Below are 144,179 nucleotides of genomic sequence, written 5' to 3'. Positions count from 1 at the left end.
CAATCCATCCAATAGCTGTTGAGATATTTCAGTCTGGATTTAAGTGGTTGACCCACCGATACTGCCGTCCCTATAGCTACAATATGTAAGACACTGTGTGCGAACAATACACTACTTACGCAGATAAGAACTGTCAGTGGTGAGCCAAGTGGCTGGGGAAATTAAATGGGTCATATGTGACCTCAAGTGTACTTACCGTGAGGAAGGGGTGTCGTGTGTTTTGCAACACTCTGCTCTCTGTAACCGTATGGGCCACTTCATCCTGCCAAAAAACACATCATTGTCAGAAACACTGAAAACATGCAATATAAAAGGTAAAGATTTACTTAAGACATATACTGTTATAAAACAACTGTTAAAAGGACCAGTGTGTGACATTTAGGTAAAGCTATTGGCAGAAATGGAATACAATATTAATAAGCATGTTTTCTTTAGTGTATAATCATCTAAAAATAAGAATTGTGTTTTCACAATTTAGTTTTAAAGCTTCAGTTGGTTGCAATCTGCAACCTCACCGCAGATGCCGCCAGCTTTAAATGTTTTTTTACACAAAGAAATAAATAACTTGATGCGAATTCACAACAAGGCACCAACAATTAAGAATTTGTTGCAGACAGCGTTTCACAAGGTATATAAAGTTTCAAATTTCAAAAGGGAGACTGGGGACTTTCTCCCCAGACAACTTAAGAGGACATTGCGGATACTGTTTACTGTCTTTGACGTGTTTAACATCAATAACATTTATATAATCAGAGTATGTTTGTCTTCAACTTGGATTTCAGAATAGAGAGGATGTAGGGAAAACCCTCCCATAGAAATGTGTCCATGCAGTGATGGAAGAAAAAGGGCCAATCTTCTCACTGAGTGGTGAGTTGAGTTCCCAGTCTGTCAAAATATTGCCATACTACCGGTACTATGCTGCCCTCTAGTGTCCCCCCTTCTCACACACACAGTTTGCAGCATTCATTATATGAAGGTATGGAGGTGCAAAGTGTCTTGCAGCAACACACACACAGGGCACCTCTTACTTACCTTAGCTATGATGACCTCTTTGCGTAGTATTTTCATGGCATAATGTACTCCGGTGGCCTTCTCTTTGACCAGAATCACCTTCCCAAATGTCCCCTTCCCGAGCAGCTTCAGGTATTCAAAGTCACTCATTGTCTGTAAAACACAAGGTCGAGGTGGGAGAATTCATTAGGGACTAGGATTTTAAATCATTTTGTAAAAACGTGTATAACTAAAAAAAAAAACACAAGTCTCAGAAAATAAATCTTTAAACAGAGATGAGAGTTTTAATACAAGTCATATGTCTCATATACCTTCACGGCCTTGAGGAATACTATGCTTCCTGCTGATGTGTGTTTGTTGTTCTTTTATAACTAAGAATAAATATGTTTCTCTAATCTTTTCAGAAAAGCTTGTATGAAATTGAAATGTGCAAAAGTAAGTTGTTTGCTGTCGGGATGTTAAGAGAATTTCGACAAATATAACAAAAACATGTATTTGAACAACACTACCAACCATACCTTTAAGTATGACTGAAACTCACGAGCAGTCCAGACGTTTCTATGAGTCAAGGGAGCGCTTGTTTGACTTCATTATTATGCCCTTATCTGAATGAATTTGGAGTTTCAATATGATACCAAAATCAACGAACATAAAAATTATGGTAAAAACATAAATCGAACTTCAAGCGGCTAAATTGCTATTTCTTTTAACAACAATGTTTGAAATGACAAAGTGACAACAATGTGAAAGGAGTCTCAGGTAGCTCACTATCTTCTACGTCCCCAACAACTGATCCTCTCACCACTTTGGAGCGGAGCTTGGACAGCGACACCTCCATCTCCTCCAGGCTGCTTTCGCTGGGTGAGCCGAACATATCCATTGGTTCCTCATCCTCCTGTTCCCGCATCTTCAGACTATTTGCCACTGACTGGATTGCCCGCATCCACTCCTCTCTGAGAGGCAAAAATCACAAATATTGACATCAAACAAACACACTAAGTTTTGGAGTCCACTTTTTTGAAGTCTTGCACTTGTGTTGGGCTCGTGCTTTGTTGGACTCGGACTTGTCTTGGTCTCGGGCTCGGCTAATTAGAACTGGTCAAGTTGTTTCTGGCTGCTGATTTGGGATCAGTTGTACAGAAAGTCGCCTGATTCTAAAAGTGTTCCCCCTATATGCATTCAACAGCGGCACAGCACCGCTGCTAAAAGTATCCCCAAACTTAATTTGGGCCTGGAACTCTAATTCTATGAGTGCGAGAAATGCAAGGAGAGGAAGAGGAAGTGAGACGGCGCCTGGACGAGCGTTGTGACCAGATTATCATTGTTTATAAAAATGCAGCGCAGTGACGATACAGACAATTCATACACCAGACGTACTGTATATATACACGGATGTGGCTATGCGCATTCAGGCCACGCTGGACCCGTTCATGCTTCACTGAAAAACCTGATTATTGTACAGTAACATCGGGCTTTGTGATCAAAAAAAGGGTTTTGTATCACATTTAGACTTCTGTCCCCTGTTGTTGTGCGTTTCTGCATCACAAGGATTAATGCATATGATAATAAACAGATAAAAAACAATCCTCTTAACGTACATTTTATGCATTGATTAGTTTGATGTTAGAAGATAGGTTAATATTGTTTATAGATAGATTATTTCTGCCCATCCTATCTCCTTAAACCCTATATTAGCATTGGAAAGACACTCTTGCCTATTATTGTCTTGAACCCTACTCAATTTGCTCTGGACTCGGTCTTGACTTGAATTGGCCTCAATTAAGTTGGACTTGACTACAGCCCTGCCTTTAACACACAGGTGCCACTGAAAGCCGTCAAAGCATTTTGACCGTAGTTCGACACAAGCCTCGTACAAAAACGGCAGCTTGCTTGATAAAATATTTGACCCTGTTCTTACCTCTCCTCATTGCTGTCCACATGAAAGGTGCGTTCAATGACAGTGGTCCACTGTAGGCAGCGAATGACAAATGTGTTGGGCCGGGGTCTTTCAGTCTTCATTAACTGGCACTCTGAAAAACACAATTTAAGACTGATGTTTACAGGAAGCTGCTGACGATATTAACATGAGGGGATAGAACTGTATGGAACTCAAAACAGCCAACGAGCTTTAAAAAGCAGAAAACAATGGTTATCAAGAAATGGCCATTGTTTGACCACCTGGAGGACTGACCTGCGACTGAGAAGTTGTTGAGTGGTGGTGAAATCTGGTCGTTTAAATCGGGCTTCTCCTTGTAGCCGATGAAAGAACCGTCACTCTTCAGAATGAAATACCTGGGCCTCCATGTTTTGATATATTCACCTGGGACAGAAAAATACATGCCATTTTGAGTAGATTCAATCAGTAGGAACATCATTTCTTCTTTTTCATGACCGCCCCAGTGAAATCGGAGAATCCTCAATGAATCGAAGTAAATGGATTCCAGGTTTAACAGCAAAACTATATCAAAAATCGGTTTACAAGCTCTCACTCAACTGGTGCAGTGTAATTCAAGTCTCATTTATCTAGTCGTATGCTCACTTAGTTCCCAAACACTCCCAGCATTTTCACCAAAATTGTAATATTTAAAACACTTCTACCACTACCGTCTCATGCTTGCGCAGGCACTCTGCGAGTCTTGATGAGTAGTAACAGATTTTTGATATAATTTTGCTGTTGTTAAAGATGAACCCCATTTGCTTCAATTCATCAAGGATTTGCTTCCGTTTTCAGATTTTCCGTTCACCGTGGAGGCGTGCGAGAAAAACTAAGTTGTCTTCAAGAATTCAAGGTAACAAGCGATATGCAAATGGTAATTTTGTGGATGAAGTATTCCTTTGAGATGAATCATTTAGCTCAATCTGACTGACATCTAGAGTTAATAATTATAGATGTTGATCAAATTGAGGCAAAGAGTTTCCATTTATAACACTTTCTTTCACTGTGAGTTATCAGCATGATAATACCTTACTAATCCGCAGGCTCCTTACCTCTTTTGTGAAGCCAGCCCTCTCTGACTACATTAACTTCATTCATGGTGAGAGATGTGTTTCAGAGAGGGTCAGGAAGGTCGGGGAGGGGAACAGTGGATTTCTCTCTTGGCCCTTTCAAATCTCAGTTACAGTTATCAAAACAGCACCTGCTGAATGAAACAGACAGTACAAAGAAAATAGAACCATCTTCAAATACTTTCAAACCATCTCACAGAATAATTGAGTAGTTTACAGTCAACAGTAGTTACAGAGGGTAAATTCGGCCGATACCCAAAGCCCAGGTATTGCTATCGGTATTGGGAGGTGCATCCCTATTAAAACATCTGAACAATCTTTAGTTAGATAGGGTGAATGTTATCTAATGGTGACAACTAGTGTTAACAGAAGTCTATAACGTAGTTAGTCTGTTTATTGTCAATACTGTATATATATTGTTCCTATTTTTAATATTTCCTTCTATTTAAATTGTTCATATTTTATATGTCTGCACTATCCCCTTTACTGCTGTACACTGCAAATGTCCCCACTGTGGGACTAATAAAGGAATATCTTATCTTATCTTATTTCTTGCTCCTCACCACATTACTCATTAACTATTCCTAAACATAACAAATGTAATGTTGGTCAGGCTTATCTGCATAATTTAGCTGCATATGTGGAAAAAATCACTGACTTCTGGATAGTTATGGATCACAAAAGATAGATCTAAAACACATTGTAATGAATTTAACATCATAATCCTGCCGTTTTGAAGTTTACGAGAAAAAAGTTGTAATAATATGAGAATAAAGGTGTAATATTATGAGAATAAAGTCATATTATTACGAGAATAAATTCATAGGATTACGAGAAAAAGTCGTAATATGATAATAAAGTCATAATATTATGAGAATAAAGTCATATTATTACTAGAATAAAGTCATATTATTACGAGAATAAAGTCATAATATTATGAGAATAAAGGTGTTATATTATGAGAATAAAGTCATTTTATTACGATTATAAAGTCATAATATTATGAGAATAAAGTCATATTATTACGAGAATAAAGTAATTATTATGAAAATAAAGTCATATTATTACGAGAATAAATTCATAGGTTTACGAGAAAAAGTCGTAATAATATGAGAAAAAAGTCATAATATTATGAGAATAAAGTCATAATATTATGAGAATAAAGTCATATTATTAAAAGAATAAAGTCATATTATTACGAGAATAAAGTCATTCTCCCTCAACCCTATTCTCATAATATTATTACTTTATTCTCGTAATATTACGAATTTTTTCTTGTAATATTACGACTTATATTCTCATAATATTATGACTTTATTCTCATAATAATATGACTTTATTCTCGTAATATTATGACTTTATTCTCGTAATATTACGATTTATATTCTCATAATATTATGACTTTATTCTCATAATAATATGACTTTATTCTCGTTATATTACGACTTATATTCTCATAATATTATGACTTTATTCTCATAATAACATGACTTTATTCTCGTTATATTACGACTTATATTCTCATATTATGACTTTATTCTCATAATAATATGACTTTATTCTCGTTATATTACGACTTATATTCTAGTAATATTACGATTTATTTCAACTTTATTCTCATAATATTATGACTTTATTCTCGTTATATTACGACTTATATTCTCATAATATTATGACTTTATTCTCGTAATATTATGACTTTATTCTCGTAATATTATGACTTTATTCTCATAATAATATGACTTTATTCTCATAATATTATGACTTTATTCTCGTAATATTATGACTTTATTCTCATAATAATATGACTTTATTCTCGTAATATTATGACTTTATTCTCGTAATATTATGACTTTATTCTCATAATAATATGACTTTATTCTCGTAATATTATGACTTTATTCTCGTAATATTATGACTTTATTCTCGTAATATTATGACTTTATTCTCATAATAATATGACTTTATTCTCATAATATTATGACTTTATTCTCGTAATATTATGACTTTATTCTCATAATAATATGACTTTATTCTCGTAATATTATGACTTTATTCTCGTAATATTATGACTTTATTCTCATAATAATATGACTTTATTCTCGTAATATTATGACTTTATTCTCGTAATATTATGACTTTATTCTCGTAATATTATGACTTTATTCTCATAATAATATGACTTTATTCTCGTTATATTACAACTTTTCTCTTGTAATATTATGACTTTTATTCTCATAATATTCTGACTTTATTCTATAAATCTCAGATGTTTTTTTCCCTCAATGTGTCCCTAATACTCCGTAGTACATTGTCTCTTTGGCCCTCCCTGCATTAGACTGATATACTATACACTCAGACTATAAACTGTGTTACCTTCATCACAATGCTCACATGTCTTGCGGCTCCAGACAGGTTTTTTTTGTCTAAAACGGCTCTTTAGATAATAAAGGTTGCTGACCCCTGAGTTAACAGATAACTAAGACGTATTAGCGTTAGTAAATGTAGTTAAATGTTGGGTTTAACCCGCTAAATCACGGTGTTAGAGTAAAGTACAGCTATGTAACGTCAATCTGTTGTTGTTGTTGTTTCTGTTAGCTATGCTAGGCTAACGTTAGCTCGCTGTTAGCATCTAAACGCTGACAGCTGTTAGCTCCCTGCTAACAGAGAAACATTCACTTTAAACGGCAGATTAAGCTGGTTAATCTAGTTAATAACATAACAAAACATCTGATAATTATATAACAACAAGATTTAATGCACATTTCACTGACTTTATCCCACGTTGCTCTCGTTTTCAGGTCAGTTGTGACAGGTTAGATCCAGAGCAGGCCATCCACACGGGAACAAACGAGATGTGGCTAGAAGGGAACGCTCAAACCGCGAGGAAGTCTCGCGAGATGTGAAAGGTTAAGGCAGGGGCCAGCAACCTTTACAATCATAAGAGCCATTTTAGGCAAAAACAAAAAGTAATAATAATCTGTCTTGAGCTTCAAAACATTTGAGCATTGTGATGAAGGTAACACAGATTATAGTCTGAGTATATAGTACATAAGTCTAATGCAGTGAGGGCCAAAGAGACAATGTACTACGGAGTATTAGGGCCACATTGAGGGAAAAAACATCTGAGATTTACACAATAAAGTCAGAATATTACGAGAAAAAATGTCGTAATATTACGAGGAAAAAGTGATAATATTACGAGAATAAAGGCATAATATTATGAGGAAAAAAGTCGTAATATTATGAGAAAAAAAGTCGTAATATTACAAGAATAAAGTCATAATATTATGAGAATAAAGTCATAACTTTACGAGAATAAAGTCATAATATTACGAGAATAAAGTCACAATATTACTAGAATAAAGTCATAATATTATGAGAATAAAGTCATAACTTTACGAGAATAAAGTCATAATATTACGAGAATAAAGTCGCAATATTACTAGAATAAAGTCATATTATTACGAGAAAAAAGTAATATTATTACGAGAATAAAGTAATAATATTACGAGAATAAAGTCACAATATTACTAGAATAAAGTAATATTATTACGAGAATAAAGTAATATTATTAGGAGAATAAGGTCATATTATTACGAGAAAAAAGTAATAATATTACGAGAATAAAGTCACAATAATACTAGAATAAAGTCATATTATTACGAGAATAAAGTCATATTATTACGAGAAAAAAGGCAGCCTAAGAGACAACCACAACAACACATAATAGATGTAACTCACATTCTGCCTTTTATTTACTCCTCTACTTCATGTTTTTTTTTTTTACATTTATCCTTTGATATTGCAATATATTGTTATTATTTGTTTGTTTGTTTTATTGACACAACAAACATTAATTACTTCTTTATTGTTTTCTTCCATTTACATGCATGTTCTTTTTAAATATCTACATATTGTAATTTGCTTAATGAATTGTATATATACTGTATATATATATATATATATATATATGTTTTTGTTTTTATTTAGTTATTTTTTTCATTTTTATTTATTATTGAATTGACGCTTTGGTAATATTGTTCACCTGACAGTCATGCCAATAAAGCAAATTGAATTGAATTGAATTAAATTGATAGGCATTGATCGAATGTTTTAAGGTTAGGATAGGTCGTCGGGGCAGCGAGTCTCGCGAGAGTTGTGCACGTTTTTGCCAGTTTTCGCAGTTTGTGGGTTACCTTGTAGACACAACGCAGGAAAACATGGACTTTCTTCTTCTGGGTTCAAACAGATGGTCGCTGATCTTTGGACACACATCGCCACCTGCAGGCAAGATGGTGCAATTAATCTCAAATTAGTTTAGGCTACCCCAGGGGTCAGCAACCTTTACTATCAAAAGAGTCATTTTAGGCAAAAAAAACCCAAATAAATCTGTCTGGAGCTGCAAAACATTTGATCATTGTGATGAAGGTAACACAGTTTATAGTTTAGGTATATAGTATATAAGTCTAATGCAGTGAGGGCCAAAGTGCAAATGTACTACGGAGTATTAGGGTCACATTGAGGGAAAAAAACATCTGAGATTTACAGAATAAAGTCATAATATTACGAGAAAAAATGTCGTAATATTACGAGAATAAAGTCATAATATTACAAGAAAGAAAGGAAATAACACATAAAATTACTACTTTATAATATTATGACTTTATTCTCATAATATTACAACTTTATTCTCGTAAACCTACGACTTTATTCTCATAATATTATTACTTTATTCTCATAATATTATGACTTTATTCTCAAAATCTTAGATTTATTTTTTTCCTCAATGTGGCTCTGATACTCCGTCGTATCATAGACCTACAACAATGATAAATGAAAATGAAAATGTAAACAAAAAACAGTTATTCATTTCCACTATTTTTTTTTAAAAATCCACAGGGAGCCACTGGAGAGTTGTTTATTATTAGTAGTAGTTATCGATATTATTATTATTACAGCTATTATTACTGATACATCACTCTATTACATCCACTGCTATTGATTATTGTTATTAGTCTTATTTGTATTAGTACTTGTAGCTGTTGTGATATTATTGTGGTTGCTGTGCATCTTCAGCTCAACAAAAGGAACCTTGGAACTATGAAACAAAAACAAATGCATGAAATAAATGGACTTTATGTGGTTTGTGAAAGTGAAAGACAGGAAATAAGTCAGGACCAGCCCCAAGGCAATCTCAGACATATGGGATACAGTGGTGGAAAGTAACTAAGTACCCAAAATACTGCACTTATGAACAATTTTGAGGTAATTACTTGAGTTTTTCTGTTTCAACTTATACCTATACTTCACTACAGCTGACAGCTATATTACTAATAACTTTGTGGATTCAAATTTGACACACAAAACATAACCAAATACAATCAAATGCATTGCAGGGATATAGCCCAACAAGCTGCAATACTAAAATGCTAATCACACCTTAATGCATCCATACTCATTACTTTTATTTTGCCAATAATACTTCTGTACTTTTACTTAAAAGACATTTATTGTAATGCAAGACTTACAATGTACTTCCTCCACCAGTGGTGGATTACTGAACTATTCTTTTTCTGCAGGTGTGAGCACATAAATGAGTACAACAGCATGAGAACCCTGCAGCGGGGGAAGAGTTTGTTCTTCCTGTTGCATATAGAGATGTGTCTGAGGTCATATAGAAGCGTCTCCATTATCCATCAGTCCATCAGCGAACAACAAGTTTATTTTTTTCAAATGCAATATATCCTGGTAAGTATATTGTAGAATGTGAATGTCATGTGTTCATGTAAAAAAAAAAAAAAAATCCGCTGATATATCTTTATCAGATTTGTGTTACTCTTAAATATCAATATTTGTATTGGCCTCAGAAATCCAGTATCGGTCGGGCTCTAAACTGTATGACACAATGATAAATAGAGATGAATACATTAGCATTGCATATTTTGAGTTTGTAAAAAATAGCACAATTTCTGTCAGGTAAAATAATATGTAAATTGCCCGAGCATTGCATGATAAAACATTCTTATCTAGTCATTATTCTCTTGATCTCTTCTTCAGTCTTTCAGTCTTCACCCTTTGGCTGTGCACTGTGCAGCTCCTGGATCATTGCTGGAAGAGAAATACAGAGTAATAAAGCCACAGGTGTACATCAAACGGGCACATGCAATAGTTTATATAAGCTTCATAAATCAACCTAACAACAATGGACGGTGTACAAGTTAGAACTCACCTGCGATAATCTCCTCCTTCACTTTTTGAAGTTCTTTTTTCACTTCTTCAAGAATTTCCTTCAAACGCACAGATATACGCAGCACCATGAGACTTTGGTATTGAAAAGTTCACAATAGTGGCATCTTGGACAGAAAGTTATGACTTTGCAACTGCAGTCTGTTGCACTTTTGATGACATTACTCCCTTAATCTTACAACATAACATCATTTTTAGCATCTTTTGGGGCGTTATAAACAAAACATTTCCTGTGCCACACACAGAAAATTATGTCGGTTTTGATGAATTAAAAGATAATATTCTGCAGTGAAAAAATCATAACTTTACTGGTATTAGTCTAGTTGCAGGATAGTCTTGTATGTTCAAACAGAGCAACCAACCTGTTTGATTGTTTCCAGATCACTACCACTTCCTGCAGCATCTGAGTTACTTTTCACCACCTTCATCCTAAGATAGAAATACCCAAGTTTACGCTTAGTCAAAACAGGCTCTTTGAGATCAAGAAGGTTTTTTCTAAGAGAGAGCTGGCCAGGAGAAGCAGCATACTTTATATCAGACAGGAAGAACAAAAGTAGAATAGAAGAACAGCAGCAGTCAACAGTTACATTTAGCATGGATCTTCCATCGTCCCAACAGCTGCTTATACTTCAGCAAGAGCAACCACTTCCTCAAGCCTTTAGAAAGACATCTGATCAAGTCCCTGCAGCTAACATAATTTAACTGAAGATCAAAGTCCTGTTGTGTTTATAGTACATTATAGTAACACATTAAGTGGGTAGACCAATGCTAATACTCATTACAGCTCTGATATTCGCACTTCATGAGCAAAAACTCCCCCAGTTTAAATGCTTATGCTGTCTAAAAATAAGTCTAATGAATGCATGTTGCAGGGCTCTATCATGGCGACAGCGAAGCAGAAGACTGTCACCAAAGCAGCTTAGCAACAAGTTTCAGTCTCTTGCTATAATTACAGCCGCAGACAGAAACCACCGAATGCTCTATTTATTGTAGTGAGTCATTTGCAAGCAGCACACTGACGAGAACAGCAGTGACACCAGTGCAGAGCTCATTTCACATGGCTCACACTGTAGTCAGCACACAAGCAAGCGGAGAGCACTGAGAAGTAGCATCTCTGGACAGGAGGGGGTACTGATACCTGGACACTGGGTTAGTGCTGGAGTTAGAAGACGGAGAAGTGCAGGAGCTGGAGTCCTTTTGATTGTTGGTTAAGGGTTTGGGCCTGAAAACATGCATATCTTTTATAGCTGGGTATTGGGAAGTATATTTTTGGCATCATCGGGAAACAATACCACAAAAACCTTTTAGCATATTGCAATTCAAGTGTTCTGAGAGAAAACTTGACTTCTGCACCTCCTCTTGGCTCCGTTTTCAGACTACAAAATAGAGCCTGTGACGGGAGACGTATTGGCGGTCTGATGTGTGCCCCTCATGAGAGGAGAGCTGCAGGATGAGGGCTGTATTTCCAAATTATGGCATTTTTCCCCCCCCAAAAAACTGCCCACCACTTGAATCACAATATGCTGAAAGGTTATTATTGAATTTTTTCCCAATAACGCCAGAAATAAACTGCGTCTCCAACTTTAAGGCTGGTGATTGGGTTTTTGAATTAGTATGGATGGCTCACGGGAGACTGTTGAATGAATGATCGATCATGTGGATAGTGAAACAGGCTCTTACCTTGGCATGGTGGCAGATTTGTCTTTGAACTTTTCATTGACTTCTGTTGAAATATGTTTAAATGCAAATTGAAGTACAGTATTATATAAAGTAGTGTGACATTGAGAAGATAGGAATACAGTGAAAAGCCGTTCATTTGGCTGTATTACAGTCCTGTAGGAGTGGGGAAAGTGACACTACTCACCTCCTGGCCCTGATGATTTTGATGCTGAGGAGTCAGAATCCCCCTGTAGTCATGTACAGACAGGTACCAAAGTTATCAACCACTCATCTTAAATCGTACTGCTCATTCTACAAATATTACAGAATAATGAGAAGACTTACCGCGGGAGGTTTTGCAGCAGGATTATCAGTAACTTTCTTCCTATTTAAAAAAGGTGTAGTATATACAATTAGAAGTCCCTAAAGCCTCGGTTCATCACTGACATGTCTGTCATATGTCATATATGTTAAGTAAGAACTTACCTCCTAGCAAGGATGGCACTCATTTCTCCCATTAGACCACCTCCTCCACCTCCACCTCCACCTCCACCTCCACCAGATGAAGGTGCTGGTTTGGGGGATTGGGCTGCTCCGCCTTCTTCATCCTGGATACACAAAAACACCTCCAGTCACTATGTTCAAAGGAATTTGGTCCATTGATCTGCTTACTCAGTCTGTCATTTACGAGAACATTCCTGGGAACCAAAATCATCCACCATTTGTGCCGAGCTACATCTTTTATAGAGTCTTGCATTGGTGGAGTAGGCCAGGGAGAAAAATGCATGTGCCCTACCTTGGCGGTTTTACGCAGTTTGGCTCCCATCAGAGCTGAACACAGATCGCCTCCACCACCACCTCCAAGTAATCCAGAAGGGGGTGGGGGTGGTGGAGGTGGGATGCCCCCAGCAGGAGGTGGTGGAGGTGCAGGTGGGCATGCTCCCGAGGAAGGTGGTGGGCATGGAGGTGGTGGGGGTATTGATGGAGAGGGTGGAGCTGGTGGGGCAGGAGGAGCAGGTGGGAGGACAGATGCAGCAGCGGAGGCCTGCCTCTCTCTCTCCAGACGCTCTTTCTCCTCCTGTTCCTGCTTCTGGCGCTCCAGTCTGGACACACATCAACAGATAGTTCTAATGTTGGTGTGAAAACCCTTTAAACCTTTAACACCTTTATAACCTTTAACCCAGCAGCTTTTAAAAGCACTCTCATATTTATGTTTGGAGGTTTTCACAGCTGAGTTACATCTGTAACAGTGTCATTTAGAATTAGTTGATTAATAGATTTTTCATTTAAATCATTTATGAAGAACAAGAGCTACACAGATTACATACACCAGGCTGTGAGGATCATCAGGTAATCATTGGAAAATGAATATCTTTGCATTTTTGACAGCAATCATAATGAAAATAAACATTAGTTGCACCCTCAGGATCATTTATAATAAACAGTACCTTCTCTGTTGTTCCAGCTCCTGTGCAGAGGGTCCATTCTGAGCCGCGCCTGAGCAAAGACAGCAAAGTGTGCTCTTCTGAATCAAGATCATTTAAACTAAAATAAAGCAGTAGATGCAAGTAGGGTTGTAGTCCAGAGAAAACCCAAATAAACTAGAGCCCCACATTCATTTTAACAGCATACATTCTTTGTATACATTGCAGTATGCCCAGTCGCACAGCAGTTTGTGAAACAGTCACAAAATTTAATGTATTGATTTGTGTTTATAGACACAAATTTCCCATTTTTTTCGTTATGGTCAGCACGAAATCAATTCTTAAGTAATCCACATTACTGTGAGCTGGAAAGTAAAAAGAGTGGCGACTGCTGCATAGGTCGGAGGTCGGGTTGGATGGGTCAAAAAACACACAGGAGACCAGTGTTAGTGTCCCTCTGGTATTTTAACCCAAACTGTGAGCTTTTCAGAAACCTAACTCAGTAGTTTCGTTGGCGTTGCACTTTGTAGACGGTCCCTGAATACTCGTCTCATAGCCGGCTGCACATAGAGACCGATGTTATGTGTCCAGCTCGGAGGACTGAAGGCTCGTTATAAATAAAATGAGGTTGTAGCTTGTTGTCTACCTTACTATGGTTAGAAAGAGCCCTCGTTTGTGTTTTAACAACGTTTCGGTTATGAGTTATTGATCCGGGAAGTTTGAATCTGTCAATATCTTTCCAGCTTTACCAAAGTACATCATCTAGGGGGGCTCTGTACATCAGCAATGCGTGGACTGTCAGGAATGATTGTAAGAAGTGCACTATGAAGTAACTTGTATTTTTTAAATGATATGTCAGCGCCTGCCAAATATATCAAAACATAGCCAAATCGGTGTGTGAATGGACATTTACATTAGATCCTGACGGGCAGGTTGGCCCATCTTGCATGGCAGCTCTTTGAGTGGTCAGAAGAGTAGAAAACAGCTATATAAATGCAATTCAATGACTAACACAGAAACACTTCACACAGAAACAGTCCCCTTGTGTTTACCTGCGCCCGCCGGTGCATTGAGAACCTCTAATGCATGCATCATGGAGGTGGCAAAAAGAGTAGCATCCTCTTTACTGCCAAAGTTCAGCCCCCACACCTGTTTGGGATCCCGCCACTGGTGGAAGTTTGGTGTGGCTTGATTATACTTTGTCCCTTTGGCAATGGCACAGTTGATCACCACCTAGCGTGAACAGGAAATACAGGATAGACTGCATTTAGTATTTGGGGGTTAGACAGAGACGCCAGATGTGAGTTGATTTAAATGTGATCATTTTTATATTATACATGCTTTCCACCGTAAGGTGTAGCCTGCAATGGGACTAACATCCACTAGATGGTGATGACACTGTATTGGTCTAAATGAGCACAGGAAGTCGTTTCCCATTTGATTGTAAACTACAAATAACCATCACATCAACTTTGAGACTTGATCATTATTTAAGCATTGCTGAAAAGACTATAGCAGCCTCTGGAAGCTGTGAAGTAAGAAGCCACGATGGGCTACCGGGCTTTTCTCATTGATAAGTTATTGTTTAAAAGTACAGAAGGTCACTTGTATGGCAAGCCATTTTAACATTTAATAGCTAGTCAGGATATTCATCAGAGATATCTGCAACGTCATTTTGCCTAGTCAAAACTCAAAATGTAATTACGGATATCTAAAATTAGACTGGTACGAATCAAACTACTTTTGCCATTCATGTGTATGGGGTTTATAATTACGAATATCTACAATTCAGTTGCGGATATCTATAATTCACATTGCGGATATCCGCAACTGAATGCTTTGTTGGGCCGATATCCAATGGGAAGCCTTGATGAGCAACTCTGACTGGTCATAATGAGGTTTGAGATACCTGTAACTGAATGTCATACAGTAAACTTGAAATCTGCTCAATGACCTTTGAGAAACTCTCGCTACATTTCCAAACTATGTTGTTGAGTTAGTCATCTTATTGTGTTTCAAGGGAAGTCAAATGAAGTCACCAAGTTCTGTGGGTGTGACCTTCTAGCAGAGAAACTGTACTATAGGTTTGTACAACGTGAAGGCGATTGTCTGTTTAGCTGTGTGTGTGTGTGTGTGTGTGTGTGTGTGTGTGTGTGTGTGCACTTGTCTTGAACCTGCTGGTCGGCCTGCTGCAAGCGGCCCACAATTCTGAAGGTGTTGGTCGCAGGGTTGTGATAGATGTGGACGCGGCTGGAGGAAGTACCGCCAGATCCCGCCGGCACCCACCGCTTCGTGGCGTCATCGTACAGCATGACCGTCGCCCTCACCTGGCAGATACTGGACTCACTGTGGGAAAGAAGAGAAATGATGAGGAAAAAGCAGACTGTTCTCTTCTGTTCCCTGTTCCAGATATCCAGTTATTTATTTCTCTTTTTAAACTCCATTTTCAAATCGATTTTCAAATTCCATTATTTATTTATGAATTCATTAATGTATTTTTAGATGATGTACTTATTGACTGTTTTATGTCCTTTTTATGATGGGTTAATATTTCATTTGTAAATTATTTTTATAATTCCTCTTTCTTTTGCCCATTAAAATGTCAAGTAATTAAATACTTCATGATTTAGTCTATTTTATTCATAGATTAATAAGTTCATTTGTAAACAAATTTATCAATGCAATGGTTTATTGTATAATTAGTTATTAATTAATCACATATATATTACTAATTCCGTGACTCTTGTGGTCCTCCATAGTCATACAGTATGTTTTGTTAAAAATTGTCAAATAAATGTAGTGAAGTAATGTTATTTTGCTTTGAAATGGAGTGACGTAGAAGTATAAAGCAGTATGAAAAGTAAATATTCAAGTAAAGTTATTAATTGCACTGACGTGCATGACGTCCTAAATGTACGTAGTTACATCCAACCACTGTAGAAAAAGATTTATTCACATTTTTTGTGGATTATTTCATTAAAACTATACACATTTGGCATATCATCGGATATTTCATATGCAACCAGGCCTCAAGACTTAAATGTATAAGGAAATAGAAAGTAGGCTTCTGCAGATACTTAATTTTATACTACACAATTTCATTCTACTTGTTGACGCAAAGTCTGCAGACTGTGGGAAATATTTACTTCCTGCTAAAACGATTTCATGTTTTGACCACTTCCTGTACTCAGCAACAATGCTACCTAATATGGACTACACTAGCTCACCTGTCACTGATATGAACTATATATGTATTTAATGATAAAGGAAATACAGATAATCCAGCTCTGATAGTTTCCCGCCTGTTCTGATCTCCAGAAATACAGCAGGAAACGTAGTCAGAACTAAAGAGCGCGTGAAGCAAGTGTAGAGTTGATACGAAGCAGAAACATTATCACTGTTAGTAGAGAACTGACTCACCCCATGTTGCAGCTGTAGTCACTAAGTTTCACTTAACAATCGGTTTCTTCTCATCAACTTGAATCCTCCCTCTCACAAGCACATCTATTGTCTAATCAACGAAACCTGCTGTCGTTCTTGCACATCTCCATCGCTCTCTCTCTCTCTTATGACACTGTTTAACACTAACCACTTGCACTTCTGCCTTTGTATTCTCATTTCCTAGACAGTTTTTTTTCTCTCTTCCTGTTCTCGTCTCCTTCACTCGTTTTTTTTTAATTCTTATTTTCGCACCTCCCATCTCTCTGTCTCCCTGTGGTGGAGCTCAGCTCTGATTTCTGTCTGATTTCTGTCTGCCCTTAATACACTTCTGTTTATTCGGGTAGGGGGATAGTTTATGGTAAAAGTGGTGCCCTGATGTGTGTGTGTGTGTGTGTGTGTGTGTGTGTGTGTGTGTGTGCGTGCGTGCGTGCGTGCGTGTGTGTGTGTGTGTGTTGGGGGATGAAGGACGGCAAGATTCGCTGCATCTGCACACAGGTCATGAGTCCTCCTCACAGTATTATTTAGACTACTTCAGATAAAGAGTGGGGGAGGCGTCACATGCAGTTCAACTCTCTGAGTGTTTTTGTATTTCATGGCTCAAAACAAACATTGAATTAACAATAAATATCACAGTTCTGTATTAATAACTGCATTAGTTCTGCATCTAACAGCAGCAGTAGAGAAATATTTCACTCTGAACGTGGTCAAATTAACTCAAAACATATTAGCAACAGTAGTAGTAGTAGTAGTAGAATTGGATGTGGATTTAGTAACTGTAGTGGTAGCCTTACTACACATACAGTTGTAGTAGTAGTAGTAGCAGTAGCAGTAGTAATAGTATTAGTAGCAAAAGCAGCAGTAGTAGTAGCAATAGTAGCAGTAATTGTAGTAGTAGTAGTAGAATTGGATGTTGAAATTGTAGTTGTAGTGGTAGCATCACTACACATACAGTAAAGTAGTAGTAGTAGTAGTAGTAGCAGCAGTAGTACCAGTAGTAGTAGTAGTACCAGTAGTAGTAGTAGTAGTAGTAGTACCAGTAGTAGTAGCAGTAGTAGTACCAGTAGTAGTAGTAGTAGTAATAGTAGTACCAGTAGTAGTAGTAGTAGCAGTAGTAGTACCAGTAGTAGTAGTAGCAGTAGTAGTACCAGTAGTAGTAGTAGTAGTACCAGAAGTAGTAGTAGTAGTACCAGTAGTAGTAGTAGTAGTAGTAGTAGTAGCAGCAGCAGCAGTAATACCAGTAGTAGTAGTAGTAGTACCAGTAGTAGTAGTAGTAGTAGTAGTAGTACCAGTAGTAGTAGTAGTAGTAGTACCAGAAGTAGTAGTAGTAGTAGTAGTACCAGAAGTAGTAGTAGTAGTAGTAGTAGTAGTAGCAGCAGCAGCAGTAATACCAGTAGTAGTAGTAGTAGTACCAGTAGTAGTAGTACTAGTAGTACCAGTAGTACCAGTAGTAGTAGTAGTAGTAGTAGTAGTAGTAGTAGTAGCAGCAGTAGTACCAGTAGTAGTAGTAGCAGCAGTAGTACCAGTAGAAGTAGTAGTAGTAGTAGTAGTAGCAGTAGAACTGGATGTAGATTTAGTAGTTGTAGTGGTAGCATCACTACACATACAGTAGTAGTAACAGTAGTAACAGTAGTAGTAATAGTAGTAGTAGTAGTAGAATTGGATGTAGATTTAGTAACTGTAGTGGTAGCCTTACTACACATACAGTAGTAGTAGTAGTAGCAGTAGCAGTAGTAGTAGTAGTAGTAGCAGTAGCAGTAGTAGTAGTAGTAGTAGTAGTAGTAGTAGTAGTACCAGTAGTAGTAGTAGCAGTAGTAGTAGTAGTAGTAGTAAATGTACATGTTGCAGTATGTGGGTCAGGGGCAGTGAAGGGGAGTTGGAGGGTAATGAAGCCCCGTCAGAAGGTTCTGAGTCATCCCAAAACTATTAAAGTAGCTCACTCTTCATGATTCTGATGAATGCAGCAAATAATATTCAGTCATCACGTTGTTGTTGTATATTCACAGGTAAATAGAGTTGTGTATGTATATAACAGACGTACTGTACACAGTAGTGTTCATGTTACTTTAACAAAGTTATCTGTTGGTCTCTGTCACAGCACCACTTCACTTCCTCTAGTGCGGTGACACAGAAAGAAGAACTATGAACTTCATCATTTTTGATTAGTTCACAGGAATGATGAACACATTTTCTGCATGTGTGTGTGTGTGTGTGCGTGCATGTGAAACTGACACCTTGTCAGTGACTAGCTGTGTCCTTTACCAGCCATCTCTAGCCACATGTAAGTGTTGTTCATTTCCTCTTACCTCTCACGATAACTCTGCACATCCTCATTCTCCGACACGTCTCTATAATATCGCTACACTATGAGGAGAAATTAGCCTGAAAATGTGTATTACATGATCTACAAATGGAAAAATAACATTTACAAATGTGCACAACGATTTGTGTGTAATTTTGGGTACTCAAAAATGCGTCTTCCAATCACTTTGAACACATTTTAAACAGTTTAACAAATGCACACATCACAATCTGAATAAATATGAATATTTTACACACAAGTATTGATGGAAAACTGGGATATCTGAGCTTTTGGTGAAATGGTGTGTAATTTCAAAGTGGGAGAGACGTTTCTTTTTCTAAATAGACAGAATAGTTTGTCACCCCTAGATTAGAACATTACCAACTATATACTCAATACAGTATGTGGTTTAAATAAGCCACTGCTAGACGGAGGATGTGTTCTTCTGCAGACAGGAAAGAACGTCATCGTGGTACGGTGGCTCATCCTCTGAAAGGAGTATAAGTTAAACCACCCAACGTCGGATGTGTTGTCTACGTCTGTTAGTTTGGTGCACTGTTCATCTTACCATCCTCTGATAACAGTGAGATAACGTTAGCTTATCTACTACTGGTAGATGTCACTTTAAATCTGCTATTTTTCATTTACCTTTTTTTATCCATACGTCCCACACCATTTTATTTCACTATTCTGTGTCTTTTGATTTAACTTTAAGACCATACTCTGATGAATAAATGTAAGCTCACAATCTATCCTCAGAAATTAAGTTTACTGATAATTGTTCTCTTATAGAATACAGACTCAATAGTGTTCAATACTGGTCATTTACCTGAAGCAAAACAAACAAATAAAACCTCTCATCACTGTCAGACCATCGATAAAGCTCATTTGTAATTGTGCAAATATGTTAAATTAAGTTTAATCAGCATTTGCAAAGACTAACAGTGGTGCCTGTCATTGTAATTATCAACTGAATTTATTGAAAAGACGGTTTCCTTTCGGTAAATACGGTGCTTCCCTCTTTGGTTATCTATCCAACGTCAACTTAGTTTGCTGTATCCGGAGGGAAAACTTGAGTCAGCGGACAAAGAGCTTGAAATTAGGCGTCACTTGAAAGGCCAGTTTTTTTTATCTAGCACAAAGAAAAGTGAAGCTACCTTTTTACCATTTCATTTCCATACTGCAGCACACAGGCTGGCGTTTTGCATACAGTTAGAGTGCAGCTCCGGAGGGCAACAACACACAGTACAGTCAACAGTCGCAGCAGGAATTTTTAGGAAATGCTAACACTACATATCATCCCATAGGTGTCCAATATATGAATAATGTGATTATGTGGGAAAACTCAAATGCAGTGAGCTGCAAAGGAGACTTCCCCAGTGAGCTCTGAGCAACACTTTAAAGGATTCTATGAGGGGAAAGTTTTGCAACCTGACTGGTTGGCGGAGGAATACAACTTTGAGACCCAGATCTGGTAATATGCTACCCAGATCTGGTTTTATGCTACCCAGATCTGGTCTGATTCACCCCAGAGGCCTGTACTACGAAGCGAGTTCAACATACCCAGGGTATCTTCTCGTTATCTGGTTTAACTAACCCTAACAACCGCCATCACGCTAAGTGATCCTACGACGGCGCGTTCATATAAAAGGGGCGGGGTTTGCAGCATATTGCAAATATGGAGAAGTCTACTTTCAGCAGCATATTTATGTATTATATTATTATTATTTATTTTAGTATTGTGATTGGTACTGATGAAATGTGAGACATGCACTGGCTAAATGTAGCAGTGAGGCAGGGCTGAAGCGTGTTTATACGACCATAACATGTGTACTACACGATCCTCCTGATGTTCTTGGAGTGACCTCTATTGCTATTTGCATGACGGGGATTAGTCTTGAGCTGCGTTTGTATTTGCCATGCAGAGTCCAGTGAAATAAGATGCATGCAGTTCATTTTCCTGTTTAGCATGCACTGATAGCGCAGACAATTAAACAAGGCTGTGCAGTTTAGTTTCAAAATTTGTCGCACACACACACCAGACGCCAATGCTGTTGTGTTTCTTGTCACTCTTCTTTTGCTCCCGTGATGCCAGCGCGCTAAACATCACACACCGGGGCGGCCGCCACTGTTTGGGACAGTTTGAAAATGCAAAGCCGGCGTAACAGCGGATCTTCTGTACAGCACTATTGTGGAATCTCTGTGTAAAAGAGGGCTTATATCACCCTTTTCTGTTCAGAGTTGCAGGGAACAACACACCAAGATCGAAAGTACCAGCACGTATGTGCAATTATGTAAAGAACACAGTCGACGGATAGCAAGTGCTTGACTGTGTGTGAATGGCCTTTGTGTGCATTTTTAGAAACTCTAATCCCACCAAACAATTGCAAAAGAAAGAGCCTAAAAAAAGAGAAAGGGCTGATTTACCTAGCAGTTAAGGCTGTGGCTCCTCTGTACTTGCTCCTGTTACTCAGACCGTGCCCTTTGTCTGGGGCCAGGGCTTGGTCCGGGGAAAACATTTGCATGCCAAGGGCCACTTGAATGCGAAGCTCCCCGGATTCTCACTACCTGACATGCAAAACCAGCGGGGGACCAGTTAAAATGGCGCACGCGCACAGTCAACACAGGTGTGCTCCAGTCAAAACACTGAGCCTCCTGACCTCTCCCCCCCCCACCACCACACACACACACACACACACACACACACCTTCTCTAGAACTCCAAACCTTCACCACTCTTTCCAGAGTGTTATGGAAATAAGTGCAGTGATTTCGCTGGGATACTGTACCTGCAGGTCGTCGAGTGATAAGGGTTGGATGTTAGGATCGGCGGTGAGGTGATTTCTAGGTTGGTCTGTAAAATCGGGTGTGAGGATCAGAGGTTGAGGGTGAGATAAAAGACAGATCAGTAGAAGAAAAGAGGACTAAGATAGCTAGAATTCAGAAGATGCCGAGGTCTTTCCTTGTGAAGAAGAAACGAGGGGCATGTGGAGCATGGCAATGGAAAGAGCCGGAACAGCTCGAGTGGAAAGAACATGATACACTAGGTAAGAATTTGAAGTACAGCAGTATCTCCAATTTGGTTTATCCCTGTTGAGCTTTATCATGTATCTTTATATGTGTGTTTTGACCTAATTTGACCTTGTTCATTTACTTAATTGTTTCCTTTTATCCCCTTTTAGTGAATGAAATTCCTATGGAGCAGATATCCTGCTGTACGGATATCCAACAGCCGGCAATTGTGCCTCAGTCAATAGCCACCTTACAATGTGGGACAGCGGCTGGAATGAGAGTGTCGGTACCTTTTGCAGGATCGGTAGGACCGGGGGCCGACACCAGGCCAGACTGGTCCACACTTATGCTACGGCGCTCCCTCTACCATCCCAGTGCACTGGCACTGGTCAGCAGAGCTAAGGTAAGGTCAGACTTTTGATGTCACGTATAGTGTCACTCCCATAATATGACCAAGTTTACTAGCCTTCCAGACGAATGCTCACCCAACTTTTGGCACTTTTTACAGCGTAGTGATAACTGTCATAGCTAGCTTCAGCTCATGACTGCTGGGAATAGGGCAGCTGACGGCCTAGAAAGACAGCTGACTAGAGGAAATGATGATTAGTAAATTAGACTGAACTATTTAGAAGTAAGAAAAAGAGCACACCCTAAGAGTCAGCAAGACTCACAGGCAGGACCCACAGCTATATACGGCACTCATAACGGGCAGCGGAAGCACTTCAGTAGAAGCCAGGGTGTCAAAAGTAGAGGAAAGGCAACTGCAGTTTGTATGAGTGTGAAGTCCAGATACAGGCTAGTAACCAAAGTTCACAGGATATCAGCATCACTGCCTCCAAGGAGGAAGCAGAAGGTTGCACTTAATGATAGGAGAGTGGTGAGAGTATATAGACAGCCAAGGAAATAGAGGAGTGGTGGGCAGAAACACTGAGTATAATGGCCTTGGTCTACCACGAATGACACGAACAACTGTTATTTCAGACCTGATCAAGTGCTGAAAGGGACAGTTAAAAAAGAAGTTAGAGAAGATGGGGGATTTAATATATGAATTTAGGCTACAACGGGAGATCGGTAGACTCGTTGGGAGAGCAAAAGGCAACTCCAGAGGCAGTGGAGGAGGGCTACAGAGAGCAAGAAAGAGACCAGTAATGTGCTGCAGAATGATCTCAAAGCTAGACTAAGTTAAGGAAAGCAGAAAGCCTTACAAATGACATTTTTCCTTAACCTAACTAAGTGGTTTTCTTGCCTGAACTGTTTGCGTGGCGTACAAATTAACACGCGAAAAGGCTAAAATGAGTACTCACGACACATGGATTGTCTATGTAATGTCGTGCTATTTATACGCCTTCCCGTGAGACCGGGTTGGTTATCCATGTTGTCATATTCATCAAGCAGTTATCTCTCTCTTCACCAGCCTCGTCCCCGTACTTCCCCCGGATCAGGTGACTTTGTGTGCTCGCTGTGCCACAAGATATTCCCTCTGCAGCGCATGTTGACTCGACACCTGAAGTGCCACAGCCTGGTGAAGAGACATCCTTGTCGATACTGTGGAAAAGGATTCAACGACACCTTCGACCTCAAGAGGCACATGCGAACACACACAGGTCAGGAATGAACTCTGCTCACACACACACACACACAGTTTTGAAAAGGAATTATGTTTGCTGCATCCTAAAGGCTTCCTTAGAAACAGATTACATTTAGAGACACATAAATTGATTGATTCATTGAACAAGTCTGTGCTCCACTTTTTTGGTGAGAGAAGTTCTAGTATTATTTATTTTATCTAACTCAGAGCAGACAATAACAGTGGTGGGAATTATGCCCTATATGCTCTGAGCATGACTTGTGATTGCTCAGTATTTAGACTCACAACTATCTCTCACAACAACATCTACAGCCACACATGTTGATCATTGAATAGGCAGATGCGGTATAATAGAAAGACACAGAGCATTGTAAGTTAGTAAGTGCTGCAGTATCAGTGTCAGACTGTTCCTGTAGTGATGGGCGGAAGAAACCTTGTTTGACCTCAAAAAAAGATTCAATGCTTCAAACACAGAGAGCACAGCGACATCTGGTGGCTTGTCAAACTTATCGCATCCATTCAAGACGGGGCGAAGCACCACAGGACCTCTCTGAATTTAGTGGTTTTAGTTTCATCGTGTATGCAATAAAACAAGCATGCGTGTTATTATTAATTCGGTAGATGATGTTAGGTCAGATGTTATTGTGGAATGTGTTACAGTAAAATAATTATTATCCGTCATCCTTCAGTATCATTCACCATCTCTGACATTCTGAATAAAAAAACAGGGCTTGCAGTGTTAGTATACAAACCACCAAAAATTGCCATCTGAAACCCTGAAATTGAAAGAATATGCTGCAAAGTGTAATATGTTTAATCCATATGGGTTGCACATAAGGTCTTGCAGTGGCCTTTGTCTGAGATCAGTGGTTATGTGCATGTGTCATGTTACTTCAGTACACTTTAAATGGATAGTTTGGGTGTTTTTAAGTGGTGTTGTGTGAGGTACTTCTCCATAGTCAGTGTATTACCTACAGTAGATGACGGTCGGCACACCCCCAGTTTAGAGAAACAGACAGGAGTACCGGCACAGGAGCAAAGCAATGTGGACGGAGCCAGCAGCAAAATGTATCTTAGCCACCTAAAAAAATCAATATTAGTTTAAGTGTACGCTATATTTAGAATATTTTCACCGCTGTTACGACCAATGAATAGGGACCCAAAGCACAGACACAGGAAGTGATGGTTTAAAGAGAATCTATTTAAGGGGGGAATGATGAGGTATGGGGGAAGACTGGAGTGTGGCTGGCTTGAGGGAAGTAGAGGCGAGAAGGATGGCTGATGACTGAGGCAGGCAAGGCAGGCAGATGAAGAACGATCCTATAGGACACAGGGAAAAAGGTGAATTACTGAGCACAAAAACAAGCACAATTCTGTCAAGAATAAACTAGAGACTGGCGATGAGTGGGTGAAGAGCCGGGGGAAAGATGTACCAAAGAGTCAAGAAGCAAAGAGGCGAAACTCTGGGGCTTTTATTGACAATGGCCGCTAGATGGCACTGCTGTTGTGCTGCTGCCATTTAGGACTAAAAACACCATTGAGTCCTTGGCCATGGATGTATAAAGTCTATAAATCAGAGGAACTTCTCAGTAGGAAACTTTAAATATCCCTCATTTAAATCATTATGTCTTAAAAGTAGTAAAATGAACTAACAGCTGAATCCAGAGTTATTTTCCTCGGCATAATGAGCGTGCATCAGACCCACGGGACTGCACCGCCCTGCACGCTCATATGACATATCAGGTTCTGCCAGCTTCCTGCTAGCTGTATGCGGCTGTAATAATGGATATATTGGCTGTAATTAATCACTTTTATTATTTTCTAACACACCCATGGGCTGTATGCTGTAAGCCTGTACCGTGGTGGACGTATTAACGTCTCCCAAACAGCCGGCTATCGGCCAGCAGCTAGTAGCACTAGTAGCATGACATCAACAGAATTTAATGGAGTTGTAGGCTATTTACTAACACGCAGGGCAAAACCTCTTCTACATCCATGGCCTGTGCTCTATTGGACTCCATTTTGGTGTTACCTGTGCTGGATTTTTCTAACTTCCATTTATGGCCATCGTTCATTTCATGCTCTTCTTGGAAGCAGCCAGGAAAAAAAAATGTAATAAGTAAATAAGTGAGTAAGTAGTTATAGTTATAATAGTTGTTTTTGGTAGAGGCATTCAAATTATGACAATTGAAGAGAACAACATCTGTCATGTTGTCCAACTCTACATACAATATCTGATCCACACAAACATGCACAGGGAAAATAAAACTCTTTTGTCCCCCCCTTTCTGCAGGTATCCGTCCCTACAAATGCGAGTTATGTGAGAAAGCCTTCACGCAGCGTTGCTCTCTCGAGTCCCACATGAGGAAGATTCACAGCGTTAGCCAACAGTACGCCTACCGCCAGAGACGCTCCAAGATCTTTGTGTGTGAGGATTGTGGTTTCACCTCGAGCCGCCCCGATGAGTACTTCCTCCATGTGAGACAGTGCCACCCCGGCAGTCCTGCCCTCCGCAGGTACTATCGCCGCCAGGCCCACGAGAACAGCGGCTTCGCTCCAGCTGACCGTAAACTCAACCCCTATATGCTGTACTCGACCCCTGCATACTACATGTAGGGCTCATTCTCTGAACTATGGTAGAATGAATTTGTATTCAACTATGTTACACTTACATCTTTTTTTGTGTTCAAAACAACTTTTTATCACCTGCTTTTATCACTTTAATGTTGTTTTTAAATGATTTCTTTCACTATGTTTATTGTTGAAATAAAAATGAAGGATCAAAAATTATTCTTTATGGTTTTATTGTTTTACTACGTATAAATGTATTTTTGGTCAAATTCTGTTGATTTATTTAAATCAACTGACCAACCACATCAAGTTTGATTGCTGAGTGACTTCCTCCCTTTATAGTTCTTAGATTTGGATCGACTTTCAAGTGACCCGTCCTCTTTTGCTGCATCAACGCTACAAAAACTCGAGCAGTGTAAATTAGTCTGACAGAAGAGCCTTAAGTGTCAGATTTTAAGTTTATTTATATTATAATCATGATTAAACAATCAGAAGATTCAACTCACCTTTAAAGGCATTGATGTATTTAATATCATAAGTCCCACTTTCTCCCTCTCCAGTATAACAATACCTTCACCTTTGCATGTTTTACTTGGCTGGAATTACCAAAGTCGATAATAGTCAGGATTATTATGTCCATTTGTGGGAAAACATGGTCAGAAAACAACATTCTGTAGCTGTGAAAAACAGTAATATATACTGGGATAAAATAAACAAAAAGAGAAAATATGTTATTTAGACATATGAGGACATCAGCATGGTCCTCTTATTACCCTTAGGTCCATGTCACTTGGTGGTGTAGCACCGTCTACTCCTGTGTGTGCTGACAATACCCGACCTGTCCTATTTTGATCTGCGTATATGAATCTAAACTAGTTAGATATGATAATAATGTAATGCATATTGTTGTGTAGAGTTATAGGACATGTTATAAGGGCTCAAACTGCACTGGCAGTGGACTGAGGAAGAAAAAAAGTGCTCATAAGGAAAATCTCGTTCTAACGGGCCTGTGAGTCAAGACAGGAATTAATAAAAGTGCAAAACAATTCATGACATAAGTTGTGTGATTTCTTGATTATGTTCTGACTCGTCGTTCTTTGCTTCAACTCTGTAAAAATAAACTATTTGTTTTAACTTAAATAACATGTCCGGGCTGACTCAAAATTTTAAGTTGACTGAATTTGAGAAGACAAGTTGAGGTAATTTTGTAATAATTCAAAGTTTTCAAGTCGAATAAACTTGATCTTAATTCAGTTGTACTTAAATCCTTGATTCAAAGTAACTATTTTTTTCTAGTTTACCTAACTTTATGTTATGTCAGCTTTATTATATATGTATATTTGAGTTAACTTTTGATCACAATTCAGTTATTCAAGATTAAGTTTATACTACATATTTAGTAATTATCTTTACTTTTATTAGACTTCAACTTAATTTTAAGTTGTAAGTTTAAAGGTGTCATCTCTTGTTGGTTGTTTAATTACAGTTCTTCAAAGATTTAATGACCTTTTTAAACAACCTTTGAGTATACAGCAGAACAGCGGATCCCATCAAATACAAAAGGATTTTTTGCTCCTAAAACAGCACAAAAATGTGCACAAATAAGTACTTCCGCTGCTATCTTTCATTCCCTCACAATCATTACTAACATTAAAATATGCACAACCAAAAAAGGTCAATCTCACAGCAGTAAAACAGACTTTAAAGACCTCAAACTCTGTAGGGAAAAAAAGTTATGACTAATGTCAATTTGCAACTTTGTGGAAAACTTCTTAAATATGCTCAACTGAAAATGTGGCACAAGAGTGGTCAGTGAACAGTTACCTCGAAAGAGTGGAACAGAACTAAAAAGAAAACTGTAGGATACTGCCTGGCCGATGTAACACAGCTTTCCCAAAGCTCCTGTCTCACTGTAGTGCCGCCACAGTTTCACAAAGAGGTCTATTAGTCTGTGAACCCTGCAGAGCAGCGCTCACTGTGCCGGTATTCATGAGAACCTTCTGAATGACTTCGAAGGAGTAGTCAATGATCAGTGCATAATATAGCAGATCCATTAGCATAGCTATACCGCATGTGAGTAGTCCTTGATGTCATGCAGAATGATCTGATCCTCCAGCACCAAGTCAATGGAAGTCCAGTTAAATATAGCACATTTGAGCTGTTCTTACTCATAACCAATGGGTGGCATTCTCGCTTTAAATCTACGCAGCCTGCTGTAGATGTAATACCCAAAACACATGAACGTTTAACATCATCATCGTACATACGGGGTAAATGAATCGTCTGCCACAGGTAAGTGAACTGTAAGCTATATGAATGTACAATAATATCTACAGTATGTTCTAGTATGTATATCCAACTACATATATTAACCTGTTTCTACATGAGTCTAGGTCTAGTCTAGTATAGGCAGTGGCCAAAATTGACATCTTATCCAAAAATATATTTTTAGGGCCACTGTGTATGTCCTTATAGCCACATATTATGCCTCTTTTATGTCATCATGGGGGTTATGTTAGGTTGTTAATTATTAATATATCTCATAATTCTATTTAATTGAGCTTAGCATTAATTTGAGTAATATGAAACTTAAAGTGGCCTCATAGTCGGCTGTAGGTGTCTGACAGAGCCAACAACAAGACTGCATGCCTTCATAGGCTCAGCCAACAGCTGTCCAAGTGATACACTGTCCCAGACCACAGTGAAGTTAGTTTGAAGTTGGATATTCAACACACAGACATAAAACTGTAGATGTTCTAATGACTGAGGATGGACCCATATGGTGGACATCTTACCGGCATCGGTCCAGCTTTAAACTTGCTGTAATTGGAACCTATATGGTGAAACAGGCTTGTGTTGTCTTTATACTCCTTGTATTTTTTACTTTTATTTATACTCCTTGTACTATGTTTTATTCAAAGTGTAAGACAACTGTGTCTGTCTTGAATAAACCAAAAAACAAACAAAGATTTTAGTAGAATTTTTATTATTATAGCTCCAATGGAACATATCAATATTTTTTATCAGTATATTTTTGGCATCATTGGGCAAAAAATACCAGAATAACCTTTCAGCATATTGTAATTCAAGTGTTCTGAGAGACTTATGCACCTCCTCATGGCTCTGTTTTCAGGCTTTAAAAAATCTATCTAAAATCTACCCCTTGACGGGAGACTTTGACCAATCACAGGTCATTTCAGAGAGAGAGAGCGTTCCTATTGGCTGTGCTCCGGCTGGTGGGAGGTGCTTGGTATTTCCTCAGCAGATCTCAACATGGCTACCAGGTCATTCTCATTTTACAGCTAAACAGCACAATACAAGATGTTTCTGAGAACATCTGAGAAGAGAAATAGGCATTACAGTAACAGAATATTGATTCATATTTGATCAGCGCTGCCTAGTTTGACCGTTTGATTGACAGCTGCTCAGAGACGGCAGCTGGACGGCAGAATCCAGATCAGCTCTGACTGCTTGTTTTCCTCCGGTCTGTGAAATTTTGCAGATGCCATTAGGAGGACACCGGAGGACACAGAGGAACGTGCAGGATATAGCGACTGTTTTATAATAAAAACAATTTTTTTAAAGGGACTGATTGTAACTTTTTACAAGTATAAATCTACCAGGTCGGGATCCCATGCACGCTCGTGTGTGACCGGAGTCTCTGCTCCGCTGCCTGCTTGCCTTCACTCATACACCGCGCTCGTTCTCGCTGTCTCGCTCCACCTCTACACGTGCATGTGCGCACACTACACACTGCAGAAGAGTTAGTTTAGCTCTGACAATAGCTAGTGAATGTACAGTGGACGTTTGTGCATAAATAACTGCTGCAGCTCCTCCAGACCAACAGAGGTTTCCCGTGTCTTGTGAAGTGACGGGGCTCTACAAAGAGAAACGTTATCGTCTCCGACCGGGTGCCGGTGTCTCCGCTGCGGGCGCAGTCGGGAGACGATAACGTTTCTCTTCCTGCTTCAGCCCCGGCACCGACCTGCTTTTCCTGCTTCAGCCTAAAAGCCAACACTAGGATCAGCATTGATTCATGGAGAGACCTTCGTCTGGTCAGCTAACATTACTGCCAAGCAGCTGAAATATAGAGTGATATTGTGCTTTTAGCTGATGTGTGTCGCCTCACTGTTTTGAGCGATGCTCGGTCATGTCTATTTAGAGCGAGCAAGCGCGAGCCCGACGCTGACTTTAGTTGACTTAACGGCCATAGGTGTCGCTGTTAACAAGCATTTCTGAAAGTTACAAATAGTCCCTTTAAAATCATATTTGCTCCATTTCTTCTACCCACTGCAGCTTTAAGCTGAGAGCTGGGAGGTGAGGCTAATAAACCTCCTCCTACTGCCAACAGTCTGGACTGGATGTCTGTGGAATAACCAACTCAAACCTAACTTCCCTGCAGAGGAGGAGGGAATGGGTGAGTAGTGCAGCTGAAACACAGAGAGCTCTACTGCTGCTCCACTCCTTCCATCCAGAGGAGAAGAAGCGGATCTATTTAAACTATCTTTGTTGGTGGAAACAAGCTGAAAAAGGAAAAAGGTCTCGGATGTCTTTGCAGAAGCTGCCGGGCTCTTTTGGAGTCATGTTCCCAGCTCTGCCTATGAAAGCGGAGCGCAGTCGGAATAAGGAGCGGCTGGAGGCCAGCTTGGCCGGCTTGTGTGAGCTGGAGCTGCTGAAACAGAGGCAGGAATGCCGGGTGCTGAGCGCTCTCTGCCTCGGAGACTCTCCGGCTCCTGGTCGGCCGCCTTGGGGAGCTCTGCGCTCGGCACGGTGCGCACTGGACGCACCAAACAGCTCCAGGCTCCAAACTGTAAGTCAATGTTTGTCTGCTGATGGGGAGTTTGGGACTGAGCGGTTGTATAATCGATGTCCTGCTAGTTTACTGATGTAAAGGACAGTTTGCTGTGCAGAGTTATGCATGTAAAGTTGACTTGTCCTGCTAGATTACTGATGTAAAGGACAGTTTGTTGTGCAGAGTTATGCATGCAAAGTTGTAATGCAGAGTTATGCATGTAAAGTTGTAATGCAGAGTTATGCATGTAAAGTTGACTTGTCCTGCTAGATTACTGATGTAAAGGACAGTTTGCTGTGCAGAGTTATGCATGTAAAGTTGTGCGCAATGGGGATCTGTTTGGAAAACTTATATGAGGGGCCCAGCAGGGATGCTTATATAATTACAGACCCACAACTTGATAAGTCTTATCAGAAGGGTTTTTGTTGACAGATGTGACCCATCAGTCTGCTGTAGGCAGAGATGTGAGCACAGTAGGGGGTGAGTGCTATATGGACCATTTTTTTATACTTTATAAGCTGACTTTTAAGGATTGAATGTGTCATGGCCTTAAAACATTTTTCTATTCTGAGTCTCTTCTTTGGAACACTGGTAATCCAATCCAGGAGTTAGGTTCAGGGACCTCCAAACACTGAGTATATAGGCCTATATGTGAAAATTTAAGAGAAAAGAAATTCCTCTATAAGCCTGTCGTTGACCTCAGTGTGCAGTTATGAAAACAGAAAGTCAGGAGGGCCCCTAAAGTCACACATTACCATTTAAGGGCACATTTGAGGAGGGAGCTTCATTACTTTATAGATCTCATGCTGTGTTGTATTTATCCAGACATCTCTATCCTCTTTAGTTTTTCAGACCAACTGTTTGGTAGGAAAAAAAGCAAAAAGTAAACAATATTATGGCATCGGGCCTGTTTTGCGTCTGCTTAATGTCCTCAGCAGATGATGCTTCGGAACATAAAAGACAGGCCTCGGGATGTTTGGATTCTCAGACGAATGCCAAATGTGAAGCATTTAAAGGCTGACTTGATTTTCAATTACTAAAATGAGAATGTAAAAATGTGTGTATTATTCAGTTACAGCCCCCAAGCTTTAGCAAACACTGTCGTATTTGAAAGACAGGAAATTTGTGTCACAGTGTCAATTTCACATTTTAAGAAGAGCCGTAACATTTCCTCTTGGGATCTGTCATTGCGTTGGTCCTGTATGATCTAAGATACCTTCAGTTCCCTCCGAGGCCGGTGAGCCTGCAGCATCAGCCTTGTGTAGTAGTGAGACAAATGTGTTCCTGAAAAGGGATAAGAAGATGAACCGACCCGTCCTCGGTGACTGTGACGGTGCAACGAGTTCTCATCCCAACTCGTCATACGCTGACGCTTTGCCAGACCCCTCGGCGTCACTTTTCAGTCGCAGTAAACACGCGCTTAAATGTTGTGAATTAAACAAAAAACACTATAGTTAGGTTTAGGAAAAAACAACATGGTTGGGCTTAAAACTACTACGTTTGTACGGTGAAAATGAAGCTGAACGTTTTCAACAGGAGACATGACCAAACAGCTGATTGTAACGGGACTCACGGGACACAAACGGCGGTCTCCTTGATGAAAGCCTTGTGTTTGTTGGACCCATCCACCTCCGCCTCCCGCCCGCCTGGTGTGTCTTTTCACTTTTAAAACTATGTCACCGCACTCCCCGACACACTTTCCCTGAGCGTTTAATAGTGACGCGGATGGGTTTACATTGATGGAAAGCTCGGTGCGTCTCATACCGACGCTAAAGGGTGTCTTCCTTGTGTGTCGGTATCTAACGCCGACGGCCGTGACGAGGCATTGTCGGTATTTGACGTCCTGAGAACGGGCTGGAATGTGAGAAATGTAAGATTGTCCACATAATACAAGATTAATTTTGTCTGACTCTTGACAAAGAAATGTTTTAAGTATCACGAGTACACCACAATGTGTTTTAGTGAGATTTGGACACGACCCGTCTGACTGGTCAGTAGACACCAAAGAGTCCCAAAACATAGAAACAACAATGCAGAGGCTCACTGTAGAGACAGACGAGGAGCCAGACTGTGTTATCATCAGATCCATCTTAGGAGTTTTTATCAGTCTTGAGGATTTAGAACAAATTCCAACCAGAAGTTTATGCCCGCTAAAGTCCTGTAAGAAAGTCCTGTAAGCTGGAGATGGCATTTTAACACTAAGATTCAAGTGCTGTGATATTGTTCATGGAAACTTGTGAGTAATTTCACATGCATCTGTGTTTTCCCACCCTTTCATGTAGCCCATTGTTTCATTCCTAAGTCATGACACAAGATATCTAATGAGACTGTCTGCAGGGCTGCGGGGTTGTTAACTGTTGACTGACGGACACTTGATGGCAGGAATTAATTTTTTATGATTGACCTCAACCCTGCATCCTAATTTGTGTTCAATCAGGTATAGGGTCGAGATTTTCCTGTAGCAGGACTGTAATAAGCGTGCCTGTCTACCTCTGCTCGTGCTCTTTTTTTGCATCACCAGAGTGTTCCACGAGCTGTGAGTACAGCAATGATCGTTGTTTACGTTCATAATGCTAATTTTAGAGGGGGTGGTTTTGGAGTAATGCCTGAACAGACGGACTGTCAGTGTTGATTACTTTCTCTCTAGATTTAGGGACGTCTGGAGCCAGTGCTGCTCGCTGCTTTCATTGGAAAAGAGTTGGAATGCTGGGCTGTTTTTCAGTTGGATACTTTAGAGAGACCAGCAAGAGTAAGCTAGATTCTTAATGTCGACCCCAGCTTTAAGGTCAGCCTCTTCACCATATTCTCCCTCTAAGATTGTTGCAAGTCATCAACGGACCTGATTGACTGTTGGGTTTACATTAGTGAATATGTTCATCCCCTCTTGTCAGCCTGGTCTCATTCCAGGGCGTCAAATACAGTTGCTTTGTCACGCCCCTCAGCACCCCTCTGATACCGCTACACAAGGCATCCTTCAGCGTCTGTATGAGACACACCAGGCTTTCAAATGTAAACCCATCCGCGTCAATATTAAAACTCTCAGAGCAAGTGCTCCGACAGTGTGGTGACAGTATAAAGACTGAAAAAACCCACATAGGGCAGACGGGAGCTGTTCGTGTCCCGTGTGAAACCAACAATATGTTGGTGACTTTGTGTTTACAATGTTAAGTTTCACTTTAACTTTACAAATGTAGTATTTTGAACCCAAAACCACAATCTTGTGGTTTTGTTGCCTTAACCTAAGCAAGAGTTTTTATTTGAATTCACAACATTAACCACGTGTTTAATGTGACTGCAGCGGAGGGGTCAGAGTTTGACGCCAAGGGGTCCTGACCAAGCGTCAGTAGGTGACGAGTTGGGAACGGGTTGCTCTTGTTCATCATTTGTTTCTGAGGAAGGTAGCTAAATTGCAAATAATTATCAACTATATAATTGTATTTTATTTCCAAAAGCACCATATTGTATCATCTTTTCTGTCAGAGTTGTTTCCTTTATTGTATCCGGATACTTTATTTCAGTCACCTCAAAATCGTCTCTATAGAGTCAAAGACATTTCTCGCCCCATGATTCTAATGAGCACAATTAATATTCACCAGTGTTGTTCTATGTGACTTCCATGAAGTCTCCGTCATCATGCTGAAGTCAAGTGTAAATAATCAGATTCTTTTGGAGCACATTCTTGGCACATATGTGCGCACAGTCTATATGCGCAGTAAACAAGCTGTACTAATACACTGCTAATTTCGTACCCTTGTTGATATTGCTGCCTATGGCATGTGCTTCCAACTGTTTGTCTCAGGGTTTCATGTGACACATAACTCGGCACCTTTGAGACCAGTTGAAACGTGCAACTTCTAAAGGGTGATAGATGCCAACTTTGATATTCCTTATTCAGTACCAGTTCGTCTTAGCCTGTGGATGTGTGTGTGTGTGTGTGTGCGTGTGTGTGTGTGTGTGGATGAGATGGAAAAAGAGGTGAAGGGACAAAGAGAAAAACCTCCTGTTTGTCAGGAGGAACGGAGTCATGCAGAGAAAGAATGCATGTTTGTGTGTGTATGAGAGAGAGTAATGTGTATGTATCCCTCAGCAGGAGCTGCTGACAGCCATGTGACAGCTGACAGCAGCTGGGGGAAGCAACACAACCTTCAACGTCTGTGTGTGTATGTGTGTGTCTGTGTGTGTGTGTGTGTGTGTGTGTGTGTGTGTCTCTATGCTCTGTTTGGTAAAATAACAACAACGATAATCATATCTAAACACTGAGTAATATTAATGATCTACAAGTTATAATTTTTTGGCATATCCGTTCCGTATCCGTCAACCAAAACAAACCGCAGCGAGCCGAAACGAGAAAGTATAAAACGTTAGAGTGTCAGCGTGGATACGACCTGCACCTTCTCATGTTAAATCCAGCATGGTAAACACTACACATCCAGTAAAGTATGGAAACACTTTGGGTTTCACACATTGACAGGAAAAGCAGAGCTAGAGACGGACTTAGCTTGACGAAGTTAGCAGAAGCATACACGTGTGACTACGTCCGGTTTTCAAAATAAGGTGTTAACAAAAGGAACTGTATATACAAAATACACATATGGAAATAAGATTGATTGGATTATATTCACCAGAAGTATAAAACATTACATGTCCCTTATAAATTAAAACTAAAATTTGTGAGGGAAATGTCTTTATTTTTTTATTTTTGGGTTGCTGTAAAAAAAATGTAATAAACAATGACTGATATATTTGACTTCAGGACATCTCTGACTACACACATGCTTAAAATCAAACATTCTTACTGTATTCATTTAGATATTTTCCAAAGTAAAAGTCCAGAGAATTGAAGGATTCAACTTTTCCCCATGGTCTAGTGTTAAAAAAGTTTACAAAAATCGCAATAAATCGCAATATCGAATCTGAAATCTTCAAAGGAATTCAAATGACTGATGTGTTGGTTGACAGTGATGTGAGTGTCGAGTTTAAACACTCTCCCCTTCCACAACAGCTGCTGTTGAAATGCTCTTGAGCAAGGCATTAATCCACCAACTGTTCCAGGTATGGTTTACACTATGTGTATAGTCAGTCTCCAGTGGAGACCTTCTGCAGCTGTGTGTGACCGATCTGTCACTAAAGCCAACACAAACATCTCAACTGTAATGGATGTGTTTTACTTAACGTCTCGCACCTTGCTGTGCTGCGTAAACATGGTAGGCTGTCTGTAGCTGTTTAAGCTGGTGGTGGGGTATAGAGAGATGGGACTGGGGGGGTCTTCTCTTGTGAGGTCTCCAAAACAAAAACTAGCACTTGGTTACTTTACGTCACAGCTGTGCAGCTTTAGAGGTGTCAGGACACAGTAGACTATCCTATGTCTCATTACTGGAAATGTTTCTTTAATAAAATAGAAGCTTTTATGACACACCATTCTCATATTGCTGTTAGAGTTAAAGATAGTAAAGGTAAAACTACAGTCCTAATATACAATTCAAACGGTTGAGGACAAAAACACATAAAGCCAAAAGCTTTTTTCCACAGCGGTCCTCATTTGGAAATGACACCTTTTCAAGTCAGGCAAGACAGATTAAGTGGTAATAGTGTACTCTTCTAGTCAAAGCTGCAACTCCTTGCTACGGTTGGTGGGTGGTGCTAAGAGGAATTTAAGATTTCAATTCATTTATTGCGATATATTGCAATAAAGTGATATACAGTACAGTGATTTTAGGAAAACTGTCGGCATAAAGAACACACTACCATATGCATAAAATCTGAGTTAACTTTTTTTATGCATTGAGAACAGGGGGATCTGTATTTGCATTTATCACAGTCCCTGTAACGTATCGTAGCGCTACTTTGAGAGGGAACATACAGAGAGGATGCAAATTAAATAAAGTTAATCTTTGCATGTAAACTATTAATTAAAAACTGCTCCAATGTTTTGAATTGGAGCTGTCAGTGCTACATATTGCTCCTTTAATGCCAATGATCAACCACCTGATCCACATAATGTAAGCAACAACATCCAGTAACGGTAACAGAGTAACACATACAGCATGCAGAATGAGAAAACACACAGCCTGTATCTGTCATAGCACAATTCAATCCCTGTATAATTAAAGGAAAATGGTCACCGGATCAGTACGTCCGACAGTAAGCCCCCCATATGTGTTCACTGTATGGCTTTAATCAAGAAAAAGGAAATGACCATGATCCCTCCAGGAGACTGAAGGAGATTTCCTGTGGTCATCGATATTTTTTTTTCCAAGAAGGATCAACTCATTTAGAGTAGATAGAGGAAGACACCATCTCTTAAACAGCTCCATCTGACTCTAATAAACTCAGAGTTGAAAAACACTGAATGGATCCTGGGCAGTGTTGGCAGCAGATAGCCGGCCTTCGCAGCCACGGCCGTACGCAGGGTTTTAGAAACACTGAGGTCCAGAAACTGAGCTTGCGAGAGGGCTGCGGGGGCATTTGAAGACATGAGAATTAGGTTAAACGTTGCAATGAATGATCTATGCTACAATCTGTAAATACAGAAGAGGCTAAAATGATCATGAAACATCTGAAAATTAAATATTGAGTATACTTTAGCACACTTTTTAGTTCATGAAAGTATACCGCAATTAAACTTATACATATATATATATATATATATATATGTTGTTTAGCAAATCTCATCTTAATTAAATGCATACACAATTATGTTGTATTTATATTGTAGGATTTTGTTGATTGTGACTAACATGACTGAATCCTATTTGCTCTAATGTGAGCGAGCCAAATAAATACCACTGACGTCACCTCACCTTACTTTTATAAAACAGTACAGTGTGATACAGTGAGGAATGTGCCAAACGCAGAGACATAAAAGCCAACATTTTATTACTTTTATAACAGATGCTAAGGTAAATCATCTCCTCCTGCACCAAAACATCTGTCCAACTCCATCAACACTTTCTGAAGAAGTTCAGTTGTATATCTGAACACATCTGGGTCCTTGAGGTAGAAGTAAATTCAAAATTAGCATCCCTATTACCATCACAAAGGAGCTTAACTTGAGTTAAGATGACAATATGAAAAACAACTCCATCTTGCTATTATACACCGATTCCTCGCAGGCTAAAACTACTGCACATCCTTACTCTGGCTTATGTGGTTAGTTCATAAAACCAAACACACCTAATCCTACTATTGCCTTATTTAGACATTCACAGTAATACAATACTTGCATGTAAACAGACTGCATGTGTGATTAGAGGGCAGCTAGAGAACATGTGAAGATCTTGTGTTTTTACAGTGTTACATGGTCGGGTAATGGTTTGAATTATAAAGACCGACAGCTCTTAAATGGGGGGGGGGAATCTGTTTTCAGTCTGTTTCTTTTTACTCTTCTGAAACATAACTCCCATGATTCCTGTTTCTGTCCAACTCATATGGTTTCCTCCTCCTCTTCCTCTCCTTCTCTAATCCCCTTTACCTTAGAAAAGATAACCTTTCTCCTTTTCCATCCTGACCTTTGCCTCTCCATCCTTTACCTCTTTTCTTGTCACGGTGACAGAGCAGTTGATTTCAACCATTTCTGAAGTATTTTTTTAGTTTTGGAATCTAATGTTCAAGGTGCGGTGCTTACTTATCAGTACAAATACACAAATACATGTGCCGCATAACTGCAAGTCCACCACTGTGAAATGACCTTTCATAGAGACCGCCTTCTCAAAAAGCATTCCTACCCCCACACCCAACCAACCACTTACACACACACACACACACACTCACACGGTGTATCTATTCATCTGTGCTCATGTTTCAAACCGGTGTATGTCTCAATTTACATTTCAAATTAAGGTCTTGGGAGAGTTTAGCAGAGCACATCTCTGTGCCACGCCTTAATTCAAGACAAAATAATAAAGCCACTATTGCAAAAATCACCTCACCCTCACATAGCAGCATGCATCTACTCTAAATTCCACGGCTGGATTCATTCTTAAAATACATCGATCTTTGCGAGGCTTGTTTAAAGGCTTGTGCAGAAGAAGATGTTAAATCTAATTGGTTGACTATATAAGTACACTGTTTGACAAACACATTCCTGTGAAGAGAGAGAGAGCTTGTGTTTGTGTAATGCACATTCTGTTCAGTCTCTGTGTGAAGCTGACACTCATAGTTTCAGGTGTTATTAGTCAGCAATGTAAAAGTAATGAATGCATGAAGTGTTGTTCATTTCATGCCACGGCTGCATATTATTGCAGGAGTGATTGTTATTCTTGTCAACTTATAAGACTAAACCTGAAAAAAAACACATTTATTGAAGGGAAGATAGAAATCATTGCAAACTCTACGCACAAATTTACCTACTTGCCAAGTTTGACTTTTGTTAACTGTGTGGGACGCAGCCGTACCGATGCTTTAGAGTTTGACCCCTGCAGAACCACTGAAAGTGTGACAGTCAGCTTTACAGCTCAAAGCGTCAACAGTACCGAAGGTGTGCACATGTGTGCGGGCACGAGTGTGTGCTTTCGTGCATGACTGTGTTGTCTGTCTATGCAAAGACATGAGCGTGTGTGTGTGTGTACGCGTGCACACATCAGGGAAACAAGCAGCCATTGAGCCGGCGTGGTCTCACATAAATAGCTGCTTAAACCCACACACAACCCCTTTTATACAGTGCATGCCTGACATAAACCCAGCTTAATTTTGCATGCACAGGCATGTTCACACGCACACACATACACACTGAATCCTAAGCCTGCATGTGTTAAAGAGTCTTGTGATGCACAGACGAAGTTAACGGTTTGAATCTTCAAGGAGAGAGAGGGCAGCATGTTGTGGGAATTCCTCTTTCAGTTACTATTCTTTAAGTGAAATCTGCAAAACAGAAAGACCGCTTTATTAAATTCCTACAACTTAAAGCTGCTTTTGATGGGAAGTGGGTGAAATTATTCTCAGATGCATACGATTTTGGAGGTATGATGAGCATGGATTTGTTATAAAATGAGCACGGAGAAAGGGCTGTGTTGTTTCACTTCAAATACCCCACATATAAAAAAATAAGGTTCACAAATATATGTCTGATGCACACACAAATATGTTTTTGTTTAGAATTGTAATAGAAATCCACAGATATATGTATAAATATATGTAAATCATACCCTCGTGGGGACACGCTCATGTGATTGGCTGATAAGGAGGGAGACATCTGATTGGCTACAGATAATTCCCTGTTGAAAAAAATGCATTTGTGGATCGTTCACGTCAGGGGAGTCTCAAACAACCCACACAAATGCAGTGAAGTTCACACATGACAAGCAGTTTGTATATAAATGTAACAACATCCAAACAGGTTTTTGATGAAACTCCCCCCCCCCACAATATTTTATTGAATTTTCAAGATCAAAATAGAATACAAAAACAGAAAGCACATGACAGCAAGGATAGATACGAGCAGGTCGTAGACCCTAAGGGTTGGAAAAATAAAAAAAAAAACAGCATGGTATGAAGTGTAGATCTATACATTACATGAAAAGATATTATACATTAGTCTCAGGGCTTAGATACATTATACAGATCAGGAAGGCAGTAAAATGGCCAGAAGAGAACGTTAGACATTTATGGGGGCACTGGAAGGGCGCCAGTCCACAGTGCAATGTCCCCTGCGTATTAAATCTGCTGTGGTGGTTTAGAAACGGTGCCCACAACTCTCACTCCCCTTCAACATTGAGCTCAAGCACTCCATTGGCAAAACTTTAAAGATTTCTTCATGCCACTGGTTAACAGTAGGAGGTCTGCATCTTTTGGCTAATAGGAAAAGCTTGTTCAGAAGTTTTTGTTGGACACTTCGTCAAAGATTCAGCAAAAACAGACCAGGATTCATTTGTATTTCCTTATCAAAAAAAGTTCCTGTGAGACTTTTCCCCATAAATTAGATATCAGATGGCAGTACCAGACGCAATGTATGTAAGACCCAATCTCTTTCTTTGCACTTGACACAGAGAGGAGAAATCCCAGGATAAAAAGAATGAAGGGATTGGGGAGTGCGCTGCAATCTGTGGAGGATCCTGTACTGACTCTCTGTTAGCCTATTACACAAAAAGACTCCACAGCATCGGACCGTGCCACCTCCCCAAACTCAGTCCCAAGTCCCTCTCCCATACCCCTTTAACTCTGTCAATGTTGAATGTGTTGATTGTAATCTTTCATAAAAATGAGATGTACATTTTGTATTGCGGTGAAACTGTAACAAAAATGAGTCAATGTCAGAAGTTATTTTCAGGAAAATATTTGTGGATTTCTATTACATTTATTTAAAACAAGAAGTATGTTTGTGTGCATCAGAAATATATTTGTGAATCTTATTATATGTGGATTTTTTTTTACATTTATATACAACGATAACTTAGCTAATGGTAAAACTTGGTAAAACTGTCCGGTGCGGTGTTGTGGTTCAACTCACATCAAGTCAACATTGTAAGCTATATTCGGAAAGGGGCCCACCGATGATATACAGTATGGCTTTCAGTATGTACATTCTAGTTTCCAATCGTCCAACTTGCTTCTGCCAAACAGCTTCTCTTCTGGTCTCAAAGACCAAGTGTTTGGAAAATTGGATTGGATTGAAAACTTGGGGTGGCTTCTCAGCCGCCACTATTTATTGAAACTTTCCTACAGCAACAGTTACTATCCATTTTCTAAAGCGAATAGGCAGATGTGATTATGTAGGAAAGAAATACTTCATTTCATGACTTCCATGCACATTTATAGATATGATCTACTTTCGCAATGCAGCCGGTGGATGAATCATGAAGGCTGTTATCTGCTCTGTTTTGAGAGGCTGCATTCCTCACAAACGTCACGTGAGACAAACTGGAAATGTGCTGACACGGTCCAAACTCTGTTTGTGTAAGGCAGCTAATGTGCGGTATTTGGTTCTCTTGGTTCAGCTGGAGGATATTATGATGTCTTGCATTGCATTACAGAAACAAAAACTAGCCAAGCAAAAACACATTGAAAGCTCCCACTTCTCATCTCTATAGCGGCGCAAAGCTTTCCAATAACTTCCCAGTGTGTAAGCACTAGTCATCCTCTCTCTCTCCGCTTCTTTCTCACACTCTGATGATGATGATGCAGAAGAAGCAACAGATTAGTTAAAGCAGAGACATCATGTAGTACCTCAGTGGCAAGATCATTAAAGTGTAACTTCACCCCAAGCCCCCAGGAAGAGCGCCGGTCGTTGATCCCAACTTTCATTGTGGCCAAACTAAAAAGTCTCTTCCCGGTCAAAGTAGTCTCCCAGCGGCGGGGAGGACAAGGGGGTCTGATTAGAGGGCGTTTTTAAAAAAATATTAATTTTATGATTTAGATTAGTCCCAAACGGTTGACTCTACCTCAGAATTGACCTTGCGAGATTAGGGCTGATTTAAAACAGTAGATGGCGTGTTGAGCCATCTTGAGTGTGTAAATTTAGCCAATGTTGAGCTATTTTAGGCCATATTTTGCATTAAGCGTGGTCTCTCTACTCTCAATAAATGCATGAATTAGTATTAAACAGTGATGTAATCACTTTAAGATCATGCCCCACAAGATTAGCCTACTGGCCTCTCGTCCGTGTTGACGTGTCGTCAGTTCAGATTTGGTGGAAAGTCTGCTGAGTTGCTTTACAGCAGGACCACAAATGAGGTGTTGTTCTAAAGAGATTAACCAGAACTCAAGTTTTCAGTTCCATGCTGTATATTGATAGTTGGAGGGAAGGTGACATCATCCTGTTCATTAAAACAGACGACGCCAGGGAAAGTCCGTACGTGTCAGGGCAACGGGGAGAGGGACTTGATTGCGGACCAGGGGAATCTAAAAGTTAATCCTGAAGGATAACCACAAAAATCTCCCTACACTCAATATATCTTGAAAAGACTAACACTAAAACAGTGTTGCCGAGCATCTGACTAAACATGAAGGAAACAAAGGAACCAGCGAAGGCAGGCCACACAGACCTAACCCACTCTAAGAGACTCTGAGAAGAACCTAAATGGTGAGCAAATCCTGCAGTTAGATTCACGTGGTACTTCTGCAGATTCACACATCCCTATACAGATAGAGCAAAAACACGACAGCCCTCTCACTACCTCTGACAAAGACACAATGAATCAGTATCTGAGCAGTGAAACCAGGGGTAGATATACTGTAGGCTTCAAGCAGCTGATTCTCATCAGGGACAATTAGGCTCCACAGCTGCCTCTCCTCAGAGATGATTAACCCAACCCGCCTGCTGAGTGGCAAGTGACCCTCACAGTACACAGATTTATGGGAAAATTACCTCACTGATGTGAAGTAGATGTTGCACGAGACAATAGGGATCCATATTTTGATTTATCCGTCGCGCAGATATCCTGAATCTAGATATTGAATTATTATCATAACTAATCGTAGCTGGTTTTCCTCTCATGTCTTGACATACAGCTGTTATCCTGTAAGTGTGACAGAAGAAAGAAGACTTCTCCTAGTCTCCATGTTTTAGCATCTCTGGTTAGGATGACAGAGTTGTATTCTGCTATCATCCTATCAGACACTGGATGTGCATGTCTTACCGTGTGTTATTAGAGTTTTATGGAAAACATAAGTACTACAGTCGTTTCCCCACTGAGTATATAACTTTGAGTTTATCTCCTGCAGTACCACCACAGGGATTCCTGAGGTTTATAATCTTTGACAAGTAGTAGCTGCACTATAAAACAAAGATCTTCAACAGACATTTGATGGATTTTCTGCATTAAGCAGGTTTTTGGAATTTGTATCTCAAATATGAAACATGTGGGTTTGGTTGGGCATCCATAAAAATCAGCTGACCAACTGCTGTGTTTTTATTTGATTAAATTCATGCAGTCTTTTAGTAGCCTACCAGTATTTTCCAGTGTATTTTCACATATTTGTCATGTCGCAGTTCGGGGTGTGGATTGTGTGGGTGTTCTTAACCCTTATCCAAATTTATGGATAGGACAAAAAGTGAAAAAAACTGTTCCCACATTTGTCATTTTCTGTAAATTACTGCAGGATCACGAGGGTGCTTTTGTGTGTTCGGGTTGAGTTAAGATAATGCACAGATCTCTGGAAAACATCCAGCTTCCCAAGATCTTCGAAGTTAAATCATAATATGAATACACATTCAGCGTACACCATGATGATGAGTAGGCTGCACAAACATTATATTTGGCCAAACCCTTTTGTGTGGGAAGTAACATTTACATAAAATGTCATGCAAGAATGAAATGGTGAACAAGGACCAGCTTGTCGCTGCTTTCATGATAGTGGAAATAGTTGAAAGTGGACTTTGTGTAGCCACAACTACATAGCAGATGAACAAATGACTATTCCCCTGAAAGTTGAAATGTTGTTCTTCATACTTTGGAGAGCAGTGATGGTGTAATACGACTGAACAGAGTGTGAAGTGTTGAAGCGTGGCGCGGTGGGATGTATGTAGAAAATTAGGGCTCTTTCTCTTCAGTGTGCATCCTCAGTAGTGTTTTGATCATGCATTTGAGAGTATTCCCATCTAAGTACAATCTCTTGACTGACTGTCTCTGTGTGTCTTTCAGAGCAGTCTCCAGTGCACGCCCCGGGGTATGAAGGTGTCTTTAGAACAGCAGGTGGCAGAGCTGAAGGTGAATACTGAGGTCCAATCAGCAGATTCCCCTGCTGATCTAGAGGACAGTCAACTCATTTCAGGTAAAATAATCAACTCTGCTTCTCCCAAAGAGAAAATTCCACTGCAAAGCACATGCAATTTTTATGGTGGACACTAGGTAAGCTTATTTTACAACATAAAAGGTTTACTTTGTGCAGAATACAGATAATAAACTGCCTTCATTTAAAAGTCTGGATGAGCTCCAAGCTGCTTGAAGGGAGCGATAACTATTGTTGCACCAAAACATGCCCCGTGTAATGAACATTCATCATCAAGAGCAATCATTTTTCTCCGTGCTGTAGACACTGAGGTCTTTAAGGATGCAGTTTAGTGTCTGGCAAACAAACATCAAGCAGACAAATATATTACACATCCCCAGTGACTCAGCATCCTCCATCTCTGACGTCTACACCACATCTAAGCCCAGACTTCATAAATCCACATACAGAAAAATAAGTGTTCATACTGAAAAGTTGATTTACATAAAAGAAAAAAGATCTGCTGAGTTACGGACGTCTCTTTCCCAATGTAAGTCTATGGGGAAAAAGTATTTTTGGGCCAAATGGCATCATGTGACGGATACGGAAGTTGTAGTATCGCCGTTTGGCCACTACGAACATTTGTTTCACAGTCCTGCGCTCTTCCTGGGGGCTATTTAGGCTATTTGCCAATTGTACATTTTTATTATGATTAAAAATGTGTCTGATAGATAAGTCTAAAATAAACTCTTCATCTATGGCTGGAGAGGCAGTCATAGTGGGTGAGAGGAGAGGCAGGGCCCGCATAGCAGTTTGGAGGCTCCACATCCAGGGGTAGCGGTAGCTAGAGAAATAATTTTACTTAACAGCAAGAATGATTCTGATCACTTTCTTTGTCTCTGCTGTGTTTGTCAGGTGAGGTCCATGTAGCCAGGAAAAATGGATCTCCTGAATCAAATTACCACCCTTTGGTCCCTCGTTCCCTCTCAGCACCTGATGGGACAGGGGAGACAGAGACAGGAGAAACATGGCTGCCAGACCCAACAAGACTGGCCACGGTTACTGATAATTCGGGGGAGATGAGGGATGCTGTCCCGAGTCAGGAAGATTATCAACAAGCCCAAAAGGTTGAGACCTATATGTTAGGATTGATCCAACGTCGAGCTCTACCCACACGCCCCTCAAAGCCCCGCACCAGCCTGGCACATGATCCCCGAGCTGCGAGTGTGGTGAGGCAGAGTAGTTTATGCCGCAAGGAGGAGCAACCTTCACCAAAGCAGGTGTCTGTTCAAGAGATGTCTACTCCGTCCCAGTGTTCAGAGGGAACTGCTCCACAGGCTTTCCATAATCTCGATCAGGAGCCTTACCTCGGGACGGAGTTTACTGAAGATGCCCCACCCCCGTACCATCACATCCAGCAAAGTATCCAGCATCAACCAGGGCTTTATCACAGGCCCAGGCAGGCCTCCATGATTACCACCACCCGCTCAACATCACTGGACTATCCATCTTGCAGAGTGCTGCAAACCCTCCCAGACTCCAGTAACAGCGAGCCTGATTCACCCCAACATTTCACCAACTACCCCTCCCCTCCAGTTCCATCAAAGCCTCACCAACCACTTTCACCTGATGAGCAGCTGGTCAACGCAGAGTATATTCCAGCCCAGCCTTGCCGAGCCTTCACCAGAGCTTACGCACATCACCAACCCAACCCCCACAAAGGGTCTGGGGTGCCCAAACTCAACCGCAGCACATATTCCCCAGAAAGAAGCCATCATCATCAAGAGCAGCAGCCCACGGCATCTCAGATCCAACCTTCCAGATCCCGAGGGGGCCCAAAGAAGTGTCGCTCTTATGAGGAAAGAAATGGTGCCAGCAGGAAGCCAGGGAAGAAGGCATGTAGGTCTCAGTCAGAGAACAGCCTGCAAAGGGTTTCAGAACGCAAGTGCAATACAGTAGAGAGAGACGGTGGTGGAAGTGGAAGCGGTGGAAGGGGAAGCCGCAGTAGTCAATCCAGGAGCAAGAAACAACAGCAAGGAGGTCAGAGCTGTCAGCGCTGGCAGTCCAACATGGAGCTCAGCCAAGATGAGGCTGACCAACCACCCATGCAGGCACCCATGCAGGCACCCATGCAGGCACCCATGCAAGGCTCTTCGGCTTCAAACCAAAGGGACCATTGTGCAAGGCGCACGCGCAAATCTCGCCCTACGCAAGCATCACATGCCTACCCACAACAGCTCCACTCCCACCATCATCAGCATATGGAGTACCAGTTAGAGAGGGACCAAGTGCTGTGTCAGCCTAGCGAGGACTACCCTCACCCACGTCAGGGTGAGTCTGAGTCCAGCATGAGCGAGGCTGACTCTCCAGATTCCAGCTCTTCATCCAGTGATTCAGATGAGAGTGGTGGTCTGGTTTGGCCCCAACAACTACCCCCTCAACTTTCCCCCCCATCACCTTCTGCCCCACCTGGGGCCCCTCAGCAGCCAAAGGCTTTTGTCAAGATTAAGGCTTCACATGCCCTTAAGAAGAAGATCCTGCGCTTCCGCACTGGTTCACTGAAATTAATGACCACTGTATGAGGTGGGATACTGGCCAAATTGATGGAGCTTTGGACCACAAACCACAGCGAATATAAAAACCAATGTGTACATGGAAGTTCTATGTTCTTGGTTGACTGAATTGATTGGATGGTTTAGATATGCCTTAACAAGCAACGAAGGATTTGGCCATCACTATATCAGCTGTTGTTGAATTGTATATGAAGTGTTACATTTTACTAAAAGTCTTATATGGATGACTCATGTTTTGTCAAAGGGTGCCATTAGGGGTGTAACGACACGTTTTTACAACGATACGATACGATTTCCATGGTTCTGATACGATTCAAGGACAATATTTGTCTCATCTAGAACGATACGATACGATTCAATGATTTGGAAACGATACAGTAATTTTTTTTGTCAGTGTGACTGAGGAATCCTGACTTGCACTGTCCAGTATCAGCTATCTATTTCACAAAGTTTTTCTTGTAAGGGAATCAGGGATAAATTAATTTTGGATATAAACAAGTAAACAACGATTAATGGCAAATACATACAGCTTTTATTTGAAAATAATAAAAAGTGTAACTTCAGGACCTGCTGCTTCAGTTCTCAAGATACAAGGCAGTGCAATACTTAACACAAATATAATAAACTGACTTCTATTCAAGTTAAATGAACAGTGGTTTAACCTGCTGCTTCTGTCCTCATTTTCAGTATAAACGGTAGAGCAATAATACAGAGATCAACCGCTGATAGTGATCAAACAGCTGATAGTGATCAAACAGCTTGGGACAAAATCATTCCTCTACAAACGCTGTTTAAATAATCTGCTTATAGTAATCAAGTAGTCCAACTACAGTGTTCATTTGGGGTCTTTTCATACATGAAAACATCTGGAAAAACATTTTAAAACTACGTTAGACTAACGTTAGTTGAATTTCTGTTTTGTTTTTTACTTTACTCCCGTGATAATTTGCCTCGCGGACCGTCTGCTCTCCGGCTGGATACGTGAGGCTGATGCTGCGTGCACATCGATATCATGACAGGGAAGGGAAAGTCATTTTCTCTGAATGAAAAAACAACAGCGCACGACGAGGAAAGGGCCGGTGGGTGAGGCCGCCCTCGTCAAGTGGATTCAGTGCGCCGTTCGTCTGCATGCACGCCATGGATGGAGAGTGAACCGGAGTAACGTTTAACATTTCTTTATCAATAAAAGTGCTATAAAAAACTTTCATACAACGTTTGTCATCCTTAAATACAAGGTGCAAATCCTTAATATCGATACGATCGATACGATCGATTTTTGCGTTTCATTTTATATCGATATACGTCTCCTGTGAAGGACGACTTGCCGAGTATCTATCGATGTAGTTGGATCGTAGGAATATAAATTGATACATCGATGTAGTAGATGAATCATTACACCCCTAGGTATCATATTTGGCCACATTGGCCCCTAAATATCCCCACCTATCAACATGCACACACCCACTGATCTGTCTATGAGGTCACAGTGAACTGTATTTCATGACTTTAATTTCTGGCGAGGCACAGATTAATCCCCAATACACCCACCATTGTAAGGGACTTTGGGGCTTTTCGTATTCGTATCCTAAACTTTTGTGGCTTGTTCATACGAGTGTTCCAAGTCAGATTCACCAAACTGTCTTAACCACACAAATAGTGCGATACAACACGACAAACCTCCTCTTCATGTGCATTTGTGAGACATTTTATCATTAGCATAAGCAACACTTTGCTATGTAGAGATACCTGTTCTTTAAAGTATGTTTTGGTTGTCAGCCTCTATTTAAAAGAAAGACCGTTTGTCTCCAAGTTTAACATGCTGGTTTCTATTCTATTTTAAGCAAATTCTTCAACAGTTACACACGCGCACATCACAAACTTGTTTTTGAAAATATAGTAGCTTACAACGCTGACACAGACCACGGTTTTCTTATATTTGTATTGTGAAATCCTCTTTTGTTGCTACATTGATGCATGCCTGTTATTATTGAATTGTCATACTGTAATTTAATAGGAAGATAACTCAAGACAAACAACCAAAAGTTAGTGCTTCCTACATGTTATTCTTCATAAACATACAGTTATTAAATATATCGTGGGTGGAAATAAATGGGAAAATGTGACCATCAAATGAGTAGTTGTGAAGGAGTGGATATGTTTGTGCTGTTCAAATTGCTTGAGAGACAGTCTGTCAGGAATTTGTGGTCTCACTGTAGAAAGAACCGACTTTTAGCTGACGGAGTATGCAAGTCTTTGACATTTGACAGCAGACACAAACCAGCAATATACCACAGTACCAGTACGATTTAAATTGTTTTCGGAGAGATGAAATGTCTCACTCACAGAGTCAAATATTCTTACAAAGACCTTGTTTAAAATGTTATGTAGCAAATTACAGTTTCTACTGTTTTAATGTTAATAGAAAGCTACTTGCTAATCAATACAAATGTGACTAATAAAAATGTGCATGCCCAAAGAATGTAACGTTACAATGTCACTTTGAGTATTTGACAGTATTATCATTTAAAGTGCACTAGCCAACTAACTATTAGCTTCTTTTTGTATGAAATGCGTTTGACAAAATGTATGAAATTAAAGTGTTTGTTTTAAAAATACCAAAACAATGCAAGTGTGTTTTTTATTCTAGGAAAACATTGCTACATCAACCAGTCGTTTTTTCAATGGAGGTTTTTGTTCAATGCATCATGCTAGATTTTACTAAATGGCCAAGGCGATTTAATCCTGTCATTGGCCCTTTTGCTCCCTGCGTACAGTATCTCATATCTGAATTCACTTCATTACTTCATCACATCTTTGAAATAACATAAACATCTCTCCAACAGTACAACATGTTACACACCATTTGTGCACCACTGCAAACGCTACCACCACAGACCACACCGGATTCATTGCAATGTGCATAAACGGTTTAGCATGTTAATTAGTGGAGCTAATAGCAGGTCTTCAGAGAGCTCCAGCTCCAGTCAGGCAGGTGGGGGGTGATTGAGGAAAGACAACGTGATGAAGTTGTTAGTATAGTCATATAACTGTGTGAATGTACAGCAGTAGCAGTATTGCTATTCAAATCTTTATTCTTCAACTTCTTCTTCTTCCATACATTCAGCGTACAATATTCAGCTCTTTAAGGACATTCCTGCTTGTATACAACTTTTGTATACCTTTTAAAATATTAAACTTTTTCCAACATTTTTTTCTAATGGAAGTATACTTATATTACTACAACAACTGAAATTACTACTAGGGTATTTTACTGCTACCACAACACCTACTGTTACAACTCAATTACTACAATAAAGCAACTATTAATACTGATAATACAAGCGCTACTGTACCATGTATAGTATGACTGTACTAATGTACTACAGCTACTACTGCTACTACCTCTATTACTGCACTACTACTACTAATCCTACTGCTATTACCAGTTTACAACATGTACTAGTATAATCACCATTATTACTACCTCTGGTACTACTGTTAACTATAAAACCACCAGTATAGTACTACTGTAGTACCAATAAATCTTATATGAATTACAAACCTTTTTCTGTCTGTAAAAGTAATTGAGATCCTGTACTGTGTGTGTGTGTGTGTGTGTGTGTGTGTGCGCTAGAGAAAAGAAGAGCAAGGGGATTTCAATGGGCTGGGCTGTTTTTTTATGACATTAGGATTCAGTTCCAGCTGCCTCAGTTCAAGTTCAAGTGGAAAAGAGGGATAGAGAGAGGAGAGGAGAGAAAGAGAGAACAGGAAAGAAGAGGAGGAGGATTGGCTCATATAAACTCTGATCCGATGGGAAATTCCCAAACCTCTCACTTCTGCAACATTTGAAGCTCTTTATCATCTCACAACCTATCTCAGTATGACCGTAACCTTTTTTCCCTCAGCCGCCATCCTTTTCACTCTCATATCCATCCCTTCCCTATTCATCCCTCCATCTGTTAGTGGTTAGAAGAAACATGTTCCCTTCAGGGCCGGGGACCTGTAGTATTTCCTGCTTTGCCAGAGAGCAAGGGGGAGAGAGGCAAGAGAGGAGGAGGAGGAGGAGACAAAGGGGAGAACAGAGAGGCACTGAGCCCGAGGAGGAAACACACACAGAGAAAAAGAAACAGAGAGACGTTGAGAGAGGGAGGGAAGGAGGGGGAAAAGGAGGTTGAATGTGCGCATACATCTGGCTTTGATTAGCCAGACAGAGAGGGTGATGGTGAGAGAGAGGAGACAGAAGGGCTTTTATTTTTGGCGCTTTTGGGGATACAGAGTGATTGACCTATATTTTTTCTCCTCCATCGTCTTTGAGTTTTCCTTTCTTCTTCTACCCACATTTCAAATCTTGGGAAACAACTTTTTTTTTAGTCTGCTGCCTCTGTAGACAAAGAAGCAGGAAGGCAATTTATGTATTTTCTTTCTCCCCGTTCCACTCAATTCCATTTCATTTGCTCGTATAAGGTCTGTCAGTGCCTAATGTCTCCGGGTCTCCAACAAGTAGCTACCAGTAGCTTGCTGCCTGTGTCTGAGTGCCTCAATGAAGGTTACAAGAATATGGACATCCATTTGATAACACAATTGTAAACCAGTTTAAATGTCTATCCAATCAAATTCACAGACATCACACAGTTTTTTACACTGCAAGAATACTTGTATATACTTGTAGCCCACTTTATAGTTTATGAAAGTGCACTTTAATATTTAAATTGTTTTTATACTACAAGTATACTAACTTATACTTTTCTTAAGTATATCTTGATCAAAAGATTAAGTTCAAGTATACTCATATACTGACAAGTATACAGAAAAGTCTGTTAAGTATATCTCTGATAAGTACATAAAAAGTAAACTGAAAGTATTCTCTCTTATTTTTGAGATTAAAAGTAGTATACTAATAGCACACTTGCTTATTTGCTGCTCCCTCTCAGACATTTGAGAGTGTGCTTTTAGCTTTTTTTTATTCACTACAACTGAGTACAAATGAAGAAAAAAAAGAAACATTTGAAAAAGGATGTAATCTTGGTGCTTATGGGCATGTATCCTCAGAGTCAAGATCATTTACCAGTATTTGTCTGTTGTTGAAATGCAGACTTTCCCACATGGGTTTGAGCAGCAGTATCCTAATTGCCTTGCAGAGACCGCAGCAGTGGAGTCTGATGTTTAGTCTGGGATTAATATAAAAACAAGTCTTGAGTAGACGGGGACAGCAGACAGATCAGAGTCGACAAAGCTGAGTGTCAGTGTCTCCAGTCCCTGGGAAATGTCAAGCAACGTCTCATAGCTTCTCCGCAGAGCCCCCAGATGAGAGATGCACATGTACTGTATATCTTACATAATAACCGCTCAGCGTTTATGAATCAAAGGCACATTTCAGGCTGGAAGTCGGCCATAATTATCTGCAGTATTATTGTAGTCAGACGTCAGTCTGTGAGGAGAAATCTTATCTGTATGTCTCACTGTTTCTCATTTCAGTCTCACACGGCGTCTCTGTCAGGATCTTTCTGATGTGTGTGGGGAGTGTTTGTAATTTCTGCTGACTGAGGACATATCACCTTGTAGTTCTGCAGAATGAAAAGTCAAGCACAATTTTAGACACGCTGACTGCATCTGAACTACATAACCAGCCCTTAATAATAAATATCTAAACATTTCTAAATTTATTAGAGATAAAGCTTTCTTAAAGTTATTTCAGGTCTCTTGTGCATCTCATCATGCAATGCAAATGTTATCTTATGTCCAGTTTTATGATAGTGTTCTGCTTTTGTAACCCCTATAAATTGAACATATAATCAGTTAACAGTTGTATTTTTTTAATAATTACCAAAGGATTTGTAAACTTTTAAGTTTGTAAAACATCTATTAACATTGCATAGATCGATGGAAACCAATTATTAACCATTGGCAAAGTATTAAATATCTAAATAATCTTTATAGATGCTTTACAAAGTATTTACTAACCATTTAATAAGGTATTATAATCATCAGTTGCAACTTTATAATAGCATCCAAATTATGTTTATAGACGGTTTACAAACCAATTAATAACATTATCAAAGTGTTACAAATATCTGATCTTTGTAATGTTTATAGATGTTTCACAAACAATTTCTTAGAGGTTTACAAATAATTTTGTAATCATTAACAAATACTTATAATATAATATATAAAATGTTATAATGTGTACAACAATAAACTGTTAAAATAAATTATAGCATTAATAATAATTAGTAAACATTATTAATTATAATTTCATGGTTTCTTAACTGTAAAATATCTAGTAACTAATTAAATTATTATATATACATAAATATATTTTATTAAATTATCAATTTACCATTTATTAATGCTTGTTATTATAAAGTGTTACAGAATATTTCTGCCAACCTAAACTGGACTTCATACTGATGGTATGAGTTGCTATGCTCCCCTCTAGAGGCCAGGTGCTGTAATCACATGCTTGATGTTAGTGAACACTGGGGCCAAACGAGTAGCCACAGACCTGCTGAAGGTCTTTAATTAACAACAGATTCAATTTAAACATCCGTTCCTCAAGAGTTTGAAATAACTAGTTGGACTGGACTTCATGTCTTGATTTCTGATAATGGTGTTGCATTACTCTTTGGTGTTTGGGCACCCGTATGTGTGTGTACTGTGTGTGAGATAGTGCATTCAGTGACATTGTGCACGCTCGCTGTAACCTCTATACTACTGAAACAGTTAATGCTCTTTCTACACCTCTCAGTGTCGAGTCATTGATATAATGAACTTTTGCATGAGAAGCAGGCGGATATAAATGCAGCTTTATTGTTGTACAATATCCACCCAGACTGACCTGGTACATACATAAAGGAAAGGTGCATACAGGCCCAGAGCTATCACTATATAGTTACACAGAAACATAAATACAAAAGTCCTACATTGGTCTCTTTACTTTACGTTTCTCATATCAGTAGCAAAGGACGTCTGGATTCAACTCTCACTCAGCTTCGTCCGTCTGGAATCGTAGGAGCATTTACTATTTAATAATTCATCACATTCAGGAATCCTCACCAAGGTCAAGTCGTTATGACAAGGACAAGATGGAAATACATCTGTGAAAAACTAAAATGTTTTGTAATAATTTTGGAACTTAAAGACCTTGTAAAGGAGAGATTTGTTTCTAAACATGTTATACATGTTGGAATAATAATGACTGAAAACATGTGCAAAGACTGTGAACATTGTAGTTAAACCGTTAAACTGTTTTTCACCAGTTTTGTGTTCAGGATTTTTTGGGTGGGCCCCGGGAAGCGGCGAGGTCCAGGCGGGGGCTGCTGTAAAGCTACCTTCGCCCTGAACCTTTCCAAGCCGACCTAGAGCTGGTTGCGGCACACCGCCTCGGAGGATATGCGCCCAGCGGGGACCAGCCAGCGCGGGGAGAGATCCCGCGAGGGGATCCTACCTCAACGGTTTCACGCCCTCTCGAACTCTCTCTTCAAAGTTCTTTTCAACTTTCCCTTAAGGTACTTTTCGACTATCGGGGTCTCATGCCGGTATTTAGCCTTAGATGGAGTTTACCACCGGCTTTGGGCTGCATTCCCAAACAACCCGACTCTGAGAAGATCGGACCCCGACGCGATAGGGGACCGTTGCTGGCCTCACACCGTCCACGGGCTGAGCCTCGATCAGAAGGACTCAGGCCCCCGAGTGACAGCGGGCAAATCGGCGCTGGCCTCTTCCCTCTTTGCACGCCGCTACTAAGGTAATGCACCTTGTACCCGCTTGTGGCCGTGGTTTCAGCGCCTTCAGCGGACACCCCCCCACCGTTTCAGAGCAGAGAATACTGCTGATTTTTCCATAATTTTGAAAGCTAATTTTATATACAGTACATGGCGATTTATCCTAATCATTCAAATTTGTCTGGGTGGTTAGTTACACATTCTTCTGTGGTGTGACAAACCCAGAATGCATATTCATTATTGCGTTACACGGACTTTGAGGATTTGTAAATATGTTTTGGAGGAAAAAGCAACACACCAAACAGCTCTATCTGTAAAAACAGTTAACACTGAAGTTCTCAACAATACAGATATTATATTCTCTTGGGGGGTGGATAGCAGCTAACCACTGTACCTGTTTATGTACAGTATGTTACACAAGTGATCTGGTTGACAGTAACGTGACTTTGAAGGGACTGCACACATGTATCCAAGAATAAGGTCATTATAACTGTTGCACTCAATCTTTTTAATGAATTGAATTTAAAACTCAACATAGTCTAAATTTTACTAAATTTACACCTTGACACAAAACAATCAATTATTTGCGATATTATTTAAGTTAACAATAGTCCAAGCTGGCACAAAATCTGGTCTATTAAGACCTCATAAATCATACTGGTCAGATTCAGAGTCGTTATTCTTACCCCTGAACTTGACAATTGGGACAATCTTCCTAAAGTCCTTCCTTTAAAAACACCCACAGATAGTCCACTTCAACTATACAACTGCTGATCCTGGGCCGGGCTTTCATGCTAGTATTTAGTAAACTGGCCCTGGTTGTCATTTGAATCACAAAGGGAAAGTCTTAGAGGTTGTTGCTACAGTTCTCTTCAGTCCACAGTGTCAGATGCAGTACCAGCAAACTGCAGTTAACCACAGATTAGTGGTATCAATTCAACAAATAGCAGCGCTGGAATCAGCTTAGTATTTGATATTTTTGAAATAGGCCCTTATTTAATACTTTTACATCATCTCAACCTTTCCAAAGGGGTTTCTCTTTTATTGGGAAAGTCAGACATGCAGAGGTTAAGCATTATAAAAGTTACATATATATCAGTCTGAACTGGTCGTACTGGTTCAGCTCCTCAGGCAGGGAGGGGCGGCCTCGGGGGGAGTGGGGGAGGCAGGTGGGGTGAGCCGGGAGAGGGCCAGCAGACTTGGGGACGGTCCGATAGAAGACTTCCTCACAACCGAGCTGCAACGGTCAAATCGAAGAGACACAGTCAGGCAGTAGGGGTGTAAGAAAATATTGAAAATATCTATTATCGTAATATTTGATTCTCAAAAACACTGTATCAATTTTTTAATAATCAAATATATATTTTTTTATATGCAAAGATCAACTAGGTCAATACCTTATTTCCTTTGCAAAGTTATGCACCATCTCAGTGTATGTGCCCTCTCAAAGTAGTGCTATGATGTTTGATTTTACAGGGACTGTTTACAGGGAGTAAACTTTTTTTACTCAGATCTTATGTGGTTTTCTAAAATTAGATTTAAAAAAATTGCAATATATCGCAATATATCGAATCGTAACCCCTGTATCATGTACATATCGTATCACCAGATTCTTGCCAATGCACAGCCCTATCAGGTAGTACACCAGATACAGAGGCTATTAGAAATCTGTAAACCCTTCATAATTCTAATTCCATTTTAATTCAAAGCAAACGTCTAGCCTTAAAGTCCCCTGATACTGGAAACACTGCAACACAAAACATTGTCAGCATCAACCAAAAGTTCTATAAAAAGTTTTATAAAACTCTGGTCCTTACCCGTCTTCCGTCCCCACGCCTTCCTGCTGCTTGCCATCCACAGAGTTGTCTGTGTGATCAGCACTGCTGTCCTCCTCCTGCTCTTCCTCCACACTGTTGCCCAGCAGGCATCGGGGAGGCAAGAGGCCGCTCTCCTGATCTGTGGGCTCCACGACTATAGAGGGAAGACGCTCCCTCCTGTAAAGAAAGCCTTCAGGCATTGTATCTGACTCGTCATTCGTGTTGGTTTCAGGGAAGATCTGGTCCAGGGAGGAGATTTATAATGAGTCATACTGGCCTTCGAAAATAAACTTGATATTGATTATTTAAGTGCCCAGTCTAAAGATCATGGGATGAAAAAAACAAAAAACAATACTAACTTGAGTTTATACAACAGAGCGTTATGGCCACATATGAATAAAGTCATAATATTAGGAGAAAAAAGTTGTAATTTAATGAAGTAAAGTCATAACTTTGCGAGAAAAAAAGTTGTTTCCTCCTCAACAAAAGAGTCAGTTTCCCCATCAGGTCCGTGTGCTTCTTTCTTCAGAATAAACACAGTTTCTTGCGCAATCTTTTCCAGGTCCTGATACTGATGATAATGTGGCGCTGATGTGCCAAAAGATGAAGTGGTTATTTGTGAAACCTAAACTAAAGTACAACTTCACAAGATGCTCCACGTTCCTCATTTTCACACTATTTCCCCTCTAAAATAACACATACAATTACTACTTTATAATACTATGACTTTATTCTCAGAATATTATGACTTTATTCTCGAAATTTCAGATTTTTTTTTTTCCCCCAATGTGGCCCTAATACTCTGTCGTAAGTTTATTACAAAAAAAAAATATCTTAACATTTGAGACAATGCTATCGTCACATCTTTGTTAAAGCAGCAACCTGTTTCGACTGTTATCACTTCCACTTCTGCTCCTGTCATAACTATTAAGATCGCTAGAGGTCGCTGACGGGTTCTTTTATACCTTCTTTCGGTGATCTACCACGTGAACAGATGATAAAACCTACTAGTGGGTGTAATAGGCCCCTATTGACCCACATCTATGGGGCTTACAGCGACTGATAATGCCCATTTAATAGCCTGACAACAGTCTAATCAGCTGAAGTAGCAACCTGTGCACAAACCCTATAAATAAGTGGAAAATTGTGCTATTGTACTGAGATATTATCATTTAAACAAACAAATCATTTAGATTTGAAGACAAGTGATGCTATTTTAAGGGCCAGTGTGTAGGATTTAAGAGGATCCATTAGCAGAAATGGAATATAACATTCAGAACTCTAGCGTGTAATCACCTGAAACTACGAATCGTTGTGTTTTTGTCCCCTTAGAATGAGACGTTTATATCTACATACGGAGCGGGTCTGCCATGTTTCTACAATAGCCCAGAGTGGACAAACCAAACTCTGGCTCTAGAGGGAGACTTTCACGTTTTTACGTTACCTGAAGGCCACCGTAGACTCAATTTGAGTAGGAAGGGGTGAGTGGAGGGGTATTCAGTCGGTTGCAATCTGCAACCTCACCACTAGATGCCACTAAATCCTACACACTGCTCCTTTAAACAAGGCAAAATAAGGCAGGTCATTGCACTAGAGTGAAGTACAGATGTCTGTTGTACCTGGTAGGCTTTGCTCCCTCTTCTCGGACTTTGATTCTCCTCCATCGGAGGTTCCACTTGACTGAGGATGGTGCTCACACTGCAAACACACACAACACAGTTTGGGTTAATTGTGTCTGTGGCATGACATCATCAATGGCTCACTGAGATGCCTTCTTTGCTCCAAGTCTACACTGAATTGATTATTGATTGGAGGTTTTCAGCAATGAATTGGAGCTACAAAAAGCACTGCATCTTTCAAGAAACTCAATTTTTTTTTTTACAATAATCACAAAATACAAGTTAGACGGGAGCCAAGATGTGTTGTCAGGGCAACGTGAGATCTGCCGTCCAGGCTACATGTAAGGGTTTACAGTGACAGTAAAGATATTTAAATGTAATAAAACATTACAAGTATACAGGACAAAAACAATCTTAGATTTGTTCGCATATCAGTATGATACCTAACAAATCTGTTCAACTGATAAAACTCAGATGAAGAATGTCTATCCAATACATAACACTTTGTATTGGAGTCACTTGGGCAGAGTTTGATCAAATGCTGGATGGATGGTATGGTGTGAGGCTGGCTAGGAGGCTTGTGATATCAAAACTGTATCTGCTGTACTGAACTGGATTGGCACAAATCTGCATTAGTCGTATCATTAATCACCCCGCAGCTCAACAAGGTCAAAATGTATAGCTTCCAACTAGAACCCCAAGCCCGGGCATTATCCACAACATTTTTTTTAAAATATTTGTACAGTAGCTTTACAGGTGTGAAAGTCTCATATAACCTGAGATCAAACAGGTTTATCTCAGGGATTTCCAACTCAGACTCCGACTCCACAGGTACCGGAAGGATGGAGGACTGTTTGTTTCACTGAGACATGTGCAAAACTGTGGGTGGTTTTGACAACAAGTGGTGAGGATGAGCAGAGAGAGAGGGGGGCAAGGAAAGAGTTTGCTGTGTTAATCTGCAGGTAAGCACTTAATGACATAACAGGCTTAAACAACAAGTGACTCCTCAACTTGAAGGATGGGGGGAGGAGGAGTGAGAACACCGGGATAAAAAAAGAATGCCCAATAGGATAACAATTATAGAGAGCATTTGGCTTCACTAGATGAAGTAATATAAAAGTGATTGTCCAGGTAATTACTTACCTGTAATATGATAAGAGAAAGACCATTAGGGGTCATTGCATTTTTTTCTATAACTCACAGTTAAGCATAAATACGTATGAATAAATGTACAGTACGTGTTATACTGTCCATGTACACTGAATAAAAGAAAAGACACATCCAGTCATCCAATACTTTGTTCACCTTATCTGTATGGACATGAATGGTCAACAGGTACCTAACAATAGTATTGCACAGTTGTATTACAATACCCTACTGAGTAGTGAGCTGTTGCAATGATTGATGATGTTCACTGCAGGGTGTCGGTGTTTAAACCCACTTCAAGGTTTCAATGAATGTAATTTCAGGCACCTCCTGGATCAATTAGGTTAAATTTACAATGCTTTACCATTGTACTCTAAGAATATAATACAACACATCTGTGAAAGTTTGAGCAGATAAAGTACATTGTGTAAAATGTCTCTTTAGAGAGTATTTTAGTGGTGTAGCTTACCTTACCTGTGTGAGGCAGGACTCAGCTCATCTCTACTGGGACATTAAGGACCCAAAGACCCAGAGGGCCAGAACAAGAAGGTATTCCGAATGTTCTTCTTATACAAAAAAATGGCCAATAAACTGGACTATTTCTTTTGAGAGTCGACGGCACTGTGCTGCCCTGTCTTCCTGCCAGTCACAGGTTCAGCTTCTTCCATCTCCCCCTCTCCTCCACCTCTCCTCCTCCCCTCCCTTCATTTTGCCACTGTGTCCCATTCAGTGACGCATGCAGCGCTGCACATTCAGACTAACGTGCAAACCTGCTTTTCAAGCTGACAGGCTTAGTGTCACCTTCAATTAAAAACAAAGCCTTGATCAAAGCCTCGATGTAACATGTGAGTGTGCAGCAACACAGGGCCTCATATACATACAGATTAGCAGGTGAGCTGACCTGGCTGCACATCTTCATTATGATGTTTACATCATGATTAATGCCCGAGGCTTTCCCCCCCAAATAACTCCAAAGTACTCATCATTCAGCAGAGTTGCTCATGCCATGGTAGGTTAGGAAACTCCCACATAAGACTATACTGAATAGGGCATCAACAAGATTTTAAAGTAAATACACATCTATGGGGACGTTATTGGAGCAGAACTATGTGCAAATGTGTGGGGAAAGTTGTGTTACTGTACCTCAATCTGTGCATACGTAATGAGATATGTAATTGTGTAAAATGATCTCTAAATGTGTACTGAGATTTGTGAATGTGTATTTAGAATAATCAGATTTGTAAATGTGTGCATACATTTGTTAAGCAGACAAATCTGTAAATGTGTTAACGGCTGTATTTTGCTCCAGAGCTGACCTTTCTACTCTAACTGGGAACTCACTCATGATTAAAAACATTTTTTATACATCTATTCTGAAACTTAAGTTAAACAAAAGTAATTTTCTAGTCTAACCAGTAGGAGGTACTAGCACATTTAGGGCTGTACTTGTAATCGACTGCTGCATGGAATACATGAACAGGCAGTAACAGGAGTGTATTTTCACTAAGTATGTTAATATTGCTAATATGCTTAATGTTCACATTCTGGGTTCAGTGAGGAATATTAACTGTACTGCCACGGCATTTGTAACGACATATGGGGTCAAATTGACTGTAGAATATTTTGTTTTTAATGATATAGATAAATCAGGGATAATGATCATGTAGGGAAATATACAAAAATGTTACCTAGGTGGGTTCGAGGTCAGGATTTCCAAAGTTCAAGTCACCCTGTTGATCAAGCGTCATCTCCACTGAAGCATCCTTGATTGGAATGAGGGCCAAGACTTCAAGTAACAGGTGACACAAAATAGTTTCTGAGGACTGTCTACTGCATTAACATGATGATTGAGATTGATTAAAGAAACCGATTCCATTATATTACTGTGTAATAAAAACACATTTTCTTACTATTACCAAAACATGCCACATAAAAATAAAAAAATTAAAAGCGTACGTAGAAAAAATGGAAATATGATGCCTTTTTTTGTTTTACTGATGCCCAGTTGATAGGCAGACTTTTAGCATCAGTGTAGCTAGGGATGACGCGACGGTATAGAAACAATATATTCCTACTAGAAAAGCTAAATATAGCTCGGATCAGACCCAGGACCAGCAGTGGAAATGCTGCTATGAAATGGAGATTAAAGTTTCAGTAGGCAACAAGTTTTTGGCATCATTGGGCAAAAATTCCATAATAACCTTTCAGCATATTGTAATCCAAGTGTTCTGAGAGACTTCTGCACCTCCTCATGGCTCTGTTTTCAGGCTTTAAAAAATCTAGCTTGTGACGGAAGACTTTGGCCAATCACAGGTCATTTCAGAGAGAGAGCGTTCCTATTGGCTGTGCTCCGGCTGGTGGGCGGTGCTTGGTATTTCCTCAGCAGATCTCAACATGGCTGCCGGGTCACAACCTTCCTCATTTTACAGTTAAACAGTACATTACAAGATGTTTCTGAAAACATTTGAGGAGAGAAATAGGCATTACAGTAACAGAATATTGATTCATATTTGATGGCAGCTGGACGGCAGACTCTAGATCAGCTCTGACTGGTTGTTTTCCTCCAGTCTGTGAAATCCTGCAGATGCTGTTAGGAGCACCAGAGGACACCGGAGGGACATGATTTTTTTTTTCAGATTACCTGTCTCATGCACTACTGTCAGGATATAGTAACCGTTTTATAAAAATAACTTTTTGTAATCATATTTGCTCCATTTCTACCCACTGCTGCTTTAAAGTTTAAGGCGGTGCTGTGGTGTATTTAAAGAGGAAGGAGGCAGTTCACTCCAAAAGTCAAAACAGAAAGTTTGGGGAGGAGAAAGAGAAGAGAGTGAAAGAGAGAACAGACAGAGAGCTACACTGCAGTAGAGGAGGAGGAAAGAGGGACAGAGAGAGTAAAAGGACATGAAGAGAGGGAAGGATTTTCAAATCCAGTGATCTGGGTGGGAGGAAATGATCTCTGCTGCATCCTTGAAGAGTGAGTGAGGGAGACATGAGGAGTGAGAGGGGTGACAGAGGGGAGAGATTAGTGAGTCAGAATCAGGGGGAACTAAAAAAGATCCTATGACGGTTGACAAAATAAGAGATTGGTGGTGAGTGTAAGAGCAACAGTGTAGCACTGATTCAGGTCAGTGGTTCCTATTTCTGTGGCGGGGGAGAGAAAAGAGGAAGAAAAGCAAACAAACACAGGTAATAGAAACAATTAACGAGTGATAGACAGAAAAGGAAGAGAGAATTTGTTATGTTTGTCATGTATATGCTGAAGTGTTAGGTCTCAATGTTGTAGTAGAAAGTTTAGAGTTAAAGTTTCAATAGAGGGAGTCGGGAGAGAGCGAGACTCAAATACCAAAAAAGGTCTGGAGCCAGAGCTGGAGAAACTGCAGGCTTGACAGATGCTGCATGGCCATGGGGAGAGAAGAATAAAGAGACAGACAGACAGGCAGAGAGACAGACTGACAGACAGACGAGGGGCTGACACATAGAGACAAACAGGAGACAGAAAAGAACTTAAGTGACAGTAAACTAGAGGTGGGGTTAGGTGTGATCCAGAAAGAGTAATAGAGTGTGTGTGTTCATATGTGTGGGAGGGGAGGATCCGAGGCCATGGCGACGGGCCCTGACCTCGGTGCACCTGACCTGGCCAAGGGCCCCCAGACGACAGGAGCCGTTGGGCTCCAGACCCTGCTGGACCTGCTGGTGGGCGTCTACCAGGAGTTCTACTCCTCGCCCTTGGCAAGGGAGAAGTATGTCTCTGGTTTCCTGCAATGGGGTGAGTGTTTTCAGCTTATTTCTAGGTGTGTGTGTGTGTGTGTGTGTGTGCTGCTTACACCCTGCTGTTTATAGGTACTTTTTAGTTTTGCTTGTTCGAGGTCTGTACTGGTCGTGAAACAAGAGTTCTGTTTATTTGCAGACAGATCTCACTATACCCACAGTTATAAAAGATTTGCTATGAACTGAACATGTTAATTGGTCCTGTATTGTAGAAAGTGAGAGTTCCATGTCTTGTTTTTATTATAAAGCAGGTCTAAGTGTTATATAAATACTGTGAATGTGACATCTCTGTCAATTTTACTGCTAATGATAAGATAAATGCACCGATGGTGTAACCAATAACAACTGAAATATTCAGATGTTTTTAACAAATCCTTGATTGCAATAATATTAATATTATAACTGGCTTCCATTTAAAGACTGACCGACAGACAAGGTTGACATTTTCCAGGGATTAACAGTGCCATGAAAGCAGCGGGCATCACAGCTCTAAAATGAGCCGACCTCTGTGTTCTGACCCAGAAAGCAGCAGGAGACCACAAGGTCATGAGAACAACACTCCTCTGTTGATTTTATGCCATCCCTCATGAACCTCCCATAGATACCATGACTTTATGACAGACATACTGTATATATAATTGATAAACACGTTTATTGCTGACACTTTGTGGTGGTTATTTTAAGCTGGTGTCTTCATGCCATGCCTATTTAACATGTGTGTACTCGTGTTGACATGTCATCACACCTCAACTTTCACCCCATCCGTTCTCACTCCTCCCTCTGTCTCTTATTGACAGAATCAGTCCATGCATGTGACTGTGTGTGTGTGTGTGTGTGTGTGTGTGTGTGTGTGTATGTATTGTATTGTCCAGGGGGCTATCATGTGTCCCCAGTGATGGGACACTCCAAATTTAAACACAGCATGTGTCCAGGATTGAGGATCAAGTGTCGGAGTTGGCCCGAGGATGGCTGCCGTGTCTCAAGCACCTCCTCCTCCTTTGCTTTTCTTCTTGTGTTTATTTGTTGACCTTTTCAAAACATGCACAACCTAGCCCTGTCTTACAACATCACAGAGAACAACTTCTGCACATCAGATCGTTGATAGACAGCAGTTTTTATCGGTGACCAACGAACAATAGGGAATAATACGGAGGAGACCAAGGAAACGAGGGTCCTAAAGAGGAAACATGAAATCCGGCCTCCTCTGCCAAGTATTCTACTAGCAAATGTCTAGTCACTGGAAACTCTTCACTGTACTGTACTGTAAACGGTACACTAAGAACTGCAACGTTATGGTTTTCACAGAGAATTGGCTTGACCCCTTTGATCCCAGACTCAAGCAGGGGCTCTCCATTCACCGTGAGGACGGGGTAATCAGCCCGTCCTCATTCCCAGGGTGTTAAATACCGAGGCTTTGTCACAGCCGCCACATGGCACCCTTTAGTGTCGGTATGAAACACACCGGACGTTCCATTAACTATAATGTAAACCCATCAGCGGCAACAGTAAAAGGCTCTGAGAAAGTGCACAGGGAGTGTGGTGACGTAGTTTAAAGAGCAAAAGAGACACGCTGGGCGGGCGGGAGGGGAGGTGGATGGATCCAACAAGGCTTCATCCAGGAGGCCGCTGTTCGTGTCCCGTGGTCACAGCGTTCAGTGTCATACAGCCCAAACATGTAGTTCTTTCCTAAACCTAACTATAGTGGTTTTGTTGCCTAAACCTAACGTGACGCCAAGGATAATCAAAATAAAGTGGCATGATGCCCAGGGATGTTAGCCTATCTGACGAGTTGGGAGTGTGTTAGGATAATAAAATCGGGAAAGTGTCTGCTTCATGATCAACAACCAGTGGTGCTCAGATGTGGAGATCATTTCTGTGGGCTGTTCTCCTGTGCCTTGCGGTCTTACTTTACAGCATCTAAATGCTGGAGATTAATTATGCAAATGAAAAGCAGAAATATCAGCAACAAACCCTGCGTGGACATTCCATCTTCTCAGCTAACTGTTCACCAACACGTTTGATAACTTTCTTATTGATCCATTTTGTTCTCCAGCTCTTTGCTCCGTCGTTCTTCATGGAGGGGAGTAATTTCCGTTCATGATGGCAGGAAGCTGGCAGAGGGGTTGGCAGAGCACTTACGGTGGTAGTCTTGAATAAACACAAGCAGGCACACAGGCACAGGATATATGCACATACTGTACACACACACACACACACACACTGACTGTTCCACAGACGTTGCTTTTTTTGGTAGGATACAGCTGCAGGAAGCAACGGACAGCGATGTCCATTTCCTGCACAGAAACAAAACGAATGACTTTCTCCCAGTGTTGAGATTTTTACTGAAGCGTTTCATTGCTGAACAGTGATGTCACTGAAGAATGAGCAGGCAGGTAAAGTCAAACTATGCCCAAAAGTAAAAGTCATCGAGGTGGTGGACACTAAAGCCCTTTCCCCCGGAACTAAGATCCTTTTGAGGAACTCGTTTCCACCGCAGGAACCAGGATCTAAATTATGTTCTGGGGACATTTTGCGAGGCCTCTTTACCCCAGAATAAGGCTCTGGTAGTACTTTCAGAAAGTACAGGAGTTTGCAGGGAGGATCGTCGTTGATTGGTAAAACACACACACAGCTGTGCCGCCAATGGCTTCAACTCATTTTCATTCATAGACAAAGAAGTACTCTAGTATCTATTTAGGACCCTTTTATGACGAGGGAAGCACATTTTTATATGTTTGATAACATATAAAGTAAAGTTAGGCTCTGCTGTCGGCCTCCTGACTCATTAAAAAAAAAGGCAAACAGAAAAGAGAGAGAAAGAGAAAGATCGCAAGGACGAGCAGTAACATTAAAAGAGGGAGACGATGGTCCTGTGAATGAGAGAAAGAAAAGTTATGTCATCTGGGTATGTGCGTGTATAGATGTGACAGGTGTCATCAGTCTATATGACCACAGTCAAAGTCTTCTGTTTCTGTGACCTAGCACAGGTCACATGACTTGCTCAGTCTACCGACCGAAAGCAACAGTATGTGTTTGCCGTGGATACAGGACCTTAAATTAATGTCTTCACATCCGTCTATATGCGTGACATTAAAGCACATCTTTTGGACTATATCTCTGTGCATTGCATAGTCTTTTTATACTTCATACTGTGAACCTTTGAACATTGCTTGGACAATTTTGTAATTTTCCTCTATTCTATGTTTCTTGATTCTGCACTTATTTCATTTTCTCTTATTATGTTTATGTTATGCGCCAAGACACCAAAGCAAATTCCTTCTTTGTGAAAACCGACATGGCAATAAACAGTATTCGGATTCTAGTTATCATTGATATGATTGTCCTGTTCCTGCAGGAAACCTTTAGCTCTGAGGCGACAGTATGTGTGCCTGAAGTTGCTCTCTCTTGCATTCCTCTCAGTCTGAGGAGGTGGGGGATGAAAATAAAAATAAAGGACTGGAAAATTTGCCTCGATTCATAAATGATAGCTGCTATTTTTAGCTGTACGGAGCGACTCCAATTTTGACAGTTACTCCGTTGAAGAGGAACTCCCTTTATGGCAAATATAATCTGTTCAGCTGGAAGGACACACAGAGCAGCAAACTGTACGTGTCTCCACACTGTATTGGAGGTTGCTGTTATTGAAAGCTAATATGAAATGATCACATCTGAAAAATAAAGAGTAACATTTTACAGTTTAGGACATCCAGAAAGTCAAATCCTTTGCACAGTTGCTGTGCACACCTGAACTCATCACTAGAGCTTGAAAACCCTAACCAGGGTCATTATAAGAATAGTCATATCCTGGGTCTATCCCTGAGTCTCCATTCATAATGTCCATGGCATCATGTTAGGAGCCGACAAATAAAGAAATGCTACAACCTTCTACAAAGTGTGTGTATACGTTTAAAGGGGCAATTATAGAAGCAAAGAAAGACTTTAATGATTTTAATCTTATGAGCAAGTGTTGTGACGGCTACTGAATCCTTCATGAAATATTTCAACATTTCAACATTTTGCGAAAAATTAATATGGCGCTATAGAGCTTATAATGAAGACTGGAGGCAGGGGGAAGTAGCTACCCAGGCTGTGTCCAAACCTTTAAAAAATCTGCCTGCTTGTTCCTCTCTGGCTGACTACATAACACATTGTTACGTTCCCCAAAAAAACAAAAACCTAAATGACAGCGACCAGCAAAATATACCTGCACAAAGAACAAGTTTATAGTGATCCCGGACGAGCCCCCAATTGTTATGTTCCCCAAAAAACAAAAACCTAAATGACAGGGGTCGCTACTGGGAAACTAACAAAAATAAACTGCACACGGACATAACAATGGCAGGGTCCCTTGGGTTCTAAAAGGAGACTGTTGGAATATAACTCCCAACAGCCGCCCACTAAATCTACCAAAAATGATAGACCAACAAAAAAGGTATCGGACCCAAATGAAATGTAAGTTGGAGAGGCTGGCTAAAGATGTGCACACTCAAAATCAAAACCCCACAAAACACACAGAATCACTAAACACAATGTAAACACAGAGAGCCAACTGAAGGCGTTGACCCTCTGCAGAAACACAACCACATGAGCAGCCAACCTGCTTCTATAGCCTCCCAGCCAGGCTGATTATCACCAGCTGAAGGTGATCACAGGTGCCACCAATGACTCCTGATGAGCAAGGCTCAGAGAAGCCTGCAGTCCATCCAGCTAAATATACTTATCGTTAGTAGCCCAATGTTCAAGTTTGAATTTTGGTGTCTTTTTTTATTTATTTATTGAATGATGGGCACTTGAAAATAAGAAAAACCTTAAAATAGGGTCTTTGCAATTGGAAAAAATACCCACTTAAACCACTTCAGAGTAAAATATTTCAGTACTGTCATTTTAGAGGTAATTTCCACTTCAAGAGGTCAGTAGTGGTTTTGCAGCTTTGGTATTTAGTTGCTTATGAGGTTAAAGTCCTTCCATCCCCAAAATCACTAAAACAGCACTGCACTACCATCCCTCACCTCTCAAATTGATATCAGAAAATCTCCATTCCCATGTCCTCTCCTATCTGTAGGTTAATGCTACATTATAACATACAAAAAAATCTGTTTCGGCAGTCACAGTTTCTTCTCTTCTCCAATCACAGCTGAGCCCCTGGTGAGGCAGGTGAGAAGGACTCGCATCAAAAGAGAAGACTTTCACATCCTGAAGGTGATTGGCCGGGGAACATTCAGTGAGGTGAGCAGGTTTCTGGAGCAGGAATTAAACTTTTTAGAGTATCTTAAAAGCATGATTGGATTAAAGCTGGGGTCGGCAATATTAAAGAAACCAGCAAGAATAAACCAAAAACCCAACCCAGTGTTGCCAACTCTTTTCCAATGAAAGCAGCTAACAGCACTAGCACCAAAAGTTGCGAGAAAAGTCGCCAAATCGTCAAAACTGACAGCCTGTCCTTTCAGGCCTCCCTCCAAAGACACAACATTTTTATTTTTATTTTTGATTGCTGTCGGAATGTGAAGAGAATTTCCACAAATATAACAAAAACTAAAAATACATTACCTACCCTTGCTTTAAATATTGGTGAAAAGAATTTAGATTTTTTTCTTTTTATTTATCTGCTTTTATACTTTCACTTATATTTTCACAAATTATTTGTCTTTTCATGTACAATGGATTGGTGTTTTTTTTAATGACTTGTAACTGGACCTGACTGCATTGGTACGGAGCCTGGGAGTGGCCATAGAGAGAAATATATATATACACAGTATATATATATACATATATGGGGCAACATATATGAGGCAACAATTTACTAATTTGTCTGCACATGATAGTGATCTGTGGCTTAAATCTAATGACAACGTTCCTACGTTTTAATTAATTTGCATGCACGAGATAAGTGGATATACAGAGAGCCAGCACAACGGACCCCGCTACAGTCTCTAACTAGAGCGATGTTGTGCACGGACAGATCTGCTGGTTACATTTTGTGCAACCAGCATCAGACTGTTATACGATTATACGACGGGAACGATTTAATTAAATTGAGGGAACAAATTATATATATTTTTCTCTCTATGGCCACTCCTGGGCTCCATACATTGGAGCTGCACTTTATAACCACATGTTAAAATGTTGTTTTTTTTAATCAACCTCACTATACAAATCTTTGCAGGTTGCTGTAGCAAGGATGCGAAGCACACAACAAGTGTATGCTCTGAAGATTATGAATAAATGGGACATGCTGAGGCGAGGAGAGGTACACACACAAAGTGCTCACATTCACAGGACAAAGAATATGGGCAGTTTTCTTGTTGCACATGCTCTTTGATTTAAGCTGGGTGTTCTTCAGTTGGTTGTGGCTCGGTGTGACAATTATTTAGCCTCTGTCTTCCTACTATTGGCTTTTATCCAGTTGTCTTTGTGTTTGCTTCTTACACAGACAGCATGTTACCAGGAGGAGAGGGAGGTTTTACTGAGGGGTGATCGATGCTGGATCACAGAGTTGCACTATGCCTTTCAGGATGACAACTATCTGGTGCGTATATGAACACGGCCAATCAATAATGTCAATTAAATGTTTCATACAGATATGTCCTGCTAGTCTATAGCATAGACTGTATTTGATTGAAATTCCACTGCCTTGTTCCTCACCTATCCACCCCCTCAGTACCTGGTGATGGATTACTATGTAGGGGGGGACCTGCTGACTCTGCTCAGTAAGTTTGGAGACCGGATCCCTGAGGACATGGCTCAGTTCTACTTGGCTGAGATGGTCATGGCCATTGACTCTGTCCACAGACTGGGTTACGTACACAGGTAGACTATTCTCCTCTTTAAAAAAACATATTGATTTGATTTATGTTAGTTTGAGACTGAAACAGTTGCCAGACCTATCTCCAAATGTTGTGTCAGCGCTACAGAAAGGTCTGGCTCCACACATTATCATTCTGGTATAGAGGAAAAAAACGCATTGGCTTGTTTTATTTCTTTAAACCAATCACAATCATCTTGGGCGGAGCTAAGCACAGGATGCAGCGACGGTGTCCTTGCAAAATAGATAGTGGAAAGGGAGGAGAATGCCACGTGCAATACGCCCAACAAAGCTCACACCAAAAACATGTATGCACTCTCTCCTGGAACTGTGACATAACACCGAAAACAATATGTTTTTTATTTTGATTAATGAAATCTGACCTTTAGAGATGACCTCTACCCCATTTCTTACACAGAGACATCAAACCTGACAACATCCTGCTGACAGCTGATGGACACATCAGACTAGGAGACTTTGGTTCCTGTCTCAGGCTCCTAGAGGATGGGACGGTGAGAGTTGACTCTTTCTTAGAAGTTTCATGAGAGATACTCTTCAAGGGAAAAAAAACATGCCAAACATCTGGCAACTAATATTAAACTTCATATCAGTGATAGTTTCATGCAACAGAACAAATGTTGGTAATGCGGGTCATGACCTTTAGATATGCTTTTTTTCGTTTGTTTTTGAAAACTAATCAGCCTACTGATTTCATTGCAGGTTCACTCGTCCCTAGCAGTCGGGACCCCTGACTATTTGTCTCCAGAGATTTTAAGGGCAGTAGAGGGAGGTGGAGGTTACGGTCCTGAATGTGACTGGTGGGCTCTGGGTATCTGTGCCTATGAGATGGTGCTGGGGACCACACCCTTCTATGCCGACTCCATCTCTGAAACGTATGCCAAGATCATCCACTTTCAGGTACATAAACACACAGACAATGTCTTTCAGAATTCCAAAGACATGTCAAACACTGGCAATTGAAGAATTTTCTTCCTTTTTTTAATCCGCAGGAGTATTTTGAGTTCCCTCCTTCTGGCCCTGTGATTTCAGACAAGGCTCGTTCCTTCATCACTGGGCTCATCTGTGAGAGGGAAGTCCGTCTGGGGAGGAAAGGCTCCAGTGACTTCAGGAACCATCCATTCTTCTATGAACTAGACTGGGGTTCCCTGCATAAACTCCCTGCCCCCTTCCTGCCTGAAGTATCTAACCCAACTGACACCTCCAACTTTGACATTCTGGATGACGGTCTCAGCGAAATGGTATTTAGAGAAAGTTACTGTCCATATCATGAGCATGATGGAGGTTGCGTCTGTAATCACTGCGAGAAACTCGGTTAATAGTTCTACGGGGGATGTAAGAGACCCCAAATCATTTTAAGCATTGATACAAATTCTTTATTGTGGTCTTTAATTACATACGTTAACAGAGTTAGCAATCATGAACAAATCAGCCTTACAAACTTTATGCCATTGAGCTGGTTCATAGTGTGGCTCCATGCAAAATGTTTGCAACTTCTAACCAAATAACACCAGCTGGTGGTGACTGGTATCTGTTGTGTTCTGCAGGAGACGCTGTCTGGTGTAATGGACCGAGCTCCAATAGGAGTACACCTGGCTTTTGTCGGATACTCTTACACCGCTACCTGGTAAATTTAAATTCATGGTTAACGCTTTATATGTGCATCCAATTACTCTAACGGGCCTCTAAAATGAAGTCACCTGACTATCGTTTAATCCGTCTGTCTTTTATAGCCAGACGGGTGCCATCGACCGCAGTCAAGACATCATGATGCATATTGACCACACAAGGATCGGGGACGGTGAGAGTCTTTACACACCGGAGAAACTGGTGAGAAATCATCTCAAAGTCTGTACACGTCAGAACTTCCATTTGTCAGTTTGTCAGGTAGTACCAGTTACCTTACAGATACAGACACTCAGTTCCCAGCCGCCTGGATAGCTGGTTTAGGCCATGGTCTCCACTGTATGTACTGTATGTTTGTCAGACAGTAGTTGCTGGAACTTCTATAATGGTTGCCACCCCTCAGTTGTCAATAGTGGTCCCAACAGAGGTTGCTGCTGGAAAGCGTAAGATTCATTTTGAGCACATGCATATAATAAGACATGTTTACGCACATTCACACACACAACGCGGTTATCTTTTCTGAGCTGCAGGATATAAACGCCGTTGCCTGTTGGCGATTATCAAACGTAGTAAATAGTTGTATTTCACTCTGACTTTTGTCAAGCACAAAGTCACAGAACAGCCCTGGAAGTGGCTAGCAAGCAACACACAGACAGACCGAGAGACGCACTGCCAAGTTAGGTTAGGAAGACAGACAGACTAGAAAGAGATGCGCTGCAAGCTAGCACATCAACTTAACGTTACTGTTATTTGATGACATCAAACTTGGAGAGGAGAGAACACAAGTTTCCCTGAGTTTCCTCGTTCTCTCACTCAGTAGCGGCATGGAGGGGGAATTACGTGACCAGGCTCTAGCTTTAATTCATATACTGAATCTTCTCCTGCAGGCCTATGTTCCCTCAGTGTGGGAAACACACTGCCTCATACACATCAAATATGATAAGAACAGCTGATTTCAGGCGCAGTAAACTGAGCACACATGGTTTTTAGGGCATTATAAGTCACTACGTCATCGCAGGGGATTTAGCTAAGGACCCGGGAGGGACCCAACGGGGATCTGCCTAGGCCCCGTCTCAGACCAGCCGGAAATTCTATGTGGCTGGATCTGCATGCAGCATTTATAAGACCGCTATGTATTTTCATATAATGATTACAAATATTGTTCCGTGTGTTTTTCCATTTTGTGCTGGGCCTGATCTACCCACGGTTTGATTTCAGAACCCGCGGTGGCAGCTTACAGACACTCTACCGGTTGACCTGCCTGCACTGCTGGAGTTCCCGCTCACTCTGGAGCAAGGTCCTGCTGCCTCACCGTACACCACCACCACCACCGAGGAAGAGGAGACTGGTCAAATATTTGGACTCGGTGAAAACTTGCAGAGGTATCCGTTGCCATTAATATCATCTTTAACCTAACCAATCCATGGACTTAATTAGGTGGAGCAGCCCATGCTGTAATTGTCTTTCTTAAGATGACAAGCCTTAAGATGCTCCTGAGTTCATCCAAGTTATTATAAAGTGATTGGACATTTGCTAAAAGAACACTTTGTATATTTTCACCTTATATCATCCCGGCCCAGTTGAAGAAATAAAACAACAACTTTAATAAGAGGACGTCAAACTTTGAAAACTCACAGATTTTCCTTCTTCATCCACCAGACAAAGAACAGAGAAGAGGTATTGTGAGATGGAGAAAGAAATGGAGAGATTGAAGGAGGAGATGCAGGACTGGAGAGCCCCCAAAGAGACAGGCAAGGGATCAACACCCCAGCTTCCTCATCACGCCATCATCTCATTATCTTCTGTTCCTCTCTGTCTCCATTTTTATATCATATACAGTTGTGCCAGGACTGAACCAATATCATTTTGACACTGTGAAGACCACAGTCATGGAATTCAATTTCAATTCAATTTATTTTTATATAGCGTCAAATCATAACAGAAGTTATCTGGAGACACTTTTCATATAGAGCAGGTCTAGAAATAAGTAAGTAAACTAAGGAAAATACTTATGGAAACAATATAACATCAGTCCAGTAAACACATCACAAACGTCACTACAACAGACATGACAAACGTCTCGAACACCGATCTCCTGAAGTCCTGTGTTTGTTGGACCCGTCCACCTCACCTCCCGCCCACCATAAGCTTTCTTTCTCCCGCATCCACGTAGCATGTTTACGTGGATGCATTTACATTGCATTCAGTGCAGACTGCATGGCGTGAAAATTACACGCCTAAAGCAAGAATGGCGTGACACACTTTTACTGGGTTTAGCAAAACATAGTTTGTTTTTTTTACTCTAACAACAACCAAATATGCACGCAACTGTTGATGAAAAGCAATGGAACATTAAAAGCCGAGACCATATAGAGGTAGACATGTGGCCTTTTGTTTTCATTTTGCCAAATTTGACCCCGTTGGTTGAAAAAAAAATTCTTCCAAGGCTATTTTCAGAATGCCTGGTATTTCAGTAACATTACCTAATCACACAGACATCCACACAACCCACGTTCTACTTTAAAGTCCTGAGTTTCTGAAGAACATCATGAATGTGTGGTGGAATGAGTCGATACGAGCCACTCTGAATAAACACAGTGCTGTACAGTCCTGGCAGGATCTGCTTATATTGGAGGCCTTAGTCAGAACATGGTGATGAATACCTACTCTAAGAATAGCCTTGGTATGCAGGAACTTGGATGCCTGTTTCCATAAATCAATACAGTGTCATGAGCTTTTTAAAGGGGCAGCGATGAGGGACTTGGACTAATGGATGACGTTGTCATGAATAATGACCACAACTCCTGTTGTTGCAAAACCATGTGGACGTATCTCAGTCCATGTGTGATGATAAAAACCCTCCAATCATTACAGCTTACTTCACTTCAGTCACTGCTTTCTTCCATCCCTCCTTTCACACCCTTTCATCATCACAAATGTGTACCGTTTTTTGTTCTGTTCTGTTTCTCTGTGTCATTACAAATCTGGCTGGCCAGCGTGCACCCAAAAGCTGAATGTCTGCCGCCGTGCCGCCGCACATCATGAGCTCTGATGTTCCTCTCTCTCCTCCAATCACAGCACTGAGTATCTGCCCAGCATCTCTTGCTCTGCCTACCCACTGTGTGGACACACCAGGGGATGTAAGCGTATCTTTAATCCATTTTCATATCCTCTTTCTCTGTCTGAGACGGAAACAAAAACACTTTTTTAAACAGCATGTAACCTGTTTGAATCCCTACTTCATTTGCTCTGCAGTTGTTGCATAAGTAACTGAGACCAGGCTTGCTAATGGGCAAACAGAGAGTTGTTTCTGTATGACATGAAATGTGTACAGCTGGCCAAGCTCTTATTTGATATGCCAACATCTATTTGTGCATCTACAAAGCTGCTGTCTGTTCACTGGACTGACGTGCCTGTGTTACAGAGGGAGAGAGCGCCCCCAACCTGCAATTACCCGCTGGTGATTCCTCTCCACCGTCACCTGCTCCTGTTCCACAGGGTACACACAAAACACTCAATGATCTGTCATTTAGGAGTCAACTGATGTGGGTTTTGAATGCAATACGGACATTTCTATACCATTGATATCTTTTGTAGTTGTACGTCATCCTCAGTGGTAGAAGCAATATTCTGTTCTATTACTAACTTAAAGCTACTGAAATTGTTTTAAGACTCCACTGTATTTAGATTCTCGACCGCTCACAAATTATTATTGCTGTTATATTTGTCCTCCAGGTTCGCCTGCCACAGGTGAAGAGTGAGTCATACCTGCTGGTGTGCGCAGAAGGGGGGGAGCTCCAAGCCTGGGAGAGACACTGTTATACCGAGCTCTCCTGAATGCGCTTTAAAAAGGTGGCACATGCCGACCTCTCCCACTATAACAGGACAAAGGACTGAGCCCCTGCTCTACGCCCTCTCAATGCCCCAATCGTCAGCCTCCTAAGAGCAGCACTAAAACACTTCTAACGAGAGCTGCTGAGGGTTACAGTACTGTACGAGATTTTCTAAATGAAGTTTTCCCAACTGATATGATGAGAAAGGCAGGTCAGACTGCTGGGAGCTGAGGAGGAAACATGATGACGACATCTTCCGACCTACCTTGCCTGCTTACCAGACTGAAAGTCACAATAGAGATGCACTGAGTTCATAGCACACTGAGAAAAATACTCAACTTACTTTAATGAGTGGCAATAACAATGATGTTTGAGTGACACAGAGAGACTCTCCTGTGTATCATGTATCAGCACCTATAGGGGTGGTTTGTTCTTGTTTTGCACTACTATAGGCATGTTTTTTGCTGTGTCTGTTTTAGTATTCAAAAGATTACTAATAACGACCATGATATCTGTATATTAACTCGGGCCATACCACCACAGGCTGTGAAAGTGTGAAAGGTGTGCTGCATAAATAAAAAGGCAAACATAGTTGGAGAGTTAGGGTGGAAGATGTGTAGCGTATAAAGTCAGATATGAGGCATAGACATAACACAAAAGGGTACATTATAACCAGACCTGTAGTTTTATAAGTGCTAAAGCCTGTCCAAATTCTCCCAAAGCACCGCCCCATGACATTTTATGACTACCTACCTTCATAATAATCAAACTATTACATTTTATCTCCCGACACGACTACTAAATGGATATCTCAACACCTTCCACACATTGCCAGGAATGTAATTCTGACGGAGATACATGATATTTCATTCTTTATTTGTTTACAAAGAAAAAGCTTTTGGCTTAAAATTGTCTCATTTCAGAATTTATATGTTATGAATTCACCAGAGTCAGAGCTTAAAAGCTCATCTTGTGGAATCTGTGTGTATTTTTTTAATGTTTTTTTTTCCTATTGGAAAAAGTTGTATTGTCACTGAAAAATAAAATACAGGCATTAAAAGTTCATGTCATTAATTTTTTTTTTTTTTGCATTCTGACATCAATCATAATCTTCTGATTTCTGATCTTCATGCCACTCGTTTTTCAGGACTTAACCCTAACCCTAACCTAAACTCCCAATGTGGAATTGTAAAGATACATTTCCAGTGAAGTTCTTGAAGTGGCGACTCCATCCGTGGAAATGTAGCAGTCAGTGAACAATCGCCGATATCCACCTTATAGACACACCCTGATTGGCCGACTACATTTATTCAAATCTCCATGGGTGAACGCATGCGCATGATTGGAGGAGTAGTACCCATATAGTCCAGTACATGGCAGAGCCTGCGTGAGTATAGAACCACCACATCATCCTCTCTGCGCCTATTTTCATTTGATAAATTTGAATGTTGAAAGCAGGGCTTGGCTCAGGCTGTGTTCAGCAGGGAAGGAGAACTGCAGACCCGGACTGGGGATATTGTCGAGTGGTGGAAAAAGTACTTGGAACTCCTGAACCCGTCCAACACGTCCTTGGAGGAGGCAGAGTTTGAAGATTCAGGGGAAGACTTATCCATATCCCTGGCAGAGGTCACTGAGGTAGTCAAAAAGCTGCTCGGTGGCAAGTCGCCAGGGTGGATGAGATTCACCGTGAGATGCTGAAGGCTCTGGACATTGATTGGCTGTCTTAGCTGACACGCCTCTTCAGTGTCGCGTGGAGGTCAGGGACAATACCTATGGAGTGGCAGATGGCAGTGGTGGTTCCCATTTTTAAAGAGGACCGGTGTGCTCCAATTATCGGGGCAGCATGCTACTCAGCCTCCCCGGGAAAGGTTATTCTAAAGTGCTGGAAAGGAGACTCCGACCGATTGTCGTACCTCAGATTCAAGAGGAGCATTGTGGATTCCGTCCTAGATGTGGAGCAATGGACCAGCTCTTGGGCCTGTTGAGGGGTCTCCTGGAAGCTTCCCTTTAGAGGTTTTATAATAAACAGATTTATAAACCTAATAAAAAATATAATATGTTATATCTTAAGCATGTTAGTTTACATGTTAGTAGCACTATCGCATGTAATTTACTACTAAATGAAAATAGTATCAGCTGTGAGCTTTTAAAATAATGTCCTATGATTATTAACATTAACTGTAGGTATGCGACAGCTGCTCCCGTCTGTACTTTAACTCACACACTCACTTATGTCTGTTTTTTTTCAAAACAACAAAACCAGAGACAGCTGCCTCATCCACAATAAGGGGAGTCAGCATTGAAAAAAAATAAAATAGTTGCTTTTCAGCCCCTCAGAGAAGCAAAAACGGCCTGATTTAGGACACTTTTGTGAGCTATCAGCAGTAATGTGTTGATAAATATTTCTCACCTCAGCTTTCCTGTCCTGCTGTCAGCCCTGGAGGGGAAAGTATTAACGCTAATGAGAAAAAATTAAAAAAAATAATGCACATGTTCTTAATATCATCTTTAATTAATGAAAATGCTCCGTGCTAAGAAAGCCATTAATTGTGACCCATGCAGCGTCTCTAGCCTCGTCATACAATGAGGCTGAACTAAAAACTGTGTTCAATTTCCAAGGTACATTTAGCCATACAGTGTATCATTTTAAGTGGAAAGTACAAAATCATGCAGTCCCTGGAAAAATATAATTACTTCAACCGTGCACGCTGTGATGAACTGCATAAAGCAGATGATGTCATTGTAGCAGAATTACTCTGATAAAACAAACACATAAGGTATTACAACTGTGTTTAAATGCCAATAACATAACAAACAAAATGCAAAAGTAAAACTTTCTAAAAGTCAACTGCATCAATGACACAACATTTTGCTGTTATCATCAATGCACAAGATAAAGCACAGGTACAGCACGTACACAGGCAGTGTTGAGAATGAACTCACTTGACCCTGTTGAAGGTCAGCCTCCTCCTGAGAGAAGACACTTGCAGATAGCAGCCCTGCGACTCTGGACCACCATCATGACCCATTCATTAACTACAGTTTCACTGTCCCAAAGCCTGCTGGATGGAAAGCAGAGGACGGTGCTGGATCAACACATACATCCTCTTCTTCTACTTCTTAAAGTCTCAGCAGTGGAATTTGTCGGGTTTTTTTCACTCTCTCTTTTGTTCTTCTTCCACCCTGATTTTTCTTTCTCCGAACCTCCTCCCTTACCCGTTCCAACTATACCAACACCTATCCACCTCCTCCCTCTCCCCCCTTCCCTCCTTGCTATGCTTTGCAAGTGACCCATTTCTTCTAGGCCGTCTATTTTACTCTGGTCCGCACCTGCTCACATTCTGCACCCTTGCATGTACACTGTTGTGGCGTCATCCAGCAGGCCACAGGAAAACACTGTATGCTTGCACAGGGTTATAATAGTTTGTCCAAATGAGGATTAATCCTGTGCCCCTATTAAGTTAAAAAGCTAGGAAATTCATTACAAATTAAAGCACTTGCTAAATATCAACTAATAATCACAAGTTCTGAGACCACTCATGTTACTAAATCCATTCCTCTTCACAAACACATGCATATAAATGCAAAGTAGCTAAAGTGGTACATACACACCTTGTTGCTGCAGAAAAAAACACTTCAAGAAGCACAGAAGAGCAGCTGTAAACACATTTGCATAGTCATAAATCATTAAGTTGCCTTCATTTCCACCAGAGGAGACCTTGAGGGCCGCCTTCCCATGAATACATGCATCGGGGCTCTAGGTGAAACTCAGTAGAACAATCTAAAAACAAAGTCTAAAACCGCTGGATTCACAAGCTTTCCCTTTTTAAAGCATTTATTTTAATTCAATATTACATATTTATGGCCGACCTTTAGACGGAACCAAGTAATTAAAAGCAATTCAAATTGAAAATTATTATCTTTGTAAAGGTAGAATTCATGGCTGAGCTGTATTGAATTGCATTAGATCTTAACATGAAGATATCCCAACATGAAGGTTTAGACATTGATGGGACCTCAGGTCAGGTATACAATACCAGCTCTGATGTCTTTTTGTTGTTTTATTTTTCCATTTTTTATTTCTTTCTATGTAGAATGTAACTCCCCCAAGGTGGCTGAATACTGAGGAAAGCTACTGAAGACATAACCACAGTGTCCTCAGTCAACACTGACTCCCAACAAAATGACATTCCCACACAACTAAACTGCATTCTCAATTACATTTTGAGGGAAACTTATTTTATCCGGATTACAGTCACACTGTTTGAAACAAGCGGTAAACTTTGTAAAATTGAAACAAAACAAAACCAAAAATGCAACAACACTACTTAGTTAGGTTTAATAAAAACAAAAATCATGGTTTGGCTTAACAGGACAGCGGCTTTCTTGAAATATTATCCGTTTGCGACAATAATGTTTACGTTAGCAGAAAATCAGATGCTTATCAAGACGGTTTGTCCTTCTTACTTGTCTAGTGCTACGTTCCCCCAAAAAAACTAAACTGAATGACAGCGACCAACAAAATATACCTGCACAAAGAACAGGTTTATAGTGATCCCGGACGAGCCCCCAATTGTTACGTTCCCCAAAAAAACAAATTTTAATGACAGGGGTCGCTACTGGGAAACTAACAAAAATAAACTGCACACAGAAAATTATAATAAAAGGGTCCCCTTGGTTCTTAAAGGAAACTGTGAAACTATAACACCTCGCAGCAGCCCACTAAATCTACCAAAGATGATAGACCAACGAAAAAGGTATCGGACCCAAATGAAATGTAAGTTGGGAGTCACTGAAAGGGGACGCAAAAGAGAAGTAGAGGCTGGTTAAAGATGTGCACACTCAAAATCAAAAACCCACAAAACCCACAGAATCACTAAAACACAATGTAAACACAGAGAGCCAACTGAAGGTGTTGAACCTCTGCAGACACACAACCAACTGAGCAGGGTGCAGCCAACCTGATAGAGCCTCCCAGCCAGGCTGATTATCAGCAGCTGAGGCTGATCACAGGTGCCACCAATGACTTCTGATGAGCAAGGCTCAGAGAAACCTGCAGCCCAGATCTGTCATGATTCCCCTGACCAGAACACAGTGAAATAATCATTCATGGTTTTATCAAGCTGTAAACAGCCATGCAGCTCTGCACTGTGGTAAGCTGTCTGTTCTGAGGCTGTGATTCATGAGCACTGTCCTGCTGCATCTGGACATTACTGAACTAATTCATTTCATTTCACTGACTGAATGAGAAAGAAATGGCTAGAAAAAAATTAGCTCAACTGGAAATTTTAAATTCATGTTTTTGAGAGGCTGGTGTTTGACCCATCAGTAAATTAACAAAGAGAAGTTCAATCACTCCACGCTGTGCTCCATCCTGACACATTTGTGCAATGCTAAATGTAAAAAGGTGACTAGCATTTAAAGTACGCAGACTGCCTTATTAATAATTAACTTGTCAATGTTTTATATCATACAGCCATATTCATAAATGTAAAGCATGAATCCTTTGTATATGATATAACCTCTACTTTATAAATATTTTGGCATTTGAAATACATTTTAAATTTTACCTATCACCTACTATCTTTTACAATCATTTTAAACTTTGGCTTTATCTCTGAATATACTGCTGATTGACTGCATTCAATGTGTCATCACTTTTTTACCTCTGTGTAATATCTTCATTCTCAAACTTTTCTAGTTTGAAGACACTTTTTTTTGTTTACTCATCCTTCGCCTTTGCTTAATGCAATAGCAGCCATTTACCACTAGAGACCATCATTGGCTGCACAACGGATTTAAAAACTTGTTCTCTGGCCAATGGATATGATCCCTTTTAACAAGCCATGGCAAAGAGACAAGCAGATGGATGAAATATCAGCAAGTTGGACAGTGTTTATAGAAGCTTTGCAAATAGTTTCTCTGTTGGCTTCTGCGTTCTACACTGAATGTCCCCTTCACCACTAATCATGTTAGGGTCAACAGTCAACCTGCCAAGCAGTTAACCTTGGATACACTTCAAGATGTTGAATAATGTTCACCTTTGACCCTAAACATCACCAGAGTTCAGTTTATAAATTCCTGCTGATGCGTTACCTCATGAGAATAGTTTAATTTCCAATTACATTTTTCATCTGCAGTGATTTACAGTGAACTTCGTATATGAAAGATTTGAACAGGTCTGTCACTGCTTCAGTTGTTTGTTTATTTATGTCAACTGGCATTTATCTTATTTTTGCAGATTAAAGGAACATTTTAAAGAAAACTGACTTTAGGGCAGTTTTCCAATAAATATAGATTTTTGGGAAAAATGCTAAGATAACCACATGCATTGCAACAACGATATTAGTATCATGTGTATATCAAGGAGTGTAGAAAAAGGATTACCTCAAATAAATAAAGTTAGTAACCTTTAATCACAAGGTTGGCGGTTAGATCATCCTGTCCACATGTCGAAGTGTCCTCGAGCGAGACACTGAACTTCAAGTTTCTCCCCGCGTACTTTACAGCCGCCCACTGCTCCTAATGCTTAGGGGGGTTTAAATGCAGAGGTTGAATTTCATGTATGTATAAAAATAAAATTAAAAAAACATTATCTGACTCACGATCAACAGTTTAAAAAACAGTTTAAAATTGATGCAGCAGAACCACAAATATTATCTTTTTTATTCCATGTCCTTGTCAAAACCTGCTACCTACATTACCCACAATGCAACTCAATTGCCAACAGCTGGGTTAGAGATTTGGGTGTGTAATGCCAGTAGTGGCTAATGTAGCCTCTATAGCCTGCAGCAGAGATGAGCAGCGGGCCATAGAGGTCTGGTAAGCTCACTTCTGTCTAACTCCACACCTCCAGATTTTTTCATTTTCAATATATATATATATATATATATATATATATATGTTATTGTTGAAGACCAGAAACGTCCCAAACACAACAAATTAAGAAGAAAAGAGAAAATGCAGACAGAGGGTTGCAGGTTCTCTGCAGATACAGACAACACCACACTTGTAGTGGCTCATAAGTAATGATTGAGAGGGATTATTTTACTATCAGTCCGTAAATTGTTTCTTAGAAAATTCCTGCATATTATACCTTTAATCTATACTTTAATCGGTGTCTCTGTAGAGCAGTGTGGCTGGGTTGAGTGAAACATAAATAAATAATAAAAACATTAATTATTTTGGCCAAGAAATCTTACATCCAGTTCCAGGTTTGATAAAGCCTGAGATCATGCAGCTGAAAACTCTGGATAAAGCTAGTAGACCAGGAGTTAAAAAATGTTGTCAAGATTTGTGGTACTCTGAGTTCAACAGGATATTTCATCCTGCAGTAATATGCAGTCACGCAACCCTTAACACAGCACAGAGCTGCATGGCTGCAGTTTGATAAAAACATGACAGGTTATTCTAGTGTACAGGAGTGTTACTTCCAGTTCAGTAGACATGGCCATTTAAAAAAAAAAAAACTAATCATTGGGGAATTGCTTATTGCTTCAGTATCCTGCCATGCTGAGAAGCCCAGTGACATTCAAATTATGTTGCTACATCAAACTAGTCCACATGTAACATGTATTTTATTCCTTTCTGCACAGCTCTTGCAGGCAGTTCAGTTATTTAAAAGGAACCATTTAAAACACACAAACTGGGCAGACTGTACCGGGAATAAAGACAGTACTGTAGCTCTGTGTAGTATCTCCATTCAAAGTTTTATTTTTATAAAAGAACAAAAGACAAAAAAAACATTTGAGTTTCTGTACAAATATCACTCTTTCACTCAAGCAGAGGACTATATGCATGACCCTTTTAGTTAACCCCACCTCAAAATAAAAGCCTGACATTGATCTCATGAGAGAGAGAACAGGCGAAGAGTCCCTTTCTGGCATTGTTGCCCGGTGAGCTGCAGAAGGACTTTCATATTTACATAAAGAAGTTTCAAGATGGGTACACAGTATGGTGTAGTCAATGCAAATCGAGAATCAAATGGAAACCAAAAAATATAGATTTATGAATTTACAGTTTGACCATTATATTGTATCTATAGGAGTATCATTTCAATAATATATAAGCTTTAAGGCAAAAAAAATGTCAAAATTCTTCCTATAGTTTAGTATCTGTAACATGCATATAACCATCATTCTTCAGCTTTTATTGGTGGATTGCACACCTTGATTTCTTTTAACTTTACACTGTTTGCATGGTAGAAGCTCAGGAAGCCCCACTGCATTGATACTGGTGTTTATGTCCAGTTAGAATGGACATAAAGGGAGATATGAGCCTGTTTTATTTTGCTACAGAAGGTAAGACTATCAGTGAAAACGCAACGCAGACTGCTTCAGTGATAATGCCACAACACAAATAAAAAAACAGAACTGAGAGATAAGTTCAAACCCATTTTACTCTCTCACCTCTGCACAGCTGGCCTATCACGGCGTGAAGTGGTTGTGAATGCTGGATTGTCCGTTTCGGAAAGTTACAGAAATGGTTGGACACAGCCCCCCTTAATTGAACATAGGAAAGGTGTGGGGGAGCTAATAAACCATCTAACAAGCAGTTTTGATGGAGTACACTAGCCCATTAACGAAGCCGTTAAGACAAGTTCTAACTCACACAGGCTCCGCCCTCTACTGGACTCTGGGTACTACTCTCCTCCAATCAAACGTACACGTTCGCCCACTGAGATTTGCATAAGCGTAGCCGGACAATCAGGACGTACCTACAAAATACGTGCGTCCCACAGTATATAAGGCAGCGTCCAGCGCTGCCTAGCATCCATTTCTCTTCAGCGATCGGCAATAGCCCACTAGGTGCCTCGGCGCAGGCAGCAGAGAGCGTTGTTCAGCAGCCATCAGCCCGGCCTGCTGAGTGCTGCCTCCAAGATTGGACACCAGCAGCGGTGCTTTCACTCTCAACACTTCGATGAGAACGGGCCGTCTGAGTCCCCGTTCCGCTCCCGAGCGTTGTTGCAGCTGCAGCAAGGCATCCGACAGAGTTGACCTCATGCTCCGGCCCTCATAGTATAGCAAAGCATCACACTGAAGCGCCGAAAGTGAACCCACCGCTGCCAGCGTCAAATCTTGGGAGCTGGTTACTGCTGAACACGGCTCTCTGCGGCCTGCACCGAGTCGCTCGAAGCAAGCGTTGTGAAGATCCTTTCCGGTGAAAAGGCTTGGATACGTCGAGGTTCTGCAAGCAGCGACTCTATCCGTGGAGCAAATCGCCATCCACTGAGGAGAAACGGATGTCTGACAGTGGTGGACGCTGCTTTATACACTGTTGGGTCTGCACATACTCGGGTAGGCGCATCCTGATTGGTTATGTTTGTGCAAAGTTCAGTGGGCGAATGTGTGCTTGTGATTGGAGGAGAGTCCAGTAAAGGGCGGAGCCTGTGTTAGAACGAAGCTTCTGTTTCATTACAGTAATGTCTTCAGGTTATCTGGGGATAAAGGGCACCCTTGTCTCCTCTTGTCTGCTGCTGACCTGTTCTAGTTCAGTCCATGCAATCACTTTGCCAATCTACATTCTATGGAACAGCTCCAGGTTTTTATTGGCTATATGGGAAAGAGCTGATTATGTTCCTCAATATTGATTGGAATGCTCTTAACCCCAAGAGGATATGTAAAAGGTAAACTTCAGTGTATGTAGTTGAATGTTGGTGGCAAATACTTTCCGACAGACCAGTGATCACTTATCTTAAGGTGTGCTATAGGTGCAAGTTTGGACGAACACTCCAGTCAGAGAGGTGTGTCCGCTGGTGCTTTAATAGTATAATAATCACACCAAGATTAACTGATAATAGGGATATCTGAATTGTACATATAAGTCATTGTAGCTTTGGCTTTGAACACAACAGTGAGAAAGCTCCGTCCTTGGATCGTGGTTATATATAATTTCCCCCCAACATGCAAATAACTAGAATTAAGTACAGTGTCATGGGAGAAAAGCGAGAAGCTGGTGTGTGACTCACAAGACAAGTTGAAAGAGGAAAAAGGGATAAGAGGCAGATTATGGACTGAATGGAAGGCATGTGATTGAAGAATGAGGAATAGAGAAGGATCAGCTTTGTCCTCTCTGCTGAAGGGAGATGAGGCACAAGGGCAGGATTCATTCTGTCCTGTGCGTCTGTCTGTCTGTTAGCTATGGCTGGTATGCAGTAGGTCAGATATAAATGGAGCTCTCCCCCTGAACCCCAAATCCTTGTGAAAGACAACTAATTTGCAATGTGTTGTACTTTCAATAGTACAATGAGCATTTGTATGACTAAAGGCACTCTTTAGAGATCATTATTTAAGTTCCAAGTGTATTAAGAGTGCCGAAGGTAATTTTCTCTATATATAAATGATTCAATGAGTCATATAAAACTCATTTAAATTCAGTTTTTACTAACTTATTTCTAAAAGAAATCATCTCGTTTAGCATCACATTCATACAGTTTTTCATTCATGGATTAAAAAAGAAGATATATTACACATAAAACGAAACAAATGTGGCACTTTCTCAGTAGGGCCTCTACTTAACCCTGTAACAATCTTCAAAAATATAAGTGCTCCATGATCCTGAAAATTCCCCCCAAAAAACGCTTCTCTGAATTCTCCTTGAACCATGACATGGTATAAATAGTATGAACATGAAGTGTCCTCTATGAATCCACATTAAATTACTGAAAATGGGAAATGTGCACATCTACGCATCTGTCGGCACGGAGGAAGCATCGACGAAGGGATCCACTATCATTTATGTCCATATTACAGCGTGTGACAACATGTATGGATGGATATATGAAGCGTCCGCATAAAGTCTGTTTATACAATCGGAGCCATTCATCTTGTCTATATACCAACGTGTTCTCATCCCAGATCGTCATAGACTGATGCTTCGTCAGACCCCTCCGTGTCAATTTCGGTCGCAGTAAACACGTGCTTAACGAGTCCTTGGCGTCACTTTTCGGTTGCAGTAAACACGTGCTTAACGAGTCCCCGGCATCACTTTTCAGTTGCAGTAAATACGTGCTTAACGAGTTCTCAGTTTCACTTTTCGGTCGCAGTAAACACGTTCTTAACGAGTACTCTGCGTCACTTTGTGGTTGCAGTAACACATGCTTAACGAGTCCTCTGCGTCACTTTTCGGTTGCAGTAAACACGTGCTTAACGAGTCCTCTGCGTCACTTTTCGGTCGCAGTAAACACGTGCTTAACGAGTTCTCGGGGTCACTTTGCGGTCGCAGTAAACATGTGATTAACAAGTCCTTGGCGTCACTTTTCGGTCGCAGTAAACACGTGATTAATGTTGTGAAGTAAACAAAAAACGTGCATAGGTTCAGGCAAGAAAACCACTATAGTTACGGTTCGGAAAAAAACAACATGGTTGGGCTTAAATCTACTACATTTGTACAGTGAACATGATACTGAACGTTGTTAACGGGGGAATATGAACGAACAACTGATTGTAACGTGACACACGGGAAACAAACAGCGGTGTCCTGGATGAAAGCCTTGTGTTTGTTGGACCCATCCACGTCCACTCCCACCTGCCCTGTGTGTGTCTTTTCGTTCTTAAAGCTACGTCACTGACTCCCGGCGCACTTTCCCTGAGCTAATGTTGACGCGGATGGGTTTACATTGTAGTTGTAGTAAGTGACGGTATTTGACGCCCTGGGAATGAGAACGGGCTGTATATATACTCTAACGACCTCCAGGTAAACTACTTTCATCAGTTCAGTCATAGGTGCAGGGTGTTTTCATTTCACACAACAGGTGTAAAGTGGTGTACTGTATGTAAGGTGTTCAAGTTTGTTCCTTTTTCTCATTCCCCCTATGAACTACTATAACTTCTTCAGTTGTATCTGTGAGCAGTCTTCTACAAAAAGAATGAAGTGGCCATGTAATGTAATCATTTTATCCTCATCCCATTCACTCAACTGCTACTTCAGTTTCAACACCGACTTGTCTTTCATAATCACAGTCCATAAAACAGTATCACAGATGTTGCTCAGGAGTGTAAATAAACAACACCAGAAGAAGCCTGTCCCTATATTGGTAGTGTAGAGCAGAGATCTCAAAGAGTTAAACTGATCAAAGTATGCATCGGATTGTGAATGGTGAGAATATATCTAGATAATATAATTGGGTCTTTATCAGAGTCTCCTCTCTTGGGTTCAGCTAGTTGCTGTGTCCTGAGGCTGCCTTGGCCTTTTTTTCTCTGTGTGATTACATCTACACAGTCTGAAAGGCCTTGGTTTGGGCGGGGATCATAACAGGAGTGGCCCCCATGCGGCTCAGGTTTCCAGGACTCAGTTTAGAGGGAGAGCTGGGCTTGCAGTTGGAGGTAGATGTGGAGGTTAGTGTTGAACGGGGCTCAGGAGTCTTGGGAACTGACTGAGTGTAGGCAGGAGGAGCCTGAGGGAAGGAGGAGGTCGGGCAGTTCTCCTTGAGGGCCGCCACGGCGGGAACACAGGCTCGTTGGCCTCGGAGCCCCATGTTGTGCACCATGGACTGAGTGGAGGAGGTGCCCGAGCGAGAGCTGCCAGAATGGGACGAGAGGGAGTTGGGCTTCACCAGTTTGGCTTTGGGAGCCTCTGCATCTTCCCTGAAATGAGGACATGGTTGCATGACTTCACAGAGTGCCTTCAACAGCTCAAATAAACATGTGGACAAATTATAACTAACACTGCGCAGATAAAGTTAAATGTTAGTCTTGAACTTTATCCAGTAAACACAAACACAATCTCAAGTTGTGTGTTTACTACTTAGTTGGAGACTAACCCTATTTCTTGTTCTGTCACTGGCTACATTATTGATGGGGAGCCATCCCCACCAGCCTGCATTATTCATCCTCACACTTACTAATTGCCAAAAGTATGATTGCTTAGTCTTGTGTTAAAACATACAAATAACTAAGTGAAGAGAAACATTAAACTGTTGTTAAACTGTTCATAGAGATGATTCCCTAAATGACTGCATGAAGTTCTGGTTTCCTGCTGATTCCAACAATGCTGAATCAGAGGGAGGAGTCCTACAGTTCACTGCTTCAAATGCTGCTTTGATGATATTAGTGCTAATTGAGTTGGCAGTCAGAGACAAGGATTCACTTCTGAAGACGGTATTGTCTATAGCAACACACATTGCTGGTTTCTAGGGCTGTCAGAGTTAACGTAATAACAATGCGTTAACGCAAATTTCTTTTAAGGTCACTAATTTCTTTAACCCGTTAACGTAACTTGCGATTTTTGGTTGTAGCGGGCTCTAGTTTTAAAGCTAGAGTGAAAATACTGGTATCATATGAAACTAGAAAACCTAAGGAATCCATTGGTACCAACCATGACATACTTAATGCTTGGAGGAGGCTAAATAACAAAGGAAAAACTGTTATGACCATTTTCAAAGGCGTCCCTTGACCTCTGACCTCCAGATATGTGAATGGTTCTATGGGTACCCACGAGTCTCCCCTTTACAGACATGCCCACTTTATGATAACCACATGCAGTTTGGGGCAAGTCATAGTCAAGTCAGCACACTGACACACTGACAGCTGTTGTTGCCTGTTGGGCTGCAGTTTGCCATGTTATGATTGGAGCATATTGTTTTATGCTAAATGCAGTACCTGTGAGGGTTTCTGGATCAATATCTGTGATTGTTTTGAGTTGTTAATTGATTTCCAATAATAAATATATATATACATTTGCATAAAGCAGCATATTTGTCCACTCCCATGTTGATAAGAGTATTAAATACTTGACAAATCTCCCTTTAAGTTACATTTTGAACAAATACAAAATGAATTTGCGATTAATCGTGATAAAATATTTGAATTGATTAACAGCCCTACTAATTTCCTTTCTTTATCATGAAACTGTAAGAGTTCAGGCTGGGGATATGAATGCATTATGGCTGGCAGAGAAAGTTTCTCTCTCATTGTATACCTGATTTCATTCGGGGTCTCTTCTTCTTCATATTTCTTCATCTCTTTTTTGCGGAACACCAACCAGATGATGAGGATGATGAGGAGGACTCCGAAGGACACGCCGACCACTGCCCCTGCGACCACACCCATTCCCCTTACATCTACACACACATGTGAACACACACAAAGAGTTGTGTAAGAAAGTATAAACCGAAAATCATTTGTGGGATTTCCGATACTGTGAGAAAAATGTGTGTGCAAGCTGGCCTCCACTTTTGAATCAAAAGTTGCAGATTTTTTGCCAATTCAGTGTTCAGCGGTTCCGGGTTTTTCCACTCACAGTGCATCTTGACCTCCACTGTGCAGCTCTCGTCTCCCACATCGTTGCTGGCGGTGCATTTGTAGACTCCGGTGTTGTCCTTGGTCAAGTTCTTCAATGTCACAATCTCTGGGTTTTTCAAATCTGATAGTTGCAAGATAGAAAAGAAAAACAGGATATAAGAGTTCAGCTCATTCTGCAGTTTAAAAGACTGAATTTGTATTGAATTAATGTTTGTACTGTTGAGTTTAACAGAAAGCATTATGAAAAACTCTTAACTCATTTATGCAGGTTGAAATTGTTTTTATATTCACCGTCTGAAGTTATATATGCTACTGTATGCTTATAGGAGTGGTCAAAAAAAGCAGAAATTGAAGAATTGGAGTAGACAGAAGCTCTAGCTTTTTGCAGCAGACTGCCAGAAAAAGCAATAAAGTCAAAGAGCTGAAATATGGCCACACAGTCCTGCTTGTCTTGAACTGAATCCCTGTCGTATTTTGCTTACCAAGCTGATAAAGAGAAACACTGAGGTGACACATTGCTTAGTATCCTTTATTTTGTTTTTCTTTTTGGCTATAGAATCTTGTTTGTATATTTTTTATATTTTAAACTTTGTATTGGTATCAAAGTAAAAATCTAGGTCTAACTGACAGACATACACATACTCCAGTGTGTGAGTAGACTTACCTATCAGGGCCAGTGAAGGCAGCTTGCCAATATACTTGCCCTTGTCCAGTACTCTCTCCCATTTGTAGCGCATGGGATCAGAGCCATCGGCAGACTTGCAGCTCATCTTAACGTCAGCGCCCTCCAACAGTTTGCCCTCCATCCAGCACCGCGGCTTGGACGGCTTTACTGCAGATAGACAATCGGATAAACGAGCTGATATCCTGACACGTCGTTTCCTCATCCACTTTTTCCCCAAAAAAGATTTGTGCTTTTCCTTTGGCTATAGCATTAGAGGCTGGAATATAATCAGAGGGGATTTTCCTACTGTACAAATGTGGAATTGAGTTGAAAAGATTTCCGTTGCAATACATCCTTATGTATAAAGTATATGTAGAACACTAGATTTAGACTTGGCCACCGGTTCATAATGGCAGGGGTCTGCAACCTGCTGCTCTTTAGCTCCTCTCCAGTGGCTTCCTGTGGATTTATAAAAATGGAAATGAATAACTGTTCTTTGTTTACATTTTCATTTTTATTTATCATTGTTGTAGGTCTATAGTACGGCGGTACGATGGAGTATTAGGGCCACATTGAGGAAAAAAAATAAATCTGAGATTTCGAGAATAAAGTCATAACTTTACGAGAAAAAAATAAAATAACACGTAAAATTATTACTTATTTCTCTGAAACTTATGACTTTATTCTCGAAATCTCAGATTTATTTTTTTTCCTCAATGTGGCCCTAATTTTATTCTCATAATGTTATGATTTTTTTCTCGTAATATTATGACTTTATTCTCATAATATTATGACTTTATTTGCGTAATAATATGACTTTATTCTCGTAATAATATGACTTTATTCTCATAATATTATGACTTTATTCTCATAATATTATGACTTTATTCTCGTAACAATATGACTTTATTCTCGTAATATTATTACTTTATTCTCATAACAATATGACTTTATTCCCGTAATAATATGACTTTATTCTCGTAATATTATTACTTTATTCTCATTATATTACGACTTTCTTTCTCATAATATTATGACTTTATTCTGGAAATCTCAGATTTTTTTTCCCTCAATGTGGCCCTTATACTCCGTAGTACATTTGCTCTTTGGCCCTCACTGCATTAGACTTACATACTATACACTTAGACTATAAACTGTGTTACCTTCATCACAATGCTCAAATGTCTTGCGGCTCCAGACAGGTTTTTTTTGTCTAAAACGGCTCTTTTGATAGTAAAGGTTGCTGACCCCTGATAATGGGAACATAAAGAAGCGTCTCAACGTGTAGAATCGTCAGTCTATCAGAATACCACAGTGTGCTGCACTACATTTAATGACACCTCTAAAGCTATAAGAGCTTTGGGGTTACATGACACTTCCAGTTGTGTTCTCATGAGTTCTCCCTCTGTCTGTGTTTTCCTCTTATTCACCCTAAGTGCTGTCTGCCACTTACCCAGCACTATGAGGTTGATGGTGCTCCAGTGGTATTGTGCACCAGTCTTGACTTTGCAGCTGTACTCTCCTGAGTCTGTTAGAGACAAGTCACTGATCAGCAGAGTGGCGTCCCCTTTTAAGTACTCTCCAGCGAAAGCCACGCGGCTACGTTCTGCTTCATTGGGATCAAAAACCCGTCCGGCAAAGAAGGTGATCACCTGGTGGGGGAGGTGAAATAGGTGGGTGGTAAGATATATACAGTGAGTGCAACAATATGGAGGTTCTCTATAACAACTAGCCATTCTATTTGTACAGAAGGCCAGAGAGGACATAGGTAAGACGTTGTTATCTACGTCCGTTATTATTATTATATTATTACGTCTGTTTTAATTTTACATACACATAAAGACCCAAAATACACACACAGGATCTATGCATGTGTGGAGAGATGTCAGAGTGATGGGCACATTGCCCAAGCAGTTAGGGGTTTGGTGCAACTCTCCAGCTCCACGACTGAGCTACTCCCGACCCATAATGTAATATCATAATAATACATTTTTATTTGGTAGGCGGGCTGTGGTGTCTAATCCTTAGCCGGTCTGGATCAGTGTGGTTAGGTTGAGATGGTGTCGCGACAGGGTCGTACATACATCGGGCTCCACCCACTGTACCCATAGAGTCCAGTAGAGGGCAGAGCCTGTGTGAGTTAGAACGAAGGTTCCCATATTGTAACCCTAACGAATGAATTAGCTTGTTATTTAGTGTGTTCCATCCTCAGTAAACATTTAAACTATTGCATGGAGAGACACTCACCACTCTCTGCCTGTTGGTTGGCCTGAGAAACAGCCACTCGATGTCCAGAGTGGGGTCATCTCCCAACCAGAACTGATGGTGGCAGGGCAGCGTCGCGTTGTCTCCGACAACCCTCTTCATCTCCGTCTGGGCGCCTGTTGTCAGCATACCCAGCACAACTGGAGAGAGAAAGACCAATCCAAGCTGATTCTTCATGAAATATGAAAGTACAGTTCCAAGTATAAATAAGAAAACAAACAGCAGGTTTTAAATCAAACTCCAGTCACCAAACGGCTACTTTCCTGTGAATGTGATTGGAGGAAATTTCTCCCACAGACGCAGACACACAACCCCGCAGTCTGACGCAGGTTACACTGATAAAAAGCCCCCCAACATAAAAGGGATACATGGTACAATGGGTAAGATCCAGAGGGGATATCGGCTTACCAACCGCAGCAGTACACAGAGCGATACTGGCACTGCTGACTGGGGTGGAATTACCAAGAGGCTGAGGATGAAAGCCTGAGCTTCCCATTGTTTCCTCTTTTATTTATTTATCCTTCCTTGGACACTGATCAACTGTATGGGCTGTGATGTGCTGGCTGGACACATTTGTGTTAGAGCGATGATAGAACAGGGACATGTGTCTGTGTGTGTTGACGGCCGCAAAGTGTGTGCATGTGCTTGAGTTTAAATTGATACTGCTATTGTGTGTGTGTCTCCAGAATCTGTGCATAATTGAGATTGTTTGAGTTTCTGTCTTTACTCTGTATGTGTGTTAGCTGAAGTTAATGCTTTGTATGTCTGTATCAACAGGCATGTGTGTGGTGGTGTTTGAGCATGTGCATGTATATGGAGTCAGATCAGTCTCAGTATTAATGAATTCACACAGAACGATTCACAAATGTATTTTGTGATAAAACTGCCAATATTAGAAATCTACACGGTTGATTTATCGACTCCAAAATTCCCAGAAGTGAATTCAATGATGAAAAAACAAACATATTTTTTTGTTTTTGATGAAAATTGCAAATACCTTCAAATACATATATTTGTGGTTTTCTATTGCATTTATTTAAAATAAGAAATATTTGTGTGTGCATCAGAAATATATTTCAGTCAGGACCACTTTAGTCAAAGAACTTATTCCAGTTGCAGTAACGTATACAGTATATTTGGCGGTATGGCTCTGCTCTGGGACCTCCCTGCCCATCCACGTGCATACGTGGCTCCACGAGCCTACGTGGTAGCATAAGGCAAGGAGAGCACACCTCCTTGCCCTTCCACGTGCATACATGGAAAGCGCAGCAGCAAAGACCCCCCTGGGTGCAGAACAGAGCTGGCATCAATGACAACAGAAATGACATTGATTTCATCAATTGTGTGCATTGAACAATATTTTTGTGGAGTCATTTATATATGATGCATTCATTAATATTGAGACTGATCTGACTTCATACATGCAAGACATCTATAACTATGTCCATTAGCTGTAGAATGTATACAGGTAAGATACAAAGAAGCACGCGTGTCGAATGAGCTATATGTGTGTGCATGAATATGAAAACAATGTGTTTGTTTCTGTGTAAGTGTGCGTGCGTGCATGTGGCACACGTGCAGGCACACTCCTGTGTGCGATTATCGCCACAAAATGTCCGCAGCCTGTTGGTAAAAGTGGCGTGGAGAGCTTTGTTTTGTGAAGAAGCCCTGGGGTGAGTTGTGCTCCAGTAAACTCCCTCCTGCTCCTCCCTGTAGACTTCTCAGTGGACCAATTATAGTGGCAGTGGGAGGCCAGCGGGACGCAGAGGGCCCAGTTACCCTTCAAACCATTGTAAGTCACAGCGCCTTCCTGCCCGCTTGCTCATATGCAAGTCAGCACATCGATTGAGCTCTGAGGCGGGTACCACAGAACGCTCAGATCTTAGGAAGAACAACATCCTCCAAGACCATTTTTCCTTGATCTTCTAATAGTTTATTTCTTCATCCTGTTGGTGGTGCATTCTTTTATGAAAAGAAGTGTATTCTCTTTCATGCATGCATTATATTTCAGTTCTGATTTGGGGTCGGTTTTATGCTTAAGAGTTACATACATATTTCAGGGTTGTACCTGCACAAACATTGTTATTCTATGACTCTAAAGCCAAAGATAAATGTCTGCTTCACCACCATTAAAAGTTCTTTTTGGTACTGATTTGAATGCATCTATTGGTTGGAGAGTGTTTATTCCGTTGTTTATGTAAATTTGCAAACAGACATGGATCTGAGAGAACTATTCTCATCTAAGACACAAGTATACAAATATCAATAATCGCTTTGTGCTGCCTCATTTGAATGATTCCCCCACCTCTTGCGCCTAACCTCTGTAGAAGAAAAAAGCAATACCTTTATTTTATCTTGTGTTGTCTTTGTGCACCTTGAATAATACTCACAATCGAATCTGACCAAATCCATACATAACTAGAACAACCTGATCTCATGGGATATAGCTTATAAATAGCACACCACTTTAAGGACATTCTGCGTGTCTTTCTCGAATACCCCTAATGCTGACTGGCTAAAATAGTGTTGTATGACTGTACAGCTGATTGTAACGTGACGCACGGGACACGAACAGCGTCTGTCAACACATACTGTCTGTACTGTAAAGCAGCAGATTGCACCACGGACTCACCTGCAGCATGTCAACCAACAATATTCTGTGTCAGCCAAGATCTGGCAACCTGCCCACTCATCACGCTGCAGAGAGCATTGCTACACTGCACCACACTGCACAGGACGATGAGGGACAGAAAGGAAATGTCATAATTTCATGACCCAAAATGGAAAACAGACACAACCAAAATTAGAAGGCACTAGACAGAGCACAAGCCTCTGCTAACACTAACCTACTGCACTATTGGTGCAGAGCTCAAACTCTCCCGTCAGCACACAAAATGCAGTTAAGGCCAAAAATAAAAAAAAGTTGTCTTTCTACTAAATTTCAGCGAAATCCACTTGTAACTTTTTGAGATACCTTGGCATGAAAAGATGACTTTTAGCAAACTGTCTGAGAAAAAGAAAAGAAAGAGTGAGCAGTGAGAAAGAAAAGCGATGGCGATGAAAGAATTACTACACGTGTCGTTTTCATTTCCAACATTTGCTCAAACAACCTCCAAAGAATGATGCCATGCATGTTTTTTTGTTTTAATAATTAGTTGTGAATGTTTGCCAGTTTACAGAGACTTAGTCTGACAAGCAGTGAATAATGCATGTATATGTTATGTTATCTGACGTCTCGCCGCCCTGCTGCTGTACCTGTTTCTCTGCACATTAGCTGCTCTCTGAGGCATGCAATCATTTCACTGCAGCCCTGAACACTTGATGAGGAACAGGGGAACCGGCACTCACAATGAATCATCTTTTATGTCTTTTCGCGACGACTGCAATCGCTTTGGCCTGTGAGAATGAAACACTTCCCGGCTTAATGCATTACCTGTGCAACAATAGCAAACTATACAGATACATTGTTGTAGTCTAGGGATTGCAAGATGCTAAACAGGGAAATAAAACAAGTTAATATCATTCATACCGTGTACTGTAAGTTGTTATGGGAATCTCTCAAGCTTACGGTCTGATCGTACTTCCACTACCTCTGCTTTCAAAAGGTGTTTAATCTCTGCTGATCTCTACACATTTCACGGTGACTTACAGAATCCATTAATGCCGCACAAACAGACTCAGGCATGCATTCAGTTTTCTTGAGGCATTTCAAAACTCGACATGTATATCTCATCATTATGATATTTCATTCAATTTATTACACAAGATACACTATATGTTTGTATATATATATATATTCATATATATATATATATTGATTTGTTGTGTCCGAATTAAGCTTGTTTTTGTTTATTAGCGAGCAAGCCATTTCTAGTTGTGTTTTACTAACTTGCGGTACAACTCCATGTTTTACGGTTCAGGTTGATATTCCTCAGGATTGTCCAATTTCATCATATTTTATTTATTTTAGCTGCCGAAATGTTGGCAATTTACTTTAAGAACTTAGGATCAAAAATAATTGTCAGCTAAGTGAGACAACACAGCTTTGTTTTTAAACATAGATACCAAAAATTACCATTAAAAAAAAAACATTTTCCAAAGCAGGCTTGCTTTTGAACCTCAATTAATGTCAGCTGTTTATTGTACATGACTGCCCCATAAAGGATTTATCCGGTAAAATCAAAAGTTAAATATTTTCTAAATCTATTTAACAAAGGACTAAAAGGTAGGCCAAAACACTAAATATAAAAGAAGGAATGTAAATCCAAACCGCATTCATGGCTCCATAGAGATCTGTCAATATGCGTTTTATGCCTGAATTCCATTGCATTATTTAATTATTTGTTAATTATATTAAACCCCCTTTCGATTGGCTCCTTGATCTAAAACTTTGAAACAGGTTAAGTTTTCATGAAGTCTGGTGTAACAGCCGTGGGGCAGCTCGACTGAGACGTTCTTTAACCACTTGTATAGAGGCTTTAAAAACAAAACCCAAACACTGTGGACAGCATGCTGTAAAAATGTGACTAATTGGGAGAAGTTGGCACCGCAACCATGAACTACTAGACCATTCATGGCTGTAAAACAGACCGGGCTCCACAGCAATTAGAGCAACATGGAACTGAACTGAGAACTTTAATGAGTTATTTCTTACACAGCCGTTAAAAGAAAACTATTCTGGCTCTCTGAAAAGATACAACTCCTAACCCATACCCATACCACACAAACTGAAGAAGTGTTTCCCTTGAATGTGAGAATCAGTGTCATGTAGTCACATTTCAGTTCCTTCTGGCCTATTTCTCTCAGCAGATGGATTAAAGCCCCGGTGGTCTGGACCTTGTTCTCCTCACACAGAGAGATACGGCAGGACAGGAACTAGACCCAGCAGGGTGTGAACAGGTCTTCCACAGGGCTCCACATTCAATGGATGAATATACCAGCCATGTTAGTGTTAATATAAGAGACAAAGACACCCTGAAGCTGTAACTGGACCAGTGGTTGAAGAAGTATTCACATTCTTTACTGCAGTAAAAGTACTAGATGGACAACACACAGTTAAACATGTTTGAAGCTGCTAAATTGGACGTGTTTTTGAGTTTTCAGGAGCCTTGGTTGGTCAAACTGCAGTAAATGACTTTTACTTGTAATTGAATGACTTTAAATTGTTGTATTGCTATTTTAAATTAAGTAAAATATTTGCATATTTCAGTTTCTCACTGTTCCACTCATCGACAGTTTGCGAATGCACCAGCAAAGGCATGAAAGAAGAAGACTGTTGGCGAGCAAACATTGAGATATTAAATGCCGGTTTCAGAATGTTAAAAATGTTTTTTGCAAAAACTTCTATGAGGATGGGAACACTTTCAACACATGCATTTATACAATATGTTTTTGGTGAGAAATACTGAATACAAAATCTCCAGACATATACATCTCCTGACCATCTCACATGACAGGAATGCAGCAGAAGTAGCTGTGGATTGATTTGGGTAACAAATGGTCTGATTTTCAGAACAACATTTCCTTCTTTTGGCAACACAATTGTCTGTTTTTGCCCCACTAGTGGTAAGAATTTAACAATACCAAATGTGTCTCTCCATTTTTCATCCATCTAACAAATTTGTTTTTTAGTGTGTAATAATCAGAGGCCGCAAGCAAGGCTAGAGACTTTGTGTTTAAAATGACAGTTAACTAAGAAACAATCACTCTAAACCTGATGGATTCCTTTCTGTTTGCATTGCTTTTCCGTCGTCTTATTACTGTAGACTGTAGATATTACTGGCATACAGGCAACACTAACATTTGGAAACCCCCTACGCTGGCACACACATACCACATTCTGTAAGTTGGCACACAAGAAGACTTCCCACTATGCGAACATACACCAGAACACACATCCTCTGGCAAACCACCTCCTTACCACTCCCAGACCCATTTGAACACACACTCACACACACACACACGCACACACACACACACTCACACACTCACACACACGCACACACACACACACACACACACGCACACACGCACACACGCACACACGCACGCACGCACGCACACACGCACACACGCACACACACACACACACACACACACACACACACACACACACACACACACACTCACACACACGCACACACACGCACACAAACAGAATGGCTGATCCCAGTTCCTGTCCTACATTCAGGCAGGTCTGACAGCAGGAGGCAGGAGGAGAGGTGCAGTGATTGGAACCAGATGAATGGTCAGACTAAAACCTCCCAATAAAACCCGACTGACTCTCTCTCTCTTCTCTCCCGTCACTTCCTTTACTTCCATCACTCTTGGCTCTCTTTCATATCTCACCACCCGAAGCCCTACAGCAGATTAAAACAATGTGGGTGATGCCGTGCCAAAACCTTATCATCAAATAGGCTGTGTGTGTGTGTGTGTGTGTGTGTGCGTGTGTGTGCGTGTGCGTGTGCGTGTGTGTGTGTGTGTGTGTCTGAGAGAAAGGAAGGTGGAAGACATGGGCTGACAGTTTGTGTGTACGTGTTAAACGCTATACATGAGCAGAATTGGCCAGAGAAGAGCCAGAAAACACAAAGAAATCTTTGTGTAATTGTATAAATATGAATGGGACGGCATTTGCGGCGACATATCAGGTTACCTTGACGATGCCAATTGCGGGTTTTTATTTTATGTGTTTTACTGCCTATTTGAACTTCTTCCAGACTCTTGCCTTATGAGACTAGAGGTTACTGTCAAATTATCAATTTATTTGTTTTTGTCAAACTTCATTAAGCAAAATGAAAAGAACTGGTTGATGAATAAACCAGGTGTGTAATATACTCTAATGCTTGCATTCCTCTGATTTCATATGTTTTTTTAATGTACTATCTTAAATCTTTAAAGGGACTGTTTGTAAGAATTAGAATTGCCTGTTAACAGCGACACCTGTGGACGTTAAGTCAACGAAAGTCAGCGTCCTGTTGCTCACGCTCCCGCTTGTGCTCGCTCTACATGAACTAGCCTTGAACAAGCATCGCTCAACACAGTGAGGCGACACACGTCAGCTAAAACCACAATATCACTCTATATATCACCTGCTTGGCAGTAATGTTAGCTGACCAGACGAAGGTCTCTCCATGAATCAATGCTGATCCTAGTGTTGGCTTTTCCTGCCTCAGCCTCCCGACCGCGGTCGGAGGGAACACGGGAGACACCGGAATTTTGGTCGTAGACGATAACGTTTCTCTCTGCGGAGCCCCGTCACTTCACAAGACACGGGAAACCTCTGTTGGTCTGGAGGAGCAGCAGCAGTTATTACTGCACAAACGTCCACTGTACATTCACTAGATATTCTCAGAGCTAAACTAACTCTTCTGCAGTGTGAAGTGAGCGTGCATGCACGTGAGAGGTGGAGCGAAAGAGCGAGAACGAGCGCGTTGTGTGAGTGAAGGCAAGCAGGCAGAGGAGCAGAGGAGCCGAGTACAGCAGAGACTCCGGCCCTGGAGACCAAAGCTACGGTCTCCCCCGCGTCCTCCCACCGCGGCCAACACTGTTTAACAGACGAGCTTCACTAGATAGAACTTTGCAGTTTTGGTGCTTCCGTGTAGTTTGTGTTGGAGTCTTGTCTGAACAGCGTAGCCACACGCGAGCTTGCATGGGACACCGACCTTCAATGATTTATACGTGTAAGAAGTTACAAACAGTCCCTTTAATGTTAATGGTTCTGTGTAAATTTAAATATCCCTGGCTGAACACCCATGTGCCGTCCTCCTTGTCTACCTTTATTTTACGCCATGGGGCTTCCCCTGATAACCGTGGTAACCCTGTGTTTAACGTCACAATGGTATGAATTGTGGGTAATTCCTTAAAGGCAAAAAGGCTGCAGAAATGCGGACTTATGGAAAGTGTTCATAAAGGGCTCAAAATGTCTCCTCAAGGACTTGACGATTTGACAGTTGGACAACCCTGACCCCTCACAGACTTTGCGGGAATGCACCTCAAAGTCTGTGTGAGTGTGGAGATTGAGATTTGGTCCATGAAACCAGAAACAGATGAGCTGAAACTAGTTGAACAGTGACGCGATGTGTCAAAAATGAAAGCGTGGAGAAAGAATGTTGAAGAATAGTGAAGGAGAATGTCCATGTTTATATTCTAATTAGTTACACCTATTTCTTTTCAACTTAATCTCCCCCCGTCCTCTTTTCCTCACTCCCATCCTGCATACCTGATCTATTTTCATTTCAACTCTGGTGAAGGGAGGGACTTCCCTGTGCTATCCAAGCACTTAAGGTATTACAGTATAGCACTTGGAATGTAATCAATACATCGGCCCTTTTAGCTGGAGACGACACGTTGGTCCAAAATAAATGGATTTTCCTTCAGCATCAGGAAGTAAAATATTATCGCTTATTGGCTTTTTGTTGACTGTCTTTCTGTTGTAGGTTACTTAAAGCTGCAGTGGGTAGAAATGGAGCAAATGTGATTAAAAAAAAGTTATTTTTATAAAACGGTCACTATATCCTGACAGTAGTGCATGAGACAGGTAATCTGAAAAAAAATCATGTTCCTCTGCGTCCTCCGGTGCTCCTAATGGCATCTGGTACCGGGTTCGTCGGGTAAAAAAGGATAAGAAATTAAAAATTAGAGGGTGGGGCAAGTAAGGAGTGAATAAGGAGATCAGTGGGTGGGGAAGAGGAATCCCATCAGTAGTGATCCATCAGTTGGATGTGTGGGGAGAGAGAAGAGAAAGGAGAAGCAGCCACACAATTTCATTCACAAATGGTAATTGTTTAGGGTGGTTATGCAGCTGAATACACCAACAACTCAGCTGGGATGTGGAAACTTAACTATCTTGGAAACATGTGCCAAATATTTTGTAGCCGTGTGTTTTTGGAAGTCCCTGCATCGTGCCATCTTGAATCGGTGTCAACAAATCAGCGCAAGATAACCAGAAAACAAATTTGAAAAGGTGGAAATACAGCCACCAGGTTCATTATTGTGCCCTGTGCAGAGGGGAGTGTTTGAATACAGAGTAGGAATCTTGTCAATATCATGTAGTTTCTTAGGAGAGATAATATATAGTAAATCTTATATATGCATACCATAATGTGGCTTCCTTTTTCACCAGTGCAAACATTAGAAACCTTTACATTTGTCTGCCAACAACTTATTTCTCCAACTTCTTCGGAGCTCCCAGCATCCCTCTGCAGGCTGTCAGTGAATGTGCAGTGACAAGCAGCAGTCACTGGTGTGTTTACAACCCCTCCTTAAGGTCAGACCGGGGGGGCAAATGCCCTGAAAGGGGTCAAACATCCACCAGAGATACTTAATGAGCTGACAAGGATACTTATTCAGTGCCCCTTTGACATTTGCCTCACAGAAAGAAAAACCCCCTATACAATACAAATGCTTAAAGCAGAGACAGTGAGACTGATAGTAGAGATTGTAGAGGCCTCTTCTGCTCCACATGGCTGATAACTGTGAGCTACTGCCAACCAGAAGGTGGAGGAACTGTGGAGGGAAATATGTCACATGCTAATTGCTATGTGCAACATGTTCAATCTTCATACGGGGGTTGTCGTTTGATCATTTTTGTTCTAACAAAATTGGCTGATTTTTCTTTGCAGTCTGTTAATGCTTTCATTTAGACTAATACACAAGCTCTGATCCAGGTTAGGGCTTTGTTTGAGAGACTATAGGCTTGTAAAACTGTGTAAATCCAACAACACATGAGGATCAGTAGTTGTGGGCACCACTTGAATTTACAGATTATGAGTCCAGTATGTGCAGCCCTTCACTGATACTGTATATCTCTAACACTGAACACAAAGGCCTGTTGAATGTATACAAGCTTACATGAGAGGTTAAGCATTGCAGTAAAATAAGCACATGAAGCAACAGACATAAGAGCATTGTTTATTTTATAAAGAATCTGGCTGCACATCTTTCAGGCCTTCAATGTGTTTGTGATAGTGAGTAAATACAACACTGCAGGGGGAAACAGATGAAGCCCAGAGACAGGCGGAGATGTCTCAGACTGCCACTAAAACCTGCCGTGACCCCTGTGGAGGTTCCATACATCCACTTTATAAACTGCTCTTATCTCCCCTCCACCTCCAGTCCTTTTTCTCCTCCCGGCATAATTCCCCTGCTCAGTGTTCCACCTCCTCAATCTTTTCTTCTTTCCCTCATCCAGGTATTCAGTGATCAACCTTCCAACTCCAGTATTGACAGTGGGGACTTTTGGTATTTTTTTTCCACCATCACTATTAGAATCTGTTGTTGTCATTATGAATCCAAGCCACAGTCTCCAAAAACTGCCTAAACTACAAAAATACATATTTTGCAACTTCCCCAAACCTCTAATAAAACCTGCAATAAATGACAAAGTTATGAAAAGTTCCTGACCATTCTGCTTGTTCAGAAATGTTGTTGATGATCACATCTGCATTTTTTGCTTCAAGTAAATATGTCTCTGATTAGGTGCTGCCCTAACTTCATACTTCCACTTGAGTTATCTTCCATTTCTTTGCCCTTTTTGACAGCAGTTTCTTCGTGAACCTGATGCTAACCAGATCTGTGACCTCTTTGATTTAACCTTTGCTATTATTGAGATAAAAAGGGACCATGCACAGAGTGAGCCACTCAAACAGGACCCATTTGTCTCTCTTGCATTCACAAACAAGCTACTGACACAAATGGAAAATATTCTACTTAAAACATAAATCACACTATTCAACAAAATCTGATTTTGCATTTTTGAATCCACGACAAAACAAAACATCTCTTAAGGATCTGTGTTTCTGTGACCTCTGATTGTTATAATTGATCTATCTGTCCCGTCAGTAATTATGTGATCTGGCAGCAGAGCCAGCTGTAAGGTCCGCTTAGAATTCAGAAGGCCTTTAATGAGGACAGCCGTGACATGTCAACGCCACACTGACATCACCATCATCGCTGCAACCATCACAACTGCTGTTTCCCCATCGGTGCAGCAGACTTAGTCACAGCCTTGTCACGCAACCCGACAAGAATTCGCCCTTGGTCAGGGGTCGCAAGACGGCCATCTTCAATGACATGATAGGCTGACATGATGAGCCTGCAATCAGGTTTGATGATAGAAATGAAGGGAGAATGATGCTTTCTACACAAGTCTAGGGTACATATAGTATAGTAGTGCTGGGTATATGTCCACAGCTCCATAAGGAATCAGGTTATCTTCATCGAGAAAGGTTCTTTTTTCTGTTTTAGACGTCCTCCACCTGCATACACAATAATAAACAGCCGTGTATGCTGAGAAACTGCATCTGGCTTAACAAAGTAGTTGCCATAGCAGACCGGATTCAGACTAAGAGGAGTGCACATGACTGCAGTAGGCCTATACTGCGCCGTTTCTTTGTGAGATGACCAATCACATAATAGTATTTCTGTGAGTAAGCAGTCGATTGGCTTTTCTGTCTCCGTCTCCGGAGGCACAGGCAGTCATATGAGACGGCCCCTGGATATTCACAGAAATGTAAAACAGTGGTACCTGCAGCGTGCACGGATGTATCCGTTGTGAAAGGTGCCTACTGAAGTCAGTTCTGGATGTTTTAGAGTGAAAATACCACACACTGCTCTGTGCATACCCCAGTTTTCATGCAACGGGTGGGGTTGTGACCCGGCAGCCATGTTGAGAACAGTTTAGGAAATACCAAGCACCGCCCACCAGCCGGAGCACAGCCAATAGGAACGCTCTCTCTCTCTCTCTGAAATGACCTGTGATTGGTCAAAGTCTCCTGTCACGGGCTAGATTTTCTAAAGCCTGAAAACAGAGCATATCCTGTTGCTCGTGCTTGCACTCCGTGATTGCAAGCGATCATCCTGTGCATCGGCAAAAACAGTGACGTGATATAATGTTACAATCATATATCACCGTTACTATCTGTAATGTCCAACTAGTACCAACTGGTACTAACTAGCTCGCCATTTGCAAATGACTTCATCAGCTAAAATTACGAAGCAAAACCATCCCGAGTCCTTTACACAGAAATCAGTCAACAGGCTGTTTATAGGCACCCAATAAAATCGAGAAATATTAATTTTTTTAAGTTACATTACAATCTTTTCACACAATGGCAATACAAAGCGATTAATGCATGTAAATGGTTACATATAGTACCTTTAACAACACATCTGTTAACAAACTCTCACACAGCTCCTGTCTCGTTTATCCAGTCGTACACTCAGTACTTTCCAAACACATGCATTTTCACTAACTATAGAGACAGGGTGCATCGTGTCGTACTCTGAAAACCACGGCAACCCGAAGGGAAAACAATCAGCGCCACAATATGCGAACAAGGGCTGAAACGCTAAACAAAATACCTGTACTAAAAAAAAACTAATTTGGATTTCAGCATGCCAAAGGATTATTTTAGCACCCTAATGTCTACTAAGGGTGCAGTTGGTAACTAAAATTATGATGGGTCGTGTCTAGAAGGTAACCCCCAAGTTGCAAAACTCTCTGGTTAAGATTAGGCATCGACCTCGAATGGATCTTTTGGTAGAGACCAAAAAAAACAAAGCTAAAATTGGACTTGAGACACAAACCAATGAACCTGGATGTGTAAATATGCAACTATTTACTAATAAGTTCATCTTAAACGGTGGATGATATGTCAATTTGTTTCCACTACCTCTAAGTGAGCATTAAAGAAATCAGTTATGGTTCAGGTTACAACATTAATTATTAGACTGTGATAGGATATAAAGTCTAAACCTGGGTATGACTTTGTCACATGTATATCCATCACTTTTTCTGTAATAAATCAAGGGAACACCGACAATGTATGTTGGCATTATAGACATGAAGTGTATGTTGCACAATCATCCAATATGAAGTGAATTCATATTGAAAGAGATAAAGTGTCTAAGCTCTTCAAGCTGAGGGCGCAACCAGGCGTGACTGGCTGGGGACATATTGCATGTCGTATCAGAAACTTTCACGACTAAATCATGAAATCAACATAAGCATGGCACTTGTCTTCTTATATTGTGCATTTCTTTCTCTTCTGTTCAACTGTCATTAGCTATTACTGGCCTAACACCAAACTGGACTTAACAGTGTTCAAACACCTTTGAACCAACGGGCCAGACTGTAACCGATCACACACATCGATCATCTACATTACCTGTAAATTACAGCTGACCTGTACAGGCACCAACCGCACCCACTCTCAAAGTGCAGTTGTAAATATCTAAAAGTTATGTTGTATGTTCTCCACATTGTCAATTCACACCCCAGACTGGAGTAAAAAATCTGATTTTAGTCCACCTGGAGAAGAGGAGGGAGTTTTCTCTCACAGGAGTCATGACTCTCTGTCAGCATGAATAATGCTAATGTGGGGTGAACATGCTGGTGCTCAGGGAGTCATTTGACATTGGCACAGTGGGTGGTGTGTTCATGAGCAGTTTGACATGAAGGGGAACAAACGTGAAGTGACTCTCATCTCAAAGCATCTTGGCTGCGAGGTGGCCCTGCCCTGCCTTCTGCCTCAGTTCGCCCTCATCCTCCACATTTGCCGTAATGAGCTACAGTATGTTACACCTATACTGAGCAAAAGACAGAATTGAATAAATACCAAATGGATGATATTTTCCCATTCTGTTTCTGGTTAGCACTGTCGAGGCGACAGCAAAAGGGTCGCAGGTTCGAATCCGGTCCAAAGACATGAAGGTTCATTGTTGACTCTAAATGTTCCGTAGGTGTGAATGTGAGCATGAATGGTTGTCTGTCTCTACGTGTCAGCCCTGTGATAGTCTGGTGACCTGTCCAGGGTGGACCCCGCCTTCGCCCAACGTCAGCTGGGATCGGCTGCATTTACCTGCATTTGGCGAGTGGCGGGTGCTAATTTCAGAACCTACACCCAGTGCAACAGTGAGATGTGTATAATGTGGCAAAGAGGAAGAAGATATATCAGGCCTTGATACACACACACAATAACTGTTAGTAGATACATTCATAGTTGGTGTGGGTCTGCACATGGGATTTGTAATCAATAAGAAAAATACAGAATATGGCCAAACTTATTCTTTATTTGAAAATGTTTAGGACGTTGCCTAGGATGCTTTTGCCATGTGGCCATCTCAAATTAAATTGTTAGGAAGTGGCTGGTCTGAAGCTTTAAAGAATGTTAAAGCTAATAGCTAATTATGGAAGTTAATAGCCATTAAAACACGTATTTTGTGTGTGGTTGAAACACACCTTCAAGTGCTCATTCTGTGTGTAATAGTATAGAATATTGTGTCAGTAACCACAGCCGATGTCTGACCTTTACTCAGTTGTTGTTTTGACTCAGCAGGACGCCTCATGCTAGCTGGAGGCTTAGTTTCTTCCACCAGCGACTGCATAATGGAACCTTCCCTCTCTTTTCTCCTCCTCCTCTTCCTTCTCACTCCAGCTTGACCCCATCATCCCCCCCATCCACTCGTCCCTGTTGCAATCCTTCTTCCCCTCCCTCCTCCTCCGTCTCTCTGGCGCTGTGGTGAGTTATAGACCCATGAATCGCTCTGTTTCCAAGTCTCAGCATTTCTCGCTCGGCCCGCTGACCCTTCTTTATTACAGAGAATCCCCCGTCAGTAAATTTGATCAGCCACACCCTGACCGATTAGGATTCATTTCTCGCCTCTAGCAAAGATCAATCTAAAGGCTTTCAATAATCCAATAAAGAGGCGTTTTGTTGGAGAAACAAAACAATAATATATATAAAATTATCTATTTGTAAACTGCAGATGTTTCTCTCTCTCTCTCTCTCTCTCTCTCACACACACACGTTTAGTCTCTCTCTTGCATATTTTCTGCCGAGCCCAAAGTTGAAACTGAACCACCAGTCACGCTTGATGCTGCAATGCAGTCTGGGAGGTAGGGACATAGAGAGGAGAGGCGGGAAAACAAGATGGGTGGTAGAGGGTTTTTTATGAGTGTGTGTGTGTGTGCGTGTGTGTGTGTGTATGTGTGTGCCCCTGCAGTGCAACCTAATGTTTGACACTAAAAGCGATCTGACTTTTCGCCAGGTCAGCTATATGCTGTTGTCTGCATGCTGCACGAGATGAAATAATAGTTTTCAATTCAAGGCTGCATATACTGTAGGATACTTGACATTTACTGGTGCCAACAAACACGCCTCAGTCCAAAAGCCAGAAGACAGAGGATTCTCTCAAATAATGAATGTCACAGAATCAAGTGTACCAAGTGTAAGAGCAGCACTTTCAAGTCTGTGTTGAAAATGATAGGATGAAAATATTGTTCATGCGCATTGCCTACTGCATTACTGCAATCTCTTGATGCCTCAGAGAAAGGAAGCTGCTAGCACAAACAGACTGAGTGTGGAAACCAGTGACCTGTAGAGATCATCTTGTCATATTAATGAAGAAATATCTACAAGGAAGGCATCTGCCTCCTGCACCAGCTTAGTTCTCTCTTGTTATTTAAACTTTACTTTAAAGTTTGGGCTCGTCATTTGATGCTTTCCTGCAGTTTCAGTCCTTTTTTTAATAAGGTGACATTGAATTTCAGTTCAGTATAAATATCCAGTCCCCAGTAAGCACTGTTGTAAAATCTGAAAAAAATCTCCTGCTATGAATCTCCAGCAGATGGAAGGTGGACTATCACAAGTCTTTCACATGCAGTTGTAATTGCTTGCCTTTGCTACGGTGCCAGTGGAGAGCTTTACTGGGACTCCCGTATAAATATCGTCCATCTCTGTGTATTTTAATCAGGCTGCTGAAGATTGATGCCTGAAACCTGTCATGTTAACAGTGGACATCCATCAAAAAGGGGCCACAGCATTTTGCTCCTCTCAGCACCGGGTGACTCACACACATACACACTGGACACAGACACACATACAGTACACACACACATTCTCCTTTGATAGACAACGTGCCCATAGATCAGAGCCACCCTGGGCTGTATTGGAAGGCTATCCCAGGAGAGAGTGATCTTAAAGGATGGGGACATTGATCAGAGCTGTTCATATTCCAAGAAAGTGGGTTCGGTGAATGAAATATTTCATAAACAACAGCAGCTGCATTACCATGCCGATGATAAATGATATATATTAGGGCTGTCAAAGGTAATGCGATAGAAACTCGTTAACACAAATTATTTTTAACGGCACTAATTTCTTTAACGTACATTAACGCAACTTGCAATTTTTTAGGTTGTAGCGGGCTCTGTTTTCAAGCTAGAGTGAAGATACTGGTATCATATGAAACTAGAAAACCTAATGAATCCGTCCAACCATGTCATATTAGAGTCTTGCAAAAGAGGCTCAATAACGCTCCAAACTTATGCTAAAATTCAGCGAGGAAAAACTGGCACAGTGATTTTCAAAGGCGTCCCTCGACCTCTGACCTCAAGATATGTGAATGAAAATGGGTTCTATGGGTACCCACAAGTCTCCCCTTTACAGACATGCCTACTTTATGCTAACCCATGTAGTTTGACAAAAAAAAAACATGCAGTTTTTTGCATGCAGTATAAATGTGTAATTTTCGCCTATCTACAAATGGTTTCTGCATACTGAGGTCCATAAACAGTCTTTGAATTGTATAAATTGAGTATCACTGTAAAGCGTAGACTCTTGTGGATCCAATGAGCCCAACTGTATTCATGTGTGATGATGCTAGTCCCCATAGGAGACATTTTAGTGAGACCTCACTGTATAAAATGACCTGTGGTGACCTCTAGGATAATCACCGCCTCATGAAACTTTACAGCCACAAACTAGAGACCTAGAGCATTCAGAGGATGGATGGTTTTCCTAAGTAGAATGCCAATATGGGGGATTTTTGAGCAGTTTCCAGAACAGAAATGGTCCCTAATCTAATCGCCGAAAAATGCAATTCTTGCAGAAATCTCCAAATGTCAAAAGTTTTAAATACCAGATCAACCTTGTGAACCAGTGAACCTTGGACTTCTGGTGTCCCGGGGCTGTAATCCAGATAAAGCAATGTAAGAGGGTTGTAACCACACTGAAGTCCTCCGCTTTAATGAACACAACAAAACTAATCTCGTGATTGTCGTCATCACATTTGATGTACTTATTTTTTTATTATTATTCATTAATTGGATTCAGGCCAAACGAAAGTTATTGATTAGTGTAGAAATTCATTCCCAGTGCAGCTCCTGCTGCACAGATGAAGTCCTGTCAGCAGCCGACGCCTGGCAAAGACAATGATTAATGGAACTGTAGCTTTTCATTAAGATCACAGTGAATATGAGTTGAATAGAGGTTATGGAGAATTTAGAGCTTACCATGCATTATCCCCATTCTCAAGTAGAAGAAAAGGAGCGTGCTGATTACTCTGAAGCTATAATGATGATCTTAGCAATACTTAAATGGTAAATGGAATTGCATTTATATAGCGCCTTTCTAGTCGTAGTCTAAATCCTCATTCACACACCGATGGCTCAGCCTTCGGGAGGAATTTGGGGTTAAGTGTATTGCTCAAGGGCACGTCCACATGTGGACTGGATGAGCCGGGGATTGAGTCACCGACCTTCCGATTGGTGGGCGACCATCGCTGAGCCACAGCCTATAACTCAAAATATGACAAAGAAGCAGCTTCTAGAAGTTATGTAAAAACTGCTTCTCCTTAAAGCTTAATATAATCATTAGTAGCAGAGCGGTAAATTAGCATCACTATTTCTAGACAAACAACAGCAAAACAGAAAACAAGGGGGATCTTCAAAGGACTGCCTGCCGAATCACTGGAGAGACGGAGAAAACAGTATTTCCACCGACTCCAAAACACAGAGTTTTGCATATGTTCTCTCAGCGACAGAAGTGCTACTCCATTAAATCTAGCTGAACCTCTATACATGTAAATTATTTAAATGATTACATTAAAATAAAAGATAAATGCCTTGGAAGAGGTTCAGAAATTCAAACCTCTCCGAATCGCAGCCTTGTGCGAGGCGTCGGCCTGGCGAGTCTCCTTTGATCATTGTTGGCATATTTGATGATAATGAGGGAGCCACGAAGAGCAGCCTGGATAAACATTTCAAATTCAACAAATTAGCTAATTAGCTTAAGAAAGTGCGAGCACGCAGCAGTGACAGTAGAGGGGTTGATGCAGAGGGCATTGCTTTGCCACGGTGATGTTCTGCCACGGTGATGTTCTGCATCACTGTTTTTAATGTTGCTGATGTTTAGTCTTACCGACTCCCTCAGTCTGAAATGTACTATAAAACATAGAAATTGTAAAAGTCGTGAGAGATGCTTTGATGCTTTTTTACAATTGCTAACACCCTTTTGTCCAATCTTTTCCGAACTCTAAACACAATTAGCACAACATCCGACTGTTATGGACCGTACCATTAACACGATTCATGTTGTTTTCACAGGATATGCAGTCAATTAACATGTCTCTAAAATGCTTCAATTTCCTTTACATAAAAGCTAACCCAATACCAAAATTATGTATCTTTCTTGTCTTATTTACAAATGTTTGCAAACAGCATGCCAGAAATGAAATGTTTAAAACCTTAAATATATCACAGAGCCTCTACTTCGGTAACAACAGTAGTTTAAAGGCTATAATGAAACAGCTGAAGTATTTTTCAGGGATGTAAACGTGTATGATGAAAAAAGAGAGAGCGACCCGAAATTGAAACAAAAAAAAGTGACTCATAATATCATATATAGGGATGCACCGATACCAGTATCGGGTATCGAGTCCGATATTGTGCTCATGTACTCATACTCGCAAAACGGCTCCGATACAAAGGCACCGATACCACTTTACGGAAGCGTGACGTTAACCTCTCGTCACCATCTTTCGGGTCCTGTCGCACGCGCTCACACTCCACCTAGCACTAAGGACAGTCCGCCCCGGTGACGCTTTGGCCACGGCCACGGGAAGCACCTTCGCCTCGAGCCTTTCCAAGCCGACGTAGAGCCGGTCGCGGCTGGGTCAAAAAGTGACAAAGCAGCAACTGGAACACCAAACCTCTTAACAAGTGAGTTGATCAATTCCAATCAATCATATTTGCTGCTGGAGCATTTCCCTCTGTCTATGCATCTAAAGGCCTTCAATACAGATTAATTGGTATGCAGAATGATAAATGAGGCTCATTATCGCTACAACTCCCTTAAGATAATACACATGCACTCTCCATCCCACCTAAAGCACACATACACACAAAGTTGTGTGTTGTGTGCACAGGCTGCCAGTCGGCGTGCTGGCAGAAAGGTGCCTCCATGGTGCCACAGTGGACTTGAAGTGTGCAGGGCTTAAAGAATAACTGTCCTGTGTGTGCGTGATGAGAGGTACTCCCTACTGTAGAGCAGGTGGGTGCTACAGAGGAGTGTGCCAGCACTGCAGATGTTGGCTGCAGGGAGGGGATCAGTGAATCGAGGGAGCGGGGAAGCACTGCACAGCAAAGTAGAAAGCGTGACACCTTTCTGTCTTTTCTCTAATAAGCTTTATCTGCTTTCATGTCTTATTTCTCTCCCTTAATGTTGCCACTCTCTCCCCTCTCATCTCTGTGCTGTATGCGGAGCGCATGGAGGCAGAATGATGAATAATAGACCTTAATGGGCACTCAAGCCCCAGTGGGCCTGCGCCTGCCGCCCATTACGCACCCCTTCCACCTCCAAAAATACATTTTCAAGTTAATTAACAATTGGTGCAACCATCTACAATGTGTGAAAAGCTACTGACCACTGTTGATTGATCTGCCACACACGTAGGTGGTCCTGAGAAGATTCCAAAGGAATGCTAACACTGCTGCAGCAACGCCCACCGCCTCTCGGTCCCTGTTAACTTAAAAGATTGTGAGCTTTCCAAAGCTGTTTCCTATAATATTTTGTCCTTTTGTATTTTGTCTGTATTGATCTTTTGTTGCAGGAGGGTTTGGACCAGATTCAGACAGCCTCTTAGCCCCGATCAAAATAAAGTTCAAATGCAAATTTCAACCAACAGCAGCACTAAAAGCTTCAGTAGGCAACAAGTTTTTGGCATCATTGCGCAAAAATCCCATAATAACCTTTCAGCATATTGTAATTCAAGTGTTCTGAGACACTTCTGCTCCTCCTCATGGCTCTGTTTGCAGGCTTTTAAAAAAATGTAGCCCGTGACGGGAGACTTTGACCAATCACAGGTCATTTCAGAGAGAGAGAGCGTTCCTATTGGCTGTGCTCCGGCTGGTGGGCAGTGCTTGGTATATCCTCAATAGATCTCACATGCCAGGTCACAAACTTTCTCATTTTACAGCTAAACAGTACACTACAAGATGTTTCTGAACACATTTGAGGAGAGAAATAGGCATTACAGTAACAGAATATTGATTCATATTTGATCAGCGCTGCCTAGTTTGACCGTTTGATCGGAGTTGGTGAGTGATTGACAGCTGCTCAGAGAGGGCAGACTCCAGATCAGCTCTGACTGCTTGTTTTCCTCCCATCTGGGAAATCTTGCAGATGTCCTTAGGAGCACCGGAGGACACCTGAGGACACTGAGTCTCATGCACTACTGTCAGGATACAGCGACCGTTTTATAAAAATATCTTTTCATATCCAAAAAGGCAATCCAGATCTACAATGACCCCACCCATCATCTCAATCCAGCATTTCAGTCCCAATGGCCAAGAAGAATGATTATAAGAAATCCTTTATTCCATCAGCCGTGACCAATAAGAGTGTGTTTAAATAGGCCGCCCACACATATTATCTTAACCCTTCCCCCTAAGCCCCCTCCCTATTGTGCACTATGTCAATATATTTTTATTATTCCTCATGCATATCTTCAATCTGTCCTGATTGAATTGTGTCTTTAACTCCGGCACTGCACCATGAGAATGCAACAGACAATATGTTAAATAAAGCAAATGATCCGATTGATTGAAGATGTTGTGCGAATAATTCCCATAACGCCAAACAATCTTTGTCTAACTGTGGTAACAAGAGGAGCATTATTCAGTCATCTGTCTTGTTTACTCCTGATGTTTATTCTGCTCTGTGCTCACTACTTTGACAGAAATTGTTCAGACAGCCTACATACACTGGTAGCTATTGCATGAAAGCCTAAAAAAAACTAAAAACCTCAGAGGAAGGTCTTTGTTTGGGATAATAGGGGCTAACATTTATGCTGTAATATCATTTTGAGGCCAGTATTACACTTAATACTGTTGAATGTGGTACAGCGCATTCTGACAGAGGGTGTAAACATCAACCTTACGGCGAGCAGCGTGCGGCGCCCGCTGACATGAAGCTCTTTGAGAGAGTATTTCAAGTGATGCAGGACATAAAAATCTCAATACAACAATTCATTTTAGTCAATAATTCATTCATTTATCATACTTGCTCATTCTAATTCAAGGTCACAGGGCTGGAGTCACTCCCAGAATGCACTAGGTGGAACGCAGTCACATGTAAATTCTGTTTATTTGTAAGAAATGTTTTATTCAGTCACCGTGTTTCCAGATCTCAGCTATTAAAGCTTCAGTAGGCGACAAGTTTTTGGCATCATTGGGCAAAAAATGTCCATAATAACCTTTCAGCATATTGTAATTCAAGTGTTCTGAGAGACCTCCTCATGGCTCTGTTTTCAGGCTTTAGAAAATCAAAAGACTTTCACCAATCACAGGTCATTTCAGAGAGAGAGCGTTCCTATTGGCTGTGCTCCGGCTGGTGGGCGGTGCTTGGTATTTTATTCAGAGACACTGAGGAGCGTTAGTGACCTTTTCCACTACCATCTTACCATTCTCCACAACCTGACCTGCAGCTCTCTCACAGACTTCAGAGGTCAGACTGTGGAGGATGGAAAAGGTCACTAACACTTCTGCATGACCATAGGCCCTTCCTGATGGCAGATACCTGGGTAGTTCAGACTAAGCACAAGCTTATTGGTCCAATATAGTAACCACTTTGGGCACATTCACATCTAGAGGAATCAAATGATTGAGCTCTAATGGAAAAACTGCGATCCTGTTTGTAAGCTTGTGATCTGCTCTCTTTTCTGAAATCTGTTTTCTCAGATTGTTGTGACTCCACTGTGCTGTGCTGCGAAATTTCAGAACAGCTACCCAATTAATTTCTAGCCACTGGTATGTCAGTACTATCACTGCAGCCAGCATTGCTGTTGATATGGAAGACATGCCTCATCCAGCACCCCTGATGGATAAGCCCATATGTGCATTTCGGGGGAACAGAAATCCATTCTCAACATATTTGTTGCCCTCTGCACACTGAATCCGCACATTCCTCTCCACTAAGTCACAGCACAAAAGGAAGCACAAATGGTCATGGTTGTATGACGAAAAGAAGAAAAAATGACGTGGAATATCAGGTGGCAGAAGATTACCTGGAATTGAATTATTCAATTGTGTTGAATACGTCGAAGACATGTTTATTATTACGTCACAATACAAGATGACTGATGAAACTATCACAGAATCAAAGCTTATTCCCAAAGACCTCTCTGCTTCTGCAGTAAAGACCTGAAGGCATGTCAGTAATAATGTGTATCTGATCTTACTTCTCTTCACTGCCACGATCCAGTTCATTCATTATCAGCTGGGAAAAACCTGGACTTGAGAACCTCTAAAGTTAAAAAGGGATTGTGCAGCATATTAAAGTTAGTTTATCATGACACATTTCATTTCTTCTGTGAATAATAGTTCAATCGAAGGAGAAATTTCAGACGAATTCTAGTGTTTTTGCAAGTATGATTTCATTTTACTTCAGATTATTGAGCGAGGAAGTTGGATTCATTCCTTAAAGGATCAATCTGGTTCATTTACAATTTGGGTCAATTTGTTTTTATTGGTCATTCCCAGGGGCGGACTGGCATTGGAATTCAGCCTGGGACTTGGAGATGGTCATTTATGCCTTTCAGGCGAGCGCTCGGAGGGCGCCAGAGGAAAATGTTTTGGCAGTAATTTAACACTAATGCAGATTTTGTGGTACAAGGGCATTTTGGGTGGACAGAATTGTCCCTACCAATATTTGAGCAACGTCATTGGCATTATCTCCGGAGTGAAAAGACACACACAGAGAGAGAGAGAGTTTTAGACAATCTAATTAAAGGTATAATATGTAACCGTTGTCGGTTGCTGCATTCAAAGTTGGCCACAGCTCCACGAGCCGAGAGAGAGCAGCGATGGTCGAGTTAGCTATAGAGTGACAGAAGAGAGAAAGAGAGAGAGGCGCCAGTGAGAACACAGCAGTGAATCAGAGAAATAAAATGTTATTTTCTGATTGTTTTCCGGCGGTTATGTTCTAAAATATAAATAAACACACAACTAACTCCGCACACCTCTGCAGAATCCTGTGGGAAGGTGCAGAGTTGCCGGATTTTGGATGAATGCAGCTTCCTGTCTGCTGGCTGTGGCTCAGCGCTGCTCTCCTCTAACTACAGACACACACTGATCATAGCTGCACTCACAGCACAGAGAGGAGCAGGGGGATCACTGGAACACATGCACATAATAACACAACCCGTTCTCATTTGTGAAATACGGTCTTTTTGTATGTGGAGACTTGTGCCTCAGTATCAGAAGCTGAGGAGCGTGACACAACGGCGGCATTTGACCACCTGAACGGGCTGCACACCCTGCATGCCGTTATTAGCTGGAGGTTACACGCCCAGAAGAGTCCCGAGTAAAGCCAAATAAGAAGAAAAGAGAAAATCCAGGCAGAGGGCTGCAGGGTCTCTGCAGAAACAGACACACACTTCTAGTGGGGTGTGATGATTGAGAGGGATCATTTTTGTATCAGCCGATAGATTTTTAGTTAATTCTTGCATATTATATCTTTAAGTTATATCTAATTCAAAGTTATTGCTAGAGCAAAACTCCATGCAGTAAGAGATGACGCTCCCAGCTCCAGCAGCTTTCTGTGCAGCCTCTCCCGGTCCCGGCCACACATGCATGATGCTGATGACCTTCAAGACACAGGATGTCTCACTGACACCTGCCGCCTCAGTTTGTATAAGCACGTCACCACTGCACTGAATCAAAACAAGTCCGGCCAGACGAGCCTCTAGGTGAGCTGGAACACTAGTCACAGTTTGTCACGCTCACAATGAAAACGACTGAGCCAATCAGATTTCAACAAAAAAACGAGGACCAGTCCAAATTGGGAGGGGGTCGCTTGTATCCCTGACCTCGCACGGCAGCTGGATTCTCGCAACGTCACAAGATCATGTGAGAATCGCAGGATCAGATGTCACACTGAAATCCATCTTGGCAGGCTTCAAGTAATATGTTTGTGTCCGGCTCGCCAAACAACGGATCAATCAGCGTCCTGTGAGGAGCACCGGGCGTGGCTTAGGTGTGTGTGTGAGACCCAGTGAGACCAGACGACACAGAGAGGCGACTGATGGCAGGGTCAGGTTATTTTACCCCCCCACCTTAATATTTAAAATATTAGATGTGTGCTGTCTGTGGCTGCACATTTAAACTTGTTAAAACTAAATAAAGATCTTTATTAAAAAAAAATTCCCAAGCTTCCCGATGGCCAGTCATTCCTACCAGTTATGAGAACAGCGTACTCATTAAACTAATTGCCGAGATCTCTGTGACATCACATCTCTACAGTAAAGTCCAACTGGTCAAGAAAACAAACCGCAGCATGCCCTTAAAAACAGGAGTTCTAGCGTACAGGAACACAGCCTGACAACGTGTAATGAGGGCATGATGATAGCTACTGTAATGCAATCATGAGCGTTTCCTTTCTGTAGCTCTCAAGCCTTTTTGCCTCATTTTGTCTGTTGAGTAAACTACTTGGACTAACTGGACAAACTGTTCCCCATTAAAACAAGAACCTGAATGACGGGAGTCGCTACTGCAAATAAACTGCACACAGAAATAATAATAATAAAAGGGTCCCTTGGGTTCTAAAAAGGAGACTGTGAGAATATAATTGGTCACTAAATCTACCAAAAATTATAGACCAACACAAAAGGTGTCGGACCAATATGAAATGTAAGTTGGGAGTCACTTGTGGCGGTACTGACTTCAGTTGATCAGGCAGAAGACTGAGAACCAGTTCCCATTCACATTTAAATACAAAATAAAATGCCTCAATAATAATAATAATAATAATAATAATAATGAACAAATGCCTCTACAATAACAAACATAAGGAAACTGAAATATTGTTCTTTATTTTTCCTTTTATCCTCCTTTAAAGTTTCCCCAAATGACCAAAAGAAATGGGTATAAAGGGGTTTCAGTGAAAATCAACAAATGAACAGAATAACAAAATAAAGCCTGCAGGCGCTAGGCTATCATGAGGCAAAGCAAGATCCTTGCACGAATAGCACCTAATCGTCCTAATGCAGGTAACCTCATTGAAGGGTGTTTATTTTCGTTTTCCCCAACTAGGATGGTCAACACTCTCTCAGTCAGCAAAACACAAACGAGCACAGGATCTCAAAAGGGCCTAAAACAGACCAGAGTTTCTGGCTTGGCTGATGAAATATGTTGCAGATAGTGAAGGAGGGATCAGAAAGACACTGGGTGTGCAATTTCCCACCTCTCTTAAGCCCTGATTGGCCAAGAGGGGAATGCACAAAGCTGCTCTCAATCACTCAGCAATTCATAAAATAAAACAGCCGGGGAAAAGGGAAACAACAGCAAGCACCAGAGAACGGGCGGCTGCAACACTGAGAGGAGACACAAAAGAGAAGTAGAGAAAGATGTGCACACTCAAAATTAAAACACACAGAATCACCAGAGAGCCCACTGAAGGTGTTGACCCTCTGCAGACACACAACCAAATGAGCAGCCAACCTGCAGATAGAGCCTCCCAGCCAGGCTGATTATCAGCAGCTGAGGCTGATCACAGGTGCCACCAATGACTCCTGATGAGCTCAGAGAAAACCTGCAGCCCAGATCTGTCATGATCCCCCTGACCAGAACACTGGCCTAAATAAGCTTGATGTGTGTAATATTCCCTCACACCCAGACACAGTGGATGTTTCTATAACTCATATCACATTCTGAACCTGAAAACTCAGGAAACAGAGGACGCCTTTTGTCCTTCCTCTGGCTCTTGTGCATTGCAGTCTTTTTTTCCTAAATTCAAATGACCACCAAGGTAGCTATCAGAGTAGGAAAGGTAGCATTTTGTGTGTTTGTTTTTTTATTGTAAGCCTCGCACACTGCAGTTAGGCTGTCAGCCTGCATGAGCATCCAAGGTAGAAAGGCCCAGAATAGACATGAAAGAGACAGCTGGGGACAAAAAACATCTGCAAACAGGAAGGAAACACACTTACTGTACATTACCACCAAACACTTCAGCAACATCTTTACGGAAACTTTCAACTGGTCTCTGTTGTACTTTTTTTTTTTTTATTAAAGAAGTAGCAAACTGCATTACATATAATTTGTTTGTGTGATTAAATAGTTCATGTATTGTGAGTGGGACACAGAAAAGAGCACTTGAGCATTAGCAGTAGCAAGGAGAAGTGGTAGGAGATGTCGCTTCAGGTAGTTCAAAGTTCACTTTTAACAATTAGACGTCATAGCCATGGTATGTGGTTAGTATATCACAGCTTTTAACCAATCACATTGCTTGATTTGAGTGACCCATTTTATTATAATTGTGTGAATTCTGTACAGCACCAATTCTTTAGTCCTCAACTTCTTCTTCATCTTCTTATATTTCTTGCATACTTCAAGCAACAAAAACCATTCAACTATCTAAATATTCAGCTCTTTAAGGACTTCCCTGCTCATGTACAACTTTTTTTATACCTTTTATACTTTTTCCAACATGTTTTTACAATATAAGTCTATGAAAAGAATCTTCAAATCATCTTAAACCTACTGCAAGTTCAAAGTTCAACTCCAACTTCCACATACTTTTAGCTACAGGCACCATTTAAACTTACAAGACTTTGAACTTTTCTGAGTGTAAACCACTGACCGGCACATAATGGATTATGGGATGCTGAGGGCTGCAAAGGATATACAGTACGCGGTTGGTGTTCTTTATTTCAAACTAAAATGGGACAGGCTTCATTTACCCACTCTGACATAACTGTAAAACTGCAGGCAGGCCCTGATCTGGGACACAGCTTTAAAAAGTTAACCTATGTTTAGGGATGACATATTGAGATCTGTTTCAGATAAAACACAAAGATACGTATTCTATAAGTCCAGCTGCAGAAGGCTTTTATTTCAGTTTAATGATTTAGAGAAGGAGAAAACAAAGAGGGCATACAGGAGTGAGAGAACCAAGAAGTATGGCAGAGAGAAGGAAGTAGTTTAGCAGGATTGCTTCATAAGCAAACCTCAGCTGAATGGGTGACTCGATTACCTCAGCAAGCTGGGATCCATTCACTCTATTTGCTTTTCATTTCCATAGATGAAATGAATAGGAAAGCTGTGCCTTGTATGGACACTGCTTTGAGGAGAACTTTCCAGACAGCAGACATGCTCTGCAGCAGTGTTCTGATTGATCAGATATGTTTGATTTCCAGTGTCAGATTCAAAACCTCTGCATCAGCTCAGCCTGCACACAGACACAGGAATACATTACATTTTACTGCAGTACTGCTTCCTGTCGCTTACAGAAGGCCACATTGTTGGTACTGACGTGAATGCAGCATCTCATCTCGAGAAACATAGATGCATATACCATCTACAATGCTCAAACGTTCCTGACAGCTTCGCAGGAGCCACCAGCACAATCGCCGCCTTTCATGCTTCTCTCAAACAACTGTTTCATTGACAGCCAAACATGAGCTCGGTGCTAAATCACTGCACAACACTTAAGAAAATGCGCTTACATGCTTTAACTGAAGAGCCTATAAATCTGCAGGGTGGGTGGAATTAATATTGCAAGACAAATATTTTGGAAGTGAATATCAACCTCATTTCTCACAGTGAAAACACGGAGAACATATGGTCTCCATTACCGGAGACGGAGTCATACAAAAGCCTCTCTCAACAGCCGGGCGGAGACGATGCTTCCTGCCCTCAAGCCAGTCTGTCAGACGATTAAATTCTCTAAAGCAGTTCAAGGTGTAAACTCTGCTTTAAACAACGTTGTTCTAAAACAGGTTTAGTTCTGACATTTAGAAGAAAAGGACATTTTGAAATAGTGTCATGTAAGTAAGCATATATTTAATCTCTGTATAATAAATACAACGCCTGAAGCTCTTTGGCTGCAACATAGCTGATTTTATAAACAGCCGCTGGCTTGTATGGATTGCATAGCTGCTCACCAAAGTCTCCAGTTATGTTTTGAGTGATAAAGAGAGATGGTTTTTGGTTGTTTGGATGGGCGGAGTGTGGGCAGTGAGGGAGAGAGTGGGTGAAGGGTGAGGGGATGATGTGAAGGGGGTGAGAGGAGAAAGAGACGACGCTGTCACAGTGATGTTTGTCAGCTGGCTGAAGAGGCGCCCTCAGTAAGGGGAAGATCCCCCCTGCTGCTGCGCTCAGCTAATTAAAACTCACCCTTTACACATGCTTGTGCACACACACACACACACACACACACACACGCAGCGCCAGTGAATTCCACAGGATCATGTCATGCATCTGCTGTCAGAGGAATCTTTACTGGTAATTTTGTTACAGCTCATGAGATTTGATATGGTTTATTTGAGTCTTGAGATTTATAGTCTTGCATCCTGAAGGGGTTTATTTCACAACAATGACCCACTGGCTGTACATTATCCCACTTATTACACAGCTACTTATTTAAGAAATCAATAATTTGCCACAAAAACGGTCTGCCAGAGTCCGACAGAGCGAGGAAAAAGTAAAACTATGAATCTCTTCCTCAGTATTTATACTTCAACACACTAGTCTGCTTACATATACAGTATACCTCCTCACATTCTCACCTACTGCATCCATGAATGTATACTTACACCCAGCAGCACCTCACCAGGCACCCTGCACACCCAACAGAGCTGCCACTCCTATTTTTGGGGTGTGGAAACCATTAGTACCAACCATGTCATACTAGCTTGTCACTAGAGACTAAATAACGCTCCAAACTTGACCTCTGACCTCCAGATATGTGAATGTAAATGGGTTCTATGGGTACCCACGAGTCTCCCCTTTACAGACTACAAGACCCATGTTTGCAAGTTTCAGTAAGATGTGTAAACAACATTTTTTTTCTCTACAAAGCAAGACAAACAAATTCATATAATGACTCATAATAATAAACATTTCTTCAAATCCTAGGTGATGACATAATGTTGTGAAAAAGATATTACAAAGAAACATTCAGTTATATGCATCAATGATAATGAAAATGTACACGGGAAATGTTTACCCATGTTGTGCATTAAAAGGTTTTGAATAAGTCGCGCATCAAATGGTTAAACGTGTTTGTGTTCATAGTGTCTTGTGAGTGTGACACGACGTGTGACAGTGCTCTGCTCTGACTAACTTAAAGTGTCTGATGTGACGGGCACCGAGCGAGATGCTGGCAAGCATGCAGCAAGACCCAAGGTGTATTCTGGACTGATATAAAGAAGAGATGGCATGTGCATCAGAGAGAGAGAGAGAGAGAGGAGGAGGGGGTGAAGTCCGAGTCTCTCATCCCAAAGAACAACAACAAATCTAGCTATCTACCTATCTGAGTCTCTTGACTGTCAAAGTCACCTATAAGACACACAGCAGAAGCGGAGAGAGAAAGACGAGGAGAAAAAAGAGAGGGATGAAGGGTAGACGAGGGACGGCGGCTGCCAGAGATTTGAGGCCAGAGCCCTGCGAGATGTCACATCCTAACCTCTGGCACTGGAGACTTCTGTCATCTCCACACTTGACAGATCCTTTGGCCTGCCGCTGGTGATCTCCTCTATATATATAAAGACAAGGGGACAGATACGACTTCACTCTTTTCTTTGTGCGATCAACTCGGTGCGGTGCACGTCAGGTGACAGTGCTGATCTTTGAGGATCTGTGAAATTTCTCTGTACTGGAGGCACAAAAAAATGAATATCATAAAGGTCACATAAAACTAAAAATACAGTGTGAACCGAAAAGCAACCGGGTGAAGAAGACGCATCCCAGGAAATAGCTGGAGAAGTATACGTCCAGCCCAAAGGACACATGAGCCTCATTTTCTCATCATCCCCTTGGCACATAAATCACCTGATAGTCATTCATTAAGTAGTTTAGATCTACTTAGTTTAGACCTGTAAAAGGTCTTTTAATTGTCTGATACTGCGAGGACACCTTCATTTTCAAGGTCACAAGAACCGTCAGTTGTTGGATGATGATAGCTTTCAGCGCAGCATGCCGTGGACATCTTCAGGGTGTGAGCTATACTTAAATCCTGAGGTGATGTCAGCACAGCACAGGATGCAGACCGTCCTCAAACATGTTGTCAGTTCATGAATATGTAGAGCTTAGCGGCTTCACTCTGCAGAGAAAATACAACTGTTTTCATTAAGAGCTAATTGTGGCTCCATCAGATTTATTCAGCTGCATTTAATTTGTGGCAAAATCAAGGACGAGTGTTCATCTGCAGAATTAAGGGAGGCTGCGCCATGAGGTAGAATGTGCTGTTTTTGCCATGGCCCGTCGAACCTCCATCCCATAATGCAACTAATGAAAGCTCCCATCACCCCATGGACAACTGGACTAATTGTAATGTCATGGCCCTGCGCTGTGTGCGACGGCTGAGCGCGGGGCTGCGATGTGCTCACACGTGTCTGATGCATGCTTACTAACACACACACACACACACACACACAGGCAAAGGAAAACAACAACGTGCATTTCACAATGGATCTACTCATGATGTGCTTTCACAACAAAGTAAACAAGTAAACTTTGTAGAGCTGAAGAAAAGAATATCCAAATTTAAATGTTTAAAAGCAAATTTATGTATATATTTATTATTGGAAATCAATTAACACAAAATAATGAAAAATATTGTCCAGAAACTCTCACAGGTACTGCATTCAGCATAAAACAATATGCTCCAATCATAACATGGCAAACTGCAGGCCAACAGGCAACAACAGCTGTCAGTGTGTCAGTGTGCTGACTTGACTATGACTTGCCCCAAACTGCATGTTATTAAAAGAGGAGACTCGTCGGTACCCATAGAACCCATTTACATTCACACATCTGGAGGTCAGAGGTCAAGGGACCCCTTTGAAAAAGTCCATGACAGTTTTTCCATCGCCAAAATGTAGCGAAAGTTTGGAGCGTTATTTAACCTCCTTCATGACAAGCTAGTATGACTAAGCCCACTACAACCTCCAATAGAGCGAATAGCGTTAAAGTAATTAGTGGCGTTAAAACGAATATGTGTTAACGCGGTTATTATATTTTTTTACTAAATCTAACCCAGAGGTCAAAAAGTATAAGTGTTGTAAACTTTGTAGAGCTGAAGAAAAAACATATAAAGAGATTTCTATTTCCTTTGCACCAAACAAAAAAAAGATGTACTGTATATGTACCGTATAATGACATATACTGTAAGACTATAGGTAAGCACAGCAGAGCACAGCCAATAGGAACGCTCTCTCAATGCAATGACCTCTGATTGGTCAAAGTCTCCCGTCACGGCTAGATTTTCCAACACTTGAATTACAATATGCTGAAAGGTTATTATGTAATTTTTGCCCAATGATGCCAAAAATATATACTGCTTACTGACACTTTAATCGATAAAATATCACATAAAATCACCACTTTATATCTTTGTGTTTACCAGACATGTGCTCAGAAGTTTCTTGGAAATAAGTCATTCTGCATAAAAAGGCATAAAAAAAAAAAAAAAATGACTAAATGACTCAACTAAAGAAATCTCAGTCGAATAAAACCAAAACGACTGATTATATAGTGACTAATCGACCAAGATGAGGCTGCCCTTAATCAGGCTACCTTATAGTGGTATGAATAACAAATGGTATGGATTCATGCCAGTACTGCAATATTTCCTTCATCACATTTCACACCTCTGAAGCTGCTTTCCATAAACTCTAACAAGGACTAGAGTGCCTGTATACTTTGTTGCTATACCAACTCATATTATACAATGTGCGTCCGAAAATTTTAAATCTGTCTGAGACTGCACACACACACACACACACGTGCACGCACACGCACACACACACACACACACACCTCTCATATTAGTCTCCAGCATCAACTCAGTGATCACAACCGCAGCCATCGAACTTAGTTTCTTGGAAATAAGTTATCTGCATGAAAAGGCATAAAAAAAAAATGACTAAATGACTTTATGAAATCTCAGTCGACTAAAACCAAAACGACCGATTATATAGTGACTAATCGACCAAGAGGAGGCTGCCCTTAATCAGGCTATACCTTATAGTGGTATGAATAACAAATGGTATGGATTCATGCCAGTACTGCAAGATTTCCTCCATCACATTTCACACCTCTGAAGCTGCTTTCCATAAACTCTAACACACACACACACACAAACACACACTCACGCGCACACACACACTCACACCTCTCATATTAGTCTCCAGCATCAACTCAGTGATCACAACTGCAGCAGCGAACGTGCATCGAACTTACCCAAGAACAGTGTTTGGAGAGGAGCAGCAGGCATCCCTGCATCCATCCAGCAAGGACAAAATCCCAGCGAGAGAGGAGGAGGAGGAGGAGGAGGAGGAGGAGAGACTATCTAGAGACTGTCTCAGTGACTGACTGGCTGGACTCCACAGTAACTACAGTGTGACCTGAAGGAGGAGTGAAGAAGAAGAGTACCGCATGTCTCCAGCAGCAGCAGCAGCATCCAACAACATCAGCATCGTGCAACATGCAGCAGCAGCAGCATCCATCCTCTCCTCTCCTCTTGCTCCACTACACCGATCAGCAGCTTCTCCTTGAGCTCACCCTCAGCTCATGTGCAGCCTCTCTCTCTCTCTCTCTCTGTCCGTCCGTCCTGCCCACTGACTGCATGGAGATCAGAAGAGGAGGTGCAACCTAAAGTGTTCCTGCAGCAGCAGCTGGTGAAATGGGGACCTCTACAGTTGATACAGGGCGTTTTCCTCTCTATACCTCTATTACATGATAAAGTACTACTGCTGGAAGGCATCCTCCTGTGGGACAACCATGAGGACACTGTACAGCCACTGATTTTATTATGTTTCTATAGTATGATGTGATTATAAGACAGTATATATATATATTGGACATTTTTTGCATTGCAGACTTCTGGAATATATTGTGATATGAAGCTGACACATTAAATCCAAACCCAGTACCACTCTGAATGGGATATCACACTCATAACAGTCAGTGTGATTTTGTGTAATTCACTGCATTGACTGCACCTGTTCACTTGTGAAAATAAACACATTAAACTAAGGTAGAGTAACGCTAACTACACTTAACTAGCTAACTAACTAAGAAAGACAAACTGACAGATAAACACATTTATCAGTTTGCTGCTGCTCGGAAACAAACCAACCTGAGTCTGCCTGCAGCGTGGAGGATGACCTTTGACCTGCAGCTTCTACTAAAGTCATATTCACATTTTACTAACAACTTTCTTTTTATTAAAGGGACTGTTTGTAACTTTGTAAGCGTATAAATGTAGCGAGTCGGGACACATGCGCGCTCGCATATGCGCGTTCGCGTGTGGCCGCTGCCTCTCCTCCTCTTCCTGCTCGCCTTCACTCAGACAGAGCGTGCATTCTCGCTCAGCTCGCTCCACCTCCAGACGCTCACGCCACACTGCAGAAGAGTTAGTTTAGCTCTGAGAATATCTAGTGAATGTTCAGTGTCTGTTAATGCTGCAGCTCCTCCAGACCGACAGAGGTTTCCCGTGTCTTGTGAAGTGACGGAGCTCCTCAACGAGTTACATTATCGTCTCGTTACCGACCAGGTGCCGGTGTCTCCCTGCTCCCTCCGGGAAGAGAGCAGGAAGACTCGCTGCAGAGCCCCGCTGCCTCAGCCTCTTCATGTTCATGGAGAGCCCTTCGTCTGGTCAGCTAACATTACTGCCAAGCAGCTGCAATACAGAGTGATATTGTGGTTTTAGCTGACGTGTGTCGCCTCACTGTTTTAGCGATGCTTGTTCAGGTATATTAAAAGCGAGCAAGCGCGAGCCCGACGCTGACTTTCGTTGATTTCACAGCCACAGGTGTCGCTGTTAACAAGCATTTCTGAAAGTTACAAATAGTCCCTTTAACTTTGAGCACAAAATTAAGTTATTTGTCCAAAAAAAAAAAAAAATTGTCAAACAGTGTGGCTGATCAACTTAGTCAGGAAATGACTCAAATAAATATTTAATCTTTACAGAGCAAGCAGAGCGTCACCAGAGGAGATAGAAAGTCTGCTGATATCTCTGGGTCATAGATTTAAGACAGACCTTCACTTCAAAGGACTCCAAATACACATATCATGGCTTTATTTCAGTTTTACTTAGGTCCCCAAAAATCAGGTGTCTGTGCATAGAAGAGCCAGTTCTTACACCGTCCATCTTATGTACATGTAAGCATTCTAATTAAAGTAGCGGGTCAGCACTTTAAACTCATCTTCATGGTTTCGTTACAATTCAATACAGAGATCTTTGTGTTCCTGATCTACTATCAGTCTTGAAGCGATATTTATTACCATGCCTCAACGCTGACTCTTTTCTCACAGCAAATAACAAAGACAAAAAGGCATCTACATGATCAAATGTGTGTTGACTATGAAAATCCTCCTGAAATAGCAGAGAGCGGAACAAAGACAGGCTCATTAAAAATGTATCAAGGGTACAGCAGCCCCTGTGTTTCTCCTTGCTCAGGGATTCTGAGCCGGCCTGAGAACATTATCATCACATCCAACGATGCCTTTCATTCTCCACTTCATTTCCACTATTGTTTCTAACTGCTTTAACAATGCATTGCTTTCATGGGTTGATGTGCGTTAAAGCACCAGGATAGAAAGAGCAGTGATTTTATCCCAGATACTGCGTCGACTTCCTCGTCTGTTTGGTGCTGTGTGTGCTGTAGGCGTCAGTTGACACACACACAATGACGTGTAGGTCAGTGATGAGTGTGTTTCACTTTAGATAATCTCTAGAAATCATCCAAAAGCAGCCTCATCCTCTCAAGGTAGTGTTGCTGTCTCATAGGCTATAAAATCATAAGCAATAAAATGTGCAGACGACAGGTATCGGACCCAAATGAAATGTTGGGAGTCACTGAGAGAGGACACTGAATATAAATGCAATTTAAACCCAGAGCCAACTGAAGGTGTTGACTCTCTGCAGACACACAACCAACTGAGCAGCCAACCTGCTGATAGAGCCTCCCAGCCAGGCTGATTATCAGCAGCTGAGGCTGATCACAGGTGCCACCAATGACTCCTGATGAGCAAGGCTCAGAGAAACCTGCAGCCCAGATCTGTCATGATCCCTCTGATCATCATCGTCAAATCACAAGTTATGAATTGAAGATTTAGTTGTGTGCTGGAACCATTTCTCTCCAGGAAAGTTGTCTCCCTGTTTCCTCTGTCTTTATGCTGAGCTAGGGATGTTAATAATTAACTGTTTAACCGTTAACCGACATTAAGCATTTTAACCGATTAACGCTATCGGTTCAAACGGTTACAACATTTTTTAATAATTAATTAAAAAGCTGAGAAAAACTCGTCACTTGAAGGGGAAAAGCTGGTCCACCTTCAGAGCCCACCTGAGTGGCGGAGCCGGTGTTACAGATACAGCCGGTCGTAAACTCGCTGAAGTTACGCTGCGCTGACAGATCGTATGTGTGTGACTACAGCGGGCACGGAGCCACCGGCAACACTAGCAGCTGCTAATGTAGCACAAACACTCACACCGTTTGTTGGACAATCACTATCATTGATCTGGACAGAGTGTCGTTACGCCGGGCAGACACACAGCGGATAACCTGCTAAACTGAACTAAATGTGCGGTGGAGACTTTTACTGGGAAAGTGGCTGCCTGCTAAATTAACGCTCCTGAACGGTGAACTGGGTTCTTGTCTGTTGTGCTCACACACTGCAGCTGGCGCACCGCTGCATGCGAGGCACAAATCTTGTCGGTTAACGGTTAATAATTGGTTAACGAGGGACGGCTATCTGTTAAGAATTTTTTTTTAAATTAGCATCCCTATGCTGAGCTATAGTCCACTTGCCACAACAGCTACCCACACCCAGTTTCATTCTATAAATATGTCAAAACACAACTTCCTATCAAATATGTTAGCTCAGCATAAGTCCATTTTATTATGCATTGATCCTTTGTTTTAAGGGCTGCATGGCCAGAGGAGTTGGGGGTGGTAGATAACACTCAGAGTGAATTATAGGGTTCTGTCACGGACCGGTCCATTTGCTCCCTTGTTGAATCTCTGCAGGCATTTCTTGTCCCAGAGATCAAAGTTCTCTGGAAATTAGATTTGCACTCATCACTATTTATTACAACGTAAAAGATGTCAGATGGCTCCTAAAATATTCCCTTAAAAAGGCCGTTATCTTCTCACAGGGTGGTCAGTCCTGAAGCCTCCTCCGGTGAAGTGGGGTTTGCCGCTCAGCTGAGGCAGCGGTTCAATCTGCTCCACCTTGGTCTTGGTCCTCTGCTCTCTGATGAGACACACAGAGCTCCAGGACATCAGAGAGTGAACAAAGTTATCAACAAAATGCTACATGTTCCCATAAAATAAACTACATTTTGGCACAAATCAATAGCGCTCTGTGATCAAATGTCTGAGATCAACCTCACCCGTGAAGCTTTTTCTGGCTGAGGTACTTCTTCTTGATGTTTGCTAGCTCATCGGCTAATCTTTGATTCTCACTTTTGTACTCGTTCATCTTCGAGTCGAGCATCCTCAGCTCTGCTATCAACACCTGTGGAATCACAGAAAAGAAAAATCATTTTGTCATAGAACATAGAGAAGCAAACGGGAACCGTGTTTTACCTGTTCTAATATATAGTATATAATAGTATCAACTCACAGGTACTTATATTAAAGTGTATCGGAAAACAAATCAACACAGATATGGTGACGTTTGGCACATAACTTGATCGACATAATTAAAATCATTTCATGAAAAGCCCTCATCAGATCAGGAACATATTGAGGCTTACATTCTGAAGGCCTCCGTTGAACAAAACTTTAATGGAATGATTATTTCTTAACAACCAAAATCTGATGGGGTCAAATACAAAAATAAGAAATTATGAAGGAGACAACAAGAAAAAAACAAACAAACATTAAACTAAAAAAACATAGATGAAGTGCTATATGCATGGCTAGCAAGAAAAGTGTGATGTGTGAGATGACCTTGAGCTCTTTTGTTCTCTCTCTGATGGTCCACTGGCAATGCTGGAGCTGCTCAGCTGCCTCTGGACCCGGCTGCCGGGCCATGATGCGCTTCAGCTCCACATACAGCTTCTCCTTTTCCTTGATGGGGGAATAGAAGAAAGGAAAATTCAACACATAAGAGAGAGAGAGAGAGAGTGAGCCTACATGCTATTCATTATGTCACAGTGTTTTTCTTGAAACTACTACCAAATTGTGACTAAGATATTGTCGAATCCTACACATAGTGGCTTTAAAAGACAGAATCACCGCAATATTGAATAAATATGTCATGCTTTCTTGACAGAGTTAAAGGATAACTTGGGTGACACATTTTTCACTCACGAGGATGAGACTAATTCATCCAAAGAGGCACTTGTGTGTAGTGTTTACCTGTAACAGGAGTTCATGTTCTTCAAGCTCTTGGGCCTTGGCGATCAGTCGTTTTTGTAAAGATTGCACCTTCTGGATGAGTCCGTACTTGCCGGGGTCACTGCCCTGAAGGGGAGAGTCATTTACAAGATATCAATGATCTTTTTCCTCTTTGAATGACGACATTTACTGTTCATGAAGTGTGTAAATGGTCTTTCAAAAGAATGAAAATGTTCATGTCAGTGTGAAGAGGAAAACAGATATAGGCTAACTGGGGTTGTAATGGCTTCAATAATCGAATCCACACAACTGTTAAACGAGTGCTTCACCTCCAGTCGTCTCCATCGGTGAATATTTATGGGCTTCAGCTGTTCCTCGAGGACGCTGTTCCTCGTCCTCTCTCTGAGCAGCTCCCTCTGCAGGTGGAACAGCTCTCGCCTGTGACACAACAACTCGGTGGTATTTCACTCAGTTCTCACACACAACATTATCTTAAAGCTTCAGTAGGCAGAATGTTTTTGGCATTAAAATAACCTTTCAGCATATTGTAATTCAAGTGTTCTGTCCACTACCACCTCTGACTCTGGATCCCTCTCCAATGTGCTTTATCTTTCTTTGAATCGTACGCTTCTACTCTAAATACTGCACCTCGTGGGTCACCTCATTCTTTTTCCATCCTGTCCTCCATCTCCAATCTTTTCTCTTAAAGCAACTCAACACAGACTTCATGTTCTCTTTCCACTGCTCATACCTTCCTCTCTCTTTTACCTCAGGTCCTCTGTGTTGGGTACAGCCTTGTCTAGGATGTTCTTCTTGCGCCGCAGACTCATGATCTCCAGCTTGAGCAGGCGGACGTCGTCCATCTGCTGGGTGTAGCGGAAGTCCCCCTTCTTCAGGATCGACTGCTGGATCCTGATCTTCTCGTAGAGCAGCGTGCGCTCATCGTTGCGGTGTACCAGCTGTTTGCCCAGGTTCTCCTGCTCTCTGATCACCTTGAGAGAAGTTTTGGCAACAAAGAATCAGATCAGTTCAAAGTCTCTGCTTGTCATGTTCTGTCCCTACTTCTCAGTGACGTGCACAGATATTTTTGGCTGGCAGGTGCTCAAGTGAAAAAAAAAAAAAGGGCACCCCTGTCATATTTATAAAAAATAAAGTTACGGAAGAACTGAGAGGCAAGTGATAAACAAGCTCTATTCTGATTTGACTTTTGTATGCACTCTGGTACATGGCTTAATCAATTGAAAAACTGTTGTTTATACTTTCCAGATTATGAATTGTGATGTAAAAATAAAGTATTGACATTTTGGACCAGAGCTTCAGCCAAATGAATCATCTGATTCAAGGTGCTGTTGTAGCATGTCTCTGTTCTGCCATAGGTGTGCTTTCATAACTAGGGTTACAATATCGTAACTTTCATTATGTAAGAAGGACTGTCTCACATTCACACACATTATAAGCTTCATATCAGTGGTACGTGGTTAGGTGTAAGTGTTATACGTTTGTGTGTGGCAAGCAGGAGAGATATGAATTGAAGCACAATATTTCGTTAGATAAAAAACATGTTCATCTCTGACAGCCTGGTGGAAATTTCACCAAATAATTAACACCACAGTCTCACCTAACAAGAACACTCCCATCTGGAACAATCCTGAATTTTTAATGAACAGGAAGCCACAAAATTTTCATCATGGATTAGTAAAGATATGACGCACCTCAAACACATCTTCCATAATATCACTCGGGTCTCATTTCGTTATTTGGTCCAGAAGTTTACGGCATTGGGGAAAATCACTTTTTAGAATTTCTTCAGATAAAATCCTCTATTCAGGCCAAAATCAACAATATGAAGGTGATGAAGGTAACACAGCTTATAGTCTAAGTATATAGTATATAAGTCTAATGCAGTGAGGGCCCAAGTGCAAATGTATGACGGAGTATAAGGGTCACATTGAGGGAAAAAAAATCTGATATTTTGAGAATAAAGTCATAATACTACGAGAAAAAAACTCGTAATATAATGAGAATAAAGTTGTAATGTTACGAGAATAAAGTCATAACTTTACGAGAAAAAAAAGAAAATAACATGTAAAATTATGACTTTATAATATTATGACTTTATTCTCATATTACCATGGCTTTTTTTCTCGTAAACCTATGACCTTATTCTCGTAATATTATGACTTTATTCTTGTAATATTATGACTTTATTCTCGAAATCTCCGATTTTTTTTTCTTTCCTCAATGTGGCCCTAATACTCCGTCGTACCGTCATACCACAGACCTACAACAATGATAAATAAAAATGAATTATACACAAAAAAAACAGTTATTCATTTCCACTCATTTCTTTAAAAATCCTCAGAGAGCCACTGGAGAGGGGCTAAAGAACTGCATGTTGCTCCGGAGCCGCAGGTTGCTGACCCCTGGTATAGTCAAACACTCACAAAACTTGGCGCAAACATCAAAACCTGTGATCAGATTTAGTTAATGGGTTTCTTCGCACATCATGCCAGGGACACCGCTGGGCCCCTGGCACTTTCATGCTCGGGTACTAAAAATGTCTTGCAATGAGGGCACTTATCTAATACAGTAAGAGACCACTACCTGGGGTCTTTATGTGGACACGCCAGCTCATTCTTCTTGTCTACCTCCTTCTCTTTCTTTACCTGTTCCAGTTGTTTCTTCCGTTGGACCTTCTTAGCATCAGCGTCTGCTATAAACTTCTCTAGTTTTTGCTGTTCTGCTTTCTGACTGTCGACACGCTGCTTTGTTTCTTCAAGATGGAGCTTTGTCAACTGCAGCTCCCCCTGCAGCAGGACACATAGAGAGGTGCACACATTAGATAGTATAAAAAGCCCTGGTAATGAAGGTAACCCTAAAAAATCCACTTCCATGGGCTCCACCCACTGTACCCATATAGTCCAGTAGAGGGCGACGTTGTGTGATGATGATGAGGAACTCAAAACCACACCCTATGATGGGGCAATCTGCAATACCTTGAGTGCCTCATTATCCTTCTCCAAACGCTTGTGTTCCTGCTGATCCTTAGCAAGGGCAAGTTCCTTCCCAGTGATCTCATCTCTCAGTCGGGTGACCTGGTTGTTCATGATCTTCATCTTCCTCTTCATCTCTGCAATCTCTTCCTGAGGCAGAGAAACAAACATCAGAAGGAGGGAAAGGAAGGAAGGGAAAGGAGAGTTATATGCAACAATATATTATATACATATATAGTAAACAACTGCAACCAGTGCTCAAAACGTTCATAGAAGTTGTGAGAAAGTTGCATAGCCTGTAATGCATACTTTGATATGTGGACAAGGGGAGCCACAGATCAAACCCTGTGATCAGTGGACAGCCGGCTCCACCTTCTGTGATCAGCTGTGCATTAGTACCTGACTCTCGATGAGGTTTTTGCTGTAGAGGTTCCTTTCGCACACAACAGACTCCATCAGGTTCTCTGCCTGTTTGAGCTTGCACTCTGCCTCAGTCACTTTCTTCCTCCAGTCAAATACCTCCGTCTCTTTTTCTTCAATGTCATCCATTTTTTGTTGCACCTGTGGAACGGAGGAAAGTTCCCCTTTAGACACACCAAGGTCTCCCCAACCTTGTGATAATAAATAGGTTAAAATCATTGCGTAATACTAAAATTAATCCAAATAATGAAAAGCAATGAGCTATAGCTCTTCTGCATAACCTGCCTTCTGCATGAGGTTGCTGGTCTCGTTGATGTAGCGGTCACGCTCTCTCTCCAGCTGATGGATGATCATGCGCTGCTTGTGGGCCTCCTGGCGGTGGCCGCTGATCTCGTGCTTCAAGGTCTTCTTTTCCTGCTGCAGGAGCTTCACGATGCTCAGCTGTTTCTCGGTTGACAACGCAGCTTTGATCATGTTCTATTGAATGGGATCATTACAAATGAATACAGGAGCGTGAGTAGATGATGAGGAAAACTGTAGATAACAGGGTAAATACACTGTGGGTCACTGCTGTTCTCCACTGTCCATGATGAACATTTAAAGGACATAACATGTCATCACACAATTACCTCTGTTTACAACCTAAGGTACTCTGCAATGCATACCTTATTTAAGATGTCTCTCTCTCGGACAAGCTCGTCTATGGCTTTCTTGTCAGTTTCAACTTGCTTTCGGGAAGATTCAAGATCTGTGGAGGGAAAGAAATAGGACAGTCTGTATTGATGGTCAAAGCCACTAGTTGTTGGATATTTTCATATGAACTACTTCTCTTTCATGAGTGCCATTCATTTTAAGTAATTTAGCGGGTGATACGTCAAGGTCAAGGTCAAGGTAACATTATTATCCCACATAGGGAAATCCAGGTGGTCAAGGTGCAAAACATAAAACATAGATATAAATACCAATATACAATATGCACTCAGCCTTACTCAGAATAAGGTCCTTACGCAACTGAGCAGCTGACATCTGGCCCCTGACAGCTTCTTGGCCCCCGGATCTTTCCAATCGATATTTACGCCACTGGTTCTATGTGTGTCTATGATAAAGCGCGGCGAGCTCCCCGTACCTTTCTCCAGACCAGCGATCTGAGCCTTCAGTGTCTCCCTCTGCACATCCACATCAGCTTTCTGATCTTCCATCTGGTGGTACTTCTTCTGGATGGTTTCTCTCATCTTTGTTTGTTTGGAAATCTCCTGACGCATCAGAGTCACCTCCTCTTCTCTCATCTGACAGACAGAATCACACAGAAGTAAGGAGGGGAAAAGATTTTGAAAAATGTTACAGTGTGTTAAGAGCTATAAGTCAAATGTGATCTTTCTCTCTGTCCACAACTGTCTCAAAGTACTCAAGACAAAAAATATTAAATGTCCCCTTTTTTAATGTCTTTCCCTTATGGGAGTACAAAACACAGTAGACCTGTTTCTGACTTGCTCGCCACATGATGTACTGTTGGAGCAGTGCCCCCTTGTGGTTCAATAGGACTGAATCATATCCATTACAGTAGATCTAAGTGCAATACTGAGATCAATGCTGGTCCCATGACTTCAATTTAGAGTTAAATAATTAGAGAGAAATATGGAAGGTAAATCGAGTAATGCTCACACAGCAGTACCTCTACTCTGACTGTGTCACTGCGTGCTGCACGTTATATAATACCACTTCCAGGACGGGCCAACTTCAGCTATATACTGTAATATGAGGATTGAGTAAATCTAGGTTTTCACTAAGCATGAATGATACTCTGTGTGCCAAACATGTACGGTATCATGGTGAGACATCTGCGTGCAGTATATCCAGAATGTTCTGTTACTTTACCAGAAACACTGATAACATACACAAACAATCAGGCATGTATGCGTTAACTTGAGAGGTAGAGGTGTGTCTCTGTTGCTCAGGTGTGTGTGTGTGTGTGTGTGTGTGTGTGTGTGTACCTTGAGCTCATTTGCGTTCTGATGATTCTCCAAGGAGAGTTGTTCTTTGACTGATGAGAGCTGCTCACTATCCTGCAGCAGCTTGTTGTTCTTCACATGCAGCTGCTCCAGATCCTTGGTGGTTCGCTCATTCGAGATCTGAAGATGGAGGTGTGGAAGGAAATTATGTTTACTATGTGTGCTTAACAGAATGTTATTAACCACACAATTACATGCATTGTTATGGTATCTATCTATCCGTCTATTTTTTGTATTTTATTTTTCCAACTAAGATGATAAATATTACAGCAGTTGGTTTCCTAAACAGTAAACCACATGGAGTACGCGTCCCACTCCGTTACACACCTTTAGCTCTTTCAGCTGCTGCTCCAGTCTCTGTTGCTCCTCTTTGGCCCGCTGGCCCTGCAGAGTCAAGGCTTTGATATCCCCCATCTTGGCCTCCTGGTCGACGAGGAGCTGCTTTACCTCCTTATCCAGCTTTTCCTTCAACCTCATCTCCCGTGAAATCTCGTTCTCTTGTACCTGGAGCTCCTGCTGGAGCTGGATTTAGAGACACACGGAGCGAGCAGCGACAAGTTGGCATCAGAGCTATAGGTTTCATTTTATTCTATTTGTGAGCATCCCCATTGGCTTCAGCAAAAGCAAAATTGTATCCCTCCTATATACAGTATGGTCATCTACATACTCATTGATGTTGGGAAAAACACTGCAAAACATAAGTAACGCAAGTACAAATCCCTCTACTTCTCCACATTATCTGAATTGCTGTTGCAAAATCTGCCGTAGTCAGGATAATCTTCCAATGAATAAAAGCCTCAGGGCAGAGTCTTGAGTCACGGAAACGTCTTAATGTCTCTACCACTGCTTTGGGAATGTGACATAATAAGAAGTGCATTAGGTCAGCCTGTCTGTAAGAATTCATCACTTATCTACCTGAGAGATATTCTGTGAGGCGCTATCTCGTTGGGCCTCGACCTCCTGCTGGGCTGCAGTGGCCTGGATTAGTTTCTTTCTCAGACCCTCCACGGTCGTCAACAGATCATCCCTCTCCTTGGTCAACACCTCCTGTATTACTAGCAGATCACTGAAAAAACAAACAGATTACAGTTGGTTCCATCCCTATATTATCCACACAATAAATGATTATGAGCATGTTGAGGGGAGGGGGGGCAAATGGCTCACTTCTGCTCTTCGTCCCTAGAGTAGCCAGATTGTTCTTCAGACATTTTCATTAGGTTGGTAACTTCTTCTTTTAAAGCCCTGATGGTCTCGCTGTCCCTCTTCTCTTTATCGTGAGAAGAATCGACTATTTTCCAAGCTTTGTCCAGCTCCTGAAGTGTAAGCAAAGCAAACCTTGTTGAGTTACTGGAATCTGAGGAGTCGATAATGATAAAACTTCACTCTAAATGATAGAATAAAATACACCCTTCTGTACCAAACACCACATAGCCTCCGTGTTTGAAATGATGCCAACACAGGGCTATAACCAAACAAATCAATAACACATGCATGAGAGGCGAGAACATGCAGCCGATATACTGTACCTGCTTTAGTGAAGTAACTGTTGTCTCGTCTTCCTTGGACAGTTTCAGGGCAGCTGAGACTTTAGTTGAGGTGGACACAACTTCTGCGTTCAGCTCCCTGCATTTGGACATTAGCCTCTTCTCATTCTCTTGGGACATCTTCAGCGCATGGATGAGCTTCTGGTACTCCATCCGGATCTTCTCCATGCTCTTGTCCCCGGCCAGCTCATCGAGGACCATGTGGAACTCCTCCAAGGACCCAAACATGTCCTCTCCTGCTGGTGTTGTCTCCTGGAAATACAGCAGAGCCACAGACTGAGAGTGAATGTGTGAATGAGAGCGAGCTGCTTAACAGGCTAGAACCGCTTCCAAGTCCAGTCCTAACGGATAAATAAGTCAGTCTTCAATCTTGTGCAGTGTAGTTTAATCAAAAAAATCACTTTACACATAAATGGTCTCTTCCTGATTGTACTCAACCCATAGAACCCATTTCCATCCGCATATCTTGAGGTCAGAGGTCAAGGGACCCCTTTGAAAATGGCCATGCCAGTTTTACCTCGCTAAAATGTAGCCCAACTTTGGAGCGTTATTTAGCCTACTTACCGACATTTTAGCATGACATGGTTGGTATCGATGGATTTCTTAGGTTTTTCTAGTTTCATATGATATCTGCTTGATGTAGATTCACTCTAGCCCCTAAAACTAAACCTGCTAGAGCCTCTGAAAGAAAGTAAAGTCGGTCGGGGGCCTGGGTCTCTTGGTCTCTTCCTGGTTATGCTACAACACTTAAAGGGACTATTTGTAGCTTTCAGAAATGCTTGTTAACAGCGACACCTGTGGCCGTGAAATCAACGAAAGTCAGCGTCGGGCTCGCGCTCGCTCGCTCTCAATATACCTGAACGAGCATCAAAACAGTGAGGCGACACACGTCAGCTAAAACCACAATATCACTCTATATTTCAGCTGCTTGGCAGTAATGTTAGCTGACCAGACGAAGGTCTCTCCATGAACATGATTTAGATCTGATCTTAGTGTTGGCTTTTCCTGCCTAAGTGCAGGCTGAGGCAGCGGGGCTCTGCAGCGTGTCTCCCTGCTCTCTCCGCCCGCAGCCGGAGAGAGCAGAGGAGACACCGGCACCCGGTCGGTAACGAGAAGACAACGTAAATCTCTGTAGAGCCCCGTCACTTCACAAGACACGGGAAACCTCTGTTGGTCTGGAGGAGCTGCAGCAGTTATTTCTGCACAAACGTCCCCTGTACATTCACGAGATATTCTCAGAGCTAAACTAACTCTTCTGCAGTGTGGAGTGAGCGCGCGTTCACGTCTAGAGGTGGAGCGAGCTGAGCTGTCTGAGTGAAGGCGAGCAGGCAGAGGAGGAGGGTACAGCGGCTACACGGGAACGCGCATATGCGAGCGCACATGTGTGCCGACCCGCTACATTTATACGCTTACAAAGTTACAAATAGTCCCTTTAAATATTCAATAACTTCACCGTTATAAAGAGTATTGCTATCATAGAGTTAGAATAGGAGTAGAACAGACATCCCCATTCAAATAAATATAGCAGGACGGTTTACCTTTACCATAGAGACCATTGTAGCCGGCGGACTTCCTATAAACTAAACCAATTGTAGTATAAACAGGAAAAGACCATTGACATGTGGAGAAAGTTTGTTAGCACTACAATTTATAACAGGGAAGTTATTGAATATTTTTCCCATTAAAAATTCACCAAAATTATATAAAATATAATCTTTAATATACAATTAAAAGATTATATAAAATATATTTTTTATTATACAATTACAAAATAATATAAAATGTAATTTTTCTATTTAATTTTTTTGTTACATTTAAAATAATTAATTTTTATAAAATCAAAAAATATATATATAATTTTTCTATTGAATTTTTTTTAAATTAAATTGTATATAATTCATTTTTATATAATTAAAACAATATGTAAAATATAATTTTTCAAAATAAGGGCTATAGTATAACCAGGAAGACACCATTTATGTGTAAAGTGATTTTTTTGATTAAACTACACTAAATAAGACTGAAGTGATTGAATATTCATCCCATTAAAAATTCACCAAAATTATATAAAATATAACTTTTATTATAAAATGAAAAAAAATATATATATAATTTTTCTATTGAATTTTTTTTAATTAAATTTTATATAATTAATTTTTATATAATTAAAAAAATATATAAAATATATTTTTTTTATTTAATTTTTCAAAATAAATGTTGTAGTGTATAATATAAGTGATTTTGGTATCACTAAGCTGTATAATAATGATGAATATTTTAGTAGCATCTCTTTTCTCTTGTGCTTTGTAGACGGTCCCTGACAGCTCGTCTCTCACATAGAGACAGATGTAATGTGTCCAGCTCAGAGGACTGAAGGCTCATTGTGATTATGATTATGATTGTTTACCTCACTACGGTTAGAAACAGCCCTCTCTTGTTCTAACAACGTTTTGTTTATCAGTTGTTGATCCTGGAAGTTTTAAATATCTCTCCAACTTTACACAACTGACTAAACTTCCACTTTTAGATGTCACATCAGCCAAGCTTAACCCGTATTTTGCAATAACTTGCAGTACGTTGAGAGAAAACCCTGATGAAGAGCACTTACCTCCATTATAAGAAGTGTAAAGTCGATATGTGTCCTCGCAGCAAGCTGTTGACATCGGTTACTAAGCAACCACAAATCTCGCGAGAAGATAAGCGGCTGGTCTGCGGGATTTCAGATTGTCACTGAAAGAGTAATAGTGATGGGAATTCCGACTCTTTTTAGTGAGATGGATCATTTGGCTCAGCTCACCAAGGAAGAGTCGGCTCTTTCGGCTCCCAAAAGGCTCTTCATTTTACCACTTCTGCCTTTTATAATTCAGACAAATTTAGCACTGTTTTGACCTATGATTATTATGTATGCACATATATCACTTAAATTATTAAATATAATTATACTAAACTTTATAATTTCTAGAATACCATAATTTTACATGCTGCTTCGTTTCCGACTGTCACTCATCTTGTCTGCTATTCGCGCACCACACTCCTCTCTATCTTTCTCTCCTCCTCTTCCTCCTGCTCTGTACCTGTAAACCGTCAGCGCGCCGCGCACACCCCGCCCCTCCCTGCTTGATGGTATAATCCTTGTCTGTCATCACCTGATTGGTCGCACGGATGTCATTAACACAACATTCAACAGTTTTGTTTGAATTGGTCAAATGGTGTTTGGTCCTCTGAGGTTAGATTACTTTAGTTACAAGTATAAACCAAAGCAGGGTGCAGGTCGTATCCATGTGGACCCTCCGACGTTTTATACTTTCTCGTTTCGGCTCGCAGCAGTTTGTTTTGGTTGACGGATACGGAACGGATATGGCATCACATTACTCAGACTACAACTTCCTTCTAGCTCCACATAGACTCAAATGAAGCAAATATATTGATTCTGGCATTAAAACATCTATTTCGTAAAAAAAACGCGACACAGGTGAATAATTATTTTTTTCCAAACCCCTACTGGGCACAAGACTCCTGTACAACACTCAAACTTATACAGTCAGTATACCACCAGGCTCTAAAGGTGCTTGACAGGATGCCAAACACCCATCATCACTGTTGCTGTCTAAGAAATCATAATTTACTGAAGTGACAACCTTAAAAGAGGTCCAGCAGCAGCAGCAGTAACAGCACCAGCAGCAGCAGCAGCATAGCCGAACATTAAAGCATGTAAACATGTTCCACCTGAAAATATGCATAACAGGTCCTCTTTAAATATAAAGTGGCCACTTTGCTCAATAACACGAAAAGTCATCTTAGAAAATTTAAACATTTTAATAAATAAAAACTGATGTAATATACACCATTATGAATATACAACTACAACAAGCATACCAATACATTTGAAATACAAAAAACTGACTGTTTTGCTTTAAAAGCTTCAATTTTAGGAAGAGTGGGAGTGAGCAGGAATTACAATAGCATTAAACATTCTTATTAGTGTTTGTGCCAACAAATATATAAAGCATCATGAGTACTAACTTCTCAGAGATGGTGAAAATAATAATAATAAAAAACAACGGAATAGTTACATATCTGAACTTAAGATTTTCATGAAGAGACATTTTGAGGTACTGAGTTGTCTACACCTTTAAACTAACAGTGAACACATCTCACGTGTTTATTGTTGTTTTCCACAAGGTCATGATAACAAAAAAAACATTAAAAATGTGTGTAACTCAAACCAGTTCTACGCATCTCAGGAAGACTGAACAATTAAGAGGAGACAACTTTAGTTTGTTCTTCTTCTGCTTGTATTGCATCATGTCAGCGTCATTTTACATCAACATAAAGTTTTTTTGTGTTTTAAACAGCATCTTTATAAGACAATATTTAAATGCAATATTTCTCCAGTCTTCAAACATGGTAACACTACAGGTCCCTTAAAGTAACAACCTCCATCTAGCGGTGGGTTTCGGAGTAGCTCAGTTGCAGAAGAACTAATGACTTGAAGGTGAGTGGAAGTCTTAATTTCACTCCCAGCGTCACCATGTTGATGCTGCTTATACTGTACAATAAAAGGGTGCCTGCAGGATGTGGGTGGGTAGTATGTTTACTTGACCTGATAGAAAAGACCAGAGAGGGATCTGAATGTCTAAGATGAATGTCAAAAGTCATGGTGAGCGTATATCTGTTCACTCAGCACCAAACACAATGTGTGGATACGATTTTGCAACCACCAATACATTAGACTTTTGAAGCGCTGTGAAGTTCAGACCAAAAATGAACAACGGTAAACTCATTCCCAATAAAAATCATCATGACATGTGTATTCAAATGTTAAATTTCCTTGCTTTAAAAATTTGCCACTCAAAATGTCTGATCTGTGTATTCCCTGAAACAACAACAGCTGTAAAAGTAAACCATCTAAAAACACGCGTGACCGAACCGGGTCAAACGGCAACCTACAGTACAGTACAGGATTGTGTAGCTACATTTTGTCTGAAGCAAGGAAATATAGAACTTAAAAAAAAGCACCAGAGATGTTTTTAAATAGCACCAGTTGTCAGAATGTATATGACATGTTTGTTGTTTTTTTTTGGCAATGTACAGCACTGAATTGAATGTCACCAATATCTGGAGTAACGTTTAGCAGCTGCTGCGATGCTCGACCTCCACTGTTGAGCAAAAGGCAACAGAACGTCCGCACCTGCTTCCGTTCATTCACTGAAAACAAAACCAAAAACAAACTTCTTATGTCAGTTCAAAGCAGCATCATGAAGCTCTGTGTCTGTTACAAACATACTGTAAATATACACTGTGAAACATTTGCACAGTTTGTGAATTGGATGATTATACATGTATAATATGCGTGTGCTCTGCTGTGATACAGATTGCAAAGGAGCACCATAGTAAGGGGGGAAAAAGATTCTCACAATTCTTTCATGCCAAAAATAAATGGTTTAAAAAGATGAACGTGTGACTGCAGAAGCCAGCCTGGAGAAACAAAACCAACAATAATAAAGTAGCAAGGAGCTAAATCACTGTCCCACGAAAGGACAAATGATGGTGAGATGATGGCCAACGAATAATTCAACAATTACATTTTGCTATTCACACCAAATTGCTATAATAACTAGTTTTCTGTATCCTTCTCCGAGAGTCTCTGTGTGATAGACAGTGAGATATACAGTACAGTGACAGACTGTCAGACATATTTCTCTACTTTGTGTAATTGCTACAGTATAGAGCAACAAATGGATATAAAAATAATAGAATATAGACTTATACATTCTTGAAAACAAGTACTGTCCCCAAATATAGATACTCATATAACCGTTTTGGTTCCATGACAATATGTTTATATCTATTTATATATATATATTTGTCTCTCTAATATTAAATTCTTTCTATCTCTAGCATTTAGAAGATTCCCATCACTCACATATAGATCTGTTATATCGTGTTATAATGTGTCACAGAAGCAGACCCTACACTACTCGGTTCCCACTCAGTCTTTTATAGAGTTGCATCATATTTTCTTCTACAAAAAATATATATGACATGGTAAGCTTATTTGAGATATTATTTACACAGTGTAACAAAAGTCTTTTTTTTTTATCTCAAATCTGTAATCCTCTTTTTTTGGACTAAAATTGATGCATTATAATCTCAATACTCTGTGTTGCTGTATCGATACACTGTTGGCAAGCATCTGCAGTGTTTTCCATTTAACAAAATTTTAAATGAGCTTGGCTCGAGTTTAGTTCAGATCAAGGTATACAGTATTATGCCTCAGTGCATCTTTCCTGCCAGTAAAAGATGATAGAAGAGTCTTTTAAAGTCTGACAATCAGTCATTTATTGTTACTGGCTTGTGAGCTATTATTTAATTTGAAAGCCAGAGTAATGTCTTGTGATTTATTACATTGCAAAATAGCTAAATATGTCTATTTATTTACAGAAATAGTGATATGATTAAACCCAGTATCGCAACACACGGTGCTCGTTCGGGCTCAAAAATCTTTTTTTGAGGATATAATATATGGCAGTTTATCAGATGCAGTGAGCTCAGAGAGGTGCATTTCAAGAGCAATTAAATATGATTACAATATGGTTGCAACAAAAACTTTCGCGGCATGTGTTAGCACCAGAGATCCTCCACTCTCTGATAAAGTCTCTCTTAATGCATCTTATAATATGTAAAAGCAGAGCGTAATGTCTCTTCATCTCAAGAGTCAAGAGTGATACAGTACTGAGATTTTCTTAACAAATTCTCTTTTAATGATAAAAATGTGTGATGTTTTTTTTTTT

At 40.9% G+C, this 144,179-nt stretch overlaps 8 protein-coding genes across 17 annotated transcripts in view; 3 read left to right on the top strand and 5 right to left on the bottom strand.

Annotated features, from left to right (window-relative positions):
• LOC119476217 (RAC-beta serine/threonine-protein kinase-like) overlaps positions 1-6,931 on the bottom strand; it is a 12,935-nt gene extending 6,004 nt beyond the window's left edge. Inside the window, exons 1-7 of one of the 3 annotated variants that reach the window (XM_037749552.1) lie at positions 6,781-6,931; positions 4,000-4,151; positions 3,203-3,331; positions 2,930-3,041; positions 1,814-1,964; positions 1,033-1,164; positions 197-262 (exon numbers count right to left, since the gene is read on the bottom strand). In XM_037749552.1, the coding sequence (XP_037605480.1) occupies positions 197-262; positions 1,033-1,164; positions 1,814-1,964; positions 2,930-3,041; positions 3,203-3,331; positions 4,000-4,045 (636 nt within the window). In that variant the 5' untranslated portion in view covers positions 4,046-4,151; positions 6,781-6,931. The remainder of the gene's footprint in view (positions 1-196; positions 263-1,032; positions 1,165-1,813; positions 1,965-2,929; positions 3,042-3,202; positions 3,332-3,999; positions 4,152-6,780) is intronic. The other 2 variants (XM_037749553.1, XM_037749554.1) reach the window with 2 other exon arrangements.
• Positions 6,932-8,922: 1,991 nt separating this feature from the next.
• LOC119476221 (vasodilator-stimulated phosphoprotein-like) lies at positions 8,923-17,072 on the bottom strand. Of its 2 annotated transcripts, XM_037749560.1 has the most exons (13): positions 16,770-17,069; positions 15,524-15,695; positions 14,402-14,582; positions 13,374-13,422; positions 12,722-13,028; positions 12,412-12,533; positions 12,271-12,310; positions 12,131-12,173; positions 11,947-11,989; positions 11,405-11,488; positions 10,629-10,695; positions 10,250-10,307; positions 8,923-10,128 (listed from the first exon to the last, which is right to left on the bottom strand). In XM_037749560.1, exons 1-13 carry the CDS (start codon positions 16,772-16,774, stop codon positions 10,082-10,084), a joined length of 1,218 nt encoding a protein of 405 aa, XP_037605488.1. In that variant the 5' UTR covers positions 16,775-17,069; the 3' UTR covers positions 8,923-10,081. The 2 variants fall into 2 exon arrangements, with proteins under 2 accessions (XP_037605488.1, XP_037605489.1); XM_037749561.1 differs by lacking the exon at positions 11,405-11,488 and having other exon boundaries at positions 16,770-17,072.
• A 4,576-nt stretch (positions 17,073-21,648) lies between these two features.
• On the top strand, positions 21,649-26,449 carry zgc:171929 (uncharacterized protein LOC100124596 homolog). Its single transcript, XM_037749573.1, has 4 exons — positions 21,649-22,135; positions 22,271-22,503; positions 23,515-23,704; positions 25,982-26,449. The coding sequence occupies exons 1-4, from the start codon at positions 22,036-22,038 to the stop codon at positions 26,302-26,304; spliced, it is 846 nt and encodes a 281-aa protein (XP_037605501.1). The 5' UTR covers positions 21,649-22,035; the 3' UTR covers positions 26,305-26,449.
• A 4,206-nt stretch (positions 26,450-30,655) lies between these two features.
• LOC119476206 (dapper homolog 3-like) lies at positions 30,656-47,805 on the top strand. The gene is made up of 3 exons (XM_037749530.1): positions 30,656-31,069; positions 44,629-44,758; positions 45,611-47,805. The coding sequence occupies exons 1-3, from the start codon at positions 30,806-30,808 to the stop codon at positions 47,275-47,277; spliced, it is 2,061 nt and encodes a 686-aa protein (XP_037605458.1). The 5' UTR covers positions 30,656-30,805; the 3' UTR covers positions 47,278-47,805.
• A 6,929-nt stretch (positions 47,806-54,734) lies between these two features.
• LOC119476237 (protein LBH-like) lies at positions 54,735-60,279 on the bottom strand. 2 transcript variants are annotated; one of them, XM_037749583.1, is made up of 4 exons: positions 60,041-60,279; positions 58,426-58,504; positions 56,807-57,045; positions 54,735-56,226 (listed from the first exon to the last, which is right to left on the bottom strand). In XM_037749583.1, the coding sequence occupies exons 2-4, from the start codon at positions 58,468-58,470 to the stop codon at positions 56,109-56,111; spliced, it is 402 nt and encodes a 133-aa protein (XP_037605511.1). In that variant the 5' UTR covers positions 58,471-58,504; positions 60,041-60,279; the 3' UTR covers positions 54,735-56,108. The 2 variants fall into 2 exon arrangements, with proteins under 2 accessions (XP_037605511.1, XP_037605510.1); XM_037749582.1 differs by having other exon boundaries at positions 60,046-60,279.
• A 2,129-nt stretch (positions 60,280-62,408) lies between these two features.
• On the top strand, positions 62,409-76,695 carry LOC119476211 (myotonin-protein kinase). Of its 6 annotated transcripts, none has more exons than XM_037749536.1 (15): positions 62,409-63,340; positions 68,477-68,568; positions 69,506-69,589; positions 69,773-69,868; positions 70,001-70,149; positions 70,563-70,656; positions 70,865-71,062; positions 71,155-71,403; positions 71,710-71,789; positions 71,896-71,992; positions 73,007-73,170; positions 73,448-73,539; positions 74,867-74,928; positions 75,174-75,287; positions 75,524-76,695. In XM_037749536.1, exons 1-15 carry the CDS (start codon positions 63,148-63,150, stop codon positions 75,623-75,625), a joined length of 1,866 nt encoding a protein of 621 aa, XP_037605464.1. In that variant the 5' UTR covers positions 62,409-63,147; the 3' UTR covers positions 75,626-76,695. The 6 variants fall into 6 exon arrangements, 4 of the variants coding, with proteins under 4 accessions (XP_037605464.1, XP_037605465.1, XP_037605466.1 ...); XM_037749537.1 differs by having other exon boundaries at positions 62,410-63,340; positions 75,213-75,287; XM_037749539.1 differs by lacking the exon at positions 62,409-63,340 and adding an exon at positions 68,224-68,232.
• A 10,495-nt stretch (positions 76,696-87,190) lies between these two features.
• LOC119476222 (CXADR-like membrane protein) lies at positions 87,191-125,667 on the bottom strand. The gene is made up of 7 exons (XM_037749562.1): positions 125,309-125,667; positions 92,773-92,930; positions 91,979-92,177; positions 90,526-90,693; positions 89,860-89,982; positions 89,539-89,680; positions 87,191-88,205 (listed from the first exon to the last, which is right to left on the bottom strand). The coding sequence occupies exons 1-7, from the start codon at positions 125,352-125,354 to the stop codon at positions 87,833-87,835; spliced, it is 1,209 nt and encodes a 402-aa protein (XP_037605490.1). The 5' UTR covers positions 125,355-125,667; the 3' UTR covers positions 87,191-87,832.
• A 3,279-nt stretch (positions 125,668-128,946) lies between these two features.
• cfap58 (cilia and flagella associated protein 58) lies at positions 128,947-140,092 on the bottom strand. The gene is made up of 18 exons (XM_037749499.1): positions 139,994-140,092; positions 137,368-137,637; positions 137,006-137,154; positions 136,757-136,907; positions 136,169-136,363; positions 135,824-135,961; positions 134,959-135,118; positions 134,498-134,580; positions 134,118-134,309; positions 133,812-133,973; positions 133,416-133,562; positions 133,086-133,226; positions 131,188-131,411; positions 130,749-130,857; positions 130,441-130,545; positions 130,030-130,149; positions 129,468-129,592; positions 128,947-129,328 (listed from the first exon to the last, which is right to left on the bottom strand). Exons 1-18 carry the CDS (start codon positions 139,997-139,999, stop codon positions 129,217-129,219), a joined length of 2,589 nt encoding a protein of 862 aa, XP_037605427.1. The 5' UTR covers positions 140,000-140,092; the 3' UTR covers positions 128,947-129,216.
• Positions 140,093-144,179: the final 4,087 nt, after the last annotated feature.

This window comes from Sebastes umbrosus, chromosome 17 (genome assembly GCF_015220745.1).
Source record: "Sebastes umbrosus isolate fSebUmb1 chromosome 17, fSebUmb1.pri, whole genome shotgun sequence".
NCBI lineage: Eukaryota > Metazoa > Chordata > Actinopteri > Perciformes > Sebastidae > Sebastes > Sebastes umbrosus.
The sequence above is the reverse complement of the archived record's forward strand: the minus strand, read 5'-3'. Positions and strand labels throughout refer to the sequence as shown.

What these genes read in the sequence shown, in the direction of transcription:
- LOC119476211 (XM_037749536.1), top strand. Translation starts at nt 63,148, where the DNA reads ATGTGTGGGAGGGGAGGATCCGAGGCCATGGCGACGGGCCCTGACCTC. An exon ending in ATGACGGTCTCAGCGAAATG is followed by an intron (nt 71,404 to 71,709) that starts GTATTTAGAGAA and finishes TGTGTTCTGCAG; the next exon opens with GAGACGCTGTCTGGTGTAAT. An exon ending in TTTACACACCGGAGAAACTG is followed by an intron (nt 71,993 to 73,006) that starts GTGAGAAATCAT and finishes GTTTGATTTCAG; the next exon opens with AACCCGCGGTGGCAGCTTAC.
- LOC119476237 (XM_037749583.1), bottom strand. Translation starts at nt 58,470, where the DNA reads ATGGAGGAGAATCAAAGTCCGAGAAGAGGGAGCAAAGCCTACCAG. An exon ending in GAGGGAGCAAAGCCTACCAG is followed by an intron (nt 57,046 to 58,425) that starts GTACAACAGACA and finishes TCCCTGGACCAG; the next exon opens with ATCTTCCCTGAAACCAACAC. An exon ending in GGCGTGGGGACGGAAGACGG is followed by an intron (nt 56,227 to 56,806) that starts GTAAGGACCAGA and finishes TGACCGTTGCAG; the next exon opens with CTCGGTTGTGAGGAAGTCTT.
- cfap58 (XM_037749499.1), bottom strand. An exon ending in CAGTTACTTCACTAAAGCAG is followed by an intron (nt 137,155 to 137,367) that starts GTACAGTATATC and finishes CTTACACTTCAG; the next exon opens with GAGCTGGACAAAGCTTGGAA. An exon ending in AGAACGCAAATGAGCTCAAG is followed by an intron (nt 135,119 to 135,823) that starts GTACACACACAC and finishes TCTGTCTGTCAG; the next exon opens with ATGAGAGAAGAGGAGGTGAC.
- zgc:171929 (XM_037749573.1), top strand. Translation starts at nt 22,036, where the DNA reads ATGCCGAGGTCTTTCCTTGTGAAGAAGAAACGAGGGGCATGTGGAGCA. An exon ending in GAAAGAACATGATACACTAG is followed by an intron (nt 22,136 to 22,270) that starts GTAAGAATTTGA and finishes ATCCCCTTTTAG; the next exon opens with TGAATGAAATTCCTATGGAG. An exon ending in CACTGGTCAGCAGAGCTAAG is followed by an intron (nt 22,504 to 23,514) that starts GTAAGGTCAGAC and finishes TCTCTTCACCAG; the next exon opens with CCTCGTCCCCGTACTTCCCC.
- LOC119476221 (XM_037749560.1), bottom strand. An exon ending in GAGCTGGAACAACAGAGAAG is followed by an intron (nt 13,029 to 13,373) that starts GTACTGTTTATT and finishes ATGTGTGTCCAG; the next exon opens with ACTGGAGCGCCAGAAGCAGG. An exon ending in AGTGCCATCCTTGCTAGGAG is followed by an intron (nt 12,311 to 12,411) that starts GTAAGTTCTTAC and finishes TTTTTTAAATAG; the next exon opens with GAAGAAAGTTACTGATAATC.
- LOC119476222 (XM_037749562.1), bottom strand. Translation starts at nt 125,354, where the DNA reads ATGGATGCAGGGATGCCTGCTGCTCCTCTCCAAACACTGTTCTTGG. An exon ending in TCTCCAAACACTGTTCTTGG is followed by an intron (nt 92,931 to 125,308) that starts GTAAGTTCGATG and finishes TTCTCTCTCCAG; the next exon opens with TTGTGCTGGGTATGCTGACA. An exon ending in AGTGGAGGTCAAGATGCACT is followed by an intron (nt 89,681 to 89,859) that starts GTGAGTGGAAAA and finishes ATGTGTGTGTAG; the next exon opens with ATGTAAGGGGAATGGGTGTG.
- LOC119476206 (XM_037749530.1), top strand. Translation starts at nt 30,806, where the DNA reads ATGTCTTTGCAGAAGCTGCCGGGCTCTTTTGGAGTCATGTTCCCAGCT. An exon ending in ACAGCTCCAGGCTCCAAACT is followed by an intron (nt 31,070 to 44,628) that starts GTAAGTCAATGT and finishes TGTGTCTTTCAG; the next exon opens with AGCAGTCTCCAGTGCACGCC. An exon ending in GGACAGTCAACTCATTTCAG is followed by an intron (nt 44,759 to 45,610) that starts GTAAAATAATCA and finishes TGTGTTTGTCAG; the next exon opens with GTGAGGTCCATGTAGCCAGG.